The 129,773-nt window shown below is 37.4% G+C and overlaps 3 protein-coding genes and 1 long non-coding RNA gene across 15 annotated transcripts; 2 read left to right on the top strand and 2 right to left on the bottom strand.

Annotated features, from left to right (window-relative positions):
- Positions 1 to 704: 704 nt before the first annotated feature.
- LOC129360250 (transmembrane protein 33-like) lies at positions 705 to 6,787 on the bottom strand. The gene is made up of 8 exons (XM_055030351.1): positions 6,695 to 6,787; positions 5,966 to 6,035; positions 4,286 to 4,380; positions 4,003 to 4,190; positions 3,734 to 3,801; positions 3,337 to 3,470; positions 2,538 to 2,621; positions 705 to 1,588 (listed from the first exon to the last, which is right to left on the bottom strand). The coding sequence occupies exons 2-8, from the start codon at positions 6,011 to 6,013 to the stop codon at positions 1,459 to 1,461; spliced, it is 747 nt and encodes a 248-aa protein (XP_054886326.1). The 5' UTR covers positions 6,014 to 6,035; positions 6,695 to 6,787; the 3' UTR covers positions 705 to 1,458.
- Positions 6,788 to 50,531: 43,744 nt separating this feature from the next.
- On the top strand, positions 50,532 to 54,041 carry LOC129360282 (paired mesoderm homeobox protein 2B-like). The gene is made up of 3 exons (XM_055030387.1): positions 50,532 to 51,094; positions 51,745 to 51,932; positions 52,185 to 54,041. Exons 1-3 carry the CDS (start codon positions 50,854 to 50,856, stop codon positions 52,611 to 52,613), a joined length of 858 nt encoding a protein of 285 aa, XP_054886362.1. The 5' UTR covers positions 50,532 to 50,853; the 3' UTR covers positions 52,614 to 54,041.
- Positions 54,042 to 55,038: 997 nt separating this feature from the next.
- LOC129360395 (LIM and calponin homology domains-containing protein 1-like) lies at positions 55,039 to 122,589 on the bottom strand. Of its 12 annotated transcripts, XM_055030572.1 has the most exons (29): positions 122,302 to 122,589; positions 98,314 to 98,384; positions 95,820 to 95,889; positions 90,405 to 90,511; positions 85,253 to 85,283; positions 82,117 to 82,227; positions 80,777 to 80,975; positions 76,544 to 76,802; positions 71,950 to 72,071; positions 71,748 to 71,847; positions 70,720 to 70,749; positions 69,435 to 69,561; positions 69,144 to 69,301; positions 67,865 to 68,345; positions 65,703 to 65,969; positions 65,178 to 65,283; positions 65,002 to 65,069; positions 64,846 to 64,918; positions 64,270 to 64,344; positions 63,112 to 63,140; positions 62,063 to 62,176; positions 60,661 to 60,753; positions 60,336 to 60,500; positions 59,736 to 59,830; positions 59,177 to 59,332; positions 58,659 to 58,751; positions 58,057 to 58,165; positions 57,353 to 57,455; positions 55,039 to 56,842 (listed from the first exon to the last, which is right to left on the bottom strand). In XM_055030572.1, the coding sequence occupies exons 1-29, from the start codon at positions 122,401 to 122,403 to the stop codon at positions 56,817 to 56,819; spliced, it is 3,540 nt and encodes a 1,179-aa protein (XP_054886547.1). In that variant the 5' UTR covers positions 122,404 to 122,589; the 3' UTR covers positions 55,039 to 56,816. The 12 variants fall into 12 exon arrangements, with proteins under 12 accessions (XP_054886547.1, XP_054886551.1, XP_054886552.1 ...); XM_055030576.1 differs by lacking the exon at positions 58,659 to 58,751; XM_055030577.1 differs by lacking the exon at positions 60,661 to 60,753.
- LOC129360396 (uncharacterized) lies at positions 116,535 to 121,694 on the top strand. Its single transcript, XR_008606039.1, has 4 exons — positions 116,535 to 116,620; positions 116,970 to 117,104; positions 120,936 to 121,076; positions 121,619 to 121,694. It is a non-coding gene; the product is annotated as an uncharacterized LOC129360396 (long non-coding RNA).
- Positions 122,590 to 129,773: the final 7,184 nt, after the last annotated feature.

Below are 129,773 nucleotides of genomic sequence, written 5' to 3'. Positions count from 1 at the left end.
GACTGGCCAAAAATCCTCTTTTCAAATCCAAGAAAACTAATTAAGAAATTAATCTCATGTGAAAATCAAGAGTTTGAATACATAATTTAGGAACACGGAAGCCTCGTTGCTTTATATCAAGAGATAAATATTCAAATTCGGGGATAAGAGGAAATTTTAGATATTCTTGCTGCCCTCTGCTGACAAAATGGATGCATATTTCATTTGCCAGCAGCGATTGGCTCAAGTCTGCTCAACCACCAACCCCTGGTATAATGACCATGCATCTGTATTGGTTAGGCACTAAACTGACCTGACCAAAATCATAGTAAATCTATGCTGAGAGAGGAAAGCCAACAATGCCAATACAGAAATCAAGGCTTCCTTAACTCCTCAGTTAATTCTGCAACAATTCAGCTTTTTGTTCTAAAGTACTGTGCAATATTAAATATTTTTGAAAACTTGAATGTTGGGTTTTATTGGGTGCAGGTTATGACAATCAGAATTAATAGAATTAAAATATAGTGAAATTAATCTACATAATAGATGAGTAACATTTTGGATTAGAAGGGAAAAGATTTTTCAATATTTTAATTTACTGGAAAACAAACTGCATATCCTATGTACAGAAATTCTTAGAATAAGAAATGCAGTGCGTTTTTTTTTTGGTCACTGATTAAAATCTCTTAGTCATTAAGTTGAGAAGTTAATGCAATTCAAAATAGTTCATATTTTAGAGATTTTATTTAAGAGATAACTTTATTCTTGTCATAAAAATGTGGTGTCTCCTTCGGTATAGAAGCACATAAAATATAAAGAAAAGCAGGAATTGAGGAGGAAACCTACTGCAACATCATTGAGTTAAAAAAGTTCAGAGCTGTGATAAAAACTGAGAAACAATGTAAGGATGACATGCATTGTGCAAATTATATTATACATAACTCTGACAGCAAAAACTGTGGTACCATAAAATATTTTTAAAAATACAGCAGATATCTTCTCAGCTACACATCCATCAGACAATCTAGTAAAATAATTATGGATGTTAATGAAACTTATTTAGAAGGAAAATGAAGGTGAGGCATTCAGACGTTTCATAATTAACAAAAAACATTTCATCAATAAAAACATATTCATGCTTCAAGTCTCTATAATCTTAGAATGTTATTGTTCCATCACAGAATAAACATTTTTATAAATAAATAATGGCATGAAAGAAAATAAACCTGCCAAAACATGCAGAGTACAGCTGATATCTGCTGTATTCTGATCAGCCAACAAAAACAGAAATATCACTATCAGATTTCAGTGCTTTACAGGCTTGTCTTCAAAATAGAGGTAAAAAAAAAGGGAGGTCTGACAGTAAAGTTGACATTCAAAAAAAGGTTTCTTCCACTGATGGCAATGTCTGTCCCCTTCATAATTTAAAGTCACATCGCAAATGGCTGAAAAACTAAAATGGAACAACATCTAGTCTAATCAGACCCCTGTGGGGGAGAGGCGGCTGATAAAGGCGATGCTGCTGAGGCACATCCTCCTCAAAAAAGCTGGACATGAAGGCTTCATGATGAAGTGCTCCAGAAGAATTCGTAGCTCAGTGAACAAAGTGCTACAGAGGAAAAACCATGTTAGAATAAAAATCTGAAATGTGTCACTACAAAAAAACAAATGACTAAATATTCCTCCAGTTAAGATTGGTGGTATATTTATTTACATTGCAAAGCAGCTCAGACACCTTCAAAAAAATATTGTGTTTTTCTGCTATAAATGTGGTGACAGAGATGTGATGATACAGCCTTTTTTGTGACCGGGCCATAATTGAGTTGACCAAGGATTTCACTCTATGCCAGAGTATTCTAGACACTAATGACACCATCGACACAAACATTCCCTAAAGTGGGTCATTAACTGGACAGTGATCTCAAATGCACCTGCAAATCTACCTAAAACCCTTAAAAAGTAATTAATCAATTTGCTGCTACTTGTTGTTGTAAAATGCTGAGGTGGAACCTAAAGAGAATTGTGCTAAGAAAAAGTTATATAAAGTTATATAAAGCCTGCCAAAGTTCAAATAAATCTTATATTATTAATGTTACTTTTTATTAAATAAATGTAACTAACTAAATGGATTAAAACTTAAATGGATTAAAAGTTATATAAAAGTTATATAAAGAAGACAGAGTCATAATAAAGTGACACACTTAAAAAGTTAAAAAAAAAACTCACTAAGTTATTGTTGATAAAGTTTGTTATGCGACCTATAAAATATTTCTAAATATTTAATTCCCACCACATATAAGTTAGAATCACACAAACTATATGCAGAGAAGAAATAATCCAATACTGAATTTAAAACAAACACTCTGTATGAACTGTTTGCAATATGCATAAATGTTATTTGCATATTTAAAAAGTTTTGGTAAGAAAGGGTACATAAAATTTACATTTGTCCATAACCTATGGAAGATAGCAGAAATAAATTCACCCTATGCACATAAAAAACACATTTTGATATTTCTTTTGATATAAAACAGAACAACATCTATTTAACACCTTACCGGCAGTAAGGGTTTCTTCTGGATGTGTAGCGCAGTGTGAGGAAGCGGTAGTAGATAAAAGGCAGCAACAAGCTTCCCTGACCACTGTTGAAGACACAATTAACTTCAATCACAAGTTTTACACAAGTATGTAAGGATTTATTGTGTCACTTATTTTGAAAAATACCTTACTGTGATTAAAAATTTTGATTTATTTTACAATAAGTTCTACTTAATGATGTCTTGGAACCTCCAAAAGTGACTGTTGTCAAGATTGTTACTTGTACTATTTCAATCATTGTTGGTTCCTGAAGAATACAAATTAATACAAAAAAATTTCAGAATCTGAATAAATGCAGTTGCTGTGTCCATCTTTATGACAAATCACTCTGATGTACTGTAAGAGCACGGAGCAATATTGTATTTTTGTTTGTGGGGCTTTGATTGCAGCGACATGCAGTCAGAGTTACAGCTCCCTTCAAAAAGATTAAATTCAAAACTAGCAGGTCATAAAACTTAAACATGTTCACAACATGTCATCTTGAGGAACTTTACAATAAAATAAGAAATTTTAATCATATATATATTTTATGTGTGAATATGTTCGTCTTAAAACTCAAAATCTGAATGGACTCATAAATAAACCATAAATATATTGCGCAACAGTGCATTTCCTACCTAAACTGCAATTATAACCAACAGGAACCTGGTATAATGTGATACAGTCTGACATATCACGCGAAATATTTATACATATGACTAAAATCAGGTTTTGCTTTGTCTTATGGCGACAATAACATCAGTTAAGTTGGAAACATACCTGAAGAGCATGAAAACAGTAGCCGGCATTAAGAATATTTCATTGCAAGCAATAAACTTCAGGATGTTCTGCTGATTGGCTGTTAGTCGGTCCAGGAGATTTCTGATGAACATCAGGCTGCCTGGACCCACAGACTGCAGTAATAAGAAACAAAAGTCAAGCACTGTTGACAAAGCTGTGCAGCAATTATTGGGCACAGAGTTTACCTTGAGTAAATACAAAACCAATCACAATTCTAGTTATTACTTAGTATTAGACATTTTATGAAATTTGCATCTCCAAACAACGGCTGCTTGGATAGACATAAATAACTCGATTTGACTGCTTCTAATAGCCCATTTCAGCATTCTAGTGTTTGGAAAAAACATTTTTAGTCATATTAATGATATATACTCACATCAAGAACTTTCTTTGTGTAGGTGGTTGCATGAAGTAAAGAAAACAAGAAAACTGGAAAGATGCTCACTGAACACAAAGTTAAGGATCAAACTACAGCTCCTCAGATCACTCAGGAATGTTAATAAATGTAATAAATATAGTGATGTGATATGCTAAAATGGCTTAGATTAATGCAAAATGAACACCTCATGGCAATTACTAAAAATGTAACACTAAAAGAACATAATGTTGGAAACCTGATATGAAAACCATGTGAATGAAGGATACTTGTGATGGGGTAAGAGTTGACCAGGATTAGAGAGTATAGCAGGTAATGACAGCTGTCCTCTTGCAGAGCTTGGGCCAAAAACGCTCTGCTGAGCTGAAAGCGTGGAAGTCTCTGGTGTAAACGTAGCGCGCTGGTGAGGGCATTAGCTAACAAGGCTCTTTGATAAAAGTTTGCTGCTGCATGAGGCCTGAAATCACAAAAAGAGACGTAAAAGTGTTTTAGTGATGCTGGCTTTGTGCTGAAATTGCTGAACTGTGATATAAAGCAACAAGGTGTACTCACCCCAGAATAGGCAGAATAAACATTACAGAGCAGTAGACTGTGAAGAGACGGGAAAGCCACATCGCTGTTTCCAGCTTACTGCTCATTAAGAATTGCTGTGGAGAATAAACATATGCATGACTTTAAAATAAACACGTCTGAGATGACCACTGAACGTAAGATGAATTAATTCAACGTAAGATGAATTAATCTCAAAAGAGTAAGAATCCCTTTATTGTCCTTGTTCAAGAAAGTACAACTTTTTTTAAAACAAAAAGGCTATAAAGCAAAAATCAGAAGAATTTATGAACAGTTTGCATTGTTACAGGTTTCAGTTTGTATCATCACCAGCTTTAGGGATTTATTCAAATCAGCTTATTGCCCCAGATGGGAAACTTCATAAAAAAAAAGTCTTCCAGAAGAAGCAGTGCAACAATCCACATAACACAAAAGCACAAATGTATCAAAAATAAACTAAAAGAATAATACGATCACATATTTATAGAAAACTTTTGCACAGGGAACAAAGGAATTTTTGACCCTATTGGTCCTTACTAACTTTCCTCTGTATAAACAGCTATTAGTGCTTTTAATATTTAGTGAGAGGCTTTCAACTTTCATTTCTTATCACAATAACTCTTCTTTGGATTTGAGGGGTACTGTGATAAAGAATACTGCACCATGCCACTTACCAGAATGTATTAATTGGCCAATTATCTCTTCATAAGACTCGTTCTGTACATGGGTCAGTACATGTGCATGTATTCATTTTAATGATCATATTTTGTGCAATTGTGGCTCTGCTGTAGAAGAGTTTGATTGTACAGCAAAACTTAGATGTTGCTTTAGTATTCTTAAAATTATCAATCACTGTTCTAAGGGTGGATTTGTTTAAACATCGTTTCTACCAAAAGCTTCTTTCAATAAGTCCTTCAGCATTTGATTATTACAAAGACACTTAAGAAAAAGGAAAATGATCTATGACAATAAAAGTAAACTACAAAAGAAGAACAGTAATAGGGAAATAAAAGCTCCTTTTAACTCTCCATAATTAAGTCACTAACTTAACCAACATCTAACTTGGATCTGCAATAGATGTCCAATGCCTGGCCATCTGACAGTTATCCATTTCTTTCAGCAAGATAGCCTGGCAAATTTAGTCCAACACAACTATGGTTTATTTACCTGCAGTTGGGCAGGTCTCCTTTTTTTTTTTTTAAATCAACCCGATAATCTGTACCTTACATACCAAACAGTCAATTTGACCTATGACAGCATGTTTTCCTATCGCACACAAAAAAACTTGGATTTAATTAAAAATTGGAAAGCCATGGTCTTTTAGGATGCAACCACAAAGTTTAATCTAGAACAGAAGGCAGCTGAACGTACATTTAGTTGTCGCTTTAAGGAAGAATATCATATTGTACAGCAGCAAATGTCACAGATTGGCTGAATAAAAGTACTATTGCAGGTTAATTCACTGACATTTATTACAATCAGAGAAGGCATAGATAGACTGTTTTGACATTTCATAACAAGACCTAAAACATATTTAGAGTTAAAACAATCTTTTCTTACTTTGGTCAAAATACTTTTGTGTTTTCAGTGTAACTTAAACTACCCCAGTATTTCAGTTATTATGCAATGATCTTAATTCTAAAATGGCAAAAAAGAGGAAGAGATTAGAACCAACCAACTCACCACAGGCCCCAGCTGGGGAGGAGGGTTTGCCTGGTTATTGTCTGCCATATTTCAGTGTAAGGTTGCTCTACTGAAAAAAAAAAAAAAATAATAAAAATAAATAAATATACATAAAGAAATTCCTTGGAATTAAAACGTGACATTGACAATTATTAATTACCATTTTTTTTATTGAGCTCATATTTTATATGACCATAGACGCTGCTTCAGTATTCTTAAAATTATCAATAATTATAAATCACAAATGGTAATTTATTTTATACACTGTTAAATATAATTCAATTAAAAGTGACAGCATGTAAAAAATGAACACACACATATCTGCGGAGCAGATACCGAAAGGAAAGGCTATTTGTGGTAATCACCAGGACATATGTAAGAACTAATTGCTAATTGCGTTTGATATGCCCAGAGGATGTGCTACCGAGCTAGCCGGCCGTTAGCTAGATAGTTTCAATACCAAAGGTATGAATGAAAAAAGCACAAAAATACACCCTCTGAAAATAAAATCTACCAACAGTGAATACCCATTTATCATCTGTAGCTAACATTAGCAGAAGATGGTCTAGAATATTCCGTTGGCTTCGTTCTAAGGTTTCAGCTAAAGCTAGGCACCTAGCATCAACTTATAACCAGCAGTCACGTTACTCTCACTAGGAAATATTTTTAAGCTGCCCGAGATATTCCAACATGTTTGGATGGAGCTTAAAAATATATTTTCGATCTTACATGTGGATCTAATAAAGCCGGTCACAGCGTCGAATATTTCCGTGTCATGCAAATCTACGCTTGTCACTCCTGTGTAGTAAATGATCAGCTGACCTTTTGAAATGATAAAGCAGAGCCACGTCTCGCGATATCTTAGTGTCGCGTAGGTAATTTCAGGATTCAGTAATTCACAGGACATTGCCCTCTGGTGGTGAACTCTATTACTAACCAACGCGATCACAGAGTTAATAACGCCGGTTCATCTTCAAAATAAAAAATCATATTACCTAAAGAATATCTGCTTATTGTATAATTCTGTTAAGAAACGATACTCAAACAGGTTGGGGAAAATATTATTGTGGATATACAATATTGAAGGCAATGATTTTACACTGTGATGATTTTGTTGCAAAGCTTGAGTTCGTGCGCATAAAGCTTACCGCACTCACAAGAGTGCGCCTGCGCCAACTCCCCACCCCCATTTCAGCTTAAGTCCACTCCATGCTCCACCAAAACCATGTTCCCACGATAAAGGATTTCCTACTCCATCATTATCACCAAACAATACAATCACCTACGTGGTAAAGCTTTTGTATATGTTTGCACGTCTTTTTCAGACCTCTTGCAGTTGCGTTTGTTACCATACATTTTAAAACCACCAGGGGGCGTAGTCGACTAGACTGTGACCAAGCAGCAAGTCGGCCTGGAGCCGTCAAGGAAAATTATTTTAACTTTTAGTGTTCTTATTTGGTCGAAACATGTTTAAAATCTTACATATGTCCGATTCTGAGGTGCATACACCACGGTTATTGGCAGCAGTGTCGCAGAACAATATGTTTGCTGCAGATGCCATTTGAAAATATAGGCAGTGTAAGCACTGTAGAATCTAATTATTTCTTTGCAAAACCTAATTAGGCATTAAAAAAGGTTAACGCCAGCGCCTGAAACGTTTTTGTTTAATAATCCCATTACTGCCGGCTCATCATGTATAAAATGGTGCAGGAGGACACTAAGTTTCCACTTGTTAAAGGGAATCTCTGAGAAATAGTCGCAGGTTTTTGACACTATCTCCGATTGGGAAAGTTAGGGGTTGGTAATTAAACAGCGGAGACTCAGCTCAGCACAACGCACAGAGTAAGTAAAGCTGCGGTGCCCGACCTGCTTTGCATGCATTTTCTATGTTTAATTGATGATTCTGCCTGCCTGCTGCAAAACATTTTCTCTTTAAAATTTCCTCCAAATGTTTGGGCATCAAAGACCTCACTACGCTGTAGCAAAATAGATTTCAAATATTATTATACAGCCTGTTGGATTTCCAAAGCGTCAGCTCCTTTCGGACCGCTAACAGTCACCAGAGAGCTCAAGGTGAGAATTTAAATGAGATATTTTCTGGCCGAGTTTTAATTTGGCGCTGCTCCATAGGGAAAACTGAGGATTACGCCGCAAACCGATTAACCATACGAAAGCATTACGCCATTTAAATAATTAAAGAATCTATACGAATACAGTTTTAATACTATATTTTGAAAAGTTTCGCATCTTTGAAATGAGGCAGAAATAGATCCGGTGACTTCTAATGATCTAAATGTGTAAATATGCGCAATTTTCATATTCCTGATTAATAATTTTGAGCACTGGACTTTTAAAAAATACATATAGAAAAATCTAATGGTGAGCTTTGCCTATTTGTTTAAAAACACAGAACGAATAAAATGCGAGTTGAGCCTACCTAATTGAGGGGTGTTTAGAGATGAAAGGACAAAAAGTTCTAAATATTCATATGATTTGAATACTTTCGATGTGGCTCCATAAAATAATGGCACACTTTAATAGAATATGTTCAATAGAAAAAGTAACTTAATAAAAATGATTAACAGACCTTACAAAATTGATAATACCATCGTCAATATTTAATTTGACTTCTAAATTGGTATTTGAAATAATCATCTATTTGAAAAAAAAGTTTGTTTTCAGAAGCTTTTTTACGCATCCAACACCGACAACAGGCAAAAAAAAAAAAAAAAAGAAAAGAAAAAACAATCTCGGCTTTTTTTTTTTCTCTTTCTTCGAGCTTTTCCTTCAAAGCTTCAATCGATTTTAGAATGAGGAGGGAAATAAAAAGAACGAAAGGAAAAGACCTCAGAAAGAAATAAACCGTGTCGGGATCTCAGATCCTCCATGAATTCAGCCAAAAACAAACAGGGCGTGGAGGAAGGTGAAAATGGGAACAAGTGCGTGAGTTTGATGGGGATGAGAGGAAAGACACGGTGAATTTTCCCCGAAGAAACAAGGCGGGTCTGCAGCAGATCTTTCTGCTCTATTTCCTCTTTGTTGCTCCGTCAGTGACGCTGTTCTGTTTTCACTTATATGATGGTGTAATGAAGAATATAAAGGCGTGTTCCGGTTTGAGGGATTAGTTTGTCTTTAATTTGAGTCAAGATAAAAATCGACTGTCTTCGTTACTTTTTTAACATTGACAATTTAAGGTACAGGCCTACAGACATAAAAATGTCATAACATTTTAAAATATTTTCGCAACAAAACTGTAAGTGAAGTTTGACAATTACGCGTCTTTTTTAACGTTTGGTTTGTTTATAACCACCAAAAATACCGAGTACTAAAGTATGTTATAGAATTATTATGTTTATAGTAAAATGACTTACACTTCATTTATTTTTCATTAAAATCATTGCAACTGCAGAAACAAACAAACAAATAAGTAACTGTGACTAATTTAATAAAATGCTGGTCATTATCCAAAACATCTTGTTTGTTGCTGTTTAGCTTATATCCATAAATACACGAGAACTCAACGTCCTGCCTCAGCGCATGTCATGAAGGACCTGCAGGAACCTTCCAGTTTCCCATAAAAAAAAAAAAAAAAAAAAAAAAAAAACGTTTTCATAAATGTTATTTTTTACGGGCTCAAGTTCTTTAAATACTTTAACTTTTCTTCATCAGATCGTCTTTTTTATTACACGTCGGAAAATATTCCAGCGCATGGAAAATCCTGTACATAGGTTTCCTTATGAAAAATAAAATAAAGTAAATAAAAATAAATCACCGAGGCAACATGAAGGATCGGTGAAGATACAATTAACATAATTTAAGAAAAAAGTGTGTTTTATTATGTGAAGTCATATTGTCAGTCTACTCCAGATTACACAGACGGGATGTGTCGGCTGATGTTGGTTTTCTTCTGAGAACAGCTCATTGTTTCGTGATTAATCAGATGATATCTGATGGGTTCCCCCGGACCTGAGCAGCCTGACACAAGGAAAACGGGGGCTCCGCCTAAAAGCACTATTTTTCCCCCTTTTGCGTACTAAAGCTATGTTTGTTTGTGACTTGAATGGGGGGCCATAATGGAACTGATGGCATCAAGATTGTCACCACAAATGGTCTGGGCGTTTTGCTGGGCTGTTTGACAGAGCCTATTATGTCATTGGTCACGTCCTTCCACTCCTTGCTCGGTCGGGTTTCAATGGGAGTGAATTAATCATATGGTTTGAGAGGGATCGGGCATCCTAATGCACTTTATGTCGAGATCTACAGTGATCCGAGACCCGAAATATCTTTGCCTGTACCTGCAGACTGAAAATATTCTCGTGGTCCTGAAGGGACAGCTCCAACTTGCTGTTAAAGATCAAATCCAGCAAAAGATTTCAAAGAGAAATGATTGTGTGAAAAAAGTTTTCTTTTTATTTGGCATCAACAAAAGATTTCCACAATTCTCCTTTGATCGTCTTTGCTGTTCTTGTTTCAAGCATCAAGGAACTTCTTAAAAATTTATGCAATTAATACAATTTGATTTCTACCTAAATTTGATCATTTTAAAAGTCAATTTCATTTCAAATTTACAAATCTTTAAATACTTGCATTTGTAATAAAAAAAAAAAAAAACACCCTCAATTATCCTACATACAAAACTGAAATTTGGAAACAGTTCAAATTATAACAGGTTTAAATTGCATATGTTATACTGTACAATAATGTTTAAAATATATTATATTTACTCTTTTTTTCAACAAGCCCGACCCACACACTGGGGTAAACACGTTGATGAAACAAACAAAACAACATATAATGACATTGAGGTGTTTTATTTGGGTAATCAGTATGTCTGAAGAATTATAGCTAAACAGTAAGCAAGTTTTCATCTGACTGAAAATGAATTTGCTCAACTGATTTTCCCTCCAATGTGAAAAAATGTGTAAAAAATATACAGAAACAATAATTAACTTTTCAAATCTGTTTGGTGGCATAAAACTTGTTTAAGGACCGGATAAGTTCGCTGCTAAGCTGGACTTTAGAAATAACAATGTGTTAAAATTGTAAAATCAGGATGCAAACAGTTCTTGAATTTGAAAAGTTCATATAAGAATTTCGAAAACAACTTCTGTGAACACCCTGGAAAAACGACGTTAATGGTTGATTGAACCAATGTTAACTAATGTTTAAGTGGGATTTATTACCAAACTTAGCAACTTATTAAAAATCTAAATATTTTGATGGGTAATATTTAATACTTCCAAAATGTCAGTTTTATAGTGTAGGATCACAGAACAGCAAGATTTAAAGTAAAAAAGACGTAAATCTGTAGTTAAGAAATTAAATTTTCTCCCAAAAGAAGTAATTTCAGAAGTAAGTAATGTTTAACCAGTATTTAAGATGTTTTTTGTGTTTAACTGTAAAGGTTCTCAAGCTCCCTGAAGAAAAACCCAATGGGCTTGTGGAGATCTGCAGCAGAAGATTTAAATTTAACATACCTGTAACATAGCTGTGTCGGATACCGAATTTAACCTTTACTGAACATTACATTTCCAGACTTATTGTGCTCAATTATAAATTGCTAATGTTTAATAGCCTTCAAAATGTTTTATTGCATTCTAGATTTAATATTTTCAAACATAGATTTGTTTACAAACTGTTGAGGGCGCAGTTCTTTTATACTTTCATTTGATTAATAATCCATAAATTGGCATGTAATAACTATTGTGTTGAGGTAAAATAAAACCTGTTTATTTGTTGCAGTTCTAAAAAGTGATAGAATTTTGAGAAATGTATGGATTTGCCTACATTTCATTTCTACTGGCAAATATTAATTCACAGATATTTATTCATGCTTGAAGAAGCAAAAGGCCACCTGGAGATCACCACAACATGTAAGGCTTTAAAACAAATCCATTAGCTTTATCAATTATACGAGTAGCATATAAGTATTTCTTAAATTTAAGACAAGTTCCCTCCTGGCAAACCGTTAACATTATTGCTTTATCAACCACAATCTAAATGTGAATTAATCAAGGCTCTTTGCGTTGGAGCACCTATGCCTGAGCATTGTTTGGCTGTAATGGATGGCTTTAAATTTTGACGTTATTATTTCCCGTCATTTCTGGAAACAAATTGAACATTTATTGCATATATATTAAAAATTATACAGTCGTCGGGAGAGGCTGATGTCTCTTTTATTGAGGCGCACCGAGAGGTGAGGTCTCACCGGATCAATTTCCCTGTCTTGTTACTCCCGCAAGAGGATGTTTGGAAAATGCCTGCACCGCTAAATTGATTCAGAAACGAATTCATAACTTGAGGCGTTTAAGCAATTCCGCAGCGCCCAGTTTTTAATCCTCACTCCTTCTTTTATTTCAGGTTGTGATTGCTTCGAGCATACAAAGTTTTTGCAGCATCCCGCTGTTTATTCTCACTTCTGCGACCATCTGTACGTGTTTGCCTATTTTTCATTCTCGTTTTAAAAAAAATGCATTTAATACACTGGGTTTTGGGTGGCTTCACAAACATAACCATTAAGGAGTCACAATGCTTTTATTGTGCACTTGATCTGAAAATAGAGGCCGGTCTGACTGCGGGATCCAGATGAACCTATGGAAAAGGCCTTGTCTTTGTCTGCCTGTACCAAGACGAATGGCCCGTGTCAACCAGATGATTAGTTTGCACTATTAAATTGTCAAAAAGGAAGGATTTTCCCCTAATAATGCCTTTTGGTGAAGAATTATGGAATTCAGAGTTGTTTGCAACTGCTGGGGGACTTGCAGGGTTTCACGGGGCGAGGGCGAAGGTCAGCCAGAGTTCTCAGCGCTGCGACCAGTGTGGTGCAGCAGTCAGAGGGGATGTGCAGACAAATGCGGGTCTATTTGCTGCGCCATGGGAAGATTAATTTCCACATTGTCCAAGACGAAGGACATCAATGCTATGCCACTCCGATTCTGGACTCTGCGTGTGTGCAGCAGTTACGCAAACTGCGCAAAATTTGTGTGCTCAAAAGTTCATGTGCTATTAAACTTGCTCTTTGGGTGCTATTGAAGTCACCCAAAGAGCATCCAAAGGGAGAATCCGATTCAGTGGAGACATTTGCCATCATTACCGTAGCTCAACTGATTCAGAGAAAAAAGTCTGTCTTTGTGGCTTTGGTTTGATCAGATGTCCTAATCTCTCATCTCATCAACAGTAGGCTGGCCAAAAAGGGTGTAGAACCAAAATACATTAGAATAACGAGTAAAGCAAAAGTTTTGGGGTAGTAATATAGCTGTAAACTAAATTATATATGAGATTTAAGTTTATAACTTATAGCTCCAAAAGTATTGTATCTGTACATAAGTATGAAAATGTTTGCTTTCAAGTATAAAATAGAAGAAGTAATGGATAAAATGGTAATATATGGATGGTAGACTGAATTGGAGTCATTTTAAAATCAATAATAATAATTTTTAAGAGGGGCTCAAAAAAGGCTTTAAATGGCCATTTGATTGATATATACATACACACACACACGCACACACACGCACACACACACACACACACACACACACACACACACACACACACACACACACACACACACATATATATATATATATATATATATATATATATATATATATATATATATATATATATATAGTAGTATGTAGTTGAGCCACATCCAACTACATCAATACATTTGTTTAAGTAGTTGAAAATGTAAGAAAATTATCTGAAACTGAACCTTTGATTTCAGTTTTAAAAGTGTGACTTCCACTTAGCTGCAAAACTGCATGCAGTGGCGCCAGACGTGTCGCCACACATGAGCTGTCTATCTGTGTGCCTCGTCAGCCCGTCTTTGTCCAGGAAACCCCCTTCAGTCCCACCCAACCTCTATTCTAGAGCCAACGTTTTGTGTTAAATGTTAACAACTTGGCCTGATCTATTTAATCGGCAACAACAAAACTGTGTTGACTCTAACACTCGCCTCCATTGTGGCCATTATGCGCCTGCCCTCACTTGAAGATTTATGTATTTTTGATATTAAATTCCTTCTGTCATCAAGACTGCTCTCTTGTTGACTTTTCTTGACCCATTGACCCTGTTCCCCAAACTTTCCCATATTTAAGGCGGGAGCCGCAGCTTCCCTCCCGGAGGCTCCTTCTGCTGCTCAATGCTCTGTGGCTCCTTCTGTTGGCATGTGCTGTTTGCACTGTTCTTGAACTTCACTGAGCTGCCCTGTCCCTGTCCTGTACTCTGAACCCTGCACAATAATCTTCCTTGAAAATAACAACTCAGTGTTCATGAACTTCTGAAGTCATTTGAAGAAAACCAGATGACTTTGAGGTTTTTAAGGAGGCAGCAGCTGATCCTGGAGGCGCTAAGCACTTCAGTCGTGTTCTACAACCCTCCCCTCCACAGACAGAGAGTGACGGATGTCCATACACCTTTGCTATATATGACGTCCATGTTGCCTATACAAGACTCCCTCTGGCTGCCCAGCTTGCTAATTAGTTAAACAAACGCTAATACTAATGATCCCACTGGCCTGGTGAGCTCTGGGGTTTTGTTCGCCTACTTTGCACCAGCTTCTCCTGCTGGAGACTTGGCCCCACTGACCTGAGCTATCATGGCACTGCGAAGACTCCTGGACCGCCCTGGCCGGAGTCCATCCCCCCCAGGGGCCAAAGGGCAACGTCCAAGGCCCGGGAATGCCACCACCAGCTGCTTGCAGTGACACCATTTACAAAAGAAGCTTGGTGAACCATCCTTCTAAGGGCTGTCAGTGTTGTGAGAGAGCTGGACTGACATGCATTTGCTCACTGGACCAAAAAGTGGAGTTCTGCACAACGAAAAGAGTTAAAAGTCATGTGCTGTTATAAATACAAGTTAAATAAACCAAAAAAAGTTTGTGCCTTTTGAGAAAATTTCCGTATTGGTAGATGTTTAAAAGTCGGTTTCAAATTCCTCCGAAGCAAAAACAAGATCGAATGTAAACAAAGTCCATTTCTAATCAATCAAGCACGGGAATGATAAGGTTACTGAACCAGATATTGTCACTTTTAGAAAATAAAATAAGTATCTCCATAAATCTTTTCAGCCAAGTAAAGTATGAAATGCTCTAAAATTTTCTAATAGAACACAATGATGAGATATTTAATTTCACTTTGGAATCAATGAAGTATTATTTTAATTTCATTGGATTGAATGACTTTGGACTTGAAAAACGATTCTGTAGACCAACATCAGCACATGACACAGTTCTCTAAATAATAACTGATTGGAGAAACTTCACACTGGACCTCAAGCAAATTGGATTTTGTGCCTCTCCATTCCCTTTTGACTCTGATTTCACTTCAAAATCACTTCTTGATTTTGAAGTGAAATGCAAAATTTACAAAGAGAACTTTGCAAATTTTCTCAGACCTTGACCTCCTTAGTTTAGCATATTATTTTAATGCTAAATTAATATATTAATATTAAACTGGGTTAGCATTAATACAAGGAAAGCAACAGTTGTAGTCCACCACATCCTGACTGGGACATGCTGTGTGTGGTAGGACCTGATGCACTGACTTCAGTTGCAGTCCAGAATCATGTTCATCTTCTCAAAAATTCTAATCACACAACTTTTCCTCACTATCCTAAGGCTACACTTTTGCTTGTGCAGCTTGTTGTATTGTACTTTTTCCCTTCCATCTAACATTCCAATAATATGCTTATAAAAAAACATCAATTATTCATGACCTGTTGTGCTTTACCCCATATGTGGATAGTCTAAGCTCGCATTTCTTTAAACTCTTTGGTCTTATCAAAATTTCCTGGATCTGACATGTAGACTTAAGTCATAGTCATTAAAACTCATAGAAACAAACTCCTTAAAATATAGAATATGAGTTTCACTTAAAATAGTTAACTTTTCCGTTTGTTCTAAATTATTGTGAATGGCCTGCTGATAAAATATTATTAATCTTTATTTCAGACAAAATGAGTAGCCTACAAATCACTAAAAAAAAAGAAAATATGTAAACGCCAATATTTGGCTAAAATGAAGTCAGGCACTGGGTTTTATCTCATCAAGTTGAATGTTGGTAAAAGTCCTCATATTCCCGTGAACAAGGTGACATAAATTGCAGGGTTTGGACCGTCCTTTGGCTTTCCTCCTCCTCCCCAGCGCGCAGTGCGGTTAACACCGGCCCCATTACACGGTGTCTTCCGCGGCTCTCGGTTGTTATTCGGACAATGTCTGGCCATTTACCCAAGCTGTGTCTCCGCGCTCTGCGGAGGTCTCGACAGAAATTGATACTAATTGCGGGGACTGTACACTGCTGGCTGCCGGAGCGCCTGCAGGCAGCTGAAGGACCTGCTTGTCACCGCCTAATTGACAAGGGCTTGTCTGTCCTGGGAGCAGCTGGTCCTAAGCACTGGCGCACAATCGCAATCTTGACACGGCCTCCACTCGCCTGGAGGAGTTTTGAGGGGAAACGCCGCTAAAGGGAGATTTATTGAATCTCCCTTTGGGTAACGGTGTATTAAGTACGCAATATAGGCTTATTTCCGCGGGTGCAAAGGGGAGCCACGCTCCTGGTATTAATAACAGAAGGTCGCAATTAGGCCAGACAGGTGACATTTCTTGTGACATTATAAATCACCGCAAACAAGACAGGAGTGAGTAAATAAAAGCGCAGGGAAATCGGTTTTAGGGCAGCGTTATTTTACTTTCCGCAGCTACATGGCGCACAGTGAGCTTATGTGCACAAATTGCATGAATGCAGGAGGGGGGGGTGTGCACCAGTCATTGTACTGACTTAGACACAAATAACATCGACTCTCACAGTAAAATGATCGATTCATTATTCTGGTCTGTTTCTATTAGAGCATGCCATTATGGCTGAATGCATCAAGAGGAAAAAGCAAAGCAAGTATTGTTTTGGTCTGCGAGTGAAAAAGGGTTTTCCTCAACTTTCCCACTGCCTGTAAAGAAACGCTGCTTTTCTGGCCCCTTTTGAACTGAAAATCGTGATTTTTCCCTGGTGATCTCCGGACGCGCTCCTTTCTTTCTCAGAAACAATGACAACACTGGAGCACCCCGCCGGTGCGCCGCGGTTGGGGATCTCTCGGATTGTTTTGGACATCTTTGGATTTCATCAATCAAAATGACTGCGGTTTTCCATAAAAATGCTGAAATTTGGTGCTGGAACCGAGCGAGCAAGGTAGAAAATACGAAGCTGTCCTTCTCGATGATAAATGGCCATCCTTTGATTGCGCAAATAGACAAATTCGTGCCGCAGCACTGAGAAACGGGCTAAGGTTGTTGAAAGAGGGGAAGTGTTGTCCTGCGTCTGATCATGAGAAATAAAAAGCAGGCCGACATTACAGGCTCTAAAAGTAAGTGCATTTTCCCAAACCAAGAAAATCTGGGAACTTTATAGCAAATAATCTGTCCTGGGAAACACACAAGGAAATGAAACTAAGTGGCCATTTAGCAGAATTATCACCACGTTACATACTATACTGGAAACACAACATTCAAAAGGTTTTCTCTTCCGTTTTTTACACTAACACTCTGATTGACAAGCTAACTATCCTCTTACTGAGCTATGGCAGTAGCAACCTGAATTACAACCCATGATAAACGCATGAAGCTGCTCCAGAGTCCTTACTCCAAACGCATAAATGCCTATTACTATGAAAAAGTTCACTTACCAGACATTAATACCTAAATATCTATTGTTAAATCAACCCAGTAAAAAAGTAGCCTACTTATTTTCCTAAAAAGCAATAATGATTTAATATGGATATGTCTCAAGGTGTTTTTTTTTTCAAATGGCCTTAATGTTACACCTAATTATCCAGCATTGACATTTTGTCCTGCCTGGGGTCAGCAGGTCAACAGCTGCAGATTAATGGCATCTCAGGAAGGAAACAAGAAAGTGACTGTAATATCTTTATATTGGTTTGTAATTTAGTTAATGATTTATTTCTAATTTGTTTTTACTTTGAAAGTTCTCAATTGAAGGTCAGGGAATTATTAATTATTAATCCCACTAAAATTGTGCTTTAATTTATTACAGGAAAAGCAGATTTGTAAAGTAAGACTAGCTATGACCAAACAAAGAAACAAACAACAAAACAAAACCCCCCAAAAAAACCAACCAAACAAAAAAACAGCCATCTTATTGAACTGAGCTACCCCTCAGTTGTTGATGTCCTGCATAGCAAAGTGGACTTGATCTTTTGGTCACAGGCTGATGCTCAGGTATTCTCCTTCAGGATTTTCTTTGGTGGAAAGCAGAATTTATGTTAATCTAGGCAAGTTCTCCAAGTTGTGACGCAACAAAACAGGCCTGGAGCATCACACTGCCGCTACCATGTTTGACTGTGCATACATTGTTTTTCCAAATGTGAGTTTTAAACTAATGTAATGGGATGCAGACCTTGGAAAAAGTTCAACTCTTGATGTTTTGGGGATCTTCAAGATGTCTTTTTGGAGGATGTGGGACAGGCTTTATACTGTTTTGGGTCGGCAGTGATTATAACATGGAACTTACCAATAGATATCATTTTTGTCCAGTCTCCTTCTTACCGTTGTAACATGAATTTTTGTGGTAACTAAAGCAAATGATGCCTATAGTGCTTAGATGTTCCTCTAGGTTCTTCAGAAATGTCATTAATGTCCTCTTGCAGCAATGTTGGTAAGCATTCTGTCGCCACTGTTCCATGCTGTCTGTATTTGTGAAAGATGGTTCTCAGTTTGGTTTCCTTGAGTCTTAGAAATGATTTAATAATCATTTCTACACCGATGGACGTCTTTGACTCCATTTTTAATCTGTTCTTGAATTTCTTTAGATTGTGATCTGATGCATTGCTGTTTGCAATCTATTAACCTACTTCATGTTGTCAGACAGTTTATATTCATGTGATTTCTTATTTCTGGCTGAGAAAATTGAATCAAATTATTAGATCCTTAAACATCTTGCAAGTACGGGAATTATGTTTCCCTGTAGAGTCATGTTTGTTTCAGAACTTTCTTGTAAAATTGTTGATAGTAACATTTTAGAGATGATCTGAAATATATAAAACTGACAAAATAAACAAAAACAGAAGCAATATGTAAGGAGGGGGGGAACTTACTCACAGCACCATATATTCAACATACATCCCAATATATTATTAAAAGAAATAATCATTCTTTGTATTTGTTTCTGAACAGCAGGATGATTTTTAGTCTTCGTGTTTTATCTATCTGGAAAGGAACGTTCTTGTTTCCATATAGCTTATTTTCAGTATGGATTCCATCCCCTCCATCCTCTTCCAGCAGATATAACAGAACTGACTGGCTTGTCGAGCTTGAAGAATTGTTTAATTTCAGGGCCCTGGCGTTTCCTGAGGTGAGGTCTGCATTGGCTGCTAATAGAGATCTAATTGATGGGCCGAGTCCCGTTTCCGTGCTCTCTCTCCTTTTATTGCGCCCTGGCGTCTGCTGTAAAATAGGTCTGTAATCAGATTCCGCCTATTCCTCCAGGAGCAGGATGAGAGCTCAGGGCTGCAGAGAAAAACGGAGATGGGGGCCAAAAAGAAAGCGAAGAAGAGAGAAAGAAATCATTATTAAAAAAGTTAAGCCTTGAGAAGAAATTCAACATACTGGTGATACTTGATGAAAGAGAGGATAGCCTGCTAAAGAAACATATATTGTGCAAACATATATATGTTTGTTTTTTTTCCTTAAATAAACCTGTTATTTATACTGAATCTTAGTGTGGTTTAACACTCTTCAATGACTAGCTTTCTTTTTGAAATATGTTTGTCTTTATTGGTTTGCAATGTTTTCATATCCTTTTCCATAAATGCAAACCTACAGGTTATTATAATGCATTCATAATATTTCCAGCAAAATTATGTCTTTCACACTTTCAAGTCTAACACTGCAGTAGCTAATGTGTTTTCCAATTAGTTTCTGCCAATTAGTTCCCAAAGTCATTTCAGCTCTTAAATCTCAAAACAAAACCCAAAGAAGTTCTATTCTTAGCATTGTTGGTTAAAGTCTAAAAATATAGGTAATGAGGCAGTTAATAAAGGACACAAAACACCAACAGCTTCCTTCCTGATTCAAATGCTCTATATTGGATCCTTAGCTAAACTGTTGCTCTTTCTTGGTGTTCTATGGGACTTCATATCTACACAGTGAGTGAAGCTGTACAGATTGTCAAAAATATTTGTTTTCACAAATTTGAGTTCCCCACAAATTAGTTCTTCAATCCCAAACAATTACCTGAGTAGAAGTAGAGAGACTGTATTGGCTGCTGCAGGTCCCTGCCTCTCTGTGACATGTGCACTGGTGAAACACTGACCATTAAACTTTATAACATTTAAAGCAAATGAACGAGGATAGTAAGCAGAACGGCTTTTACTGAATGTTTCATTCAATTAATTACAAGAAAGAAAATCTCAAATGATTTGAACGACACACTAATAAAAAAATATCTCTGAGAAACAGTTATTTATTTCATACCTTCATTATATTCAAGGGTCACATTTTGCAAAGGTACAGTTTTTGTAATCGCACAACAGCCAGTAACTCAAATTAAGAATAATGAAGAATAATCAGTAGAAAATAAAGGAAAATGAAGCCAGAAAATCATTTGTTTGTGACTATGTCAAACAATAGTGAAGCAAATACACAGTACAGTCAGAGTTAGGTTACTATTACACTGTGACATCTACAAAAGTTTCACAAACTGATAAATGTCTCATTCTTGGAATAACATTACCTGCATAGGCAATCAATCTTTCCTATTAGAGCAACAAGCAGATGTAGTGTGCTAAATCATCCTTCACAAACTGAAGTACAGATATAAAAAAATGCCAAATGAGACTGTGTAATTATTTTCCAGTGATGAAACAATGCAGAGGCTCTTGTCATCTGTATCACAAGATTTGAATATTAACAGAAGATACTAACTGAGTCCTGTTTGGATTAATTTTTGGACTTTTACACATCTAGCTCAGAACTTCTGTGAGGAGCTTACCTGCTTTGAAATCAACAAACAAAAATCTTTTTCTTGGTACTGTTTAAATCACCTGTGTACAAAAGTCCACCCCACAGGTGTTCTCAGTTGAAAGTCATGTCTCTTTGAAACACAACTGCAGAATCAAAAGTTCAGTCATGATTCAGATCTTCAATGATCTGACAGATAAGGGATTCAAAACTGGGGGAAACTTACTCACAGTTTTATGTATATATCATTGGAAAAAGATGCTTCACGCATCTTAAACTTCATTGTGAGTGTGACACCAAAGTCACAACTGTCTGCTCAGCCTGTGGGAGGAAAATTTTGTCATCTGTACCCACCCACTGGGATCCGTCAAGATTCTCTGTGAATGGCCATGCACAGTCATGACTGAGTCTGCAAACATACAACAATAATATTCCAGTTCAGTGATCCAAACATGCAGCAGTTTAAAAGAAAGGAGTCACAAACAAATTGTGGTTCACTGAGTATTCTTCTCCATGTGGTAGATATACACATAGACATACTTTGTCTAATTGTAAAAATGAAGCAACTCTCATCCTATTTGGCTGAAGTTTAAGACAGAGTTTTAAGAGGAAAGGGAAGGTCTGAGACTTCCACATTTGGAAGCTACAGAATGAGAAATTGATGTAGGCGGGATTTAGACATGGCTTTTTCACCTAAAATATAATTATTTCATAATTACATTTAACATTTTTACTCTGAATATTTTACATATGGTTCTGCTTATTGGAATTGTTGTTTTGAAGTAGTTCTCAAGTTTTCTTTCTTCTTTTAATCCAATTTTAGTACCATCAGCATTTGCTTCATCCAAAAAAAAAAAAAACAACCAAAAACAAAAACAAAAAACAACAACAGAAAGACAAAACTAATTTTAGCTGAAATAAGAAATAAATGTATTTTCATGACTCAGTTTCCAACCTAATCAAATACCACACAGGCCAAAGTACCATTGTTTTCATGTATCTATTCTGCAGAAAATGTCAGTCAAATCAGACTGACAGCAACAGACACAAACTGATCCTCTATTTTCCCTCTCTCTCCTCTACTTCTCTTCCCATCGCCTATAGCTTCCTGGAGTGCTGTGATTGGCCGGCTGTCTGGGTAGTGATAGCAGCCCTGGAGCCAGGGATGATTGATGACGGCGGGGGCAAGGCCGACACTGGCAGCATAAAGCTCCATAGACGCCTCAATAAAGAGCCTGGCCAGTGGAGAGCCTGGGCCCCTCCGCCTCCGAGGACCCACGGCTAGAGGAGTGCATGGAGAGAGGCAGAGGAAGAGAGGGAGAAGGAGAGGTGCTCTGTTGTTGGATAATCTGTTTAGCTGTTGAGCCAGCAGCCGTCTGAGGCTGGATAAGTGCAGCGACGGATGTGTGTGGGGTGAAAATAGCAGGGGTTGGCTGGTGGAGAGCTGGAGGGGGAGAAAGCGGCAGAGATGGAGGGGTAGGAGTTGGAGGGGGGCGCATAATGGGAAAAAAAGGGAAGAAGATGAAGCAGAGGGGAAATGGAAGAAGCAGGCTGGCTGTTTACGCATGCTAAAAATGATCAACGAGCTAAAAAAAAGTTGACCACAAGAAAGTGAGCGATGTGACCCCTCACACGTCAACTCTGGTGGTCATGACTCAGCCAGCCAATGCATGACTGTGGTGACCTTTGGTTCAGCAGATCAATGCTGAACCAAAGCAATGTTGGATTCCTCGGGTGTTGCATCTACTGATGTGCCTCCAGACCACATGCAGCCGTGTTGTAACCCCCATCTCACAGCAGCTCTGAAAAACACAATTAGGCACCAATCTGCTCCTACCAAGCCAGCTTTCAGTGAGTCCAGCATGGCTACACGGAGTCCTGCAGACCTTCCTGGCTGGAGAGTTTGCAGGATGGAGACGAGTGATGACAATGACGACGTCTTCACTCTGCAGGAACTAGGAGGGGTTTTGCCTGTTGAAATTTTAATGTGAAGTTTAACATATTGATGCAGTTTCTGATAATAAATCTAACATGGTTTTATAAAATGTATCTGTTTGTTGTGTTTTTATTCCTGCAGCTCAGACGAAATAAACTGGTCTCATATTAATAACAAACGACTAGAGAAATAATTTGAAAAAAATAAAAATAAAAATAATAAATTCATTATTACGTTTCCTAACATTGAACTGAAGTCCACTTTGAATTAAATTGTGAAAAACAGCAAAATCCAAATCCATTCAAATTGAGTTCAAATTGAGTTATTTAAATTGAAAACCTAATTACATCAAATGGTTAAACATGCCATGGACTGGCGACCTGTCCAAGGTGACCCCACATCTCACCTATTGACTGCAGGAGATAGGGACTAGATTTCCCACGTAGTAGGGCTAATGGATGGATGGTTTAACAAGCTGATTTTATTTCATTGCAGGTGTTGACTTTTATGCCAACAACAAAATAGTTGTGAGAAGCTTAACAACAATCTGAAAGACTTATAGTTTCATAATAACCAGAGCCTGATCCCTATGGAAGACTGGGACAATCCAAAGTTTTGTTTAGCCCCCTTCACTTTCTTCTGCAGGGACTTCACATCTGCTTTAGAGGTGGACTATCGTGTTTCACTTGGTCAAACCTTTCTTCACCACAGCGCTATAGATTCATGTGAGGATGATGGAGTTGGTTTCAGGCTCTACTGAAAGTGCAGTGTCTGCTTGGCCTGGCAGATCCAAGTTATGTTCAAGATGAGGTGAGGTGAAGAAGGTAAAACCCAGCTCTAATGAACAGCTGTTGATGTAGGGGGACGTGTACTCAGGTCTGGTCTACCAAAATAACCTTGTCGACATTGGGAGTTTGGAAACTGGCGTTAAAAAAGAAGGTTCATGAAAAACTAAAAGACTGGAAATTAAGCTTTAGGAAATGGAACACTGTTTGACAAAGCTGTTTGAAAAGATAACTGCTTCTCAAGATTCAAGAATAAGCCAATATGTCAAAAAGTAAGTTGAAGAATTCAATATGGCAATGAAAATACACAATACACAAAATGATAATAGAAGACTGTTGCAAGTTGCAGTGAACGATTTTAATACATTTGATTTTATTATTATTATTATTAGTAGTAGTAGTAGTAGTATTATTATCATTATTATCATAAACTCACAGCAAACATGTTTATCTAAACAGACAGCTCCAGGTAGAATGATCTGATGTCCAGATAAAACAGTGGTGATAAAAAATTAAATGCAGAAACAGATTTTATTAAAGTGAGAATAATAAACATAGATTTGTGTTTATAGTGCGATGGCATTGACTGACATATTTGTTCAAGAACAACTAAAAGCTGTGTGTGGCATTCAGCCTCATCGTCTCTTGTTAAGTTTTATAATCATTTCATGATATAAATCAACGACTCATACTATTCACTAATGAACCTAAATCTGACTAACTAGCAACAAATTGCATCTTATTGCTTTACAGCCAATTAAAGACACCAAATCAGTGTGAGCAGTTTAAAAGCAACAGATTAATGAAAGCTCAACAGTCATGTTTGTCTTTATTGATTTGTGATTAGTGAGGGTGTTCATTCATGGGGTATCTATAACTTGATTTTGGACTTGATTTTAATTGCCTAATTGGACTAATTATTTAGCAATGGGAAACCACTGCACCTGTTCTCTTCATCTGGAAGCTTCAGTGATGTTTGATGTTGACAAATGCAGTCACACCCTGAATTGTTCAAATAAACTATTATTATAGTCAAATCATTCTTAAGAGCTAATTTAAAGTGTTATTTGTTGAAACCACACTTGTTCAATTTTGAAACTGATGATATCAGCTTTAACAGTCTGGTCTTATTGATCTGTTTGTCTGGAAATCCATTTGCATTCAATTTTCTATCCAAACATTCCTATTTTAACCAGATGAGTTTAAATACTCACAGTGACCTTTCTAATAGCCAAACCCACAAGACATTTGTCCTTACAGCTGTCATGATGAGCCAGTCTGTTGGTAGATTACACTTTGAAGCTCCTCAATTTGCTGCATCTATTAATTATTTTGTTTTTAAAAAGGAGATTTTGGCTATGTTTACACATCAGACAATTAAACCCAAATCCATTTATTTTTTGTAGGAGTCCAATTCTGATCGTCCGAAAAAATGGTCTGTGCTATTCTAAATCAGGTTCAAAGCATCTGCATTCAGAAAGTTCAGAAGTTAATTAACTTTCAGAAAAAGTTATTTAGCTTTTACATTTTAAGTTAAATTTTATTCATAATTCTGTAGAATATGCCAGTTGTGGTAAATCTGAATGCATACAATGGCTAAAGAGAACAAACTGTTGTGCTTTTTTCTTAGTTTCCTTCGTTTTGTTATGATCTTATGATGATACTATTGGCTCCCATTGCTCAGCAACTTTAAAATCATTCCATAGATGGCGACATCCATTATTGGTTCTGCAATGGATGGCCAAAAATTGAATCCATTATTTTCTTGGTACAACAGCGTTAATAACTTTGTCACTGTACTGCCACTAATGTTTTACACCTTCAATCATAAATCTAGTTGTTTTAGTCAAAAGGTACACTGTTCTTCTGAGCAGGGAAGAAATCCTGTAACTTATGGATTTTTAAAAATAAATAATTGGATAAATAAAGAACATTTCTGAATGAGCTTATTAATGTTTTGTGTATACAAATATAATTAGTTGTTGTATTTTGATCAAAAGGCCAAATTTGTCTTTACTGTATCAATTAAAAAATGCATGTAAACCATGGTTTACATATCTCCATATGCAGATTAATTTTGCATCCATAATATTGTGTCATTAAATGAGGTTGGAACATGGTTATCTGCAGTGTGAACATATCCATTATAGTGTGTTCTCAGTTGGAGCTATTACTCCCTATTACAGCAGTGCATTGTTGGTGGGCAGAGGTTAACAAAAGGCCAAGACAAGCCCAAGCCACTGGCGTTGGCCACACGGGGAAATGTTGGCAAGCGAGCCAGAGAATAATCATAGACTAATCTGATTTCCAGCTCTGATAATGGAGGCTGAGCTAAATAAGAAAAATTCCAGGCAAATTTGTGCAAATGAAAAAGGATTCCTCCTGACATAATGGTTTGGTGCAAGACAGCGTCTAATGAGCAATAATCTGTCTAAGAGCTTCTCTCTCTCTGCTGTTCAGGTTCTCTCTCCATCTTTTTCATTCTATCTCCCTCTCCTCCTGCTATTCTTCCTTCAGCCTTCCCACTCCGCTCTAGCTCTCATCGTCCTCGTATATGTTTCTGCAAAGCTGCATGTTACAGCCCTGTGACACAGATTAAATAGAGGAGAGAAAATGTCTGCAGAGCAAGTTGTAAGGATTAACATGGAGTTTTAAGCATTTCAAATTCGCAATTAGCAAGGTTATCTTGGCTGGCATTAATGGTCACCATGTGTACCTTCTTAAGAGTAATAATTATTTCAAAATGACTCAGAAAAAGAAAAAAACATATTTTCTTTAATACTAATTTGTATAAAAAATAATATACTGTTTATTGTACTGTTTGATAACTAAGATCCACCGGAGTTTATGAATCATTCTATTAAAATGATTTTAACTCATTCTTCAGCTTTCTAAAATGGAACTCCAAAGAAAATATGTTTTAAGCTAACTAATCAAAAAGGTATATTAAAACAAAGTAAGAGAGCCAACACCAGCCTTATTCCTCAGTAAACATTTACCTGTGCAAAGATCCTCAGAAGAAAGTGATGCATGCTCACTAAAAGGTTTTTGTAGCTGGAGCATCCTCAACATCCTTATTAGGGAAGTTTGTATAGTGAAGATAAAATGGAGTTTTATTTCAAATTTGAAAAGACTTTAGCTTACACTCCAATAAAATATGTGTTACTTGTTATTGCAAAAAAACTGACGACTGTCAGGTTGAACATTTTAAAAGTTGGATGAAGACATAAAACTTGTTTCAATTAATCTGCCTTTTTATTGAATGATTTTTAGGATTAAGCTTTTGCCTAATTTGTTAAAAAAGCAATTATAAAGATTATTCTCATTTTTTCTGGTATTCATATATAAATGAATCCATCATTTCTTAGTGTGCTAATGTATACCCATATGAAAATATTTTTTGTGTCTCAGTTCTTTATGTTCACTTCATAATATTTCTTAAAGTATCACATTTCACATTAATATACCAGCAGTGCATTTTTGCAGAGAAAAACCTGGAGTGCAGCAGGGCCTCATGATGTCACAATTCAATGGCTCTATATTTGTTACAACAGCATTATTTATGCAGCAGCAGCAGCTGTGAAGCAATTTTACTTCCACAGAAAGGTAACGCCCTTTTTCCCCCCACTCTTTTCAACCTGGTGCAGTTGCAGCAGCTTGGTTCGCTGTTCCTGACAACTTCCATAAATTATTAGATATTTTCATATTTCAAATTTCATCTACATTCATATGGATCAGCTGAGGGCCCTGAGAGAAGCGAGCTTTGGGGTGTCAGCTGAGGAGGCAGTGGTTCCCTCAGCTGCAGCACTGCCACTGGCTGCCTGGCTCTATGGCCCCAGAGAACCTTGGCTAATTGAATTGCATCCCCTGATTAGATTATCCTTGCGGCAGCTTGCTGCCAATCTGAAGTATGGGTGCCTTCTATCCTACTTAACCCTTCGGCCCCCCACCCGCTGCTACAGGCTTGCTCACACAATACACACACACACACGCACACACACACACACACACACACACACACACACACACACACACACACACACACACACACACACACACCCACACACACACACACACACACACACACACACAAACGCAGACAAGGAAGAGTGCCCAATATATTCAGGGGCCATCAAAGTTGGCCAGTTTAGTTATTTTTCTTTTGCATTGTCTTGCCTTGTAAAAGCGGCCATCTTTCACCGCCTGGCCCTCACCACCGCTCGTTTTTCACCAAACAGCAAAGTCTGGCAAATGCTCAGGGTCATTGCTTCAACTTTGTTTTTTTGTTTGTTTTGCGATTTATTTCCATGTTTCAAACTCAGCGACTGTGCGGTCGATTCACTGAGGGTCTGAAAGAGCCAGAGTAAAGAGAAAATTCATAACAGAGCGCCTCACAAAAAATAACTCAGCACTTCATTAATCTGCTCCATATAAAGCTTACAACTATAATAAAGTTGTAAAAGCTGCTACCTTTGCTACCTTTTTTGTTCAATTTAAGTTTTAAAAAGTTGTTTATTTAAAAATATAACTAATTCCAAGTTTGGGATCAACTAGCCACATGAATATGGTAAGCCCCTCGTACATTGACTGTGGGTAGCTGAGTGATGTTAACCATTGAAGCAGTTAGAGACTTTGGATGCAATCAATAATTACTACGCTTTTCAGTTTTTTATTTTGTAAAAAATATCACTCCATCATTTGAATGAACAAACTGAAATGTGATCTGTTAAATTGGATTTAAACCTTATGTGATGATCCCTTGGTCCTCAAAGCATTTCAAGGCTTTCTTGAAGAATACTGTTAAAAGCAGCACTAAGATTTAACAAGACACAGAAATAGTCTCCAAGGCAAAGCAACATAAGACCAGATGAACACATTTTAGTTAAGTATGAAGAGGGTGTGTACCCCTTTCATCTGAGGAATACTCATTTGACCCCAAAAACATTTAGAATAAAATGTTACTTAAAAAATATTAGATTAGTACCATTCATATTGAAATGATTTGAAAGCTAACTTAAATCTAAAATAAATGTCTGCACAACATTTCATTAGTCTTTCTACCATCACATTCCACTCCAAAGATAATCAACAGTGTGATGTGCACCACAGATTAACACATGTGGGGCAATCAGACTAATTGTGGTAAACATTTCAATACCATGGTGACACTTCTGCATAATGCTGCTCGATGGAAGCATCAATCTGATGAAAAACCTTGCAAATGGGAGAATCAAGAAGAAACATTTTTCAAGGATCACCTAGATTTCCTGACCCATGATGATTCCTGTTTAATATTCCAATTTAGACCCCTTACAGAGTATTGCTCTTGGTTCTCCATGCAAAACTGGCTCCAGTACCGGAAAGACCAACCTGCTGGAACCATGTCATCCCTGTTCTACTTCAGGTTTTAACTATGCTGGCATCTCTGGCAATCAACTCTTGCAAGCATGAATTTGCCAACAGACGAGTGTGTTGAACATAGTCAACAATTAATTATCTTTTTGAGACCACTTTTAGGAACAACATAGATCTGTGAAATTATAACCCTGCTGAGAGAAAAAAAATTGCCTGTGTCTCACAAGCCAAATGTTATCTACTTATTCGTATCAATTTAAAACTCTGACATCAGGTGACCTAGATGTTCGTGCTTCAGATATTTCCCCACAATTTTTTAGGATATACTTTATTTGAAATCTACATTTTGATTCCTGGTGTGAATCAAAAGTGCACATATATTGAGTTTAGCCTACAAACATAATCAGTACAACACTCCTAAGAATGGTTGTAAACTGCAAAATGACAGAGCATTATTGTGATGACATGCTGAATGTAGACCGCTACAAGAAATCTTTCTTGCCATCAGCCATCACCATCTTCAATAACTTTTTGAAGAATCTGACTTAATGAGCTACAACAACATTTAATTTCCCTTTGGGATTAATACAGTATTTCTGAATTCACATTTGTATAAAGTACATTCATACAAATTTGCAGTATTACAAAGGGGGTTGTTGTACTGCGATTTATTCCAACATAATGGAATACATGACACCATATGCTTTCATGAAAGAAGAGTCTTAGTTATCGAACACCTCCTAAGAAGCCATAATTGTATAAACATTTTTCAAGATATGGTCATGAATTAGAAATTGTATTAATTGTGAGACTAAGACGGAGTATCTGGGTTTTTTGGAATTTCTCTGAACATGCTTGGAGGTTGGGGTGAGTCTGCTGCAAGGCCAACTCCTCGCAGCAGACTGCATGATATGATAAAACCGTTCAATTAGTTCAATAATGGACACCAAACCAGTTTGGCCTTACAGTATTTCCCAAATCTAAGTGCCACATCACTTACTTCTCCAACATAATTGGTGCTATAATTTCTTTGTGTTAATAGCAATCTTGATGCCACAGGAGCAGATCTTTTGACAAATTTCTGTGGAGCTAGTTATCTTAGCTGCTAGTGAGCTAACCAAAGTATTTAATTGCCAACATATAGCTGCTTCACACACTTCTAATTTCTGAATTTGCATTATGGTTAAGTATAATTATGTGATATTCTGCTTGCTTGAGGTTGTGTATGTCTAATTATACATACAGACCAGGTGAAAAACAGATTGTATTTTTTGTGTATTTTTTTTTTTGGACCCATTATGTCCAAAAAAAAAAAAAAAATGAGGGAAAAAGAACAGTGAGCTCAGAAAGAAGAGTTGAGGACTTAGATTTTATTGTTTATGTTAGGGCTGAGTGGATTTCTATGTTACTGTCGGACCATTTTAGAGACAGAAGTCTTTCAAACATCAGAGATGGTCCCATGACCGCACGCTGACTTCACACACCTCCCTTCTTGACGATAGCATCTGGGGCATGTCATCTCATGCATTGCCACATTTCAGTTTTGGGCCAATGCATAACCCAGATGAATATAAGTGTTCGCTGAGGAAAAGTCATGTTCTGATGTAATTATCATCTATTGCTTCCTGTAATCGCATCAAATCTCTTTTGAACAATAATCTCATGTTGAGCGTCTGGAAGTGGAGCCCTCCTCCCTGTTTATTGTTCTCCACTCCGGTAAAGCACAATTCAATTGAGGAGTCTGCTATTAGATTTTTAGCTCTGTAGAATAACCCGAAATCGTATTTTTGCTGGAAATTATCAATACATCTTGGAGAACAAAAGGAAAAAGACACAGAGCAAAAGTAGACCCTGGGTAGAGAGAGGAGGGATGTAATACAGCAGATGAAAGATGAGCAGGAGTAGAATAAAAGACTTTCACCAACTGGAAAAGGGCTTTATTGACATGCCAGGGTCAGATGTATATGCTACAGTTTGCAAATCACATCAAAACTGTAAAACACTGCTCTTCCACAGTAGACACTTTATTGTGTGTCTGGTAAATGTGGTAAGTAAGTGGGTACATACTGAAATGAGGAAAGGAAGAAGTGTACAGTTGAAGAAAACATCAACAGAAGCCCTGCAAACAATAACAGGCGAGAACATTTGTTTTTGTTTTTGGAATATTACATTATCACTTTCCTAAATTTAGAAAAACACTACAGACATGCCAGACAAGAAAATCTTTCAACATCTAATGGAACAAAAAAGTACTCTTAGTGTTCAATGAGCAAAAATATACAGAAAGAGGCAAGAAAACTAGAACTAGAAAAACTGAAAGAAACCTGTGCAAATATTGTCATTGAGATACAACATTCTGCTTGTAAATGTTACCAGAATGTGAACTTTGACCATTTTAACTCCAAGGTTCCTGCAGTTTGCAGTGAAAGGTCATGTTCCAAGTTGGGAAAAAAACTAGTGTCAGCATATCAATAAAACTACAAATGTTGACAAGAAATGTTTGACCAAAATATAAAAATAAAATATACACAGCGGTTTGCAAAAATATTTGCATTCCTTTAATCTTTTTTATATTTGTTCACATTGCAGACACAAATTTCTGTGTGTTTTATTGAGATTTTGATTCAGTTTAATTAAGTTTATTTATTTATAAACAACTTAGAGTAAACGATGTCTCACTGCACTTTTAATTAAATTTAATACAAACAGATCTAATTCATAGCCATAAATATACAGAAAAAAATCTAATTGAAATTCAATACATTCCAGTTCAATACTAGTTATTAAATAATGAACTGTTGTTTCTTAATCTAACTGGGAAAAAAAAATTCTTCAAGTAAATGCATACAATTACATTTTTTATTTGTCTGCAACTCTTCATCCAGTGCTGGCAGCTACAGTAGAAAGTTGATTGCTAATCTTGTAGCAGTCGTTCACATGTGGCAACAGTGGAAAGGAAAAGGCCATTTTACCCCAAAGAAACATTTTCAGTAATGCCTTTCCTCTAGTCTTTCTTTACACAATGACCAGATTTGAGAGGTGGACGGAAAATAGATTCCCTTCTCTGAGATACAGATCTGTGCAGATTCTCCAGAGTTACAATATTCTTCTTGGCTGTTTCGCTCATCAACACTTTTCTTTATACCAACCCAGATGAACAAGCATTCCCCCAGGCCTTAAATGCACCATTTATTTATGGATCTATGAAAACCTGGCAGACCGTGGAAAGTTTGCTCTCTGTTTCAAAACTTTACACGCAAATGCAATTTGATCCATGCATGTCATGTAGATTGAGTGCATATGTTTTAAAAAATTTTCAAGCACATTGGATGAAATGTCTTAGTTCAAATGTTGAAGTCTTAAGAAAATCATTCACCTATTAAATTTGTAATGCATTTTGTTGTAGAGCTGTTTTGACAAGATAGCTTTGTGTCAGTTTGAGGATAGTAAGCTGTATTTGTAGCTACCCAAAGTTTTACAGAAATGTTTTTATTCAACTCATATTTGTAGCTATTGCAGGGATAGTTTCATTAGATAATCAAGAGTTTACTTTTACAAAAACAGCTAAAGCCATCAGATCTGGAGTGACAACAGGATGCTGAAGGCCTGGATGCACCAACACGTGTTATAAACAAACCACAGCTCCCTTCTCTGGCTAACTTTCTGAAATGTATCATATGATTTAACGTTTTCACTGGCTAATGGGCTCAGTTTGAGAAAAAAAGAGCCTTGCGTATGTCTTCAGTATCTAATGTAAACTGCACTCAAAATCAGCAATTACAAAGTGCTTTACTAAGTGCAGGCAGGAGGCACTAAAAGAACTGAAGTGAAAACATCACAAGCCAACATCAGCTGATCTTACATCTTATTATATCCAGAGTGGTTTTCCCTCAAGTACCTCCAAACAAAAAATGTTATCTGAGATGGTGCACATCTATGGATCTTTCTCTTCAGAGGAGGATAACTCACCTGACAATGGAAGAATGTGTGGCTGAGCACAGTAAGCCAGCAGGAATAAAACTGAAAGAACTACTGAATCATTTTCAAAGTCCTGGATGGTGTTATCCCGTCCTTCGATGAGTCATGAACTCCACTATAATTTGCTGTTTCACATCAGCTGTCCTCCTGTAAGTAACAACAAATGAATTCATTAAATTAGAAGGTGCATTACAGTGAAGGAAAGTAGTACTACAGTACCTAGTCATAAATGAAATCTTAAAATGTATATGTACATGATGCTTTTACAATTTTTTTAATTGATTATTGATGGTTAGCACAAAGTGAAAAACAGACTAACTCACTATTTATCTATAGTACTATGCTTTTTCTAAACATATTAAAAATACCAAGCTGTAGATAATTATAACAATTTTTACAGACATTTGAACTTTGCACTTATAACAGTTAATAAATCATGAATATAAATTTCTGCTTTACATGGTTCTTTTATGCTGTTTGGTGTTTTTTTTCTGAGAAAATTCACTTACTACATTAAAGATAAAACAAAAATATTATTTTTATTATGGTATATGCTTTACATACAGTGGGGGCTCCATACATACAGTCACTTATAAAAATCTAATTATAATTAATAAGAGTTAGAGTAACTTTAATAAGAGTTTTATCTACAAAAATAGGATTTAAATAACAAATATTTTATCCTATATAGGACATGAATTGCATTTTGATACTCTGTGAGATTAAAAACCAAATCCATAAAACTTTTCTTGTGATATTTGCACCTTTGAGGAAAGATTTATTGTTTTATTTTTTTTTTTTTTACAACCTGTACTTACTTTCCTGTATAGTTTATGTTAACATGCCAAATAGTTTAATCTGAATGTTTGGCATCTATGTTAATTGTTTATTATCACACAATTAGATGAGTGGTGTTATTTTGTTTAAAAAACGTTTAACAGTTTTTTTTTTGATTTTAGGTAAATTATGTCAGGGAAGTCCAACACTACAAAGTAAAAATCATATTTTGATAATAATGCAGGTCACACACTATTTGTATTTGTATATTCTTTACAAGTAAAGACTGACTGAGCGAGAAATCTGATCACCTGTTTCTGTCGCTTCAGGATGTTGAGGACGTTGAGGCAGGAAGACTGGACGAGCCCCCGCCTCCCTCAGCAGCCATCCAGCCATCCATCCATCCAGCCAGCTCTCCTGAGTCACTTTTCATAATTATTGAATTACATTCCTGGCAACCCATTAAGCAGGACATTCTCTTCTTAACCACCTGCTCTTCCCCCCTCCTCCACCCCATTTTACGCCATCAATCTTTCAGCGTTACCGGAGCCCCTAAAAGCTTTCTGACTGCTCTATAATGGGGGACAGCACGGGGTCAGGGGGTGCTGCTGGACTGTGTGCTCAGGAGCAGTGATGCCTCAGCATTCTGGAGGGGAGCGAGGCAAAGGGACGGGTCGCCGCAGTGGTGTGAGGGGGCACAGGGGTCACTCTGCTATGTGGCCTGAACAGATCACTGATTGGACCTTTGGCTGGAAACAAAAGGAAGAAAAAATATATAGTTCATATGACTTTGTGAATACGTGCTGTTGTTCTCTTTAAACGAACACTCAGTAGATTTAATTTTTGTGATAACGGGCTGTAATTTATTCTTCCAAGTGAGGAAAACTGGCCTCCGTCTACCTCAGCTGGTGATTCACTACATTTCCCAGAATTCCTCTGTCTTTAAGAAAGAATTATGGATGAAGACTGAATCTGCTGCAGTCGATGGAGGATTAATGACCACTCTCTCATGTTAGATTAAAAATGATGGAGATAAAACTTTAGGAAATTATTATTTTTTTCCTTGTGTACGTTCAGCTTTAGGCATGTGTGTGCTGACGCTCACCTCTTCGAGAGGGAATCCTAAGGGATACTCCTACTACAATGCAATATTAATTCAAGGTAGATCATATTTTCTCTGATAAATGAAGTATGTAAAACCAGCAAAACAAAACCTCCAATAGAAACTGCAGATAACCTCTGCACAGCCTGCCAGTTTAAAAACCTAAATGATCATTTACCAAATGTTTTGATACAAAATGGAGGTCTCCTGAACAGCTGGCATGAAAATATGGATAATTTTACAAGGTGTCAGTTCGCAAAGCTTTTACAGATTTCTCCTATTAAAATAAAACATAACAGCTGGTGGGTTTTACACTTTAGGCTAAAGCATTGTATAAATAATAAACAGCAAGCTGATTGAAACTGTGCTGAGAAGTAAATTGAGATTTTAGAAAACAAAAATAGTTGTCTTCAGTTGCACTGTATCAGAAATTTACTCAATGAACTTCAACCATGATATTTTCTAACCTCAAATATTTTTTATGAAATGGATTTCTTCTGAACGCGGCAGACATTCCTCATGCTTTAGCAAACATTTCTTTATTTGGTTGACCTTATGCCCTCTGGAGCAGGGTGGCCGGACAGTTGGCCCAACATCCATTTATTTTCCTTTAGTAACATGTTCAACAAAGAATCTGATAAATTGAGCTGTGATTAAGTAAGATGAATAATACTAGATGACTGATTAACTTTTTCCAATAAGCCAGGAATGAAGACATTTCAGAAAATGTATTCTAATGTATTTAGATTAAAAAAAAATCTAATTCAAGATAAAGAGAAAAATATTGAGTTTCATGATTATTATTCAAAAAAGCATTGGGTAAAAGTCTTTATATGTCTTTAACTTTTCTCAGTTCGTCAAATGACCACATATGTCTGCATTTTTCATTTGTATATAATCTGATAAACCAACAAATAATTGTGAAGGGGAAATTTTCAAGTCTAACCACAGATTCTAATGGGATTTAGATTTTGGTTGACTATTTTTATAGGGGAGTCTGCTTTAAGCTAAATCACTGCATTGTATTAGTGGCTGCATGTTTACTGTTATTGTTTTTGCTTCAAGGTGAATTTCCTCCAGTATTTAAACTCTTTAACAACTTCCAACAGATTATATTCCAGAGTTTCCATCTACTCTATTCAACTTCCCTGTTCCTGCTGAAGAAACCCTAAAGAATGTTTTTTTCTCAACTTTCTTCCTTTCTCCTTGGCTCTGGATAATGACTTCCACAAATATTAAACTTGTGGAGCACACAATTAATTATTGATGGATTGAACAGAGCACTGTGAGTGGCTGAGAGCTTGTGATCTTATTTTATATCCTAATTGTGATTTAAAAATCTAAACAACTTTGTATCTTACCTGGTTTTCTTAGTGGTTTTTAAGCTGTTTACTCATTAATGTTCCCTAACAAATTTCTGACACTTTCACAAAACCGTTAGAGTCATATAGAGGTAATATTACACACAGATGAAGTCTGTGATCTCTGAAGCCAGTTGGATGTACTGGAGTTCAGAACACAGAGTGTTTAACAAAAATCCGCACCACACTTTTCAGATCCGTATTTAGAAACAAAGGTTAAAACCATCACTTCCATTCCACTCTAAAACCATGTGCCACAAGCAGTGTGTTTGTCTACAATTCAAAAAATAAGTAAAATACTTTGGCGTTTGTAGCAGTGATGTAAACGAATCTCTCACTGCTCGGCAAAACAATCCCAAAGGTCAACAGGAGACACAAACCTTTAATTTATGCTTAAACTGGGTGGATACACTACTATGAGTCCACATCTTCAAATAAACACAAAAAACAAGTAACTCTATTATTCTTTATCTTTAAATTGCCATAGCACACTTTCATAACTTTCTGGATTGTGAATTCTCAGCCCTGAGTTCTCCAGAATTTATGTTCTATTGCAGTTTGGCATTATTTAATAAAAATGTTCATGTGAATTAAAGAATAAGTAATAAAAAAAATCAAAAAGCAACTTTAGCCCACATGACTTTGAGATAAATTACCTACTTTATGGGTACATTGAATGAGTTTGCAGAATGACTGCATCACATTATTTTCCACTGTTTCTACTACTACTGGATTTTACCTCAGCTGGAGATCAATGTTAAGTCATTTATTTACCTTTACTGGAGCTATGATAACATTTAGGTTCTGTTACAGGTTATAAAATACTAAAGAGACTTCTAGATAAAATGCTAGAAAGTAAACATAGGGCACACAGAACTGCTTCTTTTGAAATTAAATTTATCAACTCAGTTAATAATGCACACACCTGGTGTTAAAGTGGCTCTGTGAGTCATGTTGCAGCAGTTCTTCCTTCATCAGTCATCACATGAACACCGAGAACATCATGCACAGCCTTCTGGTATTTTGCCTTGCATTGCTTTTTTCACTGTGATCTCCAGGAGACTCCACTCAAGTCGATATTAAGTGAATAGTAAGGTTAGCTTTGTCTTTACCCTGCTGGCTTATTGACTCACCTGTCAATACCACTGCAGGCAAAATCTATAAGACCTCCGAATGTTATCTCAACATTTTTTTTTTGTATGTTCCATGTCTGTACATAGCTTTAAATGTCTCTCAAAATAGTTAAATCTGTACTGCATATGGGTAGAGAAAAGGGTTTGAAAGAGTAAGGATCTTATGAAAATTAAATATTGACCTTTCCTTTATTGAAATGCACACAAACATCAGTTCATTCTCCAAAGGAGAGCTTTCAGCATAAATTCACAATAGGGTTGTGAATTTATGCTACATGGTTCTAATGCTACATTTTGTTGCAACCTATTCTCTCTGAGCAAAATGAGTATTTAAAATGTGACAGGCCTTTGGCAAATATTTACCAGAGGCTTCTAGTAACTCTTGCAAACAGCCTTTTATGGATACTAAAAGACCCCAAACTGCAATATTTCAATAGCAACCAACTTCAAAGAATTGACATTTTTGGTTAGTATCGTAAAACAGTGAAATCGTTGTATTAATTTCAGTGTTATTGCACAAAAACAAATTTCATCAAGTCAAACATGAATACAAAACAGTTCTAATTCTATGGTGTTATTATCTAATATGATATCAATTTAAAACTCTACCATCCCTAGACAGAAGGATCACAGCAGTTAGTCTGTCTGTGCCTTCAATTTTTTTACAATACAAATTGGTCACATCCTGCTGAAGACAGAGCACTGGACTTCAGCCATGCGTGGCTTTGTGAAAACAGAGACACTTCTTAATGGAACAGGTTGGAAAAGGATTCCTATTTAGTGTATCATCAAACTTCCACTGCTGAACCGATGATGTTTGTTTACATGTTTAGAAAATGCAAAGACAGAGCACATTAATACACATTACTGTAAATATGCTAGTTTAGTCAAAAAGGCTAATTTCTTACTATAGTCTCTGGATCAGCTGACATGAGCACTTCAGGGATTAAAATACAACGAGCATGTATTAAAAAAATCCAAATATAATACAGTTTCAGTCACAAATGACCATACATTTGACCATCCCTCAACCATAGTTGTGATTGAGTGTGTTGATTAAAAGGAAACAGTAAAATATTTTTCAACCTATCTAAACATTTTGTTTCACTGTAAACAGTAAAACTAAAATCTGCACAGCACTGTGTCATACAGGACATTTACACACAGAGTTCAATCAGGGGAAAATCTGGGCCTCACTTCTTAGGCTTCAGTCTCAGACACATCATCTTCATTATTACCTCCAAGAATGTTTACTTCCAAGCCTTTCAGCATGTTTTTTTTTGTACATTTCTGTACTTTTGAGGTACCTAGTATGATTTTTATCTTCAGTGAACCCAGTAGGGAGTAAATACAGGTTCTCACAAGGAAAGTGTTTACAAGTAAACAGTATGGGTGTGCAAACCAGAGGGGAGGGGACAAGGGTGGGAAGTTGGTAGGTGTTATGCTTCTCCTCACAGCATGCTGTTCATTACCTAATGCTCAGATCCCAACACATATTATTCATCTTTGACAGCTTGAACACTTTGCATAAAGCACACAATCTTAAACACACAGATGGAGCCCCCTCTCTCTGAGGACACACACTGATGCAATGCATTACCTGAGAAGAAACAGCTAACCTTGTTCATGCTGAGTGTACACCAAAACTTCACTGCATCTAAACTAAATCCCTTTCCTTCATCCTCCCTAGAGAAATTTTAGTTTCAATTTTGGCTCCTTGTTGGTTTAGTAAATAATGACAGTCTATATTGTAAATCTGACCTATAAATGACTGAAAACCATTGCTGAACTATTTTTAACGTTACAATAAACTAACATTCTGGGAACAAACTGTTCCACTGCTCAAATGTGGAGAAGCTGCATAAAGTCACCTTGCAAGCCACACTTTATCATAAGCTGCACATAAGCATGCACATTCAGGGTGTATGAGTAATGAACAACCTTAATAACACCTCCAAGTTTTCCTCTTGTTCTCTCTGCTGGCTGTTTAAATTCACATCCCCCTTTAACGTCTCTCTAATCTGATTACTGCTGGGCTAATGGCTCTCCTTCTGCTCCTCCCAGACACTCTGCCCAGACCTTGGAAAACACACACAGAGGCAAACAAACCAACACTGGCTGTTTGGGGTGTATGTTGGTGCAGAGACTGTGCATCTGCAAAGTAAGGCCGAAGAAAAAGAGCTGAGGGAGAGAGAGAAAAAAAAAGAAGTTGGTGTTTATATGCATAGGGGTGAGTGTTTCTAGGGGTGAGGAGGGAGACGGGGAGTAGACCAGGAGCATCTCACTCCAAAAGCTCTCCCTTCACTCTCCCTTTCTCTGCCTCCCCCCTCCCTTTAGCAAATCTATAGGGAGGGAAGGCAGAGACAGGTGCATTTCTCCACAAATTGAGTTAGCCAAGACATGCCACATCCAATTGGACTAAATTGATGTGAGAGTTTGTGATGTCTGCCGTGGGTATTACAGCAAAGGTCAGTGTGCCGAGACAATGACATCAATCTGGTCCACGTGGCCGAGTGCTGGGCCCCCACCAGCCCTGTGATTCAGATGCAAACCTGAAAACACAAGCAGAGGGATGGAGAGGGGTGGGATGAATGCTGGTTGCAAACTGGTGGGCATTTTGTGATTGCATTTAAACGGACAATGAACGAGATTTTCATGCTGTCTGAATGACAGGACACATGCCCACCAGATATGAAATTATGACAAAAAGGTGTCTTCCACAAAAATGGAAGACACCTTTCATTTTTTAAATGTAGCTGTAGCTACAGCGTAGCATTTGAACGTTAGCTGGTTAATGCGTCGGTAGTGCTCCTGGACTACATAAACATTATACAATTTATATGTAAAAACAAACTGACATGATGTTTTGCTATAAGTGAAAACAGAAAATACTATGTGTGGTGAAGGTCCTCTGTTTTTCGCCATTACTCTTCATTGTATCACTTTTTTTAACATTTCTTTTGCAGTTATGTTCAGACCTTTAATAATCATTTTTGTTTATAAGTTGTAAAAACATGTTAAAAGCTGATGACATTATATTGGAATGCCAAACTTGGGCATTCCAATATACATACCGGAAAACTAAACTCACCCATGAATGATCCCTGTTTCCTATTTTTGAGTCATCAGGCAGCGTTCCAACCAAATGTCCTTCTCCAAATTCTTACCACATTCAAGTTTTCTTTAGTTTCAAGCTCAGTGCCTGTCTACTGCTTTAGGAGTTCCCAGACAGTTTGCACCTTTAGCTTCATGGTTTCATCACAGCTGGACTCCACCAGTTGTCATTACTGCGACAACAATCTTCAGGCCACTGTCACTGAAAGCCATATCTGCTTCCATACTGAATGTGTTTAATTTCACCCAAAGGATGAAAAACTCTTCATGTATTCAAATTAATACCTAATAAAGTATCTTTCCTTTTTCATTATATTGCAGGTGCTTTATATGTTTTTTTCTTGTCTCTTATACTTCACTTTAACATGCCTACATACCTACTAGCTGCATCCAACTATTAACCAATTCTTGTCATGTCTTCTTGTTTCCTTAACTTTGGGATGTTACTCATATACAGGCCGACATCACTGCCAGTTCCTCCAGTGTTATTCAGCTTATGAACACATACTGCCGATCAATTTCTTATGAAACACAAGTAGTGGTATTTTAAGGTTACTTTGATTTAACTCTCAGAAAATCCAATATAAACTTCATCAGACTGTCACCTCCGCAGAGCCCTGCACACCCAGATTTCAGGGGTATGGCTTTCATCACACCTTTATTCAGAAAGCCATTTTCTCTATCGCATTAGCTTTATTGCTCCTTTTATGGTTCCCTCTGTCTTCTTGCTGGTGCTCCATATGAGCCTAGGGCTCATATGGTTTTCATTGGGACACTTCTCAGTCTGGACCAGGACCAGGTTGGGTTGATCAGTTTCCCCTGATGATAATTCCTATGAAATTTATATGAACAGCTGAGTCCAACTTTTGACTTCACAAACTCACTCTCTCAGTGGAAAATGACACCTGAAACACTGATGTAACAGGAAGATAAACACTGATGTAACAGAAAGATAAACAGTTTTTTTTTTCATTTGTTTATGCATTTTTCCAAATGTCCCAAGTTAAAGATGACAATTAGACATTTCAGCCAAGCTCAACTTAATAACATGTCCTGTTGAATGACACAAAAGTTTGCAGACACAGATCCAGAGCTTTTGAAAACAAATTTAGCCTGGTTTTCAAGAAATTCACTAATTTCAATGTAAACAACCATCCAATCTGAACTGATTAGGGATATCATCTGGCTTCTTCAACAAAGTTTCCTGGAACACACGGGATCCAGGAAGGAGGTGCAATTCATCGCCTGGAATCCCAGACCAGAGATTTGTCTGAGAGGCAATTTACTGCCATTTTCTAGGGGGGCTGTGGCCTGATGCATAAACATTGTTCCTAATATGCCAATTCATCATCAAGCAGCTGGGGGATTCTGGGTGTGTTCTGATCAAATTTGCACCCGGCGATGATGAGGGGCGTGTTAGTTTTGCTGCAGAAAAGTGCAGATCCAGCTATTTGTCACGTCAAGCTTCCACAGGGGAGGCAGAGGAGGAATGATGCACAGCATAGAAACGATATAGAACAGAAGCTCAGAGAGGCACCATCTACTTTCAGGCATCCAAGACTGCTGGCATCATATTTTAACCACTTGACTTCTCTTTCTCTCAGAGCGAGCAAGATATGGTCTCATACAAACATTTAGTATTAGAGGACAAAATCCTACAGGGAATTAAAAAGTTGGGTCTGATTTTACAGTAACTAGTGATATAGAGGTTATTGTCAGCTGTAATTCTGTTGATAAATCAGTGATTGTTTTGTCAAGAATCAGTGACTATCATGATCTGTAACATTTTGGGTTTTTATGTATTCTTGCTTTTCTTTTAGCATTTTTCAGTTGGGTTAGTAATAATTTTATGTGTTCCTGATTTAATTCTTACCTTTCCTCAGTGTCTTGGCTCCCTGCACTCTGCAACAGTCTCTCTCTCAAAGCCTCATTAATGCATGTCATAAGAATCTGACATGGGTCACATGTGCAAATAGTTTTACATTTGTGTCACCTTTGAATGCAGTGTGTCTGTAATCTAAATGATGCTGTACATGTGGGTTACATGTGGAAGAAAACAATATTTTGCAGTGACCTTACACACAAATAGAGAAATGTAAAATGGGATATCGTCCAAGAAAAAATACTTACCCCAATTAAGTATTCAAAACTTGACTAGTCACAATCTTAGAATCTTGTAGTTTGATGGGAGATGATGTCATATTGAACTGCTAATAGAAAAATCCCAAAACATCAGATAGATTTTTGAAAAGCAAATTCAGAAAAAAATCTCAAAGCAAAAAAACCTTTGACACAGGCATTCAGACAAAACCTTTTTGAGCAAAACAATTAATGAAGTCATATCCTGCTCATGAAATCTCAGGACACCACATGAGCACAATAAGAGCTTATTTGAACGTCTTGAAAGGGCATTTAAAAGTAACAAATGAAAACAGATTAGAAAGGTCAAAATCTAAGCTGTTCATGTGCACAACACCATATTCATAGTATAACTTTGACAATATTAATTTGACTTTAGCCATTTGAGTGAAATAAGACTGCTGTAACTAATGATACAATATGTCTGGCTTAAAAATTCACTACCAGAAAGCAAGTAATTCAAAACCAATTAATCAGTAAAAGAACCACAATAAATAAATAATAATTGTAAGAAAAAAAAAATTATATTTACTTTCTGTGTTAGCCCCCTTTTGCTCCCGGTTGTGTGTAGTCACAGTCAGAGATTGCTGCCCATATCAGACATAGATCTTTAAATAGATCAACTGTGTAATATTTTTTGTGTTTTTCAGATTTTCAATTAATCAGTGAATTTTGATGACGACCCTCATCCTGTGTGAGATTACTTTGTGTCCCCAGAATCAAATCACTAACTTGTCTTTACTTTTTTTTTTAGATACACTGTGGTTGGGATCAACTTGTTGAGCAAACAAAATTTTATTGCCTTTAATATAAGGTGCAACCCTCAATTAAAATCCTCAGGGGAAACAGTCGCAAAAGGTAAATGAAGAAATGATGGCTTTGTATTTAGTTTCTGTTCACATGTATTGATTTGATCCAGAACACGGAATCTGTCTCATCCGGCTCGGTGGTGCACCATCATCCTTCAGAGCCCAGACAACGCCTTCTGGGAACAGGAAGTGAATCAGTGGACAGACCCACTCTGATAGCTCCCATCTGGCTGTTCTTTAAGACTTCCATCCAATCAAATTAGGTTTGATTGATCAACAAGCTCTGCCATTGGGTGGTGGTCATGGCAATATAATTTACCCTCTGCCTTCAATATAGATAGCTATTCTTTGAAAGACCAATGATAAAAGGATGAACATAAAAGTCAAGAGTTTGCATTCCTTGTCTACCATGCAGCTCAGAATGTTCAGGTTGGTTCTTCTGAGGAGGAACTGTGCAAAATCCCAAATTAAAGATGAAAAATTCTGTTAGTCATTTTCATGAAAAGATCCACTCATCTGGAACAGAGCTGGAGCAGATCAAATGTGTCAATGCATGATCCAAAAGAGTGACAGGATTGAATTTTTACCAGCAGAAAACAACCTAAAGCTACATACTGCCCAGTTAGTGCACACATTGCATGTTTTATCCATTCATTCATCCCACAAATGGAAGAATAAAAATCATAATGATACAGAATATGTTAATTCTGTATCATTAAGGTTTCCAAAGTGTGACTGGTGGTTCTAGAATTAAATAATATAAGTCATATTGGAAGTAAATTATCCAGACAAAATATAAAAATAAAATAGATGTTAGAAATGAAATTAAATAAACAACATTAAAACATAAACAAAAGGAAAATAAAATTTTACATTAGTAATAAAAATAGCAAATGGATTAGATTTGGAATAGTTTATTCCAAACTTGTTTGCTTTGCTTACTGCAGATCAGCCTCACCGACTGCTGCAAATCAAACATTTAAAAAGTAAAACTATTAGGAAACCAGTAATCTATAGAAGAAAGACAGAAAGTTTTCTGGTACATCCATAAACTGCCAGGTGATCCTGAGGAGGAGACTTGACTCCCAACACCTGTGTGGGCAGGTGAATGATATCGAAATACTTCACAAAATATTTGTTATAGTTTTTTTTTCTATATATTTTCCCTCCAGATATAAATTCAACTTTTCTAATACTATTAAATTAGCATTGTTACATCACCCTCTATTCCCAGTTAACCCAGTGTGTCACTGATAAGTTAATTAACGGCTCTGACATCTCATTTGTATAAGAAACAATATATTTGAGAAGCCCTGTTGTTGGCTCTCATTGGGTCCCTCCTCCCCTTTTTGACTATATGGAAATCATAATTCATATGAGCTGCCTGATGGTTTATGCAGATGGAGGCTGCAGGCAAAACAGTTTAATGCGTGGCCACGTGTTCAGTCATAACACAAGTGAGGGATATGAAACTGGGAGAGAAAGAAGGAACCACGAGGCGAGGCAAATTAGCAGCTTTAGAAATTGATAGCAGGTGTTTACATGCGGCATTTTTGCATATTATTATATGGAAGCAGGAGGGGCGTAATAAACATCACAAAGCCTTGTATCATAATCAATATAATACACAATGACCTTGACGTTGCATGATGGATTGGGGGACACGGACTACTGTAATTGCATCTCATCCCCTTCTTTCCTTTACTTCTTCTCTTTGTCCAACCGTTTTTCACGTTTTTTGGCGTAAAATAGCGCTGCGTCGTGCTCTGTGCGCTGCCTCGTCGCCTGCCGCAGAGATGACCATTAATCGCTTAATTCCAGTAAACTTACGTGCGCACAAAGGACCGCTGTCTTCCCCTTAATGCATGTGTGATTAAGCTTCTGGGCAGGCCACACGGCATTATTAGCCAGCAGGTCCTTGTATAGAGGGCCAAATGCCTTCAGGGGGCCCGAGGGTGGTGTGTGTGCGTGTGTGTGGGGAGGGGAGGGGAGAGGGGGGGAGGGCAGGGGTGGCTTTGGAGGCAAGTTAATGACACTGACCCTCACTTCCCCAACAGCTATTCAATTCAACAATAATAACGGGTCACGCATCTGATTTATGGGGTTGGGGATAATAATTGTCAACTGCTAATGTCGGGGTGGGTGCAGAGAGGGGGGTAGGGGGTAATGCCAGTGGACTACGCTAAATAAAATATGCTTTGACCCCACTGGGGGTGAAATGCGGAAAAAAAAAATGACAGATGATGTTTCAGTCACCTCTTCCTCTCAAAGCTTGTTGCAGCCAAACGGAGTCCAAACCCACAAAGCTTCGCTGTTTGTGTGATCTGAAACCCGCAGCCAGGCTCTCAGCCTGCAGCCTCATGGCCTGCATCTCTCCACCCCACCGCCCTGCTCGGCTGCAATAAATTAATAACAACCAAACAATGTGTCGCGGAGAGGCGGATTCGATTACTAAGTTTATTTACAGGGAAAATCTCATGATGGCCATTGACCACCGTTAAACAGCGCGGGATGAAACGATGACAAGAGCCCCGATAAGAATTTAATTCCATCTCATTTCAGACGATTTTATGAATCAAATTCTTGAACACTGGCAAGAGATTTAATGATCGCATCTTAGCGAAATCTTATTTCAGAAGCGGTCGATGGCATTTCTCTGCGTTAATGTCGACTTAGAGGTTGGAGTAATTTAGTAATTGATTCCTTGCCTGGCTCTCGCTCGTGCCAAGGCCGCGTTAGAGGGTAATATGTTTCCTAATCTTATCCCCCGGAATAAGATTTTTATGTTAATCCGCTGGCTGGTCTCTTGGTCACTCGAAGAGCGCAGATAAAGGCTCGGAGGGGCCGATGAGGCCAGGAGGGACGAGCCAGGCGCTCCAGGAAATGGCTGCAACATCTGGAAGACAGTGGCAAGCATTATTGCAGAATAAAGGAACATTATTACACACGACAGAGACCTCTAAAGGCAGGGCAACGTTCATTGAACAGCAAGTGTTTTATAGGAAAATAAAGGAACAGATGCACAGACCTGCACAAAGAGACATTAATAAATAAAATAAACGTGATGTTTAAGAATCAGATAAAAGACAGAAAGTGAAAATACAAATAAGACAGTGCATACATTGCATACATATATTATTCTCCTAGATTCAAAACATATTTTAAACAATTAATAAATTTGTTTGTGATAGGAAATGGAGCAGATATTTTTCAAAGGACAGCAAAGTTACACATTTGCTGACTTTACAGCAGTCAAGTAGCATTTTTGCATGTTTTCATTGATATTTAATGATTTAACTTTGGTGATGAGCTTCTAGCCTTGGAGGTTGGGGGTCCTGCAACCATCCTAATCTTTAGCTTCCTCCAAAGAGTTTCTATCTGATTCAACTCAGAAATCTGGATGTTTGCTGATTTGAACATATATTTCTATTAATGTCTGTCTGTCTGGCAAAGTGACTTGATATAACATTTGCTATACATAAATATTTCATTTAAATGTATAAAGAGAATTCAAATGAATTGAAAAAGAGTGATCTGGGAATGGAGCCTTGAAGAACCCCTCACTTGACCGTCATTTATTTAAAATTATTACTGCAAAATGAGACAGTCTGAGGAGTCTGAGCACAGTAACATTCAGTCCCACCCATCTTTCCAGTCTGACAACCATCATGTTATGAGCTTTGTGAATCGCATGGAAATTCAATCATATCGAAATCGCTGCTGAGACGTGTAATTAAGATACTTAAAATTAGACTGTGTGTTGAAAGCACAAATTTAAATGTTTTCAACGAGAAGAGAAAACAAATATTTGCAGAAAAGGTGAATATTATCTCTACATTTCTATTTGACGCAATCAGCACAACAATTTATGTCAGAAAGAATATGCAACAGATAAAAGTGCGCAAAAAATACAGAACAAATGTGATAGAGGCTGCACCATGCAAAGCAAACCCCTCTCTTTCTTTGTGCTGCACATTTCCTTTTCTTGTCTGCAGACACTGGTGGAAGACACCAGTTCCTAATTTAATTTCGTCTCTTCCCCAGATGTCACTTTCCATCTGTGCAGTTGGAAACGCGAAGCGCTTTTTACGCACCAGCCTGGAACACGTTAGTTTCTTCTACTCATATCTGAAAATGCATCAATCGAAAAAAAAAATTTATCTGAAAAATATATAACTGCGGTGAAGGAATGCTTTTACTTTTCCGGATGGGACTTATAGAAATGGAATAATCTGCGAAGATTTTATCGCACCTCTGATTTTTCGATTATGTCGGATATTTTTCTGCTCCGTCAAATTGAGACATCAGACTAAATCGCCATGAGAGTGTCCCCAAAATAAATTTTTTATTTGCCCCAGAGCCCCTCCCCTGCAACACGTGGCCTTATTAATAACTGCTTTGATAAGCCCGGCATTTCCTCGGGCGAAGGAGTGAGACGTTGTAGGTGAAATGTGACAGCCGGACCCTCCCATCTCTCTCCCTCTCTTTATCCTCTTCTGTTCCTTTGCCTTTTCAGGGGAGTGGATCCATCCAATCCATCCGCAGACAATGGCATTTTGTTCCTCTTTTTGTTCCTCCTGTCGATCCGCATTCCTATATTGCTGAGCAACGATAGTGCGCACTAAATGGAGAGGAGTTCCTCCTGCATCCCGGCTATTGTTCGGCACTTGCCAAGGGAACTTAGGGTCTTGCACACATCCCATTTTCTTGATTTATTTAGGTAAAGCTATATAGTTAAATCCATATAATTACAGTTTAATTAGCGCTTTATTTGCCTGAAAGGGCTATCATGTTACTGTAAATCACTACAAGCAACGCTGCAATGCACATTGGATAAAACCCCATTTTGCAAAAGGACTCATGTAAAGAAACTCAGACTCCAGCATGCGAGATTTTGAATTCAATATTCCGACATCAGAATGGAGTCTGCGGCCTTTCGTCTCACCAGAACCAGTTGATAGAATTAAAAGATGTTGAAACTATAAAAGAAGGGGCGTTTCAATAGCTGGTGGACTCTGGTGGAGGGGACCGGGCTATAGAGCGCAGGAATAAAGAGCGGCCTCAGTGAAAGAAACCGATGGCTAAAAGCTATAATTGTATTTGCCTCGGCGAAATATCAGAAAAGACTTCTCGTTTCTTTGAGCGTTATTAGATTAATTCCCAGAGATGGTTTCTTTTCTCGCTGCCAGACGCGTGGAGGGAGGACGGTGAACCATTTGGCTCTTTGGTTTCAATAATCAAATTAACCATTTGGTACAACTTTTGGGTCCCAGCTCGTGTGCAGAGCGAATAAAGAAGATAAAAAAGAAAGCATTTACATAGGGACGGGGTTGTGTCAGTAAAGAATAAATAGGAGACAGAAACACACTGCACGGTGTCAGCAGTTGGAGAGACACAAATAACTGATGGAAAATCCATGAATTATGGGACCAAAATTCGTATTTGTACGGAAGCACGTCCGATCTAGTTGTATTCTAATAAAAGTTTAACATTCCAGGAAACTAAAATTCTAAAATTTGCAACGCATGTAATTTTTTTAGATGCTAAAATGTAGAATTTAATCAAAGACCCGTTCAAATTTTTATTTTACCTGCAAACCGCCAACATTTTTAATAACAGCGACACATTTCTTTTGGTGATAAAACACAATCAATACTGCGAAAAAGTCAGATAAAATAAAGACTGAAGCGCTTCAGAAAGAAAAAGAATCTATAATAATTCTGTAAAACTGAACAGGCAGCGAGACAAACGCGTTTAATATCCACTGTCCAGACTGACACCAAACTCACCTGCTGCAAAATGCATGCTCTCAATCCCCCGAGGATTATTATAACAATATTACAGTCATATTCCAATCAACACACACCACCATATGAACCCGTTTAGGCACCAAATGACCATTTGCAAAATTAGATTGATGTGCCATAATTACTATTGCGCCATTTTTTGTGTATAGATAATTTGGAGGGAAAACACGGAGCCTCGACAAGCAGGACTTGAACTCGATCCAATGAATAAAAATTGGAGGAAAAAGAAGAAGAAGAAACACCGTGTGTGTAAGCGCCATACAAAGCGGTTCACCTTATTACACAAACCGAATTAACCACTCAGCCAATATTGGGAGCCGGAGAGGTCCGATGACTGCCGCGCCAGTTCGTTACTTTCATTACAAAGATGTTATTTGCCAAATAAACGAAATAATGAAAGTAATAAAGATAATTATAAAGTCATTTGAAACACAGAAAACACACGCGGCACGACTTGATTCTGCAGAAGAGACGGCAAAGGAGGAGGCCTACTTTAGCAAAAATGGCAAGTTATTAAATGGAATGTAAATGTGTTCATTTTTCATGTTTTATTTCTTTAAATTAATTTCTTGAAAATTTGATCTTTTGGTTTTTATTTTCGTCATAAAATTCATATTTTTATTTGAAGAATTTGACGAGTCACTTAATCTCAGAGTTAAAGCCAGACTCTCAAGCAGAGCAAAATAATAATAAAAAAAAGTCAATATGGAAAAAAATCACGAGTGCATATTTGCTTGTTACATCTTTTTCTTTTGCGCAATGATTGCATTATTATCAAGTGCACTTGAAACGGATCCTAGTGCGTAAAGATAGGTCATTTTACTGGATAAAAATTGACATGTTTTACCGCTTCAATGCAGAAGATCAGAGGCAGAAACAGGAGGGAAAAAATGTCGGAGCATACGGACAGAAAGAAGAGGCAGAGTGGGAATACTCTGTGAAATCCTGCCCAAGGTATACGGTCGCTTAAAAGGCTTAAAAGCTTGGAGAAAATTGGATCAGGGAGAATCGTCACCCAACTTTCATTATTTCCAAGTGGTGTGATTGAATTAAAGGGCAAGATGTTGGTTGGAGAGGAGTGGGGTGGATGGGTGGAGGAGGTGGGCGGCGGCGGCGGCGGCGGTGGAGGGCTGCGTAATGGCGTGGTATTAAATTCTAATTAGAGATGCAGGGGATCAATGATAGGGAGGTTGGACAGCCCGGGCCCCCAGTGCCAGCCCAATAGACTGATGAGTTATTGTCATGTAAAAAAGCGCTAGCAATAAGACCAAACGCTTTGCTATTGTCCAAGCGGAAAGAGCCAAGTTTATTATGAGGACTATATGCTCTAGAGACCTCGGGCTAGGCGGCTCTTAGGGGGCTTTTCATAAAACAGGGCTAGGTTCGTATAAAGGAGGCCAGTTTTGGAGCAGGCGCTGAGCAGTGAACATCTACTCACCGTCCAGCCTTCTTCTAAGCAGTCCAAACCAAACAAGTCATCAAACTCAGACCGCACGTCTTCCTCGTTTTGATTTTTTATTTGTTTTTTTTTTTTTTTTTCATTTCAGACCCATTTTTGGGTGCTTCTGTTTGACTTTTTTTTCCCAGGGAAGTGCAGATTTCAATCGCAACCGAGCCTTCTCAAATGTATAAAATGGAGTATTCTTACCTAAATTCCTCTGCCTACGAGTCATGTATGGCCGGGATGGACACGTCGAGCTTGGCATCGGCCTACGCGGACTTCAGTTCGTGCAGTCAGACGAGCGGCTTCCAGTACAATCCCATCAGGACCACTTTCGGGGCCACCTCCGGCTGTCCTTCCCTAACGCCGGGGTCCTGCAGTCTGGGGACCCTGCGGGATCACCAGAGCAGCCCGTATGCCGCAGGTAAGCAGCAGAGCTCCGCAGCCTCAACCTGGTGTATTATAGGACGCCTTGATTGCATTTGAAAATGGAAATGTGTTTAGTATTTACCAAACGAAATTTGCTTACACAAATGAAAGAATTTATCACGTTAGAAGCGATTGCAGGCAAGAGGTAATTCGGTTATGGGGTTATACTATCCCAGTCACACCCAAAACCGCCAACAGAATTATCTTAAGCTGCCAAAATGATAGGCATAATTTATTTACTTTGCGATGAGACATAAAGCTTCGAAAATAATTAGATAACCAAAGACTAAAGCTCATTATTGACACCAAATTGGAGTTACAGTAGCAACAAGCGAGGCGGACGGCAACATTATGACAAGTTTTCAAACAGGAGCCTCAATCTGAGGAGCAACAATTAATTTTACAATTAGCCGCTTCACAGGTCAGCAGTGTTATCAATTCTGATCTAATTCAAAGGTAATCAAATACACGATTTAACTGGAAGCTCCAACTCAGCGTGCGTAACTGGATTTTACACAAAATAACCAAATTTCAATTTACTTCCATTTGACAGCATCACACTTAAACAATCTCCTTCCATTTTTCCTGAGCGGATAACATTTGTCAGCCTTGACATTTCCTTTGACTTTTCCTTTTGCTTTACAGTTCCCTACAAACTATTCACCGATCATGGTGGGCTGAACGAAAAGAGGAAGCAGAGGCGCATCCGGACCACGTTCACCAGCGCGCAGCTAAAGGAGCTGGAGCGGGTTTTTGCAGAGACTCACTACCCGGACATCTACACCAGAGAGGAGCTGGCACTCAAGATCGATCTGACTGAAGCCAGAGTGCAGGTACAAAACCCCCACAGTTCAACAGGCGCCCACCGCTGGGGGCTGCCTTTACGAACGATTCATCTAATCATTTTCAAGTAAATAATTAGATAAAAAGCTTGTATCTTTTATTTTACTAATATTGACACAAACAGACACAAGATTATGCAACTTAAATTTTAATATTTCTTGTATCACAACTATGAAACAATTGAACAGAAATATAATTTCAATGTTGTGTATGTGGTAAAAACCTTTTGGACGTTTTTCCAGGTCTGGTTCCAAAATCGACGCGCGAAATTCCGCAAGCAGGAGCGCGCAGCTGCAGCGGCCGCAGCGGCTGCCAAGTCCAGCTCCGGGAAGAAGTCCGACTCCAGAGACGAAGACAGTAAAGACACCAAAACTACCGACCCAGACAGCACGGGAGGACCGGGACCGAACCCGGTTCCCACTTCCAACTGCGGCGGACCGAGCCCCGCCGCAGGCCAGGTCAACACCACCGGGAACGGACAGGTGGACCAAGTGAAGACCTCCGTATCCACTGGCATGGGAGTGACGGCACCGAGCCAAGGCTGGGCCGCCGCACCCGGGACCATCACATCCATCCCGGACTCTTTGGGCGGGCCATTCGCCAGCGTACTGTCGTCTTTGCAAAGACAGAACGGAGCTAAAGCGACACTAGTAAAGACCAGCATGTTCTAATGAAGCTTAGAAAACCCGAGCAGAGTTCTTGGAGACTGAAAAGCAATCGCCCAACACAGACTGGAGGACAATGAAAAGCAGATAGAAAAACAGATGAATATGGTTATTTTATTTTTACCTCGCGCATTTTCTTGTGGTCAACACTTTTCCTGTAAAATATCCATCTTGACAAGTCACACTTTCACATTGAGACTGAAGCAAGTTGGGTGAACTGCTAACACCTTCTAGTCAAGTCTCAGAGCTATTTACCTACAAAACAGCGAAACACTCTCACTTAAAATATAGAACGGCGTCATACCTCACTTTAATTTAGTTTTAGAAAAAAATGTTGGAGCAAATGGCTTGTTCAGTTGTTTATTTTTGTTCTCAATGTGGGGAAAAAAACGACGGTTGGCACACTGGAAACGCCATCAGAACGCAAAGGAGCCTCGTTAAATCCCATTCAGAGTCAGAGTCCAACAGCTGCTTTTGTTGGGTCCAGAGGCGCCTGATAGCCATGACTGAGGCTCCGACACAAACATCCACCGACGCGCTTGTTTCTTCCCTCCATACACAGCCAGCTGTGTGGAAACTGCGGTATTATTTTGTTTCTTAGGGCTGCAGAGTTTAGTTTTTTTAAATTGTCGCTACAAACACACTTGTTTCCTCGATATTAAAAAAGGCACAAACTACTGCAATGTTCACCTCAGACAGGAAATCTGTATGTTTTGTGTGTCTTTCTACGGCAGTGTTTTGTGGCTCAAACTGTATAGTGTTATTACGTATTCTTGTCTCTTATAGTTGAACCATAGGCCATATTCCCTCGTAGATCGACCATACAAGTCTTTTTGATGTTTTACTAAAATTCCCTCGAAAGAATTTATTTTGGGTATTAAAAAAGGGGGGATGGATGCAGACATTGTATTTATTTCTATATAATTTGCATGTTGTCTTTTTGTCTGGTTTAAAATGATTTTCTCCCATTTTGTGAGCATAATGTAACATGTTTTTGTCCAGGATCTGAAAGTTATTTATATGTAGGTAATGAATGCTTATATTTAAGAAGGAAATATTTCTACATGTGCACATAGTTTTCAAGGTGTACCATTGAAATGATTGTTGATGATAAAAAAAAATAGTTCAAACTTGCTTTTGTCATTTTTTAAAGAAGTTCAAGAAGCAAACATTATTCTATATTGTAACTTTCATCCCGGTGGTTAACAACGGCCGTCGATTTCAGCACCAGGGACAGTTCCGGCGCGGTTTATAATTCATTTTGGCCCCATAGATTCTTTAATAATAACCAAACAACCACATCTTTACTCCCCCAAAACAAACAAAACAAAATATGGTTTTCACTTGACAAAACATTCCAGGCATTCTGTCTCATCAGCTTTGAAGTGTTTACACATCGAAAAGTAGATAAATAAATAAAAAATTTAAAACAAAGCATTCTGGTAATGTTGTTTTAGACGAATTATTATTCGTAATTTTTATGGAAAATAACAACAAAAGTGACAAACAAAAATAACAAATGAATATATATATATATATATATATATATATATATATATATATATATATATATATATATATATATATATATATATATATATATATATGTATATATATATATATATATATATATATATATATATATATATATATATATATATATGTATATATATAATATATATATATATGTATATTATATATATATATATATATATATATACACACACAAAACGACCAAATAACCAGACGAGTGAAAATAGGCTAAATGAAACAACATAACCTTAAAATAAAAAAAAACAATAATAGCAATATTTAGAATAATTTGGTCTGCTTAGTGAAAAGGAAATGAGTAAAAAAACAAACAGAAATGAAAACAAAGCAAAACAAACAAATAAAACACAGTAAGAAAAATTTAGGTCGATAAAAAAATTATATATAGTTTACTAAATTCTCTTTTAACACAGTAAATAAGAAGAGAACAAATTACCAAAAGTAATACACTCCCATCAATTTTTTTCAGAAAGAATTTTTAAGGCAGTTGACACAAAATAATAAAAATCAATGTTATTTTATAGTTTCAATCGATATGAAATTGAGAGTAAATAGTTGAATTATTCCCAAGCATAAACCACATTCTCTGCAGAATCATTCTACATTTACTATATCTCCAAACTAAATATATGCATTTTGTTCAGTTGGTCATTAGGCTTTTGCACCATTTCGAATCATGTAAAATATATATGGAAATAAATGATGTGGAAGGATTTGTATTTTCAACACTGATGCTGCAAAAAAAAAAAAAAAAAAAAAAAAAACAGACATTGATTTTCCAGCAAATATGAGCTGGGGGAGGGATGGACTTATTCTTACATTTCCAGGACTTTCCAAATGTATACCAGCCACTTGTTTTGCAATAAAAAGAAAAGAAATATATCTTTGATTTATAATATTTATTTATAAACATACAGTAATGTAATAATAAATGCCATTGCATTTAAACATCAAATGAAACTATATTCCGAATAGTGTTCAAGGTGAATATTATACAATAAATACAGTACAGATGCAAAAGGTTTCCATTCCCCTACTGTTCTGTTAAAACCCTCTGGGAGAGGAGCTCAGACTCAAAGATACTGCTATAAAAGACTCGTCCTTGACTTACTCATCAGCTAAATGAGGATAAAAAAAAATAAAATAAAAATACAACAGCTGGAAAATGATCCTAAAATACTGCAGATCAGAAAAAGTGAGAGAAGACCCTGGAGGTGAAGCCTGTTCAGCACAAGGAAGTTTAGGCTGCTTTACTTTCATACAGCAAATCATTTGGTTTTATGCTTAAACATGCATTTTTTTTCAACACACCCGCAACATATAACCAAGCTCTTAGCAAGAGTCCTAAATGTGCAGCTGGCAGGATAGGTCTTTAGTTTTAAACCAACCAAATATTGCAGAGGTGCAGCTGCTGCTGGTATGTCTTCATATTACCTCTACTGATGATAGATGTTTCAGATACAACAAATGTTTATGTTTATGCTTTTTCAGGTGCATAAAGGAACTATACAGCTGAGATATGACCAAAATAAGCCTGATTTTTACACATTAAATATCACAAACATTCAAAATGAAACCCAGATTTGCCCTGTGGTATGGAGAACACAGCATATTGTGTAACAAATGTTTTTTTTTTCCTTTTGTCATTCACCATTACAGATTACAGGGCAATCAAAGGGAGATGATGAAATTGAATATGTTTGTATGAAAATAAACAGCAGTGATTAAGCGGCTGACGGCGGGATGGAGTTTGCTTTTCTGCACTTTCCCACTTTGAATTTGACCAAATCACTTGTCACAAAATGAAAATAGTGCAGAAATAAGACACCATACATCTGGTGCTTTACTTCGTGGATCCTTTCCCCTTCTAAGGCACGTTAAACTGTTGGCTATACAACCAGACAGACTGCATAAAGAACAATCTGCTGCAACCAAATAGCTCACAACTCACATTACTGCCTTTAAAATGAGCCCAAATTGCTCTATACCTTTATAGTAGAATTTAATCACATTCTTTACAGAAACAAAAGCTTTTATATGACAGTCAAAGGTGAAAAAAATATTTACTTTTGTATATTGTATGTGTTTCTAAAGGTTCATTCATAGCTTCATTGTACTTTTGTAATTTACCATATAAATTCAAATATTATTTACCTGAAGTAGTAGTGTTTATACCTTTAGAACATTCAGAATGAGTTATCTGATCTCATTTTCTGCCCAACATCGATTTTTACCCTTTGGAACAACATCAATCTTTAATCTAAAACAGATTGCATCATATTTTTGTGATTTTTTTTCCAGTTTCAAAAGCAGTCAGATTTTTCTCAGTGTGTTCAATGTGGATTCTTTCCAATATGGCTGCCGCCTTAAAACAAACTCACTGCATGATGGAGCATGTTTTATGGAAAGACGAGAATAAATTGAATCCAGAATTCACTCATGTAACAGATGAAATGAGCACAGAGAATATAAGTCCTTGTTTTAAACATTCAACAGTTCCCAGATGTCTATTTGGCCCATATGATGCATCTTCGGTGGTCATAGAGCTGCAGAGGAAGCACACATCCCAAAAGGCTGCGCAGGACGTGATTGGTGGATAATTAGGTTAAAATGAGAATGAGGCTTTCTTCTGTAAACCTTGTGCTTTTCACTTGAGCATCACAATGTGGTCGGCTGTCCGGCCGCTTCAGAGAAAAGACAAGGAAAAAGAAACCAACAATTTTAACGAGCAGAAGTTTTTAAAAAAGAAATAAAAATGTAAATTTTCCAACAAAAGGTTTTGATTTAATTTTGTCATCTCCTTTCAGACTTCCTTCTGAGGCTTCACAGAGTCTGACTTGCGTTTATTAAAGGGATAGTGAAGAGATTTTTTTAATAAAACACTTGGTGACTCACCAGGATCACAACTTTTAAGTAATAGAGAATGTTCTGATTTAAAAGTTTTAGAGAGAAGCAGAATCAGTTTCCTTTAAAACACTAAATCGATGAACCAGAATTAACATATATACAGCAATTCACAGTGTGTATCCTTTTGTTAAACTTTAACAGAACTTTTAATTCTGGAGCACATAGACAGGCTATAGGACATGAAGATGGTTAATTTGAATAACATTTTAGGTGGATAAGTAGAAACTGCAAATTTTAAAGAAAAAAAAAACAATAGATGGGGATAGAAAGAAAGTTTGGAAACTTACAGCGGGAACGAATGTAACATTGGTTGCAATTGAGGAGCCCGTTTCTGATCCGGACGTCTGTCCCCGTGGTTGTGTCGCCTAACTGTCCTTTACATACCCCACACTAACAAAGAGACAGGCAAGGAGAAGACAGCAAATATAGTTTATTCATTTATTAATACATTAAAATAAAAAATAAAAAACTCCCTCTCAGTTCTGGAAAAATTAGACTTTTATCCATTGTAGCTCTGGCTGCATGTCCAAGCACCTTGATCTGCTGGAAGGTGAAACTCCATCCCAGTTTCAAGCCTTTTCCAGCTTCTTATAGGTTTTCCTAAAACAATTCTTTACACTTCAACCCAGATATTTACATTTTTTCACAAAACGGTTGCATTTATACTGATATTCAAATTAAATCTGTTAACTATGTAATTGACTCAAGTTCATTGACTACAAAAGCTCGCCATACTATTAGGAAGGTATTGGCTTGTATCATAAACCCTCAACAAAAATACACTGTTTGAAGTAGAAATGTGACAAAATGGGAAAAAGTTCATGTATATGAATAATTTTGTAAGGCACTGTGCAGAAACTGTATTTAAATCATCTTCTTTAACTCTCCTCATTTGATATTCAAGCTTTTGCTTGTACAAAACAGAGAGGTCTGAATCTGTTACAGTGAATAAACCTTGTAGTGATAAAGTGCAGCTTGTGGGCCAACCAACCTTAAAGCAGTGGATGTGGAAGTAGAGACTGAGAGTCTCTATGATCATGGCTGCTCCCTTCCCCAGAGGCTGACTACAGCTGGAGCACAGCTTCTTCCCACTGACAGACCTACAAAAGGGAGAAAAGACCTGGTTAAGGTTTTCTTCAAACCAACATTCAGAAACAGAGTCTGTTTCTTCTATGCACAGCCTAAATATTTTACCTGTGATTAAATTACCACCATTGTCCTTTCTTTTCCTAAACTGTTTTTTCTTTTTTTTTATTTTTATTTTTTATTTGAAACCTCATCAAAGCCTAGAAATTCAAATAGATTTGAAAACTTGAATTTCTCCTGCAAGGTTTAAGAATCTCCTTAAAATGAACAAAATATAATACAATACTTTTCTTGACATTATTGTTTCAAATGGGGAAAAAAAAAAAAACAACTGTTCACTCTATTTAAAATTCAAGGCAGACTGCAAGTTTGCTGTTGCAGTGCTACATGGCATGAGATGAGTGGAGGAAAATAAAGGTGGGGTTGGGGAGTAAAGCAGAAAATGACAATGCAGAAACGAGCAGCGCCCATCCTCCTGGTCTTGGTGGGCTTTCTATGCTGCAGTACCTGTTGGGCGGTGGGGGAAATGTGTCTGGTGCTGATGGACATGCTGCGAGGGACTTTGATGAGCTTCTTACATTATTATCAGTGGGGCCGCACCTGGAAATGGACAGCAACATGCAACATGAAGATGGCTCCTAGAAACAGCAACATGATTGGACAACACAGACGGACCACGATCAATCAAAACCACAAACGCAAGAAACCGTTTTGGAAGATTCGACAGCACATTTCCATTTAAGTACAACATTTTTTATGTTTTTATAAATCTTGACTTGTCTAAAAATATTTTCTAAACACTTTCATGAAATGCAATGGGTTATTTGTGTGAAGGAAATTCATGGAGGGAAATACAGGCAGCAGATGCCACCTGCTGGACGTTTTTGGATGCAACAGTGGCTCCTTTAAATCAAAAAGGAGGCAATTTCTTAAAACGGAAACAATGTTTATGAAAAATTGAAATAAATGATTAATAAAATTGAATGAATCTCTTTATTTCTTCTGTCTCTCAAACATATACACACCTTCGTTCTCCAGCAGGCCGGCTGGTTCTGGTGCCTTCAGGCCCTGATTGCTTCTTGGGTGGAGTTGAACATTTGGGGGATGGAGGAGGAAGCTTTTGGCCATTGTGAACACTGTGACCAAGTCTCTCTGCCTCACTGCTGTTCTGGCTCACCAAGCTGATAAAGGAAGAAAGAAAAACACAGAAACTTTGATCAAGAGCCTCATCTCTATTTATGTTCAAAGCCTCGTCCAAAATAATGTTAAAATCTGGACTTTATGACACAGAAAGAATGAATTGGCTCCTAATATTTAGGAACAAATCTTGAATGTTTTGACTTAAATATGTTTTGAATAAAAATAAAATTCAGATTAAAACACATGAATCTTCTTACTAATAAAAATAAAAAGCCGTTTGACATAAATAAATTCATGGAAAATGTTTTAAGACTTAGGAATGCATGAGTGAAGTAAATAACGAAAAATTAACATCAAAAGTCAATTGGAGCAACTCACTGAGCAAAATCATCAGACAGCCATCTGAGCCACACTGTTAGCTACTTAAGGTCTCGGTTCACTAACCTTCTGCCCGTCTTCATGCTGTCGTCAGCAGTGCTGATGTCACTGGTTCTGTCATTTTCCTTCCTTTTCCATTCTGCACTCTCTGTACTTCCTCTCTGAATCATAAAACAGCAGATATTTCATTAGCTAACATAACTACTGAGAGTTTGTCTATACATTTCAATCACTAAACTAGAATAGGGTTAGGGTTAGTTTAATAGTTAATAGTTTAATAGTTTTTAGCTCTAGCGCTACAAGTGTCATATTAACTATCTGCAACAGAATCTTGGATTCTTTATCACAAACTAAGACAAAGTAATACATAATTATAAAATAAAAGGAAAATGATACATGGTTCTCAAATCTCAAAAGTGTGGCATGCATTTTTATTCAGAGCCTTTGAGTCAATCTGTTGTAGAACCACTTTGTTCTACAATCATATCTGCAAGTCGATTGAGGTAAATCACCTCTTCCTTTTATTTTAGTCATGTGCTACTTTGTGTTAGTCAAATTCATAATACATTAAGGTTTATAATTTTAACAGAAAAAAATAAAAAGTATTTGTACAGGGAAATGGGACAAACAAGATAATTCATAAAACATAATGAATAAGTCCCTCACAGACTGTCTCTCCAGTAGCTCCTGTTTTCGTTCCCAATCTGCCAGCGAACGCACGATCGTATCCTGTGGCTCGGAGGTGGAGGAGAGCCCCCCTCGGCTGGGGGAGGGCAGGGCTGAGGAGCGGGGCGTCAGAGGCATCACCGTCTCCTCCAGTATCCGACGCTCCTGTTTGGAAGGAGAAAATCCCAAACCAAACACTGACATAAACACAGTAGGTTGGTTTATAGATCTAAAATGGCCACAGAAACATACAGTTAGTATGTTGTAACAATTCAGCTAATGCATGTGTAAACACACAAACACACACACACACACATGCACACACCTCCTCATGATACTTCCTCTCCTCCTCTGCCACCTCCCTCTGTGCTTTTTCCCACTCCTCCTTCAGTTTCTCCTGCTCACGCTGGTATTTCTCCTGTCACCATGGCAACAGACACATGACATACAGCAGAGAGCCAAGGTATAGTGAAAAACTGAACTTTGTGCAGGTGGATGTTTGGGCCAAAAAACAGAAAAGATGCGCACAGCTAGCTGGCACAGCCTTCACTTTGAAAAACTTTTCATTTTTAGTTTTCTAAAACTACTGATTTTCTAACCTTAAAATAATACGACAAAAAAACCCCAAAACAACTTAAGCCTGCATTTTTATTTTCTTTACTTAGATATGTGCCTGTTAAGGATCAAACGAAAGATCAGCAGAAAACAGACAATACCAAAGCATGCAGAAGCTGATAAGCACAGAGTTCCTTCACAATCATCTTTTGAAAATTTGCTTTACAGTTTTCATCATTTTCGGCAAAATTGCCAGAAAAGACAAATCATCGCTCTGTTATGCAAATGTGTGGAGGAACCCCAGAGAGTTAGAGGAATTATCAACATTTATAATGGAGTTAGACTGGAGCACAAAGACGAAAAACAGCGAGGAGGTGGAGAGCACACTGATGTGTCAGGCATTCGTCCGTTTGAGCAGATATCCTCACAAACAACCAGAAAGGAGTGTAATCTGTTTTCAGGTCGCAAATGAACGCTGTCAGTAACAGACCTCACTCCTTTAAACGTCTAAACATGTGCAGACTACAGATGCTCAGTGGCTGAGGAGGGAGAGAGGGACTGGGGCAGCAACAACAGCAACAACACCCCGCCTTTGTGTTTGCATGAGATGGAGACGGTGATGGAAGACGACCAAAGCAGGGCTTCTTCCACTGTGCAAGTTCGCCATCTAGTGGTTCAAGTGAGCATAGGGCAGTTGAGATTTGCTTAATATTAACAAAAATATGTCAGGGAGGAAAAAGCAATGAGGTGCAGTTAGTCCTTCTGTGACTGTGCACTAGATGAGTACTGTGATAAACAAACCATCCCAGACAAAAAGATGCTCTAAACAACTGGCTAAATAACTTCTGAGTGGATTCTGCGGGTTTGTCCAAACAAGATGAAGCAAGTCTGATGAAACTAAACTCACTCTGTTGGTCTGATTCCAATTATCTACATTTTATAACTGGCAGAGTTAGATGTAACATTCTCTCATTTACTTTGTATTTGCTTATTTTTTTGCTTTTCTTTCTCAAACCTGTAAGGTACTGAAGTCAAACTCTACACATTTCCAGACTGGACAGAAAACCAGACTCACTGTTAGTGTTGTGCTCTGTCTACCAAGCTACATGACAAACTAAATCTGGTCTTGCACACTCATGCGCCATGCTTTTCCCTGCGTGGTTACCATGTACCTGCAGCATGCGCTCCTGCTCTTGCTGCCACCTCTCCTGACGCTTTCGCTCCTCATCCGGGTCCCAAGACCAGCGGTCTCCCCGCCTGGCCTTGGCCAACACCGGGACTGACACCTGATAGGCCCACGCACGTATACACACAGGTCAACATGCACAAACACACGACAGATACATGCACACATCGATGTCCACACATAACCCATTCACATAGACCCCGATGTACACACACATCCACCACAGAAAAAAAGAAAGGAGAAGGGAGGAGACAGAAATATTTGGTCTACCACAACAGCACTACTCCATTGCTAGCCAAAGGACGCCTACTAAGGAGAGAGAAGACAGAGAAAAAGAGCTGGAGGTGAATAAAAAGGAAAAAGCAGTCTCAGCCATCAACTGCAGCATCCTCATATGGCATGCTACATCAACAGCTCCGAGTGACCTTCAGTAATTAGCTCAGTACCATCCAATGCGACAACAACCAAAGGCTAAGCTAAAAATGAGCTAAAGAAAAACAAAACAAAACAAAACAAAAAAAAAAAAAAAGAAAGAAAAAAATGTTGCCATTTGCATCACTACATAGTATGATGGAGCTTTGTTTATGGAAAATTAAATAAAAGTTGTACGTAGGTTTAGATTTTTGGAGAAGGTTTATCATCTGCTTGACTGTTTATAACTGTTTGTAGTTTGAATTAAAGGTAAAATGTTTGGTGAATCCACACAAGTTCAACACAGAGGCTGCAGAAACCAACAGCACAAACATTAGAATAAAATTAAATAGCTGATGACATTATGCATTCACTTCATATACACATGAAGCAACTTCATTACCAAAAAATGTGACACAGCCAATTTCAAATGTTAAACATGTTATTTTCTCCATAAAGGAGCCGAATCAAAAGACATCTTCCAAATATCGGTGCTAGTGTAGCTGCTTTAGGAAGTTGAGCCAAATCACAGTTTCTACTAAAACTGCATCATTCAGATTTCTCTAGCACAAAGTATCAGGCCTGAAGAGAAGCAACATAAAGCTCAGCAAACCAGTTACTCACATTTCCATCTCGATCTTTCTCTGCAGCTTCTGTAAATAAAAAAGGAACAGATAAATAAATGTCAAGTAATATTCTGAATACAAAGTGATGGGACAGATGTTTACAAAATATCAAATTGGAATGAAAACAAAAAGAAGATATATTATGAAAGCGATACATAATTTTTATAAGACTATAAATTATGTAATATTGATTAGGTTCTGCTTGTTGGTAACACCAATATATTTGGATCAGAGCCTAAAAATCAATTAATTTTTAAACCAGAGAAAAAATATAGTACACAAAATATAATTAATTGTATTATTATTATTATTTTACAAAACATCAGATGCCACCCAGGGATTGTATGGGACATGGGTATGGAAAGCAAGAGGGTCATGGAAAATGGCAGATATTTTTGTCTGGAGGATCGTTCTTGCTGAAGGACCCAGTAATTACCTGATTTTCTCATTATTCTAGGGTTCCAGGTGTCTTTGACAAAGAAATAGACCCGTATCATCAATAACCCTCCAACATACTTAATACTGATTACAGAAATGGACAATAGATCACAAAAGCATAAAAAAATAATAATAAAGAAATGCTTTAGTTACACTTATTTTGTGGAAACCATTAGAGATGCTAAACAATTTAGGCATCTCTAAAATGGATTGTGGCACCAGTGATGAAAGTTAAACCAAACAAATAAATAAATGTTCCTCACTAAAGAAAAAAAATACTCAAATGAAAGACTTTTCTAAATTTTGCAGTTTAAGAATATTTTTCTACAATTAAAAATGTAATTAATTCAATGTTTTCTTGTCAGGATGAGGTTTGCACGAATTTCATACACAGTTATGAGTATAAAATTCTCATTGAATCCTACATTGAACCTCGTACATAGTTCAATGTAGGTGTGATCATACTGTTAAAGCTTGTTTAATATAAGTCAGATGCTGCTGGTTTTAGTGGAGAAATCAGTCATGAACACTCAAAAGAAAACTGTCAAAAGTTGGTTATCAGCTGATCAGTCTGATCAACTCAAAGCACTCTCAGCAATATACAAAAGCAGTTCAAACAGAAAGCTTCAAAGATACCTCAGAAAGTAAAAGGACGAGGGAAAAATGTACATCAGCATGTTAGCGCGGTAAGAAGACCTCCACCAACAAAGAGGTTTACCTGGCGGAGCGAAGAACTCCCAGCGTGACTTAGGGTTACTGGAGGACTGCGGGGACCTGACACTGATTTCAAACTCTACAGCAAAATGATAAAAATACGTGGATGGAAGAAAAACAGGGAATGTGGGAGAGAAGGAAAACAGGGAAGGAAATAATGAGGGATAGATGTGAAAATCAGGAGCTGAAGCAGAGACTTTAAGTCAAACCAGGGAAAAGTTCTGTATTTTTACCAATGTGGTAGGTTTAATAGAATTTTAGTTAGTAATAAGTAGACTCTTGGTTTTAGGATATGTGCTTTATTTTTTCAATATATTTCCGTTGGTCCAAAACTGTTATCTGAACGTTTTGCTTTTAAAATGCTTCAAAGTGTCTTATTGACATGGATAAAAATCTGTACACAACTAAGAAGTGACTACAATAGGTTGTGATCAATCATTTCATCTTATGTCAGAAGAAAGTGCTAAAAAGCTAAAAGAAAAAACAGCGAACAAAACTGACATGATAATCAAACTTAGAATACAGGGAGGGATGGAAAAGAAGCTGCTGACTATGTGTGGACTTCAGGACATGAATTCACCTGATGACGTTTCCCTCAGGGGGTTATGTCCGAGCGATACGGGTGCAGCTGAATTCATTTCCGTCTCCTCTCCCTGAAAAGAGGAAACTCTTACCTACAAGCTGGTTTACAATGATTGGATGACTTCTGGTATAATGGCCACTAAATTTCTCTTACTGTTGATGTTACGGCCGGGTCGTTTGGTGTGTTTATCTCAGTTGGAAGAATCTTCTCCGATTTAGATTCTGGAGGACAATACAAACTAAATTCTAGAAATTATAGCTTTACACACAAATAAAAATAGCCTATAAACAGAAAGCATGCTAATGAGCATTTTAGTGTGTTGCTAAGACCTGTAGATGGCGCTTTCTGAGCTGCAGTAGTTGACTTTTCTTCCTGTTGAACAGCTTCTTTCTGGCCTCCTGTCTCCACAAAGCTGTCCTCTGGCTGCTTCAGCTCCTGTAATGGTCACAGATGGTTTGGATGGAAGACTGAGTCAGCAGTGAAGGAGGAAATTGTTGCTTTCTAGAGTTCCAACCAAAACAGTCAGATGTCAAGAATTATTGGGCAAAGATCCAGAGAAAGAACAAGAAAACTAAATAAATGTAATAGTTGTAATAATAACCTAAGGTCTCAAATAAAAGGCATGTCTTTGCAGGAATATTGTGAGATTTTATGTGTTTTGTACCAACAGAGCCCGTTTCCACAGAAACTGAACTGATGCAGCACGTTTGAGCTTACAAAGGCTCACTGGATCCAACAAATCATTCTTTCCACCACAGCAAGCTGTTTGGCATAACTCAGATGCCTGCTAATGCTTTCAAAGTAACCTTATTAGATGGTGTATGAATGTAAGTCATAAACATCCTGAATCTGACCTCGGGAAGAGAAGTGGGCCGAGTAGGAGTGGGCGAACCCTCAGTGACTGAAGTTGCCTCCATGTTGCTCTGTCTGCTGCTGGTTTTTGTTAACACTGGACTTCCTCTTTCGGGGGAGGCGGGCGGATCGCGAGTGGGTGAGGCGTCTGATGGGGGGGCATCTGGAGATGCCTGGAACAGGGGAGGGGAGTCCCTTTCTTTGCTCTCCGACTTCATAGAACTGGCATCATTTCTGATGTCGCCGTTTACTCGTAGCAATCCGTCCGCCTGCAGAGCAACAGCACAGAGTTAACAATTATTTCTACTTATTATGACCATAAAACTATATTGGCTGTGAGGCATCAGATTTAATTTCACTTACTATGTAGTACTTAGCAAACATTTTCCTTCTCCTTGGTTTTTGTTAGATTTTGTCACATTGCTACCACAAACAACCATATATTTTATTGGGATTTTATACACTAGATAAATACAAAGTACAGGAAAATTAAGTGGAAGAAAAATCATCCATTGTTTTAAATGAAATCTGAAAAGTGAGATGCATTTTTATTTCAGTCACTACTTCACACAGACACCCTTTGCAGCATGAAGACATGAAAAAACTTTGATCTCAACTTTTTTTACAGCTGTAAATGTTTTACTTCCATGATTGGCCTTTATTTAACTCCACCAGAGTTACCATGTGACTCTTGACTGCTTCTCAGGTAGAGAACCATGACTGAGGAATTCATAGAATGCATCTACTAAGATTAAATCACACACAGGTGGAATCCATTTACAAATTAGCTGTCTTTTCATCTTAGTTGGTCAAACTGGATTTGAATCGACAGAGTAAAGTGGGTTTTACTCACTTTTAAGGTTATTACTTGTGAAGTTTTTACAGCTTTCCTTTTATTTCACATTTAACAGCCACACAATGATTTTAAGTTACACAAAATCCCAATTAAATAGGTTTAATTTTGAGATAAAAAAAGGTAGACTCTGAAAAAGTTAAATTACTTTTTAGCACAGTGTATTTTTCTGGTGGCTTTTCGCAGCTAAAAAAATTATCAATTTATGACAAATAAAAACTTTAAATAATTAAAGTATAAAATCCCTCATTCCTTCTCATTATGAACTTTGCTTCTGTTAGTTATTATCTGTTCATCTGCTGAAAACACCCTGCTGGCCTCTGCCACAAAGAAGCACTAATATATGTGTGAGGAGCTCCCAGTGAGCGGTAACTTAAGACACGGTGCCGGAGTCGGCTGAATGCAGTCTCTCAGTCGGCCCCCTCTTCCTCCACCTCCTCATCCCTGTCCTTGCAGCCTGTGTGGACACTCATTGTCCGCTGGGAGCCCACTTCACATTGAGAGGGGTCCTACTTGTCAACTTCTTAAGTCAATAGCGAACAGAGGGCTCCATTCAAGATGGGACTCCTGGCAAGAAATTCCAGAAAAAGTGCTCTGCTGCATTTGGATCTGGTAATGCCTTACATCTCCCTTTAAACCACTCCGCAATGCAAGAGCTCATTTTAAATATTCCCTTTTGCTCATTTTTTGCCAGAAGAAAGGGGAATGGATCCTTTGAGGGTGAAATTGGAACATTACACACTTCTAAAGGGAGGGGAGGTTTTCGGTTTTCATACACACCAGTCAGTCATCACAATGGTTGTTCTGTGACATTGTAATGTAAATGTTAAAAGATCTCAGAAGGGAAGAATACAGTGGCTCATCTATAGGTTACCTTCTAATGTGAAAATGCCGGATTTCTTTTATGATGCAAAATATTAGTGATCATTAACTAATATAGCAGTTGATTAATCATTAAGAAAAAGGCCATTCACTTAAGCAACAACACACTCGAGAAGTAATTTAGCCAAGACTTTACAAAAAAATTAACAAATTTTGCATTTAAGATAACAACAAAATCCTTTGTCTGTAAATATTTTCTACCCAGAACATTTTAATATTTACATTTTATCAGAGCTTTAACGTAATTTTGAAAATAATTTAGAGTCTAAATTTTAGACAGTTTAAGAGAGGTCAAGATGAATAGTTTGAAAGCAGTAGTTAACATTTTTTTAAGGTTCTTTTAAATGTAATGTTAACCCTCTCCAGGCAGATGTTGCAGATTTGCAACAGCTAAATGCTACTTAGCTAATCTTTGCAAGTAATTCTCACCTTGCCATTCCAATTTTCATTAGATGACAGTTGGGGCTGAAAGTAAGGCTTTGGTGTCAGCAAAGGCACCGGTTTGGGTGACAGGGCCCGGGTGGACGGTGGTTCAGAAGAGCGAGAGCGGATCTGAGGCCGCTGGTGTGAGCTTGAGTCTTTGGGAAACTCTTCAATCTGCGCCTCCAGTGTGGATGTAAACCGTGGCGCCGGCGCAGATTGCTGCCGCAGGTACCTAAGAGGCCCTTCGGGCGCCTCGTCGAAAGGGTCCGGAGTTGTGGGGGAGGAGGAGAGCGAGAGGGAGAAGGGCGAGGTGGAAAAGGAAGGGTCGGCCGACAAGCTGCGGTCCAGAAGCTTGGGCAGCTGAAGGCGCTCCAAGACGGCCTCGCTGATGGAGAAACGCTGGGCGTAGCGCTGGAGGATGGCCGACGCCTCCTCTGGAGTTCTTGCTTTCCGGTACGCATCCCGCAGCTCCTCCTCACGCCGCTCCCTGACAAAAGGCAGACATTGTCAGGCTGACTAAAATAAATTTGTCATTCAGAGGCAAAACAAACATCTTTCATCTTATTGTCATTATTTTCTTTACTTGTTATGGAAAGCATTAAAGCTACAGTATGTAACTTTTCTAAAAAATATATATTTTTTTACATATTTATTAAAACTGTCATTATGTTGTGACAGTGTGGTATGTAACAGATGAGCAATGTAAAACAAAAAAGTTAATCTCCCTTCTCCCAGTGCCAACTAAAAAGAACCAGGAGTATAGTCATAGTGCTGCCAATCACCCTCCGTGTAGCAGAGGCTGCAGTTTCTTCCTGATAGCAGAACCTGACAGGAATGCTAAGGGAAGTCAGCATGGTCACTGATGATGGCGGTTTTGCTGTAAAGGTAGGCTGTTTCTCAGCCGTTAGCACATTGAGCAACGAGTACATGGGAATGATTGACACCACTAAGAACCTCCTCTTGGCTCTGACTGATTGTTTGGTTCGGGAGCAGTGCATTTCTTTAGACAGCAATTCAGGAGGAGTGGAAGTGATAGATTTTTTTTCACAGATTACTTGTCACTACATTGTGACGGTTTTAACAAATATGTGACTTTTCTTTAAGGAAAGTTATAAACTGCAGCTTTCTTTATGTTGATTTTTAAGTGATGACCTTAAGTCAAATTCACCTGAATGTGTGAAGCTCATATTACAGCAAATGAAAGGTTTTTCACATGTGGGTGTGTTTATCACTTTGGATTTTGTTCAGATACCAAAGTGTTCAATGTGTTGTGGACATCACCTACTTGTCCTCCACAATTTCTCTGTAGGTTTTGATGCTTTTTCTTCTTTGAGAGATGCAGCGGTCTCCTGACATCAGTTGCTCCATCATTTTCCTCTCCTCCTCTTTTTTTATCAGATCCTGAGAGACACTCCTCCTCCTACTTTTCCAACGAGCCAGGTCCTGACAGGTGCAAAAAAATAAATAAGTAAAGGAAATAGAGATCAGATAAAACATGCCCAGCAGCTTGAAGGAACAAATATTTCTGCAAACTTGCAGACAAAATAGTGAAAAGAGAGGAAACTAATGCATTTACTTCCTGCCAGTGATTCTCATCTTCTTTTATTCTGTTGTACTGGTTGTGCATCAGCTCATGTCGAATGTGACTGTGCGGCTGCAGGATGGCCTCGTTTTCACCACGCATGTCGATCATACTCAAACTCCTAAAGGTGCATAATGGAGAAACATGGCTTCAGTATTATGAAATGATATTGTTTTATTCAGAAACCACTCAACAGTTGCAGAATTCAGTTTTTTTTAGCTTCATCTGAAAAGTTTGAAGAGTTTTTTTTTCACATCATTTTCTGTTCAAATCTACAATGTTACCTGGTATTTGCCTTTGAGACCCCCAAAACAGGAGCAGCCAGCGTAAAGGAAAGCCAGCCTTCTTTTATGAACCAAACATTTGTGCTGATTCTTTAACTCACAGCAAAAAGATTTTGTTTTATAAGCTTTCATCTGAAAATAAATTCTCTGAATCCAGCAGCAGAAGGCAAGACATGCAACTGGCTGAAGCGCGAGGGATGAGCCAAGTCCGTTCCACAGCAAAACATGAATCACAGGCCACAAGAGAATGCATATGGTCATCATTTTTTATCACAGCAAAGCAGTTTTACTGTCCAGACTGATTTAGTCCAAACAGTAAACTTACAGTTTGAAGTTACGATTTGTGATTGAAGTGAAACAATCTGAAGTTGCCTATTGGCTCCACCAGTTTAGTTCTACCTCATTCAAATAAGCTAAATTATTGTCACCATAATGGTAAATGTTTGTGACTCAGTTTTTAAGCAGTAAAACTCTGTTTAACAGTAACTCTATATTCTGACACAATGTTGCATTTTAGCTAATTTATTGAACCCCTTAACCCTCATCTCTGGAAAATGCAAAGGAAAAACAGCACACAGGTATTCTGCTGTTGATTATAGAAAAACAATTTTTGTATTGCTGCATCCAAATTTTGCTTGATATAGCTCTAAATATTGTGATTTTTTTTCAATCCAGCTAAGGGTACAAATGTTTGCACAGTCTATTAATCTAATAGACGGACAAAAGGGAAAAAATGTTATTACAATGAATAAATATGTACAAAAATATCCTAACCTGAACCCTTTATCTGTGTCCAGATGTTATTTTTACAATAACATCTGGAAGAATGTGTGGAAAGAGTTAAAGTGAAATCAGTAAGACTCAAAATGCTTGAAGAAAAGGAAGAAAAAAAAAAAACTCCAGCCCATTCACAATAAAAAATCAGTTCTGGCAATAAATAAGAAATGGAAAGAGTCACAAACTGGAAGCATTCAACTGTTGAAAGTGCAACTTACTGTGGCTCATCTGAAAAATTATCACAGCGGCTGAAAACATAGTGAGCATGAAAAGACAACAATGACCAATGAACACAACACTGAAGAAAGAAATATTTTCTCACGCAAATATACAAAAAATTAAATGTCTGAGTGTTAAATGACAGGTAACAGATGATAATATTCCAATTTAGAAAAAGGAGGATTACGTAATGGTTTGTTTAGTAAATTATCTTATATTAAAAATATAAACCAAACACAAGAGGGCAGTGTTATCAAACATACAAATAGAATTGCAGCACTGCAAAGCAAAACAAAACAAAGAGCAAAAAGAAAAGATGCATTTCGCAAAGAGAAGCTAATGAAAGAAAACTAATGCATCTTTAATCAGCACGAGCAGCTTAAAAGTTCCTCTCAGTGACCACTTATGAACTCGACTATAACCATAACGTTTCTCTCTTCTCTTTTTTAAAATGCAGCTGCAGCTGTTATGTTGAAGTGGTGTGAAAGAAAGTGTGGCTTGTGGTCAGGGGAAACTAAATTTAGAGAGTAATCTCAAAACCAAACCCAGATTGTTTTCTGCAGCATCTGTTTACCACATGGTATTCTCCAGAAAAACATCAATCTACCAAAAGATTTTGGTAGGACATCTACCTGGAATACGTCTCAAAATAGTTCCATGTGTATCAATGTACAATAAATTAATCAATTATTTCCCCAATTGGATGACCTCAAAAAACAACAAAAAAAGCAGCATCCTTGTCTGCTTCTTTAAGCAAAAAAGCAAGAAAATTTGAAATTATTTTCACATTTTCATGCATTGTATGAATGTTTAATCATTTAGAACAGCGTTTTTAATCTCAGTTTATGCAGATAATATCATGCACTATTTAGATCATCATCCCTTCAAAGCAGTGCACACTAAGGTCAACATCATGCTGATAGAGAGTGCACTCCAGGATCATCGGACTGACAGATCCTTCAAGTAATAGGCAAATCAAGGAGTTGGAGCCCAAAGCATCAGAGTTTGATAAAATGACTCGGCTCACGTTGCTGGAAGACAACGACCCAAACAAGATTTCTCTTCCTTTGCTTCTTCTCCGTCACTCCTTCCCTTCAATCCGCCTGCATCGGTTGCTCCTGCAGCTGCTAAAGTGGTTGCCATGACAGTGGGCACAGGAAGGAACTCAGAGGAAGCATATTTGGGTGAGGTCAGCATTCGACAGGCCCGTTTATCATCTTCATCTGCACCTGCACATCCCGCATCCTCCTGGTCCGTCGCGGTCGGACGTTTCCCAGTACGGCTGGTAGCGCTGGGTGACACAGCTGCCAAGTACTGGAAGAGTTCCTCTGAGCACGAGCGAGCTGGAATACTGCAGAAAGCAAAGCAAACTGAAGCACTTGGCTCCCTCGTATCTCCCTATATAATCAGACAACATTCCTCTGGAGCAGCCTGAATGTGGAACGGTTGTGAGGTCATAAATCAGAGGAGACACAGCATGCTAACAGATCTGTTTAGAGCAGCTGGGGGCAAAAACAGCCAAACCCAAAAACGCTTCAAGTCTTTTTATTGTTTTGTCACCGCTTTGTGATCAGCTGCTTTGTTGGTAGTTTTTACTGGCCTGAATAAACTACAGCATGCAGAGAGAAAATGGCCAGCTGCTGGCAGGGAGAAGAACGGCATTCAGTCCCAATCTGCTCGGGGTCAGGGACGGAAGAAGACTTCATTTCCTCACATCCTGAGGGCAGGTCACATGTGCAGGCTGGTTTTGAGTATGTTTTGATACATGTACACATGTGGGACAGTTTTGTGTGTATGGCCCGTTGTTTAAATGTGCACACATGTTTCTTTGATGGTTGTTTTTAATGAAAAGATTAAAACTAATCTACTGGAATGTACAGGGGAAATATTTTCTTTTGATTCTTGAAAATGTTATTACCAACACATGCCCTGAAAACACATTTATATCCACTCCAAACCTTTTCACGCTTTGCAGCCCCTTGTGAGCCAATACATTGAGAACACCTTTAGCTACTGTTGCATATATTTTGGGATTTGTCTCTACCACCTTATCTACAACCTGAAATTTCACCTCAGTCTTCCTCTTAAAATAACTTAAGCACCATATGATTGGATGGAGAACATCCATAAACTTCAATTTTCAAGTCTTGCCACTCATTCTGAACTAGATAAAGATTTGGACTTTGACTAGACCATTTCATTATAGATCTGGCTATATGTTTTAAGTGGAAGGAAAACCTGTGCCTTGATTGTCCTGTGTTTAACTCCATTTGTCTAATAAAAATTTCTTACAGAATGATGCTGACACCACCATGTGCATTTATACTGAAATTAAATTACAATTCCTAAAGCAATCTTTGTTACTATGGATATTTCTGGATGTCAGAGTCATATGAATAGCTCACTTTTCTGATTTGTATTTTTCAAAAGAAAAAAATTAAAATTCTGCAAAATTATTCTTACATTTGACAATTATGTACTACTTTGTGTTGGCCATATATGTAAAATACCAAAAATATTCTGTTAATGATTGTAAAAAGGCTAAGTGTGAAAAAGTTTAAGTAATATGAAACCATTTTCAATTCATCTACTTTTGGTAAAACCATGAGTGACAAGAAAAGAAAGCAGCAACAACAACGAAAAAAAAAAAGACTTTAAATCTGCTGTGAAACTAAACGTGTTCAAATGTAAATATCTATGCCAAGAGCTTCATGTAGGAGCTTTGCATAAAATCCTTGAATCCTGCAGGACCTTTGAAAAACACACATTCTTAAAATGTTGAGAATCAATCAAAGCTATAACAACTGCGCCAAATTGAAGAAAACAAAAGGGAAAATGGGAGATGTGACTCACAATAACAAACCAACAGGACTGAATGAAATGTTGAACTTTCTAGAAAAAAAAAACTACAAAAACACAGGATAAGGCTGGATTATGATATAACCTAAGGCTTAAAATTAAATTCTCAAGTAATAAATACTGCCAATTCTAGAACAAGCAAGAAATGATGAGAACTGAAATATAAAAATCGGCGTTGAGCCTTGACAACTGACAAAGATCCCCTTACTTAAAACTTGGGTGGCCAGCTGGGTGCACACTTAATCTGGTTCAATAAAGGAAAGGCAGTTCAGGACAGTGTGTCCTAACCAGCTTTGAATTGGCACAAGCCTTGTTAGCTTACAGTTAAGCTGTTGAAAAGGAGCGATGGTGTAAAATCTCATCTGATAATTACAGTGCCAAAGTGTAAAAGGGTCAGATTAAAGCACCAGCTGTAACATTGGAACTGTTTTCTAAGGATGAGAACCATTCATCGTTATGTTTATGAATAACCTTGAGCATCATTTCAGAAAATGTGGCATCTATTGACAATTAAAATGAATGGAGGAGAGATATTCCGATGGAAAGAAACTGACACTATTAAGATAATACTCAGTTGAAATAACCAAAATCTTTCACATGATGGAACGATATCAGTTCCATCAGGTTTCCTAATCTTTCCTCTCATAGAAAGTAGTTGGTAGTAAGAAGGTTTCAGAAAATAATATGCAATCAAATGAACTTGTATGCAATTTGAGCACTTATTATTCCTGAATTTACAAACTCACTTACAGTTGTATGCTTCTTTAATCTGGAACAAACGTCCAGAAAACTGTAGAACTGCTAAAACACAGAGTTCCTTCATATTAAGGCAAAAACTTCATTTGCTTAGAGGTATCTTTGATCAATAACAACTGGAACATTCATTAATTCTCGTCTGGATTAAACATTTCATAACTTCTGTTTATTATGTCACTGTAATGTAATGTTTCTCTTTTTCTTTCTTAGTTATGTCTTATTATATAAAGCACTCCAGGTGCATTGTTGCTGAAATGTACAGCAGCAATGCTGTACATGACTTGTTAGGAAAGTAAGTCATATTGGAAAGAGTTGACCCAGACTGCCTCCATAAATATGTGATTCCAATAAAGACAGTAAATTCTGCTGAAGGTGGTTCTGAAAACTGCTGAATGAATGAATGCAAATTCAAACACAAGGAAAACTCTTGTGATTACTTTTAAATAGTTTTAGAAATGTTGAGAATAAATAACAATTCTGTTTTCCTCCATCTCATTTAGCTATTTGTATGCTCATATACACATCCATGCATTCACATAGGTCACATGTGTGCAAAGCTAAAACTAAAAGAAATGACACATTAGACTAGAGAATGCTATCTATAGGGCATAGTTTAGATAGAGGCTAACAAAGAATAGCATAAACAACTGGACCAGCTGTATTTTAGTATTAATAAATGGATTTCATGAATTCAACTCACTGACTCTTCTTCAACCTCATGCATCAAGAACCTAGCTAGAGAAAGGATATTTCTCCGAACAGAACCAAATTTTCTGAGAGAACTGAGATACTATGTAAGACAGTGGTTCCCAAAGTTGGTCCTCAAGGGTCAGCATCCTGCATGTTTTAGTTCTCTCCCTGGTTTAACGCACCTGGATCCAATGATGGCTTATTAGAAGGTCTAAGAAGGAGACTGACATGCTGAAAAGATTGTTACTTCCCCCAGGGAGAGAACTAAAACATGGAGAATGCCGGCCCTCGAGGATCGACTTGGGCATCCCAGATGTAAGACTATTTCTTTCTCAGAAGATACAAGAAACAACAACTCTTTAAGAGATTTATGGGAAACACTTCTTTGAATCCTGTCTAGGAAAGAGAAGTTGGACATGGAATTTGACCTTTGCTCAGAGTTGACCTTCAGCTGAGTTATGGTGTCTCTGGGAGGCTCGCTGCTCCTCCGTATTCCCACTGCATGGATATTAATGCAAGGTGAGAAGACCTTCAGCTTTTCCTCCTTCTCCTTCTCCTCTTCATCTTTACTCTTGCTCTCCTGAATCTGTGACTCGATGGTTGGGGAGGGAGAAGGGCTGAGGGACTCTCCGAGTGGGAGTACTAAAACAGGGATTCCATTTGTACTATTATATCATTTACCCCACACAGAGGAAAAATCAGGAGCACATAATCAGGTTGGAGGAAAATTGGTGACATGAAGAGGATTATGGTGTGATGATCACAAGACGTGAAACGTGAACAATTAAAGGCAGGAAAAGACAAGAGGTAAAACATGAAAGGAAAACATATTTAATGCACAGTTGTGAGACCACATAAGTTGATTAAAAAAAAACAAAAAAACATTTTAGCAGCAAACAATGAGTGATGATGGAAACCAGAACAATGTATAAGACTAATTGTCAAACAAAGTGGCTTTGAGTTAATTATCTGCAATTTATCTCTTAATAAAACTAAAGTGACTGATGCAAGTTCAGTCAACCTCTGAAGCGATGACACATACAGACCCAATAGTTAGTGAAGAGAAAAATGTGAAAGAATTTACTGAGCAAGCAGAAACGTAAAACTTGCGATGAAAAGTCTGAACATTGCTCTCCCTAACATTAACATGCCATACCAATATATACCCAATAAGCCCTTCAGAACTGAGCAGCATGGTTCAATGAGGGCCAACGAAAACACACATCTGGCCTCGATCAGGCACTCCCATCAGAACAATATGAGATGGAGAAAAATAATCAGTGGCTAAAAGGTTTCATATCAGAAATATGTACATTGGCACATGGTGTCTGATCCAAATAAAAAAAATAAAAAAAACTTTTTATTTTAGCTCCATCTACTCTAACTCATATTTTGATGATTTATATTTATAACCTCATTAAATTAAAACAATGAAACTAAACAAACAAGAGTATCAGTGAAGGTGTTATTTTTCATCGGTTTATTTTAACCTTTTCTTTTCATCGTTTCGTGACTCACCTACAGGGTCTGCCTCCCCCTACAGGTGATGTAGCGGTACTCCAGCTCTTGTGGCCTCCCTCCTCCTTTTCGTTCTTCTTCTTGCGAAGCGGAGCTGGCACGTATCCACTCTGGTTGCTCCTGTTGGGGAGGTACTGGTTGAAAGGCATGGCGGTGCGCAGCTCAGTGACTGATGTCCGGCGCGCCAACATGTCGTCCTTGTGGAGGTCCGGCATCTTCCTGTTAGGGGTGCCGTCGGACTCTGAGTCACTGCCGCGGCCTAACGTGAGCCATAGAGGTACAAAAAAAGATCTTTATTAGTGTTGTATAATGATAATCTCTCTCATTGTGGAAAATACTGGCCATTCTACTTCATTTATTTTCACACAGAAAGTAGTTGTTCACTGCTGAATAAGGATTTAATCTAATTTCCGGAGACTAGCAAATTAAAAGATTTTTATTTTCATGTAAAGGTGAGGGACATATTTGTTCTAGTTTTTTTCCCAGGCCTCAGCAGACATCAGACTGAAAGGCTAGAGAAAAAAATAAAAAAATAAAAAACTGGATGATTCAGCAGAGTTACAAAATGCTTGAAGGCTGATTCCCATTATTCTTATGCAATGAAGAGCTGCAAACTATAATTACAAGTAAATTATTGGAAAACATGCATTATTGAATCAGATATTTAAATTCATAACAGATTGTCCTCATTATCAGTGTTATTTTGGAGTATAATCTTAACTGTTAATCTGTTTTAAGCACCTCGTAAAAGGCTTCATATCCTAAGAACTTGTTCACATTTTGTTGTATTACATTAAAAAATGTATTTGTCAGCTTGTCAGAACTAATAAAAAAACTTAATAAAAACCTTTGAAAGGTAGAAGGTCACCTCCCAGCAGACCAAACTTTACAGCCAGAGCTGACATATGAACGGTTCAGATTAAATAATATGAACGTGTTAGAATGGACCAGTTCCAGTCCAGACCCGAATTCAGATGAGAATCTAAAGCAAGACTTTTCTAACCAAATCTTGTTCGACTGGAATGAAGGCAAATATTTCCAACCGTTTCTATTCTCTACATACGAGTAGATACTACACGCTGTAGATTTTTAATCACTTCAACTCAATTACAAAAAAGATACAATCATTTCAGATTTTTTTTTTTTACAAAACCAAACAAACAAACAAAAAAATACAAAAAAAAAAAAAAAAAACAAGAAAACCAACCAATGCTACTTTGTGTTAGCCTATCACGGAAAATAGACAAAATGAAATATGATTAAAACAGTATGCAATATTTTTACCAGTATAATTTAAATCAGATACAGTAACACATTTCTAGGTCTTGTTTAATTTGGGTATCTTGTAAACAGTAGAAAACAGCTAGCTCAGCCACTGACAAGGAAAACTGTGAACAGACCAAAGGGGGGAAAACAAAGGTGTAAAATTATTTTAAGAAGAGACTTGCAATTGTGGCAGATGTCTGAAAAACCATTTCTTTAAATCTACAGTTTATAGTCTTCAGTTCGTAAACGTTATGAGCCTTACAGCAATCGTACAGTGTAATAAAATACAATGCATTCCATCGACTGAGCATCAGCCAAGCCCATACAGGCTGATAGGCTGTGTTTATGAAACAAAGACAGTAACATAAATCATTACTAAATTAACATTGAACAGTTTACGACATTTTAGCATTTCACTCTGGATACCAATTTGTCTCCCTTTCACAGTTTAAACCCACGTCAGGGTCTTTAATGTTCTCAACACCTGGCTTTGCAGACGTGCACTGCTCATGGACTTTCCCTAATGCGTGGGGTAAATTCCTCCACAATATGTCCTAATTCAATCCTTGAATAATACGCAGAGGAGAGGAATGAAAATCAGGTTCTTAGAAATAGTCACATGTGTAATTTCTGTAATTTACTCCTGGCATACCAGTAGGTTCCTTGTTCATTTATTTTAAAACCTCTCCAATAAATCAGTAGTGTAAAATAGATACCTGTGGTAGCTTAGACAAACTTGTGCCACTGACTCTTCATTTCGAGTGCTGTTGTGTTCAGACTGTGAGCTACGACTCAGTGTAAACATTTCCTAACTATAAACACAAAACTTTCACCAGATTTGATCCATAAAATAGTTCTTTATTTCTGATCAGAAACATATGGAAGCAGCCGTGTCTGTTAGTGGAAATAAATGTCACATTACAGTTGTGAAAAGTTCTGGTCTGAAACAGATGAAGCTCCAAACAAAAAGGCCTGGAGATATCCATACTTCCAACTGTAAATGATTTGGTTATGACTCCTAACCCATCAATAGGAAACATGAGTGTCCCTTTCATCTATGTAAATCCATCTTTAAGGAGTAACATATGTTTTTATGTGATGATGTGCTCTGTAGATATGGTAACACTGAGGCTTGAGGGAAAATGTTTCATGCGTCAGTGCTACGATGTACCAGATTACAAACATCAGTGTCTGAAATGCAGCAACTGAAATGATGGAAAGTCCACAAATAAAGAGTGATTGAACTTTTCACAACTAAGGCCGATGATGTGGAATTAAATGATTCCAGATATTAATTTTGTCTGCAGGATGAGTATTTATAGCAGCCAAAAATTGGGTATTAACATCAATTTCCATTATGTAACACTTAACAAATTGAACAATTCAGCAAGAGTGAAAAACTGATTTCAGAAATGTGCACAAATATTAAATATAATGAAACCAGGGATCAAATCTCTTCTGAAATGCTGTTTTTCAGATTTCAAATATTTGTTCAGAGCATAAGGTTTAATTGCTTAACTGAATAGATTTCCTATAATCTACATGAGGGAATTAGATAAAATTGTATTATGCAAGCTACCCAAAAACAATCTCATGTATCAGAGCTGAATCAAAGTTGGCAGAGACAAAACCATGTTGCCAATATTGAATTTCATTCAAAGAATGAATTAAACTCTTCCATCTGTCCCCTAATTACTCAGGCTGAAGTCAATTTTCATTGATGAATAAACCAAGGGCTTTGTCTGAAGGTCATGGTAGGAAATCCTGGCACGTTTGTATGAATGTTGGTAAATGGATGCATTTGTTCACAGTGAGCCAAGGTTTCATGCAACTGGGTGATCACAGATATACGCTTCTCTTCTTCTAGTCACTTAATTTTTTCATTCAATTACATCTACATTTTTGAAGATTTGTGTGTTAAGGAACATGTACATTTTTTGATAAAATACCCCGAGCATTGAAATACCTGTTACACAGCTGCAATTAGGTAAAGTAATTTTATGTAGTTTCTCAGGAACAAATTCTGCTTCCTTGTACTTCATCAGCTATCACAAAAATTTGAAACTCTGGTGTTGGGGAATATGCTTGACAGAATAAAATATCATCTTGAGCTTCATGCTCAGAAAAATTGATTAGAAGAAACTTGTGCAGTAAAATCCTTGAGATGATTCTTCAGGGCAGTCTAGCAATGAGATTTACTGCAGCAGCCTAACAGGATAAAAACATCATCTCTCATATTGATCAAGGATTTCTGTGTGTCATTTTTTGCCTTTAAATTTGTAAGATTACAAACCTCCTATTCTGTCTTTTTACTTGATGGAGACAGTGTGTATTTTTATTTTTTTTAGTTAAACTTATCAAGAAGTATGGCACATTTAGAGAACTCGAGTCTGATGGGAGCAATTTATCTTTGTTCTTCCTAGAAGGAGAAACAAACAGGAAGCTACGTGTTGTTCTGAATTGTCGCTCATGCAGTTTGGCAACAGAAATAACATCATGACGACTACTACAGGCTTTTATAAGCTGCTGTTAACTTTAAAAGGCACTAATTAGCAAACAGTGTAGCAGTGAACAGCTGTTAGCTACAGCAGATGGTTTAGTTTGGCATCATAAAAAAACTTTCTAACACATTTTGCAATTTCAGCAAAAACAATAAAAGCTGCTTTGATGCAAAGGTTACTATGTGTATTTGCCCCCTTATATAGTTTTGCTTTTGGCCCCAGAAGAGGAGAGAAGGGAGACTCAGCTTCTGCGGTAGTGCCAAGACAGATTCCACTATGAATATTAAAACATATTTTGAGTTTAATATAGAAAGTTCTAAGCATTTTTAGACAGGATCTGAAGTCTTGACATATTTTGGCTTTTCATTACAATAGTTAGTAGCTAGCGGGAACTCTAGCCCGCCAGAGCACCAGTGGTTCATTGTATGCAAAAATTCTAAATAAAGAGAGATGAATGATATCCTACCATCACTGCTGCCGCGTGGGACCAGGACATCCGGCGACGGAGTCTGTTGCGAGCGCGAGCCGAAGGAGTCCAGACTGTCGAATGAATCTTCGCGTCCGTGGCGTGGCGGGGAGAGCGAGTCACTGCGTTCGGAGTCCCAGCAGTCGATGTAGCCGCTGTCCCGAATGCTGCGTTGAGGACTTTCTGCCACCTCTGCCTCCTACGTTTGAGGAAATCGGAAAAACACAATCAGGTTTTTTGTTTTCTAAAATGTGAACTACAAAAATGGGTGAAACAAATATAATTTAATCCAATTTATTGAAATAAATCCAACATCTAAATTTTGTTCTTTAGATTTTGAAACCTCTCAAATAACTCCACAGTCCTCCCACATTTGTTTAGTCAACAACCTTTTCAAAATATCCTCATTATCTTCTGCCTACATCCTTTCTCATTACTCTCTCTTCACCTTAGTGACCTTCTCCTTTTTCTGCCGACAGCTGAATAGTGTCTTTGGTACTAATGGAAGGTGGAGAAAGACCTTTCCTGTCAACCAAATGGCTTCCTTTTTCTGACCCCATAACGCGTTGCTATAGCTTCTCCAGCCTTGCATAAATCTCTGTATTCTTGAATGTTCTACAGCGGGTGGGAATTGTGTTTGACAGTGACATATTCTTTATTTGTTTTGGCCAAATAAGAATGACCAGGGCTTCTTTCCTTCTGGTGCAGTCAGATTCACCTGCTTGAGGCTTTTCACTCAGCTTTAATAAATAATGGAAACACTGAGTATATATAATGTGCTGCCAATCAGAAATGAATTGATTTTGCAGTTTTATTGTGCTCCCCTGTTATTCCAGTATTTTATTTATTGGAAAAAAAGGTTTTGTTTTGTCCATATGCAACATATGAACATCTGGAAAGCTAATTCTTCTGACTTGGCAGTAATTCATCTGTTTAATAGATAGTGAAATGATGTGACAATGTGGAAGAAATGTTGTGCAGGGTGACATCATGGCTATGAATGATTGTCACAGAAAAATTTGTAAAACCAGGTCCAACAATACTCCGTCCTTCTGGACAGCAACAGCAGGATTTCCATGGAAATCAAGTTTATGAAGGTCATGACTGGACCTCAGGTTGATGATGCTATCATCTCTCTGAGATCATTTCTCAAATATTTCCTGACATCAAGACATCCAAAAACATTACTGATTCCTGAATCAAGTGACAAAGCAGAGACTGCTGTTTCTCATTTATGGCCGTACTGGTTAGACGCAAAATTTCTCATACTGAGATAAACAATACATCAATGTAATAAAAAACTGAAAAACATAATTTCTCATTAAAATGACTTTAAAGACCTTTCGCATTTGTGACAGCAATCCCTCAAACTCTTTTAGGTCCAGCGTGGGCCCGTTGTAGGAGGTGCAGCTGTTGGCAGCACGACCGAGCCAGTAGATGGTGATTAAAACCTGCAGGGCAGAAATGGATAAAATTATCACAATACTCAAGTGACATTTGGTTTGTTGGGTTGATGTAAACATGGAACACACATACAATACAGCAGATTGATATGCCTGATCAAACCAACAGAGCTTTCAATACTCTCCTCTTGGCAGATATCAAATGAGTCAAATATACAGTATTTACTCCCAGTATACTGTAAATAATAAAAAAATGTCCACTGCAGATTTGTTAAAATGATCAAAAATCGCACTGTTTCAGCAGTTCAGGTAAGTCACACTCAGGTCTCTGACTCATATACTGACCTTTGACTTGGCCACTGTGATTTACTGAATAAATTATTGGGTCAGTTTTGCCTCCCTTAGACTACAGAAATATTACAGAACAAGCAGCTGGATTACTCTGCTATTTAGTTGGACCATTTGCAACCCAATGATCCAAGGTTCCACTGAGCGTGAAAGAGGAAACAAAGCTTACGGCACTCATTGGAAGTTTCTTTGCATTCAGCTTAATGTGTAAAATGCAGAATGTACAGACTGAGGCTGACATCACACAGGGCTGCACCTTTAGCACTGTTGGCGGGGTGATTCCAGCTATATTTACAGTGTCCATGTCAACCTGCACTCCACAGGGACAGCTTTGATAAGAAGGCTCAGCCAGGCTTACTGTGGTAATTGCAGTTGCACTGTCAGTGTAAACAGCTTCTCCCATTCAAATACACAGAGAGGACAAGCAAAGGGTTGGGCCTGCTGAACGGATGGAAGCATGACGCCAAACGAGTCGCTTGCTGTGATCCTGAGTGAACTTTAAATGCAACAACTTCTTTATTTTGAGTAACAGGACAAAAGTACTTAGTGGCACTCATGGAAAACATAATATTTGTAAAAGAACTAATTAAAAGCTTAAGAAGTGATATTTTTTTAAATCTTGTTTTTGGTGATCAGATCCATAAAATTGCACAATACTTTTTAAAAAAATTTTTCTGGCCCTGCTAAGAAAAATAAACAAGCAAAATAAGCAGTGCTACTCAGAAATTGCTGTCTTTAGCAGGTAAGTATCAAATTTTAGAGTCATAAAACACACACATATTGAAAGATAAATAAACCATTTTTTAAGCAAATAAAAAGCAGCATTGAAAATAAAACAAACAGGAAAAAACAGGAGGTGAGTACCATATGTGGAGAATGGCATCTCATCTAGAGGAGCTACTGCTACATTGGACATGAACAGTGATTTTTATAAAAAAACATTTTATTTTACAAATTAGGTTGAATTTATGTGTGGCTTCTTATTAGCAAGACAGACAATGAGTATGACACCTATCCCAATGAAGTTTCTTTAGGCTAATGCCAGAACTTTAAAATCTCTCCACAGGATGCCAGTCTGAAAGGTCTCAAATCTTCTGATTTAAGAACTCAAATTGGGGTAGAAGTCAATAATACCACTGATTTCTACCTTGGATGTGTTTTGCACCAGTTCAGCAGGTTAGTTCCCCAACAAGTCTTTGATGACTTTTGGCTGCATTATTGGCTGCTGTTCTGATTTATTTTCATACACCTCATACATTTCTCAGTTTTGGTAATAAATTGTATTATCTACCCAACTATCATAAGCTAAAAGCCTAAACGCAACAGAAAAGGAAAACTTGTGAAAAACGATGACCTTTAAACCTCATCACAAGTATCGTGTCGCTGTCTTAGCAGCAAAGTGCAGCACTCCAGTGTCACCAGCATAATGGGCACATCGCCAATGAATGTAGGTCGCCACCAAATGTGTTCCACATGCTCACTATTGAGCTCTAAATAGATCCACATTGATCCCAAATACAAAACCATAGTAGAAAGCATCATATGTCATTTCCAGCATTATGTACACAAGAAACACCAAACCAACATGCTGACAACTGTGTCAAACCAAAACTTCGACATCAGCGCTGAAAAGCACCAGGTGAAAGGAAATATTTGCTTAAAACGAGTCAGTGGAGTTTTGAGTGGCAGCAAAATCAACAAGAGGCCTGAGCGAGAGATGACTGTCACACTTACTTTACCTCATCAGTTTCAGCAGCTGTCTGGTGTGACATGTGGCCTGTCAACGAGGATCTAGTGGAAAGATACGGTCGCTAAGCACCAAAAAACAAAAAAATAACTAGAATGTGAACAACTATTCACATGAGCACTTATATTTTAACCAACACTAAGTCTGGTTTCAAATACAAAGAAACAAAAAACACTCTACTGGCTGTTCACATTTTTCCTGCTTAATAAGCACATAACCATTGCAGCGATATTCCACTCCTCCAGGAAGCCTTTTTTCAAAGTAACATCAAATCTGTTTGGTAAACAGCTTTATGACCATATCAGCAGATTCTTCTCACAGCAGGTTCTTCACCTCTTAATATTTGATGAGCTGCAGAGACAGCCGCTGTCCAAGCCTAGTCCTCAGTCTTCAGCATGCAAGGCGAATCCACAGTGCACGTCACACAAGCAGATCCCAGCTAAACCATCACCGACTGCCAATTTGAGAATCATTTCCTTTGCAGCTCTAAATGCTGGCTAACACAGCAGAGACTCAATGTGTTTAGTCAGCTAAATGAGCCAGCAGGAGAGGTGAGCTCTGCAACGGCACACACATGAACTTGCTCAGTGCACACCAGCATCACAGAGAGAGTGAAGGGACGGAGAACGAGTGGAACTGCGCTGACTGCAGAGTGGGCAGGGCTAACACAACTCCTTCTGCTTCTTAAAGTGCCATTTAAAAGATAAAAAAGAGAGAGAGCTATGTTGGAGCAGATAATAAACACGGAACGTAAGGTTAATAAAATCCTGTTTCTGCAGGAAAGAAATGTTTTCTAACAACACAGACAATAACTCCATAAAACTGAACAAGCCTAATAAGACTCACCAGAAAAAGGAAGACGGGAACAAAGACAGTCACAGGAGTCCAAACAGACAGCATGTCAAAATACCAGTTCCCAAACCAATCAAACATTTAGCTCACAAACAAAGTACAATCTAATCCAATGGCAACACTTACATTCTTGAGCCTTCGGCTGCAGTCGCTTCCCCTGGAGAAAAAGACAGAGATGTTTTAGACATTGGAATATAGGTTGCACAGATTTCAGGCAGGACTAATGTACTAGTACTGTTACTTCTCCTTTTACTCAGCAGTTTTAATCAATAAGTGAGAAATAATAGATAAACACTCAGATAAATTGCTAATGATCAGAATCAGATTGTTTTCAGCTTGATCAGCCCCATAGTGAACAAGAATGACTCACATTAGTCATTTACCTCCAGGAAATACTTTTCTCTAAGTTAGCCAAATGTCCTTGTTAAACTTTAGGTTAAGTGAAGAAAAAACTTCCAACGTGCAGAAAATCTCTTCTTTGTTGAATGTGCTAAAAAAAATTATCTGTAAAAAGGTCAAACATTAATCTAGGTTGATTTTAATAGTTTGGTATGCTGACTAATTTGTAATTGATTAATGAGCCTTACGTTGAATGGCTGAAAAATCTACTTTTTGATCAGTGAATTTATCGTGCTATGAAGTGATACTGACAATATTTTTCAGTTGGGACACTGGTGCTGAGAGAAGAAAACACACATTTACTTATTTCATTATTATGATCATTCGAGAGCAAGACATTCTGGAGAAAACAGAAAACATAAATGCAACATTCAGCATCCTGAACGACACTGATGTTGCACTGATCCAATTCCACTACATGTTAAAGCTTCCAACTTGTTTCCAAGTTTAAAATAATTTTGATACATTATTTAATAAAAACTTTAACAAAGTATAGAACTGGAACTTGGTATCGACTCATGTCTTAAATGACTTTGATCAGTATTAAGTTAAATATTATCTGTATGAAGGCAGCCGTACTAAAAATACTAAAAGCATCTTTCATATTTTCCCAAACATTCCAGTTATATTTATATTATCCCAAATGAAAACAAACATAGTAAATAAGAAACTATTGAAAATGCTAAATTTTAAGATTTTATTGTAATTTCTCCACAATTAACATTTTTCAAAGTTTTTTTGTGTTGCTGCAACACATAAATAATAGCAACAACACACGTAAAATAATAAAGGTGCACAATTTACAAAGGGTTAAGAAATTGCAGAAGACAGAGATTCATTTCATGCTTGAGGTAAAAAAAAGCACAAAAAAAGCAAACCATAACTAAGGATGAATACTGGGTTGAGGTGATATAACCAAATTCCTACATTATGAGTATGTTTCTAAGTAGGCTCCAGGGTCAAACTCACTCAGCAGGTAACTGACACCTAAATAGCAGGTATTTGAGTTTCCCAGAGACCAAAGAAACAAATAGTGAGATTGAAGGTGAGGAAGAAGGAGACATAGCTGCAGGGAATGATCCATAAACACTTGTTCTTTTGTTCAACCTGGTTCGCTGTCAGTCGAACAGATGAGGGCACGCTGCTTTTTCTCTGCCATTACTCAGATGATGCACTAATAATTCACATTCCACAAGACATTAGATCACATAGAGGCAACAGTTAAAAGAATACATCCGTAACATTACGTCCCTTGTCAGTCAGGAATTTTATGGAGAAATTTTAAAATTGTACAAGGTTTCAGAGATGTAGAGTTTTTAATTTCCTTTTGTTTATGTATTGTAAAGGCAAACAATACTTTATGCATATCATTTTTATCTTCAAGCACATTTTTACCACGCATCCAGATGTGTTTAAAAGACATTCAAAAGAAAATTTGTGAATTACTTTTTTCAGTTAGGTGTTTGTAAATTAATAAGATGTGGTCTATTAGAGAATTAATAAGAATATTCACACATAAGGGTCTCACATTTTGTACATTTTACTCTCTCCATGTTCACTATCATGAATAATTTCCAAGACTGAAATTTTCTGCTGCATCTGCTCCTGGCCTTTTGTATGGCTTTGCTCAAGTATTTACTGTTTTGTTTTTTAGTAAAACAAAACGTACTCTAAATGTACTCTAAATGCTGAGAGTATTTAGTATAATTTATATCTGACACACGGCCACTGTGGGTTCTCAGTATAAGTTTGCTGTGGAAAACTTTATATTAATGTTTATTCAAAGCTATTTGGTTCTTAAATGTTGAGTGAAAGATTTAATTCAGAGTTTATTTAATTCAGAGTTTATTGTCTTTTGTTCTGTAAATATGTCATACAAGGAACGTTCTGAGATGAACTTGGTGAACCAGAATCTGCCTTTTCAGTTCTTTGATCAAATGTCATTTTCTTCAGTGAAGCAGTGTCTCCTTCACGTAAGGACAAGTAAACAGCAAACTGAACAACGCAGGGTTACATAACCACTGGAAATAGCACAAGGTCACTGGAACAATGACACCTCAGATCTGACTTAATGCTGCAGACTTCCATTGTTTTTTTAAGTTTTACAGAATTGATTAATTAGTCAGGCATAAGGATCCTTATTCCCATGAGTCCCCCAGTGTAGATTGTGTTCCTGAAGTTTCCTTGGATTTTACTAGCTTTGCATACCTAGGTTAAGTGCCTTTCAGCAGCAGCTAATAAGAGGTACTTTACTCACACAAATATGCAGGCATCTCTCATAAAGATCAATATCTATCAATTGCTTTTACTTTTACTTGCATAAAAGTTAAAGCACATGAGGTCTAATTTCAAATCAGAAGTTACTATTGTTATTTGTTAGTATAATTCTATATGAAATGAGTTTGTTTAGAAAATGTGTAAAATATATGTGTAAAGTAAAAATATGAGTTATTCATTTTTATACTATTGGTAAAATACAAACTGACAAATAATGGATTGCTACAGCCATGTGGATGTAAATATCTCCAAATAATAAAAACAAGTGACATTTACAAACATGTTTTGTTATAAAACCTATGTAAACATTAGTTTCTACACATACAAAGATTCCCTCATCCTGACAGAATCCCTAAAGCAGCTGCTCCTGACACCAGCTAAGATTAGCTCTGATCCTCTCATCTGATCTGCAGAAGCAGCTTCCTAAACCCTTCTGTGAATGAAACCCTGTTAAATACATTTAGCATCAGAACAGAGCATGCCAAGCACACGGAGAAACACCTGCACATTCACACAGATACTTTAGACTACATGTATAAAGCATAACATGTACTTGGTTTTGTTACCAAGCAACAAAGCAGAAGTCATGGCTGAGTGAGTGATGCAAAGCCTTTTGTTGTACGTTGACAGAGACCAGTTGTGTCAAACAGACATCCCATTGTTTCTGCATTGACAGGCTTGTCCAAACTTCCATTCTCTGTCATTTACTAATTTATGTTGCTGTGAACTGCATGATTGTCTAATGCAGGCTGACTGGCAGCACGAAACAGGGAAAGAAAAGCACAATCAGTGTTTAACAAAAGCTTTCTGTTGACATACAGCTGAAGTGCTATGTGTCCTTCAGCTGAATAAAATAGATATTTTCCACATTTAACAGCAACAACAGAGACTATTCCTTTATCTATGATTTATTGATTCTCAGCTTGTGACCTGAACTGGCACATTTTCAGTTTGAATGGCTGCGACTGCTTACTGCCATATTGGAAAATCAGATTTTGCTGCAATCAAGTGAGCAATAAATACAGTCAGCAGAGATCCAAAGTCAGAAAGTTCTAGTTGCTTTTCCAAAAATAATTCAAGATAAAACAAAATTATTGAATTTTTCCTCATAAATAACTCCAGTCTGTTGTTAAAGAAAATGTTTGCTTCTGTGTGAAGCAACCCTGTCTGAAAAATTCAAGTTTGTGTTTAAAACACAAACTTTTAAAATGACACTGGGAATAAGCATCTCTATGTCTGGCTAATTTCTCAATTCTGTAAAACTAAAAAGAAGTCTGCAGGATTAGAGAGGAAACTTAAGAGTCATTGTTCCAGTGACCCTGTGCTGCTTCCAGTGGTTTAGAAATGGAATTTCCAGGTGGAAATTTTATTTCCACTTGGACAAAAGTAACTACCAGGAGTATGGTAATCCAGCATCTTTTTATGCCAGATTAGAGACAGAAGTTTAAAATTGCAGTCAATACTTGACCCCGGAGATTTTGTGAAAAGTTCCAAACATAACCTGAAAGCATGGAAGAGTAACCAGCATCTCAGAATCAGAGAACATTTGAGGTAAATGTTTGGCCAATTAGGATGTCAAAACATTTATTTTGATCTCAGCTCATTTTCTGTTACAGACACATTTTTTTGGCATCCTTGACAAAGACCTATAAAAATTTAAGATGAAACAGTTTTGTTGCAGTAAGACAGTCGAAACACCTTTTAATTTCTTTAATATTAACACATTAATTAATTATCATACCAAAAAATAAATAAATAATTATGTTGTGAAAATCACTGGTGGAAGAATTATTTGTATCTCTGCAGTTTAAGCTTTGCACAACACTTATTGTTGAACTGCCTATCTGTTTTTGATCCTTCTGCTGCTCAAAGATCCAGTGATGCCTCATTCAGTTTCCTGGCAGAGGCCAGCAGAAGTTTACTTTTAAATCATCCAGGACTGCAGAGATCCATGACGCCTTTTACCATGGCTCTCCGGCCTTTCAAAGACAAACAACCTCAAACATCACAGATTCTTTTTCAAATATTTATCCATTGTTGCACATATGATTTGATGTGAAACAAATACTGTTTCTGAAAAGCTCAATCATGGTCTAATTTGACCAAAGCATGTAGCTTCAGGTAAAGTCTAAAAGGCATTCATCAAATTTTACATCTTCACGTGTTTTGAACAGTACATTTCAGGCATGTTCCCCAAACAACCTTTTGTCATACAGGGATAAAATTCTTCTGATAGACACATTTCATGTAAACTGAAAGTAGCATTAAATCTAGAAGTGCATTAGTTAAAGACAATTATTTCTTAACATTGTATTTTCCTCCTACTAAATGTATGACTATATTTAGTCATATATTACTATACAAGATTCATTTAATTTAAAGTATTTTTCATATAATTACCAGTGATTCCAATACATTAATCATCATCTACATTCCTTATTGGCTGCTTACACAGGTCAAGTGTCTTTTTTGTAAAAAAAAAAAAATAGAACTAAAAAAAGATAAACTAAATGTCCCTCAGGTAGTTTATTCTGGGATGAGTGGCTCTGGAACAAAAAATGTAGGACAGTAGGAAAGAAAACAATGAAGCTTTGAGTCTTACTTGGCAGCAGGACGTGTGGATGTGTCCTGCAGATCTCCTGGGTCAAACAGCTGCGACCCTTTAAGTCCCAACTCCTCACAGCCTCGCAGAAAAACACTCAGGTTGTCCTATGCGGAAAGGAAACAAACAGCAGGTTAAAATCAAAGCATGCAATAACTGCCCATAATAGTCTGTTTTAGTGATAAAAATAAACTGCAATATTCAAGAGCAGCTCATGACTGCAATCAGGTCATTATTAGCATTTTCTGTGCATAAATATATCAAAAAGCTTTTTGAGCTTTTAGGCCAGCCAGGTAAGTTTCACATCAAAGTTCTGATAAAAATCCAAAGTTTTCTGCATCTTTAAGCCAAACAAGCCATCTGCCTCTGGTTAGAATGAAAATCTGGATACCTGTTGAATGAAAGGTGACACCACCAGATTTTACTCCTGAGTTTTGGACATCTTTTTTATATTCCACCAACTTTCACTCTTCAGCTTCTGGTTTGAGAAAAATATTTTCAACCTTATAATCGGTCATCAGGCCCCCTTTCTCACTGGTCATTCCTCTCCTCCATTGCTTAGATTTCACTTTGCTCCGATCGCTGCAGTCCTTCGCTCTTCCCCTGTGTATGCTCTGACAATGTCTTTGTTGGATGCAACCTGAGTCAGGTTCTCTCATGTTCCCAGGTACTCCCCCTCTCTCTCACTAACTCTCTCTTTGTGTTTGTTTCAGAGGGCTGCAACTAAAGCCCTTCCCTCTCTTTCCCTCTCAGGGTGTCACCATTTCCTCTTCACCTCAATTGTGCAAAGCCCCATTTCCCTCTTATATAATTATATTCATGGTTGACATAAGATTATTCATGTTATATATGAAAAGTGGATATAAGTGCAACCTTTGGGATTTGCAGCAAAACTTTGAGCAAAAGGATATTTGTTTTAGTTTTCTACACTTGTATGGCTGCAAACATAAGCATAGCATGGAAAACACTTGTTCTCACGGTCCTTTTGCACTTGGAGCAAAACACTGCCTCGAAACCCACCCTGCAGCTTCCTGTGTTTTTGGGACGGGGCCATCTGTGCTCTCCTGGTGGGGGAATCCCACCCACAGATTGACACACACACACCCACACCCACCCACCCACCCAGGCACGCACGCACGCACGCACACACACACACACACACACACACACACACACACACACACACACACACACACACACACACACACACACACACACACACACACACACACACACACACACACACATCTCTCCACAAACGGACTCAGCAGTTTCTTCAATCAGTTTAACTTCGGAAAGGGCACACCAAAGCTGGGATCAACTGGACCGCATACAAAATCATTATTATTTTTTTTGTTTTTAGAGTATCAGCACATCCATCAACCTGCTCTGTTGGTTTCAAGTCCTTCTAATGAGATGTCACAGAAATGTAACCAGTTTTCTTCTGCTGCATGCAGAGTTGTGGATGTGCCCTTCCCCCACCTGTTGCTACGTACTGTCAAAAACCTGGTTGAATAAGGCTGTTAAACGTTTCCTTACCTTGCACAAAAGACAAGTGCAAACAAAATAAATAAATCCATTGAATCATTATGAAAATATTCCTTTGCAAGTTTTCGTTGTTTTTGTTTTTAACATGACAGATTTCTTCAGTTTATTTCACTTTCAATAGGCAGTTTGGAGTTTTTCACATGACAAATTCTCTGCCAGAAAGTAAGATCAACAACGAGCTCTGATCTTCATATTGGGGGGTCATTGGCTTAGAAATAACAAAATCAGACACTATTAAGTGACAAAACACCAAATTGCAAAAAATTTTGGGCCCCTATGTGAGCTGGGTGTTTTGTTAGACAGGAGGCAGGAAACTGGGAGTCTACCTACACAGATGAGTGACAGCTGAATATGTTTGTAGAAAGACTGCAAGATCGAAGGTCAACAAAAAGTTTTGGTTACTTCAGTCAAAAAAAAAAAGAAAAAATAACCTTAAGAAAAGTCAGCAGAACTCCAACAATATGGTAACATAATGGAAACCAAGTCAGACTTCCTGCACAGCAAAATGACACACCACATAATTGCCTGGCAGAAAGTAAAATAATTTGAGATGAACCAAGAAGTTTGTTTCTGACAGGAAATGAGACAGGCTTCTTAACAAACCAATGTAATAAGAGCATCAAATATAATTAAAAAAAGCATCAAAACAAAGGAAAATGTTCCAAAACAAAACATAAAATAAAGCAAGACATCTAATGCTCAATTCTAATAGTTTTTGTCAGGGAGGAAGCATTGTTTCAAACACATGAAACATTTTAAGTGAGAGAAAACTTCATCTTGACGCAGAAAACTATGAAAAACAGAATTTCAAGATTCTAAAAAGCATAATTTTTTTATAGGTATTTTTGGTTTTGTTGGCCTTTATTTCACTGTAGATTGATAGGAAAATGGATTATGAGAGAGGGAGAAGGCATGCGGCTAAGGTCAATGGACCGTGACTCGAACCCGTGGCAGTGACTCGAGGACAGAGACCTCTGTACGTGGGTCTCACGCTCTGCCCACTGCGCCACCACTGCACCCCAAGAAGCACACATTTTTCATAAAAATCAGATTAGCTGGAATTTAAAACTAATCATGCCATTTGCATGATTATTGTAAAAATACCAGCTTTAAATGATCTACATGACTGGCAAGGAGTGCTTTTTGAAAATGAGAATTACTGCTCATTATCTTGGAAGGGAATCTCTCGCTGAAGTGACTATTTACACTGAAAAACACAAGAGAATTCATAGTAGGATGAAAACAGCTACCGCGGTCACAGAGGTCAAACTGCCAAAAGCCAGGAGGTGGTTGTTCTAATTACAAAACTGTCTAAACCCCACAGAGACTTATTTTCCCATTAGTCTCCAAACAGGAAGAGGAAGGGGGGAGGGTTGTGTTTTATTACGATAGGGCAGATAACAGCAAACTCCTTGTTTATGTGTTTCTCACCTCTATAATCACAGCCAAGACAAAGGAGAAAGGTGTGCAAAAGCAACAGCATTATGAAACTCAGAGAGAATAAAGGGACCCATTGTTCAAACATAAAAAACCCTCGAAGGCGTAAGGTTCTTTTAACATTACTTTTTATGTCGAATTACTTATGTAAACATGTCTTTCCAGGAGATTGTTTATTGTCCCTTTGGGCCAATTATTAATGGCTAATTCCTGTTTTTTCTGGTCTTGTAATTGTGTACTGTAAATGATTGGATGGTTTCTGTTAATGTTGTTTTATGATTCAGTGATTTGTGCTTCAGATAAAACAATATATTTAAAAAAAGATGCATTTAGCAAAATAAAATGACCAGAATGACTTTAAATGTTGTATGAGACTCAGTAATCCTGATTAATTCAAACTCTGTGTTGCTCTTCCTTGGGTAGGCAGAAAACCTCCCACCCACTATGAAAATAATACAAAGGATGGTCTTGCAAAACAAAGCACACCTACCCCCAAATTTCCTGCACTGATGAGTGATTGTTCTTTTTTTTTCAAAGTTTAGTATTTTTTTACCTTAAGATAGAGTGCATCATAAAGTACTGCTTGTGAAAATCCAGAAAAAACTCACTGGCAGCAACTTAGACAAGAAGATATATCCACCCACCCTGAACATGTTGGATTCAGCCATGATTCTCTAAGTTCTAATGTTTATCATAGAACTAATATTTTCTAATTACAATTCCTCACTTGAAATCCTGACAAATTTAACAAGCAACCCTTATATGTGAGTTACAAAGGTTTTTATCTAACTTCATTAACAATATTTCGTTTTTTACTCCATCACATTGAACATTTGTATTTAGAGGTCAGATTAGTAAAGACTAACTCTTATAATTTTCTTGAAAGCAACTCTTGGAATCTCTTCAAAAGTAAAAGCAGTAATTTAAAATGAAGTGTGAGTTGAGCTCCCATGCTATCAACTTTCTTAGTCTCTGTTTATATGTGAGCGTCGGTCTTGAATGGCTGCTTCATTCAAATCAAGGTCATAGGTCGTAATGAAAGAACTCTACTGTATTTGACTAGATTCTGCTGAAAACTATCAGGGTTGAGATATACTTCAATTCACAAGCTCTCTTTCAAAGAGACTCAAACTGAGAATTCCTCAGAGAAACCAGAGCAACCACAGACAACAACATGTAATATTCATATTTCTGAAAAAAGAAACTTCTCTCACATCTGGAATGAAATGGGTATTCTGGTTAAACAAAAGCAGTGTAAAACTGGGAGACGGAGCTTTTTATAAACTGGTGTATTTCTCCAGGTTGTTAGCAGACAGGATGTTTATTGATAATCTGATTTTGTGAAGAACTTTCTGAATGAGGATTTGCTGTCATGCATTACTGGATGTATTTTCTATCATCAGACGGAACCTGACATCATTCATCTGCAGGCATTTGTAATTTAAAGCTCACTGCACTCCTGGTAGCTTAAGATGCAACTCCTTTTAAAGCCAGAGATTCACTTTGCAATGCTTCAAAAATAGACAAACATGCATCATTTTTCAACCTCATTCCTTCATGATACACCATGAAATGACACAGAGAGCTCAAACTACGTTTGCATGTTATCTAGAGGTCGTCAATATATTGTGTGATGGTTTGAATTAGTGTCTCTTGAAAAATATTGACGTCTATTTGTATTCGCTGAATGTTGCAGAGACGTGTCCATACTGCTTAGAAAATATTGTTTTAAATTTGTGACATATTGTGCAGCTCTTGCATATCTAAATCTGAGAATTTTAGTGCGTTTTCAAATTTAATAAAAATATGTGAATGAGAGATTTACTTAAAAGGTTGAAAATTATTTTTTAAATTTATTTATGGTTAATCAGATTATGCATAACTCTAGTAGATACAGCATGTTCTCAAAAAACTGAAATAAACTAAAATAGTTTCAAAATTTTAGTTTTGAAACAATTTAGTTTTGAAACTCATGGAACCAAGTTATAGCAGGTATTTTATTTTTACATGTGTGCATTTACAATTGAATAATACACAATATATGTGACAATGAAGTAGAAAACAAATTTTGAAATTGTTCATTTTGGTGTCATTTTTGTACACTAAAAAAACCTCAGTTTGGCAGGAGTATGTTGACTTTTATTCAATCCATTGAACCATAGAAATCCAGTCACAAAATATATTTTGCACTTTCATGACATAATATAATATGATGACAGGTTACAGAAAATCTTACCTTCAGACAATCAACTATTGGAACTTGTATTAAAGAAACAGAAGCAGAAAATGAGGGCTTATATATATTTAGGCATTATGCTAAAGATGACAAATAGCTACCAGAAGTATGGGAAAACATGCAGGCAAGCCCAGAGGTTGTTCTAAGTTCATGGTGAAAGGCTGTAAATTTGAATATAAAAGAGAAGAACTTACCAGGCCAGCTATTGGTGTTGGCAGTCGGTTAATTTTCTTTACCAAGCCAGGCCTAATGGAGCTCAGTAACCTCATGAAAAGAAAGCAAATGCAGAGTAATCAATGCAGATCTTCAAGTGAATTTAGAGAAAAGCAGAATCCGAACTTGAAACAGGAGCTGATAGCAAGTTGTGATTAAAAGCTCAAACATTGACAACAAAGAATCTGTGCAAACAACCTCAAGGCCTCATAGTGCCTTCTTGAAGACTGATAAAGATAAAGACTCTAAATCAGACAACTGGGTCTGAACTTCTCCTTTTCACCTTTGAACTTACAGGATTAAGAAGGTCAAACTCATAAAACTGTTGTAAAATTTGAACTCTGACTACCACATGTTTTAAAAAGGTACAGCTGTTCCTTAGTGGGAACATATCGTTTATCCCACTTTGGTTACCACACCACAAAATAATTTCAAACTCCAACATGTTCAGAATCAGATATAACTTAAGGAGTGTTTTGAAGAAATATGGTTATTTTCTTCCATAAAGGAGCTCAGACTGCATATAGTGACCAGATAAAAAGAAAGGAATACTAGACTTTCTAATTTGTTAATTAAATCTATTCAAGAATGTTGACTAATTAAAATTACTGGCATAAATCAAGATACAGGATGTTGCTTTAAACCTAATGTGTCCAATGTTGCATTATAACAAGACAATTGAGTTTTCTAGAGCTTTTGTAACAGAAAAATGTCAGACAGCAGAAGAAAATGTGCCTGTACATATAATGCTTTGCAAAAAAATATTCACTCTGCTTGAACTTTTTTCTGTAAATTTTTGCAGAATATTATGTAAAAGACCAACATACAGTGAAAAATAGTTATGAAGTACAAGGGAAAGTATACATGGATTTTAAAATATTTTACAAACTCAAATCTGAAAGGTGTGGAGCGCACATGCATTTTCCTGTGACAAGACTTTGTGAACCACGTTTCACTCCAGTCACAGCTACAGTCTTTTCAGGTACATCTGACAGGTTTAGGTTTGAACATCTTGGAAATTAACATTTTTACCAAATCTTTGTCAAATAGCGCACTTCTCAAGTGTGAGGTTTTAGGGTTAAATTTGACTGGGCCATTCTAACACAAGCATGAATTAATCTGAAGCATTCAACTCTTCATCTATGTTTAAATCATAGCGAGGCAGTTCTGTCTAAGTAGGTTTGCACTGGTGATAATGCAAAAATCCAGATTCATTTTCTTTTCACTCTGCGATTGCACCCTAAATTGTTCATGTCTACCATCCAGCCCTCCATGGTTTATACCTCACATAGGACAAACAACCATGCACACACAGATTCATACCTAATTGATTTAAAACTAACAGTCATGCTTTTGCACTGTGGTAGGAAGCCAAATGTAGAGAGCATATATTTTGTTTCACAGTGACATGCATAAATGCAGAGGGTAATCTTTTTTATTTTTATTTAATTTGTATTTTTTTTGCAATCTCTCATCACGCAAGAAGCAATCTTTTCTTTGGGTAAACTATAGCGCATTCCTAACATCCATGAAGAAACAGCTTTGCAGTCCCGGATCTCCCTCCCTGTCTTGCATTTCAAACTTTTGTGTCTGTTTTCATCAGAGGAAGCACCGTAATGACCCTTCCTTGTGAAGGGAAAGCCCCCTCTCCTGGTTTCGTAGTATTAGGTATCAGCGGACCTGTGATGTCGACCGCATTCCAGCAGTCAATATGAGAAAAAGTACCATACAGTGCCTGTATAGCATCCTCTGGATGTTTTCTCCTTTTAATTCCTTTTACAAATCAATCATGAACAATGAAATACAGAAGGGAAGGAGGAAGGGGGATTGACCTAATATGTAAATAATAATTAAAAAAAACATTCAATGTTAAAATGACAAACAAAAATACTAAACATAAAACCTGTTACATTACAGATTCTGCTGTCTTTATGCTACAATCACTTGAGACACAGTCACTGCACTCAGCTGACCTCCATTCCACGGTAGTTGCCGTGACTCGATGTCAATGGACAGTGAAAAGTCATGCATTAGTGCTATTGTCTTCCCCATTGCCACTTTGAAAGTTGATTCAGCTCCTCCTGCAATTCTGCAAAATAATTCATAGTGACTAAACTAACAGTCATCCAGGGAAGCCTGAGTACCCACAGTGGGCTCAGGCAGTAAAGGGAGAAGACCCCAGCCTGGGATTCAAACTCATGACTTTCTTGCAGGAAAGAAACAGTGGCAACAACTGTGACATTGTAGAATTTAACCTATTTAACCTATTCTTTGAAAACTCGATGTGCATTTTTACAAAATGATAGATAAAACAAAATGTAGCAAAAATCTAAAAGAACATATTGATAAGGTGGGGTCCACAAATAAACTAGATGCTTCTCACTGACTTATGCTGAAGATAGAAAAAAGACAAAAAGAAATAGTCATAATCATCATAGTTAGATAGAGAGCTAAACAAATGCAGGAAAAACTTACTCGCACAGCAGAATCCCGTTCTCTAAACCTCCTCGGAAATCCTTGTCACCAAAGCACCGTCCAGTGGCAGCCTACAGATTGAACAACAGCAGTGAGTCACTCAATTATAACACCAAAAGGGCTGCAGATCATTCCAGGTTCACGGTGTGAACACTAGACACTAGACACATGGCCTGTCAGAAAACTACAAAACAAGAGCTGGAATTTTTCTCCTCACATTTTTATTCTTACCAGACATGAGCACAAACACAACAGTTGTATATCACGTCCCTCTGCAGTGTAACAGCTCTAAACACTAACAAGCTTGACATAAGCTGCAATCATCCTGACCAAATGGCTGCGACGGGCTAATGTGTTGTGACAGAGGATTTATCGGTTAATAGAGGCTCAGACCATCCGAGACAAAGTCAGTCTACGGGTTTCCTGACAACTGATCGTAAGACATGACTATGTGCAAACACATATTTGTTGAAGAAAGTCTTTTAGCAAACTGCTTTTCTTCAGTATACAATTTAAACAGTTGCAGTCCCTCCACCCCCAGATCATAAAACATTTATCTTGTGAGATTGAACATTTCATGAATGGTTCTTACATCTAACATGAACTCAAGCATCTTTAGAGACAAAGTAAACAACATAATGAAAAGATGTGGCATGCGCCAAAGAATGTGCTGTCGAATGACTTCCAGTCTCATTTAAGATCCATTTATTCTGCATGAAAAGAAGAGACGTCTTTTGGTTCGCTGCTAAGGAAGCCAAAACAATTACAAGATTAAATTTCCTGAGTGTTTTTTTTTACATTTATTTACACAGCTGTGGGAAGAGTGCAGATTTGTAGAGTATTTGGCCGAGTGCTTTTATCAGGTTTTCGGGTCTCTGTGGATTCCGGAGGGGCCACAAATGAAACAGACTGCGGTGTGACACCAAGTAGGGCAAAAGGTAGGCTCTGAATCATAACAGACATCATATTTTGTGTTTATTTGTCCTTGTGTTAAGCCACTCCTGAAACAGAGAAAATGTCAGAAGCATCTTATATGGGTTAAGAAGAAAAATAATTAAACTATAGTTCTGTTGTTCCAGTTTGGGATACGAGTGTATCCAATATCTAAAAATGAGTGTGATCATGAATGTAGACTGATTCTAAAAGAACACCAATGTCCCCAAACATAAAATATGACTAAAATTTTAATACAAAAAATGTCCTGACAATATGAGACATTCTGGAAAAAAAAGTGCTCCTCTGGCTCCTTCCTGCAGTCCTACTGCCATCTGCAGAAATGCTCCCAGTAAGTGTCCCAACACTATTATAGTGTTGGGACATAGTGACAGTTTTAAAATATATGTAAAAAATTTATATATAAGAATGAGCTAAATCTGCCACAGGTCTATTTCTTAAAAGAGGTGATAAAGAACTGACAGTGGGAATATTTGTCTGATCATAAAATAAAATCAAGCATAAAGAATCAATGGCAGCTGTGATGGAACCAGCAACAATAATAAATAAATAAAAATAAATAAATAAATAAATAAATAAATAAATAAATAAATAAAAATAAAGTTTTTCACATCAAATTTCTGAAAGGAGGGATGAATCCAGAGCTGGAAAAGTCTGGATCTGAAAGTGAAGCACGGTCATACAGCAGAGTATTCAATTAAAAAGAGGAATGTGTTGCTTTTGTTGTTTTCAGTGGAATGTCGCTCAAAATGTTTCACAAACAAGCGCATAACTCCCCCTGGCTTTGTTTTCCACCTATTCACTTCCTTCCCTTTGGGAAACCTTCATGTCTAGACCAAAGTCCTTCTTATGAAGCAGCGGTTCCCTTCACTCTGGCATTTGCAAGGAAATGAACGCGCTGCTGATTTAGGAAAACACAAATAATCTTTGCAGAACTAAGCTTTTGACAAATCCAGTTTCCCTAGGAGGGTTTGTGATTCAGATCACTTTGATAAAATATAAATCACAAAACAGACACCTTGCTCCTCTACAGTTGGTTCATATCTGATTGAGATTCCCAATTGTCTTTGCTGGAAGGATGTCAAGAAAAAATTAAATGCAACACAGATCGTTCAATCAATATAACAATATCAAAACTTTTTCTGTTGAATAGCCACAGAGTTCATGACTCCAGAGTGTTGCTCCCAGTCAGAAACAGATCACTTCATTTCTTTGATTATGATGACCATTCAATGAAAACAGACAGAAGTAACCTGAGAAACCCAGAACTTTACAGCTACCTAAACCAAATTGGACACCAATAAGCATTCAGAATGGCTGGGACTCCTTGACCTGGGGAACGAAAACTCTAGTTACTTCAAGGCCCCTGAGGCTAGGCCTTTTGCAGATCTGACATTGTGAGCCTAAAGGCTGTTGAACATAAACAGAAACTTGCTCTCAACCCCAACAGGCCTGTTTTCCAGCACCATGCCTGCTCTGAATCCACATGCCTGCTTTGCAGTCAAACGCATTCTGCATTAAAGCCCAACAAGTTAAGTGTATTGCATAATCCAACAAAGCACACATAAATCACAGAACGCACGTAAACACATCTTCTGGGCAGCAGCCAATAATCTTGTTAATTCATCTTGGCAAGATCTGGAACTGTGAAAGCTTCTGGTTCTAAAAAAACAAAACAAAGACAAGGGAGTCCAGCCTGCTAACATAGGACACAAAGCTGATAAAATGAGCAGCGGGGTGAAACACAAACAGCTTTCTGGCTTTGTGATTAGACATCCAGTGTTTTATTTCCAGAAACAACTTCCTGTTGCTTTCATTACCAGAAACCAAAACATTTTGTGGCACAGAACTAACTATAAATGTGTTACATTTTCACATGCATCATCGATTCAGATCAGAGGGTTTGCATGAGTGGTCCTTGTGACGGAGCATTAGAGGGGATCCAGCCAACACTTAAACCTCCAACGAGTTCAGCCACAGGTCAGGAGTGGTATCTGCCTACAATCAGTCATCTGGACCTTTTCTCAACGGTCACCACTGCCACCCCTGTGGGGGTCTTTCATGGAAGCATTTGATTCCTCAGAAATCTACCTTCTGAAAAGGGAAGGGCAATGAGAAATTGGTGAGTCAAGGTCCAGGACTGACTACAGATTTAACCTGAAAAATCTTTACATCTTCTTGCTTAAATTGGTTTGAGATTTGATTTTTGGTTTAGTTTTAAGGTCAGCATGACTAAATTTAACTAAATCACAGCAGTACATTGAAAGTATGCCACTTGTTATCGGTTTTAATAAATGGTTACCTGGTTGAATCAGACGTTTTGGTCCAACTGCCACTCACTGTATACTTTCTCTTTTGTGGGTTATTCTGTTAATCCAATAGATAACTATGGATGAAAATCACAGTTTATCAGCAGTGTTTAATAATTTCTCATCCAAGTTATTTAAATTCCTCTCTTTCCCATTCTCATGTTTGGTTTATACTGCACCAAGTTACCTGGATGTATTGCTGTCATGTGACTGGTTATTGACCAACAATTTAAAAGTTGTACCTAATAAAGTGCCTGAAGTCAGCAGAACAGACCTCAGATATACAACTGGAATCGGTGAGTAGAAACAGTACATTTTTATTAACTCTTGTTGGGTTCTCCCTGAGAAAACAGTCTCCTACCACCTTTTACAACCACTACAGAAAACATAAAATGTGTGTCTGAAAGGCAAAATTAGTTGTAAGTTTTTTTTCTTATTCCAAGATTTTCTCAAATTGCCAGAGATTTTCTGATTATGCCTGCTGAATTATTTTGGTACTAAAATCACCAGCTTCTTTTGCACAAAGATTGTTGAAGATGAATGTTCACCCCCCCCCCCAAACCCCCACTCCAACACACACACACACACACCCCCCCACACACACACACACACACACACTGACTTGCAAAAAATTAATAGACCCCCAATGGACCACACATAAAGCAAGTACTTAATCATTCAATACAGCCATTTTTGTCAGCATGTTTTCTTTTAGGCGGGATACAAGATGGATGACTTTAAAGGCAGCATGTGAACTCCTGAAGCCGTGAGACACGCTGAGTCCAAATAAAGGTTCACTGCTCAGGCCAGAGAAAGTGAACAAAAGTGAACTGGGATACAGGGATCATCACATGTATGAGAGGTTTATCTAATGTAATCACCATAGTATTAGATAGTGGAATTATCACTGGGCTGTGACAGACTAATCCCAGAGGAAGACAATACATTGTGATGCATCTAAACCTACTTGATGACAGAAGAGAATTTAGGTCTAACCTGCCTTAAAGAGCTCCTGCTTTAATGGATTATATCAGCTTTCATCTTGAAAGACCACCATGAAGTGCAAGAAAAACAGTCATCATCAAAAGAACAAATCTAAATTAACCATTCAGTATCCAGCTACAAAGTATTACATAATTTTCTAACATAAGACAACATAAGTACATATGTGTGGGACAATTATAAAACACTTTTCTAAAGGATTAATGGATAAATTAGAATGTGCCAATCACACCAAGCAAGCAGCAGCCATTATTGTTATGTAGAGAACAACAAACAATTCTCTAATTATTAGTTAAATAATGATATACAGTAACTTCTAGATGTATGCTTTCTTCTGGATGTTTTGCATTCTTTATGATTTATGTTGCCAAATTGTCTTCCTGACGTTTTTGCAGACATCTCCTCCTGCTGCAACCACTGCTCACTTTGTTGGAGTGGTTTGGGGATAGATGACAGCAATTACAAAAATATATAATTAGCAATGAGTCACATTATTGATCGGATTTGAATCAGCATGTACGATACAATGAAAGCAAGGTTGTTAACTTGGACGATATTCTGGCAAGTTAGTGATATTTCCACAGATGTGGACAAGACAGAGTACAAATCTGGTTGAGTCTGAAACATCAAAAGGCTGCACTATTGAATGCTGACAGGCATCACAAAACATCACATTTTAATAAGAGTGTTTACACTTTGAAGGCTTCTGTAAATGAAATGATTTTCTTAGGGTTATTAAAAACAGAAAGGCTCAATAAAAGTGTTGTGAGCTCAGAGTTTATGGTCCATAAAAAAAGTTTACAACACTGAAATCTGTTCTCCATTTTGGAGAATAAAAAGTACATTTATTTCTGCTTCAAAAAGATCAACTTGCTTTTATGTATTAAGAAACACAAACAAATGAATCTTTCTGCTGTCACTGTCTCATTTTTACCAGAAAAGCACAAATGTTCCCAGGCACACAGTGGATCCTGTGAGAGTCAGCTGGCGTGGGAAACCTTACACAAGCCCCGGTTAGTCATGAATTTCTCCTACTCAGCAAGACACACTGATTTCATCGCTGTATTTACGGTTCAGTTGTCAGCAGACGTTTGCAGTAAAAATAAATATTCAAACATAGTTATAATCAGCAATAAAATTATCACCACATAATAAAGTAATGGTCAAGCATATTCTGGACTCCAGAGTTCTGTGACTACTGGTCTGTGATCAGCGACAAGCTGCAGGAAAATGGTTTCTTATAGTTTTTTGGTGTCACACATCTGTCTCTGGAGATGAGTCCATCTGTCAAAAGGAACATACTGATTAGATTTTCAATTCATGGAGAAAATACAGAAACTTGGTTTTACTCTCTGATGTTTAAAGAATTGTCACTTGGAGCCAGGAAGATGTTTCCAAAAGGAGGTTTTGAACTTAACTTCATGCCTTTTTAATAAAACTACAGATAATTTGCAGTTTCTGCATGCAGATTCAAGAGATGTTACAACACTGTTCTATATGAACAAAATACAAAAAAAAAACAGGCTCATGTTTTATTGCTTGTGATTTTTATCACATGTAGTCTTTGAAGACTTAACACGTCTACCACACACTCCCACATCACCTCACATGCTAGTCTGTGCCATTTGTCCTCTGTCTCACTCACTGGTGTTATGTAGCTATTGGACCGTGGGTAAGAACCGCTTGGGCATTCAGAAACAACAGCCTTAAATTAAAATGGAGTTTCTAACTTTGTGAAATACGAACTGGATTTTACTTAAAGACCTATAACATATATCAATAGCAAACAACTGGCATTTTATCAGAAGAGGCTGCTCCCTCTTACAAATCTGTTTTCCTTGGAGCTTAAATTGCCTGAATTCCAAAACCCAGCTCCTTTTTTTATCCCTTTCCTTCCCTTTTACTTTTGATAAGCTCCGGTGATTGAACAAGACAAATTTCCTGTGACTGACATGGACTAGCCCTCATCTAAATGTCAGCTTTCTAGACTGTCTGTCCCGTTTACATCCTGATTAGAAGGTGGAACAATGTTTTTGTTGTGGATTAACTGCACTCCAAGTCTCCATTGGTGCCGTTCTCTGCCACCACGTTTCCTTCTAACATTTTACCCCCATGGGTTGACATCTTGGGGCATGAAGGACAAAGGAGGGGCTTCCTGGTTTTAGATTAGGCAGGCAGTCGCCAGGGAAAATTTTGATAAATTATTACAGAGGACAGACTTTGTTTTCCGCTTGTGAATTACAACTTATTTTTAATACCCACCAATTTTTTAGATAGCTATTTGTACAAATTCTGAAAGCTATCTGTTGTGCCAAACGTGGTGATTCATCGCATAAAATCCAAAAATGGTAGATGGTCAAATGATTACAGACTTGCTTTCTACCTGAACAGAATGCAACATTTTGTAGTCCCACTTTAAAAAGTGATAACAAAAACAAAACAGGGAAGATGCCTGGCTAACACTAAATTCTATTTGGGAACAATAAGTTTCTCATATTGCCACACTATGGAAAAAAAGTTAACTGAATCATTTTTCTAAAAGCAATAAGTTTGCTCTGAACTGAATTGCTCACTTGAAACAAGTTCAGATGGAAAATAAAGGTCACTGGTACTGGAGAAAATAAGCTGATGACCAAAACACTCCATCAAGATTGGTAGTATCAGATAAGCCTAAACTCTCCTACAATGCAAGTGGGAGGAATCCCCTTGATGAACTGGGATTTTCCCAACAGCTGCTGTGCAGAGTTCAGATACAATTGGTACTCTAGATTGTCAAAATACCAACACAATGCCAAATAGATTTAAACAAGGTTCATTCTCAAATATGGGCACAGTTTGATTTAAAAAGCTGTTATGTTATTGTATAATCTTATCTATCTGTGTCTATCTATCCAGGCAGTGGGTACACCTGCTCATACTGCTACATTTATTGGAAAGAAAAAAAAAACTCCAATGACTCTCCAGTCAGTTCTACACTTTTCACATTTTTAAGTTTTAAATCAGAGTTTCTCAATTCCAGTCATCAGGGTGCTGCCTTGCATATTTTAGTTGTGTCTCTGTTCCAGAACATCTTATTCAAGTGATTGCATGACCTCCTCTGCATGTCATCAACTGGTGCAGACACCTCTTAATCACCCACTTATTCAGGTCGGGTGTGTGGGAGAAAGGAAATGCCTAAAACATGTAGAGGTCCTTGAAGACTCGAACACTGTTTTATACCAAAATAAAATCTAATTTTTAAAAAAATGACAAGACTTCTTTGTTTACTGTTGTGACTTTAGAACCCGAATACCAGCTGAGCCATGATTTTAATGTACACCTCTAGAAGATGGATGAAGGTAAATACAGGGCGATCCTTCAGGAAAACCCGCTTGAAGCTGATCAACTGCAATTTTAGTTGACAAAATGTGAAAAACCAGTGCAAACTGCCAGTCGTTTATTCTGATTAAACTTGGAAAATCTACCTTTTCCTTGCTAAAGAAAGTGTACAAACCTATTTGGGAATTTTTCTGGAAATGAAAAAAAAAAGACATTAATGTATTAAAGAAAGGAATAGCTAACTTTAGTCAGATTGTGAATGTTACTTCACAAAGCAGAGTGGCAGACAAACAGATATTAGGTATTTTACTCAGTGGTATAAAAGTTTTATATTTGCTCTTTGAGTTGATTTTTGATTTTTTTTTTAAATCACAACTTCTCATTCACTTATGACTTTACGACAGTTAGCAGTTCACTAACTTTCATTCTTGTGCATTAACACCTTTACTAGAACCACTGCAATAGTTATACTTTTATTAATATTTTAAAATGAACCAGATGTTTCACCTTGCTCCTTGGAACGACAGTAAGCAGATGCTACAATGTAAGGAATACACACTGACCAACTCATGGAGTCCACAGAAAAGTACAACTTCACCATTTTTCTCATACCTGACAGGATTTTAGAGACAGGCTCTTCAAGAACCCGGATAGGAAACAAAGATCCTCGATATCGACACGGGTTCTCTGAGCTAAGCTACTTAAGCAGCGGGGCTTTTCCATGTGCTTCCCCTAGACTCCAATATCCTGCTGACAGCTTTCCTGACACACAAAACAACATCTCCCCAGTGGTCACACAAGGAGTGAAGTCAAACCTGACAGACAAGCAGGCGCCCTCATGTTGACCTAGTCCATACACAGCTCATTGGCAGTAACCTGCATGATGCAATCTTTTTCAGTAGACATATGAGAGTGTTACTCCATATGGTGAAACTAGCATCATCAAGGACAACTATAGTCATGTTATAACAACCATTTTTTAAAACCTCCCTTGCCATCCAGCCGCAAAAGTGAACATGCAGGATGATTCAAAAGAGAGATGTTATTTTCCTGGATGACCTGACTGTTGTCTTGTCGTATAGACAAACACCTATAGTCAAGATGATAACTGCTGCAATATTAGCAGCAGTTACCGCTAACTGCCTGTGCAGGTTATGCCTGAAACAGTCGAGTTTCGCTTTTTTTTCTTTAAGCCCTTCCATTTCAGACATGGTCGTGCAGTAATTGGACACAGTCAGCATCAAGAGTCTTCTTTGGGCTCAGGATCAGTCTTCATAGATAGACTGTTGGATTTATGAAGTGCATGTGAATGTTTTCAGGATCACTTGACTTTTCTGTCAATTCAGGATCTTTAAGAACTTTAAAATGTCTGTCTTATTATGACCAATCTCTACAGCGATGGAGTGTTGCAACAGGCCTTGTTTTTGTCCCTCTGCCACATTCAGAGGTGTAAAAAAACAACAACAAAAAAACACTTTGCCTTTGCCACCAGGCAGTCATTAGTGTGTGGAAACAATTTGCTGACAGAACATGACAAGAAACTCATATTTAGACCCATATTTGGTTATAAACTTTGATCAAGTGGTGAAAATACTGAGTCTATATGAAATTTCAAATAACTTGCCTACTCTGTTTTGTCTTTTGCTCTCACTTCTTTGTCTTGTATTTGTAAGCTATACTAGTGACCTGAGAATGCTTCAGGCTCAAAATAGAGTAATTGTAGTAAAAATGTGTTGACTTGACATTTCTTCCTGGGTATTAAAAGTTGGATTTAGAGTTTATTCACAAGAGGCACAATGGTCAGATCAGTATCCTGGCAACAGACCCTGGATGTTTATTAAAAACAGCAATAATAGAAATGAGATTCCTTTCTATACTGTCAACTTCAGACAGCCAGGCAAGTACACAAGTCAAAACAAACCAAACCCCCTAATCTGTCAGCATGAAAAAATTCTTTTCTCCCCCGTCTGCATGTTCTTACATGCACTTTCTTCATATCCTCACAGAGCAGGTCTTATCAGGAGTTTCACTGACATTCTCTGTCAACAGCAACATCAAAACAGGGCATTATTCAGGTTATTACAACAGATTTTAATGACATTTAAGGTGATTCTGTCCAATAGAAATCAACATTAAAAAATCTACAACTTGGTTTCATCAACACAATGAATTTAACAGGACTGAGCATTCCTAAAAACACATTCAAGCTTTGGAATGTTAAGCCTAAATATTTCAGACAAACGACAGTTTACATGCACTAAATAGTCTGTTTTGTGTTATCACTTTGTAAGCTTTCCAGAAGATAACTGCAGTCAAAATACCATATAACAATTTCAGACAGTAGACATGATTAGTATATACTGCTACAAAGCTTATAACATTAATGAGTTCTAAGCTTTCTCAGGCCTCTTGAGAATCCCAACAAAGACTGCTGCTGTGTGTAGCTGTTTAAGGTTTTATGCATTTCAGGTAACAGTTTAACTAAATGATCAAACAAGACTTGTTTCTCAAATGCATTCCTAGGGATGCACAATATAATGGCAATAATATAAAATGCCATTATATTTATACATCAAAACATTTTAAACATGTTTTGATGTATCAGTGCCGGTCTGATGAATGAAACAGGACTGACATTAATCAACAATATTTATTGCCCTCTTATTTGCCTCTGCATTTTGGGAGAGGGTTGGCAATGTGGTATTTACTGGGCATGTGACAGTTTCAATGATACAGCATAATGTTGTTGGGGTTTTAATTTGGGCTGAGATTTACAGTCAGGATTAGTGATTATCTAAAACTCCAGAAGTGGATGAAGATGAAGGCCCTCAAATGTACAACTACAAAACAAAAAGTCCCCTGTTTGTATTTTGTTGGCAGTCTTTTATTGACCTTGTTGACATAATTTTGAGCTTTCCTCAAAATTTTGTAATATAATAAAGAAGCCTCAAGCTTAAAATATCTGGTATTAATGAACAATGCTAGTAGCAATTTCTCAGCAAGCTTTGTTTTTAGGGCAGTTTCACATTTTGTGCTTTGTTTTCAAGTACACATAAGCTAATATTCAGCTATCTTACTTGACTCTGCTTAACAGCAAATTAATGGATGTATTCAGAATCAATAACATATTAGCATGTTAGCAAAGAAACTATTTTCAGGTTTGTGCCCAAGTATTCTTGATCTTAATTAAATGTAGAAAAACCATCAATTCAGAGTTTGGCCTATAGATAATAGTTTCTCCACACTTGCATGGTGATTCAAAAAGAGTAATTTTGATATGCATGTTCATGAATGTACAAAATGGCTGCTGGCAAAGACATGACACAAGGATGCTGAGAAGTTTCTAATAAACTAACTTCAAAACACATTTTCCAAAGTTGTCTTTTGCATCTAGATGCAATACTGATTTATAACTTGGGCCTTTCTTCCCTTGAATAGTTGACATGTTTGTGACATTACTGCTTGTCAAGGCCTACTCTTTTAATATTAATATTCTTCTTATCTGCTGTGATTAAATACTAGTTTTTGCAGATAATATCAAGGAAAAACCAAAGAAAGAACAAAAAACAGCACCTTTAGAGAACATTTAGTCAATCAATGTGAAATATTAAAAGGCCTGCCAAAGTTAAACTGCTGCCAGTTTTCAACAAACAAGCTTCCTAAATTGCAGGGCTGGCAGTGAACCAGCTCTGAAGAAGCCTGAGGAGACCTCTGCCTGCTGCTGCCGCTACACACAGCCTGACCTTCTGCAGTTCCAGAGAACAGGACTTCCACTGTCCAAGTCATTTTAAAAGAAGCTTTTATCCTCTTCACTTTTAATGTAGCTTATGCATACCTGAGTGCAGAAAAAACATCAAGCAGGAAATCTGAATTCAATGTACAATCAAGCAGCTTTAAGATCAGAAAAGAAGATATTATTAGAGCATTAATAGTTTCATAGATTTTACAAACAGAAATGTAGATTCACTTCTATTACAACAACTTGACACTATCTGACCCCTTCTTTAAGCGTATGGAAAGCCAGATTACAAAGATCTGAACTAGATGTAGACCTGATCAAATCCAGTGCATGTCTTCAATATGGTCAAATTGGTCAGCAAAGACAGTAAAATTATGCATTTTATAAACCTTTTCATTTCCTCACCAAAACAAAACATGAAAGCAGAAAGTATAGAGGGCAAATATAGTAACATTTATACATCTTTCTCCTCCTTTTCATTCATGACACAGATGCATGGATGTTTTTATTTTGCTATATTTTTCATGCCATTTCAAGATAAAGTTAAAAATGATCAGATAAAACCTTTTTTCCATCCTTTTATAAAAGATGCCATCTGCCTGCATTAATATAAAACAAGTGTATGTATATTTTGTTATCATGCAGGGTAGTTTGGGCAAGTGTTGGTCATCTGAGAAACAGTTGTGTCACTTCCCAGAGTCTGATGGCTGCACACATTGTTAATGGGGTGAAGCCAGTATTTGTGTGTGAGAGCGTGCATGTGTGTGATGTTGTCTGAATGGGATGAGGACGAGGGGGTTTTAGGAATGTTGGACGCAGTGGGCACAGAGTAATGTGTATGACACACTGTGTGAGGAACAATGAAAGCAATCCCACTCAGTTCAAAAAGCTTCCATTCATGACAAACCTGAGTCATCTAAACCTCTCCAATTCAAAAAGACGGCCTTCTACTTTAGCTTTTTGTTTCAACAGCCAACAAACAGAAAAGGCTTATCTGGATGAAAACTGTATACCCATTATTTATGTTGTTCCTACAAGATTTCTCTGAACATACAATCTCTAAAAGAAGTGACTTCTACATGAAGACAATGAAAACAAGCTTAAAATAGCTGTTGTAACTATTCCAGGCCTGCAAGTGGTGCTATAACTCTTTAATGAAAAAGTAATAAAAACAGAGAAGGAGGCATGGAGCATCTGAATTTGAGGACCCTTTGATCGACTTGAAAACTTTATACAGGCATTAAAGGCTGGTATCCAGGAGCATCAAGATGTGTCAATGATCCAACACACCTGAAGCTAATAGCTGAATTACCTCCTCAGCATGCAGTCAAGTCCTCCAGAGTCCTGTAAATGACTTGATTATTTAACTCAAAATAAAACATCAAAGTACTTCATATCAATCATTTTTATAACAACTCCAAATGCTCAGTTTTTAATATATCTAGGTTTTAACTAACCCCTCTGTATTTCTATCACTAGCCTGTCACTTTCAACTTTTGCCAACATTGTGTTGTATAAGAACAACAATCTGAAAGGTATTCAGGGAATGGGTGGGAAGGATAGATTTTCAAGATCTGTAAGCACAAGAGACATGTTTTGTTTCTGTTCTTTTCAGTCATTTGTAATACTTCCAATATTCTGATAAAAGCCGCTGTGTTTCTTAAACAATTCTCACATTACAGCTTTATGACTGTCAGTCACGTTTCACTTAATCTCTTGGCAGTCAGAAAGAGTCCAGCTCCCCAGAGTGCCGGCTTAGAAAACTAGGAAACCAGCTCATCCTGCATGACCTAATTAGAAACATCCCCTGGATGGTGATGAAACATCAGTCACTGCCTTTTCCCTCAAAAGGTCCCATTTATCTGCTGTTAAAAGCTTCATGCACCTCAGGATAGAAAAAGGTTTCAGAATAACACATAATGCAATGACTTTAAGCTGATGGCAAGGGTACATATCCACAATACTATTTCATAACAGCAGCAAAAGAAGAGTTCTTGCACATTTGCAAATGTTTAATTATAGCTTCTGAACTGACCTGTATACAAAATGTAAGAGTCCTTACATGAATGCATAAATCCAGAATTAAATCAGCGGCAGGCAATGTGACCACCCAGCCTGTAAATGAGGACAATCAATAGTTTTGGCAGATTACAAGACAAGTGACGTAGAGCAACAAGGCTTATGTAACCTAACATATTTCTGGCTCACTTTTGATTTGTTGCTCCTGTTTAATTAAATAGAAGCGGGGTGTTCAACTAGAACGTAAACACTTTTCCTCTGTAGTGTGTTCAAAGAAACAACTCAAAACAGCTCCAGAGGCCCTACTTTTCCTGTCACAAGTAAGAAGGCCAGTAAATAACAAGAAGAAGGCATGAATAGCTTTACTATGAAGATGCTTTTAATCAACTTTGTTCTCCTTTAAGAGAATGGTGGTGAGTTCTCCTTTTACAAAGACAGATAAATTAGGTTTTACTTGTTCCTTAGCTTTTGTGTTCCCACTAAAGCCTAAAAGAATTACGACTCTGTAACTCAAGTAGGTCGACTTTCAACCAACTTTTGGCACTGGTGAAAACAAAGGAGCAAGCAGATTTAGGTTTCAGGTAAAAAAGCAAACATAATGCTAACTGTACTTAAAACTTGTGAAAGTCATAGATAAAGAGTTGGTTCTGTATTTTTGAAGTGAGGTTTTGGTGTAAAGTTATGAGGAGTTAATGTCTTAACTGCAGTATGTAGTAACTTTCCAGTGAAAATATTGTCATTGTTAATGCTAATTGCACTTTATGAATGCTTAAACATGATCTTGTACTACATGCATTTCCAAAATAGCAGACATTAGCAATTAACTTAATTGAGCCACCATAACATTGAATTTAAAGTTGACTTGGACTCCCCTTCTAAAGGGTCATCACATGAACAATTATTTTCTTGTCCAATTTCATGGGAGAAGGGGAAGTAAATGATTCTCTCCTTGTTTGGGTTATAGTAATTTACACCAACTGGTTGTTATTGTGACATTGTGCGCTTCCTTAAGATTCCCTGTAATACTTCTTAACAGTCCAAGCTAGTAAAAGGAGTTAATGGTGATTTCAGAGTTGGTGTTTTTTATTTAAAGTTGTCAACCACAGACCATACTTCTGTCAGAGATGTGCATATTCTTATGTTTAAACTTCCATTTGACTTGTTAATGTTACAGATCTGAAGTTAATTAATGATCTATAACAACCTGTATGTTATAGGTTGTTATAGATTTTATAGATTGTTATCGATTTTTATACTGCTACTCTTGTAGCAGTATAAAAATCACCACAAACTGAAATCAGCATTAAATTAATGTGGATCATTTCAAAACTTAACTTGCTTCTTTATTCTATCTCTGTTTAGATAGCTTGATTCCCAAAGCACTTTGGGTTCTTCAAAACCCAAAACTAATTTAATGAAGTAATAAAAAAGCCAAAAATGTCCCTCTTGTATTAATTATTTTCAGAAGAATGTTTTTCCAATGTTTTTAGGCTTAAAAGATCAAAGCCTAACACTAAGGCACTTTATGTGTTGTCGCCTATCAGTTCATTCTCAGGGTGACCCTTTTATTAGATTTACTTCTAAGCGTGCTAAGTAACAACCCTACCTAACAGCTTCCCTGCAGAGAATGACTGTGCAGCCTGGCACACGGCCGGCTGCCTCTCTTTAAGACGGCACTGTGTGTGCGTGTGTGAGTGCTGCACCACAGTTTGAATGCTAGCCTGCTTTAATCTCTCTTGTTGAAAGCTTTCTCTTTCAGAGCATGAACACACACACACACAGCAGTTGAACAAGATGACTCTGTTCACCTTGTCACAGACAGTCTTCAGACATCAGACAGGAGACACACACTCTGAGGCGTACCCACAGACACACAAACAGTGAGCAGATGACATGCTGGGTGGGTTGTGTTCTTCACAGGCATTTAAAAATTGAATTGATCTTTATTTTTTACTGTTTTAATTTGGTCATGCAGGAGGAATCAAGGAGAGAAATAGGAGGGAAATCAATCTGTCATAATAAAAACTTGATACATGTTCACAGATGTAGTTTTAGCTTCAGACATCCGGAGTGATGAGAGAGAAAAATCCTACACCATTTCTAAAGTTTTCTGGTAGATTTCATCAGATTTGTATTTAAATTCAGTAGAAAAATATAATAATGAAATGTTCAAGATGCTCATCCAGCCTTCTGTTCAATGGTTGAAAGAAAAGTGTACGTCATGTGCCATGCTCTGTTCATCACCCAAAATACTGGATTACTAAAATGCCACAGAACATCTGACAAATATAAAAAGGAATGTACAAATAAAAGAAAAATGTTTAGTTTTATTTATTTAGTAGATATTTTAGCTGTGCCACTTGTCATTTTTGTTAAAGACAAATTTTCTTAACCTTCTATATTTTTCCACTTCGATCACTACTGCAATCAATAAAATAGTTTAAGGCTTTTATACATCCTGGCAAAATGTGACATCTAATGTGGCCAGAACAATTCATTTGAAATATATAAAAAACTTTTCCAGAAATACTATTGTCTAAGTTGTGATGAGAATAACAGAATAACGCTGCTGTCACCAAGTCCAGCAACCACCTAGTTTAAATATATTTGGTTGTGAAATGAAGAACCTGGAGACGTCACCAAATAAGGTCAACCTTCCTTACGTCAGACAGATAGAGCTTTAAAACATCCACATTGCTTCTACTGAACATGAACAGCAACCATTCAATTCACTGCTTTATCTGGAGGCTCTTCGAGAACAAATCATTTAAAAAGTCAGCTACAGGTAGAACAGACATCATCCTTTCCAACTGTTACATTGAGGCAATGCTTCACTGGTTTACCAATTACTGCCATCAAAATGTCACTGAATCAACATGAGCTAGATAAGCATTATTTAAAATGCATTCAAAGTATTGAATGCATTTCAATAATTTGTGTGTGAATCATAAATGTTAGATTTGTGATCCACACAAGTCTAAAATCGTACTGTACAAATAATTTCAGTTTTGCACTTTATTCAGAAGCATTTCATCCACTGAAATAGACTGACACTCTCATTTTCTTGCATCTAACATAATGAGGCCAAGAGATCTCTACATTTGATTTAAAAATGTTAAATTATTAAATTACAGAAATAAATTTAAATCTGCTGTTCATAGGTTTTGATCAACTTAAGAAGTGATAAATATGACTAACATCGACATGTGTCCCCATGTTTCATAAGCTAAACATTAACTGAAAAAGGACTGGAAAGAGCAGTTTTACTGGTTCCCATAAACTACCAAAAAGAAGTCAAATGAAAGGGGTGAAAAGGTCAAACGTTGATTTGCATTTGATTTGTGAGCTCAGTGAGAATATTTGCAAATGTTGATTTCAAACTTGCACTCTGATGCTTCACAGGAGCAAAAAGCCACAAAAGCAGACAATTAAAGAAAGCAATTCTCATTACAGTCGAGGAAAAACTGAAACCCCCAACAACATAAGGATAACTATGAAACAAACTACTTAATGTACGTAACTTATGTGGAAATTTACAACTAAAAATAAAAATGTTGTAGCTCAAGTTACAAACTACTATCATTTTACAAACTACTAACACTTTGTCCTGATCAAACTTGCTGAAATAATTACAATTGCAGACTTTTTTCTGTTTTTATGAGATCAACTCTGGGGGAAAATGTCCATTTGCTGTCTAATATAATACAGGATATAGTTGCCAGAAAAATAATCAGTACAAATCACTATCTCTGAGAGGTCAGAATGGTGTCTAACTAATAAATCTCCCTGCACTGTGTCCCTATACAGAAATTCAGAAGGAAATGGTTTCTGAAGAAGAAATAATGCTACACCCATGTGGCTCTCTGCCAGTGGTTGTCTGGGTGGGTTGTGTTCTTCTCTGTCTTTTACAACCAGTGTAAAAGGAGCTCTAACGCAAGATCTAGTTTGGTACTTGCAGATAAAAGTTGATGATATCTTTCAAACACGTTTCCTCAGTGGTGCCATTTTCACTAATTCAACTGTGTCAAGATAGCAGTGATTTGCAACACAACTTGAAAAGATTGACAGATTCTTACTGAGTGGCGGGCAGAAATTTGCATTTGTGAGTTGGTGATTGCCACAGAATTAACTTTCATCTGTCACTTTCACAAGTCTATTTGAGCTGCACAACACTTAAGACAAAAATAATAATAATAATAATAATATCTCCAATGACCAATCCTTCAGCTCACACTACATTATTATTCGTCATAGCTCAGCTGTGCAGAATAAACATTATGCACTGGAAGAAAAAATTAATAATTCTTGAGATAATTTTCTCCAGTTCCGTGACTCATAATAGTTACTTAAAAAACACATTTTAGGAAATGATAACAACTAACTGCTAGCTCAGATCTTCAACAGAGTCCATGTCTGGTTCATGTTAATGTGTACTCGAAGATGCAAATTCCTGTCGTCTGCTCTCTGTTATCATTGAAAAAATGACACTCCTAGCAGACTAAACATTTATTCTTAAATACTATGTTTCAAATGTTGGTCTTCAACACAGTTTTTCATTAATCTTATTTTAAATCAAACATTGCAATTCTGAAAACAAAGAAGTGCTACCTTAAACAACAACATGAAAAACACTACAAATTGATGATTAAATATTTTAGAGAACATAAAAACTATGCACACCCTGATTTCATAAATCATGGTGGTAAAGGTAGGGATGTCTTTGTACATCATGGGTCTAAACCTCATAAGAGCACTAGTGATGAATGGAGCATCCTTCAAGTTGCCTAAATCCTTCTCAGACCGACACTTCCTTCTAAAATTACATTCTTCAACAGCTTGTAGTCATAGCAATGCAGCCCAAGTACTCCAACGGTAACTGCCAAGAAAGCTCAACCCTTAACATTACGGTCCATTCTGTAGGCTGAAATTACAAAGAACCGAAACTGCAAATGATATCATGCAGCAGGTCGTAACTAAACACAGACAGAGTAATTGCAGATGTTTGTTGAGCTCAAATAAATCATTTAACCAACTGCAACAATGAGGGCGAATTTGTGAAAATTTTATGTTTAAGTAGATTTTTGCTTACATAAGTTGATAAACAAACCAAGTAGATATGTTCAAGATTTTATGCTTTCTGAGGCCGACCTCTGCTCAAGGAAACAACGTCCTGAACAACAACAAGCCTCTAATTACAGCTTAAGAGCCAGTCGATTATAATGAATTAAAAATGTGACTGAAGTGTACATTTGAACATAAAAGATACCTTATCAATCTGACCAGAAAAAATATCTGCATTCTTTTACATCTCACAGGGAACAGTTTGTGTGAGTCAACAACGAAGACTAAACACCGGGCGGACGGCAGCCTTGGTAAACAACCATGCATCATGGTCCGCCTTCTTTGACATCCCTCCATCTGGGCTCCTCTTCGTTTCCATAGAAAAAAAAGTAACGGTGAATTTCTTTAATTTGTTCTACTAGAGAAAAATGTTTAACTTAAAAAACAAACAAGACCTTAAATGGTGTCTTTCATAAAGCCCTCAGAGAATTTCAGTTAAATAAAAACTGATTGAAATTTTAAGGCCAATTTCCAGTTTCTGTAAAGTTTTGATTTGCAACCTGTGTAGTACATTCACTGAAGAAAGGTCAAATTTTTGAGTTTTTGGTGGTTCAATCAGTGGTGAGTGTAGATAAAACGTATTATAAGAATTCTTTAAAATTCGAAAATAAAAATCAGTTCTTTAAGAATTTTAAAGAGTGTTTTAGCGGTGTAAAGAAAATAAAAATGCTTCTAAAAGCAAATCGGACAAATTTGCTTTTAGAATCAAAAACAAAATATCTAAACATAATTTTGAATAGCTTTTAAAAGAAGAATATGTTTAGAAATCTTTAGTGGATACAAGTTGCTTGAAAGCATGCAAATGTCAAGTAGAGAGTTCACTTAATCCACATTAGATTATGGTGTTAGAAGTTGATTATTTATATGCACATCAGTAATCAATTTAGCAGTGGTTGATTATTTATGTGCTCATCCATCATCATACTGAGAGTTATTCAGGTTTCCCCTTTGCTCTAGAAGGGTGAGCTCTTTTTGCCAGCACTCATCCTGTTTTGCACAGACTGTGCCAGAGCTGTTGCCAGATCCTGACAGAAACAAGCAACCTGATCCAAAACAAAAGACTGGATCAAAGTCCATTAACAAAGAGCAAGAATTACTTAGACAAAGGCCTGGATCAGGAAGCAGCAAATTTCAACAGGTGACATGAAATCCTGTCACAGGGCAATAAAAATGCATAGATGTATAATCCAAGATGAGAAAAATGTACACATCTTATTTTCATTTTCAACCCTTTTTCCCCCATCAGTGTATGTCATAATTGGGTTTATAATAGCAGTAAGTCTAAATATAGTATACACAGTAATATAAACATCGAAGATAATCTCTAAACATGCCTGACCTGTCTGCTCAGAGCAGAGTCAATTGGCATGTCAAGAATATCACTTTTCCGTTCAGGCATCTTTATATTATTCCAAAGTTTCCAAATGTGTATTTACTTGGCTAGGAAAAGGGACTCCCAACCTGCTCACACATGCTCAGGAAAAAAAAAACATTGAGTCAAGAAACCTTGTTTAGACTAGAACGTGTTGGAGAACAGCCAACAAACAAACCAATCCAGACAGATGTCACCTTGCTGATCACGTATTAAGACTGAAATCAAATCATTCCACTTTGTAATCACTCAAACTCATGTTTGAAAGCTATCTGAACAAACAAAATTAACAGACTGACTAATCCCATTTTGAGACAGATTTTTTAGCTGAAAGCTAAATGGACCCAACAGTAATCAAGCTGCCAGTAAAACATGGCTTGATTTCTGGGGCTTCAGTTCAGTATAGGTTTTGGATTAGACAACATTACATAATTTGCATTTTTTCTTGTTCTAATTTGTTTCTAATAATTCTAGTTGCCTGTTTTGCAATAAATTTGTCTTCAGTTCAGAAAAATCTCCATAACTGTTGAAATGACACAACCTGTCATTTGTTATAATTTCACATGATTCTGTTAGAGGCAGAACTTGTCTGAACTGCCAGTTAGAGAAAAGCCAATTCATCAAACTACTGAGACGCTTCAGAGAAAAGAAGACACAATAAGGCGGTTTCATTAGGTTTCTGTTCAAGCAAAACACCCCATGGCTGTTCGACACAAATCATTCAACCTGACCAACTGGGGGCGTCTGCTCTCTTCAAAGGGCCAGTCAGACTCCTCTGAAGTTCAGAGGAACTTTAGCACCATCATTAGAGAGGGTTGCGAGTGTGAAGAAGCACCATCAAAGACGTAATAATTGCAGGTGTCGATGCTTCACTGCAGTTCTGGATTGTTCCAAAGAATGCTGCTGTATGCCTTTTGTCTAGCAGTTGTAGCTGAGGAATATTTTACATGACTAGTTTGTCATTTCAACACGATAATTATTGTTTTCAAACATAACATTTTCATTACATTATGACCATCTGTCTAATAATGTGTTAGCTACCCTTTTGCTAAAAGACATCCCTGAACCTTTGACGCAAGGACGCCAACAGGCCCTAGAAGGTGTGCTGTAGTTTTCAGAACCAACATGTTAGCAAAGCCTTCATGTCATGCAAGTTGTGAGACTCATTGAAATTGTGGGAACTTCAAGTCCATGTTAACGCCTCATACTTATTGTTGTGGTACTTAAACTGTTCCTGAACTATTCTTGCTTTGTAACAGGGAGCATTATTGTGCTTAAAGAGGTCACAGCCATCAGGGAATACTGTTACGAAGGGTGTACGCAGTATACAACAATACTTGATGGTGGGATGTGTCAAAATAACACCCACATGAATGGCAGATGTCCAGGGTTTTCCAGTCCAAGATTGGCAAAAGTATCACAGTGTCTCTACTTTCTTGTCATCTTCCCATGGTGTATTGTTCATAGTCCCATTTGTTCCCAAGTAAATAAGGCACCTAGGCATCAAACAAGTTTAAAAGAAAACGTATTTAGTCAGACCAAGCCGTTTCTCCACTGCTTCCTGGTGCAGTTTTGATATTCATGCACCCATTATTAGGGTTTTCTGCAGTAAACAAGAGTCAGCATAGGCAGTCTGACTAGCCTTTAGCTATGCAGGTCCAAATGTAATGCACTGTGTAACACCTCAGTATAATCAGCCATAGTAGTTCAGCTCCTGGACTGGACTACAGGCAGTCTTCACTCCTTCATTAGTAAGACTGAATTACCCATGAACCCGTCGGCTGTTCTCTAGCTACTGACCACAACAGACCAACGACAAGTTGCTCTGGTTATAATTTTGCCATCACAATGTGCCCCAGCCATGGAGGTTAAACCTAGAATCCAGCGATTCTAGGTTTACATAAATTCTAGGTTAACATGGGTTTGATTGCAAGGCTGCAATCAAACCCATTTATCAATGGTTAAGTCTCACTATAGCCAATTAATGTCTGGCTCATTTCTAGCCAATAAGGGCATTTCTCCATTGGCAGTTTTTCTCACTGTTAATCATGCTTAGATTTTCTGTTTGTAATTTTAAAGGAAATGTAATAGTTTTTGTTACAAAAAATAAAGTCTGTGTCAACCTCCCATCGTTGAGTTCATCAAACATCTGTGAAAAATTATTTTCACATCTAATCCTTGCAAGACACATCCCAGTAGTTCATGACAAGCCCTTTGACTGCCACAGCTTTACTTCAATTGACACACAACCCACAGTTGAAGCATGAATCGGTTCAAGATTTAACCATGGTGAGACCACCAGGACAGGCAGACAGCGAGGCACGAATCTGGCTTTGAAAGCAGATGCAGGGGTCTCTGTGTGGTTGGATGATGAATGGCAGGTTTTAAATTATTCTCACCTGCCAAAACAAAATAAGTAAAAGGTGATCCATGTAAGGGGGAAAAAAGAAGTCAGCCTAATTATGTTTGGCATGAACTAGCTCCACAATGGCTGTAGGAAGTAATCATGCATGTCTTTCTCAGTCACGTCTGCACCATGTGAGCAAAATTTCAAACTGTGAGCTAAACACCCTTCGTAAAACAAAAGTTAGCTTCAATCTCAACAAACTGCTGAGAAGATACACAACCAAACATGCCAGACTCAACTGTTTACTATTGTTTGATTTGTCTGTGACAATAGATGACAAACTGGGGAAACTGCTGGCATAACCTCTTGCATCAGGTGCTGACATTTTACCTGGTGCAGCAGTTGGATATAACTGGATGTTGACTGAAACTGTGTGTTTAGGTTCAATCAGGAGCGAGTGACTGTCAGCTGGTGTGTGGGGATAATGAAGTCAGATCCCAAGGGAGAAAGCTGAGAGGAGAACAACAAAAAAGCAGTTTCAGTTCACTTCCACTGATCTGCTCTCAGCCTCATGAATTCTAGGTCAGTGGTGGCTTTTTAAAGATGTGACATGGCCCTCTGAGGAGTTTGGAGTTGCTAAATAGGCCTGCAAGGCACCTGACACTTTTATCTGTGTCTTTTTAATGTAGATAACATGGAGTGTTGTGAGCATATACAAATATCAAAATTAGAAATATGGAACAGAGATGCACCAATCAACCAGAAGTGAATGGGACATACAATTTGCATTTGGAAATAAGCTTGTAATTTATTTTTTTTCTGTTGGATTCAGAACTATTACATCTTTTAAGGAACTTGGGGATCATTTGTCACAATTGTAAAATAAATCAAATCTGTTAAAATCAAAATTGGCTGATCAGACCTCTGAGAAAGATGGAAATGATCAGAAAAAAAGTGCATTCTAGCAACAAGCCTTAGATTTTCCCTTGGCATGTGGATTAGGTACATTAATAGCTAAAAAACAAAAAGAAGGCATGTTTCAGTGGAGTTTCTTGTATTTTTTTAATCACTTCACTTCCAGAAGTTTCCCCACTGTTAATGTATTTTATCTGTCTCATTCCAAGTTGGACTCCAGTCTCACCACATCGGACAGCAGGTTCTACTGGGCAACCGTGAAGGCCACATGAACAGAGAACATCGGGTACGGTCCAAGACAGTCAAACGTTTTATGCCACAGGGTAATAAAACTATGCCTCATCAAAATGTTTCCATTTTAATTTTCACTTCATAAGAGAAGTTAAAATCATGAAGCAGTTATCAGTCAGCTGTGATTTGACCAGAGGTCAGCTGACAGCAGGATGTTGGCAAACTTTAAATTCTCCCTGAACAAAATCTCGCTTGTGTGTGATTATTGTTGACTGGGCCTGCAATGGGGCAAAAATCCATTCCACATGATGCATTCATTGTTTTCAGCCAAACACGCACCAGGTCACTTTAAACAGCCACTGGACAACAGCAAGGCCGTTCTGCAAATTTGAGGAGGGCCTGGACAAAATAACTGAAACTGTTCCTATACGATTGGTGTTATATTCAGCTTATGTTTAAAGGGTAAAAGTTAGGATTTAGGTTATGCATGCGGCTACAATGAACCTGCAAAGGATTTTTTTTTTTGTATTTCTTATTTCAACAGGTGAAGAAACAATCAAATAAAGTGCACTTTAAACAGGAGGCTACATAAAGGCCACGCTATATCAACAAACACCTGCAGGTTCTGATGAGGTGATTCAGCATTCGGGTTTGAACTCACCTCGATCCATTTCTGAGCCTCCAGAAACGCAGAGTCGGCGGCCCACTCCGACACAGGGTGATGCTGATGAGACTGTCCAAGGTCTGCAACCGGACTGGCCATGGACGAAGGACTCGGCTCTTCTCTTTAAGTATGAACGCCTTAAAGAAAATGTGCAAAAGCCGCGATATTCCTCTGAAATGAGTGAAGAGTCGCGTCAGTGTTGCAGTTTCCTTCCGTTGACGCTGTAGATGTTCCAGCAGCAGCAGCAGCACCGGCGGCCAGGCAAACGAACCAGTTTGTGCACTTCACAGAGTCACTCCTGCTGGAGTGTTTGCAGCGTCAAGTTACACGAGTTATCTACCGACCTGAGGCTTGAAGCCTTCGTAATAAAACAGCTTGCAGACAGACTCTGTGAAAGCATATTGGATCGGCAGAGGAATGAAGAACAGAGCTAAAACTCTCCACGTTCACAACATTTTCGTTCACTTTTGTACAATTTGGAGACATTTTCAATCGGTCAGGGAAATTGGGAGGGGAAGCTTTCGCCACGCTTATTCTTCAGAGGCTTTACAGTGTGCTCTTATTTTTATACAGACCAACTTCCGGTCACACTCTCGTTGTTTTCATGTCACTTGACGGTAGTTTAAGACTCGCACACCGCAGTATTGCTCCAACGGTCCAAAATACACACAGCAGCGCCGCTCCACCGGCAGCCAATGAGGGCAGCAGCACGCTGGGGATCACACACCCACTTTCACATGTGGGGCAAAAACCACCAGAGGATCTCACTGATTTAGAGCAAAGGTTTCAAACCTGAAGTTTACAACTAAGTCATAGAATTGACACAATGATCCACATTTATTGCCTAAATAGTTTAAAAAGAAAGATTTATGTATGAAAAAAATCAAACTTTTCCAATTACATACAAACCACAACTGCAATGCACATAAAATATGGTGCAATTGCATCTATATGAGCTCATTTAAGTCTTTAAAATATGAGAATTGACACATAACCATATTTTTGTCTTTCTGGTGACATCATTAAAAAATCTTAAATGAAATGCAAGCAAGAACGTTCTTGGTTCAAATTCCAAAGTGAGATGTTTCTACATGTATTTTGCATGTTTTCCCTGAGTATGTGTGGGTTGTCTCCGGCTGCTTCCCACAGCCCAAAACTCACAACTGTTTGGTCCTCAGGTGTGTGTGAGTGGTTGTTTTTTTTCCTGTGCATTCTTGCTGCCCTGTGATGGACTGTTGATCTGACCTGGGAGAACCATAAATCTCCCCCACTGACACCTTTGACCCTGCAAAGATGAATAATCAGTTACCCAGTACATAAGGAATCTTTAATACTTCATGTTTCAGGGCGTTTCAATTACCATAGTGCCATATTTTAAAGCTGTAAATGCTGAATATTAAGCCCGCAACTCTTCCTAATATATATATATATATATAATAATATATATATATATATATATATATATATATATATATATATATATATATATATATATATATATATATATATATATATATATATTAATTCCCTTCTCACCCACCGCGGGTGGTTCTTATCCTCTGAGCTCGGGTCCTCTACCAGAGGCCTAGGAGCTTGAAGGTCCTGCGCAGTATCTTGGCTGTGCCAAGGACTGCACATTTCTGGACTGAGATGTCTGATGTTGTTCCTGGGATCTGTTGTAGCCATTGCTCCAGTTTGGGGGTTACTGCCCCGAGGGCCCCGATGACCACCCCAAATCCAGCACCCTGAGACTGTACACGAGCCGCAAGGACGGAGGCAGAGGACTAGTGAGTGTGAGAACCACTGTCCAGGACGAAACAACTAAGATCCATAGATACATCAGGGACAAAGCCTCAACAGACAATGTGCTCAGTGAATGTCTCAGACAACAGGAAACGGAGGTTGAGGTGCCAGAGATACCAACATGGGAGGACAAGCCCCTACATGGGATGTACACCAGCAAATAACCCAAGTGGCTGATATCAGTGAATCCTACCAATGGCTGGAAAAAGCTGGACTCAAGGACAGCACAGAGGCCCTCATCCTGGCCGCCCAGGAACAGGCCCTAAACACCAGAGCAATAGAGGCCCAGATCTACCACACCAGACAAGACCCAAGGTGTAGGTTGTGCAAGGAGGCGCCTGAGACAGTCCAGCACATCACAGCAGGGTGCAAGATATTGGCAGGGAAAGCGTACATGGAACGACATAACTCTACAGAAAGTAATCCGGTTTTAGTTAGTAAGCTACTGCGGATCTCTGCTGACATCTTGTGGAAATATGCAGCAGTACAGAAAAAGAGCAGCAGGACGTCTTCCTCCTTCTCTTGCGTTTCCATGAATTCTGCATCCTGGATCTCATAAACAATGACGGTTTCTCGTCCTCTCTTATGTAAATGTGGAGAAAAACTGCAGTTTGACCAGCAGAATGCGGCATATTTAGTCATTTAGCTTAATTTCTGCAAACTGTTTTTCCATAAATACGATAGAAGAAGAAAACGATCTGAATGATCTTCTTAGAATTATTTTTAAAAGAAGCAAAAATGGAAATAAATTAATTTTAAATTTAAATGCAAAAAGAAAAAAAATATTCAAAAGGAAAATTTGTTTTATGACATACATAAACTACATATTGACAAATCTGAAGCACATTTGTTTTATTCTAACATAGTGGTAAACCAGGCGATAATTTTTTTGATGTTAATTGTGTCAATATTTAAAATCAATAGTCATTTACCCCAAAGAATGGTTCACCCACTTGTATTCAAAAGTTCTGCATCTGGCTACAAAATACTTTTTTATTCCCAATAAAATGTTTCATGTTCAGTCAATAACTCTTCTGGAGAAAACTGTAGGAAAATATGTTCTAATATTAGAATGTGGATGTGATGTTACTTTTTCAATCTACTGTATGATTATAATGAGTGGAACAATTCTGAAATAAATAGTGATGATTAGATAGATCCAAGATATTGCTACTCATATGAATGAAAAATAATACTGATATATCATGGTACACTAGATGGCACTCTTTGCATTCATTATTTTTATCCCCTTTTAGATATTTAAAACACATCCATGTTGTTTTCCCACAGAGGAGATTCTAAATTAGGCTTATGATGGTGTTTACAGTTAGGATGTTTTAAATAAAAGCACACAACTAGAGAGAACCACATTGTAATGGTCTTTCAGAGGTTTCCAATTAAGACTGGAAAGAACCCTTCTGGTTAAAAAAAAAAAAAAATACAAAAACAACTTTGTAGATGATATGCTCAAACACTGCAGGGTTTGTTCCAAATAAAATGTAGAAATTGTACAAATTTACCCTGTTTATTCCACTTAATGTCAAAGATCTGATAGAAATATCAGAAGAAATGCAAACATTTCTATGCACAGAAAACCGGAAAATCTCATAAAATCCAGTTTCTGTGGAAGCCTCAGTAAAACAAGTCTTTGATGCATCATTACTAGCAGTCTCTTCATGAACCACTAGATGCTTATTTAAACTTACTAAGTTAAAACATATCAAATTTAGGATATTTCTGACTTCTGGTATGGTTTGTGCTAAAGCTGCAGTTATGCATGTTCGGACATGTCTTATTCAAATTAAAGACAATTAAGAAAAAAAAGGTAAACCTCCATAGAGCAAATGATTATTTGCATTTATGTGATAATACATCCATCCATCTGTCTTGATCCCAAGCCTGAAACTCTCCTTGTAGGATTGATTGTGTGCAACACTGCAATGGTAATTGGGTGAAAGGCAAAGTATCTAACAGTCAAGTTTTTGGACTGTGGGAGGAAGCCAGAGTACCCAGAGATAACCCACGCGTGTGCAGGGAGAACATGCTAACTCCATGTTATGCCATACTCTCTCCAACATACAGCCCCTAATTTTAGCTATACTTTCCATTTGGAGATGTTCACATTAAGAAGTTGCCTGTTTATGAATGTTATGCTTTTGATGCAATCACAAGATGTGGTGTTAGTACCAGTTTATGATGCATTTAAGCTGTATTTGACTTTGCAAAATGCATATTAGTAATGAAATAGCAAATTTTTGCTTGCATTTATATACTAACAGAAAAGGTGCATTGACTTTCATTTATATGACTGTGTGCTTGTTTATTCTATTTAGCGGTGACAAATTGCTAAACAAATACGTAATGGTTTGTTTTTACAAGCAGGCATTTAAAAACACTCACAGCACAATAATCATGTCTGCACCAAGTGATTACTCATTAGCCTGCAGCCTCTCAGCAAAGAGAGTCTCTGAACTTCTTACAGCAGTCTCAGAGCAGTCGGGAGGAATTTCTCAGCTGTCAGAAGTGATTTAACATTTCCTTACCTTTCTGTGAGAGTATTAATGTACACACTACAGCCAGATGTAAACACCATGCTCTGTGACCATGCCAACCTTCGGCCCTTCCTCCACCTTCACTCAGCATAAAAAGATAAATTTTTAATGGTTTCAATTTTCTGGCTTCTCTTTTACCAGACTGTGAACTGCAGTGTTTGCTGTAGAGACTGCAGAACGGATGTAAACACAGCTTTCAATCGCAATTATAAATCAAACTTGTAAAAGAGTTATGCTCTCCTGTCCTTGAGCTCTCTGCACTAGGCTCAGCCCTCTCACCCAAAACACTCCACTGTGCTCTGCCAGGAAGTTCTGGCTGAGTAATAAATTCTCCACAAAACAGAAACTTTTGTGGCAACTTTGAAACCTGGGCAGAGATTGTTATGCTCACTTGTACTGTGCTTGATTCCTTAGTTGCTCCCCCATCAAAAAAACTACAGGAAGTGAGAAAATCTGCACTTAGAATTGTGTTGTTACTTCCATGTAACTCACTTCATTGGAGCTATCATGCCATACACTACTTAGACCTTAAAAATCATTAAGTTCCAGCTCATATCAGAAATCTGATTGTTCCATATGTAACCTAACAGAGCATTTTGCTGTTAGACGACAAGTTTGTTGGTGGTCTAGTTTCTAAAAGAATTTGTGAGGTTAGCAATAAAGCTCCTCTAATGAAGAAGTGCCTAGTATATGTCCATAAGGCAGTCACTTTGTTTACTTTTAAGACTAGGTATAAAAATATCAACCAGTTTCAATGACAGCAATCATCACTGCCAAGAGTGGGTAGAGTCTAAAGTATGTCATTTGCATGTTGTTAGCTAAAAATGCATGAATAAATAAAGTCATTCTAGCAGTAAGGATACCATCTCTAGACATTTTTTTTTTCCAGCAAAGTTGGATAAAAAAAAAATTAAAAACATTCCTAAAGGACATCTAAATCAAACATAAGTTAAAATGTATGCATGTACAGCTTAGAAAACATTCTGCTGGTCAGATAATTCTTGTTTCTGTTTTCATGAAAGTTGTTAAGCCCTAGAGAAAGGACAAATTGAATGTATCCTAGAGACCAAAAGCTGATTACATAGTAAAACCACGTTTAGTTTCAGTCAGAGAAAAAAATAAAGCCTGATGCTAATATTGCATCAGTTGGAATGGAGGCTGTTGTCAGTGTTTGCTGTAGAGACTGCAGAACGGATGTAAACACAGCTTTCAATTGCAATTATAAATCAAACTTGTAAAAGAGTTATGCTCTCCTGTCAGTCTTCTATATTTAGTAGCTGTGATATCCTCTGGTAGTTTAGTCCCGCTCATCACACCAGCACACAAATAAACCATGCTTTGCTCTTTTCAAGGTGTTGCAACAGTTCTGTGTTCACCTTTAACCTCTCTTTTTCACAATATTTTTATTTTGCTTAAGGGCATGTGTCTGCTGCTCTCCAAAAAGTCCCTGCAATTTTTAATTAAGAGTTTATTGTTCGGTGTAATTTTCTTGCTTTAAGGAACACCATGACTACTAAATTACACCTTAATGACTCTTTCTTTTCCAATGACATATCAATGTATTTAATTGCTGTGAGTCTCCCACCTGCATTCACTAACCCTTTTTTTTCAATTTGAAATAATTCAAAGTAAAAACCCACTGGTCACTAAGTGTCAAATGTTTTTGAAAAAAATACTCTGCAGGCTGAAAAATGTTTATCTAAGCAATGTTTTTTTGTTGTTGTTGTTGCTGTGGAACACAACTTGGAGAACTTTCTTAGACAAAAACAGAATTAGCAGAGTTTTATTTAATCCAAAGTAAGAGTGAAGAGATCAGTGAGATTCTTTCTCCATCCTTAGAAGGATCTAAGAGAGTGAAGAGACACTATCACCTTCCTCCAACCCAGACTTCAACCTACACACAAACAGCACAGAGATATGCATCCGTACACACTCCTCCTACTCTGTGGAGAAAGAAACCTGAGAGAAACCTCCCACCACGGGGTGTCTTAAGAGGGCTAAAGCCTCTCAGAATGTACTCTCCCTGCATCAGGTTTAAAAGACCTCCCATACTTGAGACTTTGTTCTCAAAGAAAAGAAAAATGTGCTTCCTTCCCACATCTCAACATCATTTCATGGACCCTTTGACTGAGTAGAAAAGGAAAAATGTTGTTTTTCAGCATTTAGACATATTCACTAAAATTCTAAATAGCTATTTTTTAAATGTCTAAATGCAAAAGAATTTAATTAATTATTATGAGGGCATCACTATCCTCATAATAATTAATTATCATGAGGACATCACTATCCTCATGATAATTAATTGTCATGAAGACAAATGAAAATGCTTACTTGTCAGTCTTTGACTGACAAGTAAGCATTTGGGAGTTGACAGTTAAGGGATTAAAACAAGGCAAAGATAGTAATTAAGTTAGAAAATCTTGCTCTAACTCCTCACTTTTCCAGCAGAGAACCATTGGTGTTTAGAGGCTTTGCAGGCTTGCTAAAAGCCTCTAAAGTGCTTAATTCTCCAGATGTTCAGCTGGAGGCATTTTCTCCTGATATCATGACACCAGCCTCTTTGCCTGATCCATGCATTCTATTTCATTTTGGCTTGTAAATGTGTCCAGCATCACTTAACAATAGTGTTAGAACCATGAATGGCCACACAGTTGTAGGTGTACATAAAGCGTACAGAAGTGCACCAAACACACTCCTGTGTGGTCACAAATATGTGGTTTTTGACAACTGATTTTCTACCTTTATTTTAAACTCTGTGATATTTGGACATTGGTGTGACAACATATTGAGACAACATTTAAGCAATTGGGAATAAAGCCATTGCTTTTTCTTATAGTTGAAAAACAAAGTGAAAATATTTTGGTGTTAGAAAAGAACAATTCACAAAAAAAGGTAATGAAAAAATGGAGAAATAATATTCTAAAAAAAGATGGAACACGTTAAATTGGTCCAATAAAATCTTTATTGACCAAACATCTTATTATTATTGACCTTTGGTGTATTATTCAAAAAGAGGCAGATTGGGTGTTTGTACTCATTGTGTCAGCTTGTAGGCCAATCAATGCATGTACCTGAGTGTTCATTCTTCTGTTTAGTATAGACTGAACCTGAATG

Source organism: Poeciliopsis prolifica, unplaced genomic scaffold, assembly GCF_027474105.1.
Source record: "Poeciliopsis prolifica strain line A6 unplaced genomic scaffold, Auburn_PproV2 SCAFFOLD006, whole genome shotgun sequence".
NCBI classification, from domain to species: domain Eukaryota; kingdom Metazoa; phylum Chordata; class Actinopteri; order Cyprinodontiformes; family Poeciliidae; genus Poeciliopsis; species Poeciliopsis prolifica.
The sequence above is the reverse complement of the archived record's forward strand: the minus strand, read 5'-3'. Positions and strand labels throughout refer to the sequence as shown.

What these genes read in the sequence shown, in the direction of transcription:
- LOC129360250 (XM_055030351.1), bottom strand. Translation starts at nt 6,013, where the DNA reads ATGGCAGACAATAACCAGGCAAACCCTCCTCCCCAGCTGGGGCCTGTG. An exon ending in TTTATTCTGCCTATTCTGGG is followed by an intron (nt 4,191 to 4,285) that starts GTGAGTACACCT and finishes TTGTGATTTCAG; the next exon opens with GCCTCATGCAGCAGCAAACT. An exon ending in AGAAGAAACCCTTACTGCCG is followed by an intron (nt 1,589 to 2,537) that starts GTAAGGTGTTAA and finishes TTTCCTCTGTAG; the next exon opens with CACTTTGTTCACTGAGCTAC.
- LOC129360282 (XM_055030387.1), top strand. Translation starts at nt 50,854, where the DNA reads ATGTATAAAATGGAGTATTCTTACCTAAATTCCTCTGCCTACGAGTCA. An exon ending in GAGCAGCCCGTATGCCGCAG is followed by an intron (nt 51,095 to 51,744) that starts GTAAGCAGCAGA and finishes TTTGCTTTACAG; the next exon opens with TTCCCTACAAACTATTCACC. An exon ending in TGACTGAAGCCAGAGTGCAG is followed by an intron (nt 51,933 to 52,184) that starts GTACAAAACCCC and finishes ACGTTTTTCCAG; the next exon opens with GTCTGGTTCCAAAATCGACG.
- LOC129360395 (XM_055030572.1), bottom strand. Translation starts at nt 122,403, where the DNA reads ATGGCCAGTCCGGTTGCAGACCTTGGACAGTCTCATCAGCATCACCCT. An exon ending in CAACACCAATAGCTGGCCTG is followed by an intron (nt 90,512 to 95,819) that starts GTAAGTTCTTCT and finishes CTTTCCGCATAG; the next exon opens with GACAACCTGAGTGTTTTTCT. An exon ending in GCAGCCGAAGGCTCAAGAAT is followed by an intron (nt 82,228 to 85,252) that starts GTAAGTGTTGCC and finishes TCTGCCCTGCAG; the next exon opens with GTTTTAATCACCATCTACTG.